General features: G+C 38.5%; 1 protein-coding gene across 1 annotated transcript; it reads left to right on the top strand.

Annotated features, from left to right (window-relative positions):
* The first annotated feature begins 1,812 nt into the window (after positions 1-1,812).
* On the top strand, positions 1,813-103,851 carry LOC108697560 (protein dispatched homolog 3). The gene is made up of 21 exons (XM_018227707.2): positions 1,813-2,030; positions 11,725-12,646; positions 15,590-15,809; positions 24,015-24,151; positions 25,602-25,736; positions 27,152-27,312; positions 27,658-27,797; positions 34,032-34,177; positions 45,023-45,178; positions 46,771-46,932; positions 68,134-68,256; positions 68,614-68,750; positions 74,785-74,966; positions 77,324-77,445; positions 80,514-80,686; positions 80,814-80,940; positions 83,064-83,209; positions 90,014-90,173; positions 96,393-96,506; positions 100,341-100,507; positions 103,254-103,851. Exons 2-21 carry the CDS (start codon positions 11,731-11,733, stop codon positions 103,614-103,616), a joined length of 3,987 nt encoding a protein of 1,328 aa, XP_018083196.1. The 5' UTR covers positions 1,813-2,030; positions 11,725-11,730; the 3' UTR covers positions 103,617-103,851.
* Positions 103,852-144,179: the final 40,328 nt, after the last annotated feature.

Here is a 144,179-nt window from a genome sequence, read left to right on the forward strand (position 1 = left end):
AGAAGGATCTAGGCGTTTTTGTAGATAACAAGTTGTCTAATTCTGGGCAGTGTCATTTTGTGGCCATTAAACCAAATAAAGTACTGTCTTGCATAAAAAAGGCATAAAATCATGGGATGAAAACATAATATTGCCTCTTTATAGGTCTACACTATGGGTGTAGTCTGAGCATAATAGAAATTTAAAGGGGAAATTGAAGCTACTACATGTCTGGTCCATGCACTGTAGAGGATTATATTCCCAGTCCCCCCTTTGTTTTCACTGTTCTCAAAGCAGCAGTCTATTATGTAGTAGGAATAAGCACTACGCATACCCTTCTTGCCACTAGTGAGAGGCAAAGAAATATCTTGGCATTTTGTTTATTACTGGGTACAAACAAAGTCTCATTATAAAAACTAGGACAGCTTCTTGTACTTACCTACCTACCATAGATTAGATAGATAAATTCTAGAGAGTTAGCTATCATAGAAAGTACAACAGTAATTCCACTTTTTTCTATGGCATGCCCTGTACATAAGTAGAGAGGCAAGGAATGGGTTAAGTAGCCTTCCCAAGCACAAAAATCACCCTCTGCTTATGAAAATTTCTGCCTTCTTGTACCATTCCACTCACAAAACCCTTAAGGCTGTTTAGTAATTAATACAGATAATTACTAAATGGAAGCTCAGAAACCAGCACAACTAGCATTAGAGTTTAATAATCAACTTATATTACAGACAAAACTCATTTTCTGCTTGATAATTTGCAGCAACCCATAAGCTTTGCTTCTCAACAGCCCACTGAGCATGTGAATGTCGCCGGCATTTTTCAAGATGGTGTCCTGGACCATTGCTGTTATTGAGAAGCTGAAACTTTAGGCTGGTGCAATAAGTTAAGTATTTAATATGGCACTTTTAGCTATATTCATTTTTAGGGTTTAGTTCTCCTTTAAATATTGTAAATGTCCTCTTGACCTCATCTGTATCAATGTGCATTGCTTTGTACTGTATGTATGTATATTTTTATTGATATATCACTAGTTAAGACACAGCACTGTACAGCTTTCTTTGGTTTTCTCCATTCCATTCCATCTATCCTTTGCTTTCACATATCCACTATGTTAATTAAATTAACTAATTACACAAAATATTTTCCCCTGCACAATTGTGTCATCTGCTTCACTGCCATGGGCAACCCATGGTTCTTCCTGCCATCCCCTAGTGATCATTTGCTTAACAGTAGCACAGATTGGGGGGTGGGAAGAGTTAATGCTGCTGTTAAACTGTAAATTCCAGCATCCACTAAGGCAGACTGTCATGGGGGCTTTAATTCAAAAAATGATTAGAACATACAGTATGCAGTACTTCTAATATATGGCATCTATCTCTACTGACAAGCAGTCAAGAATGAGTACTTACTAAAAAAAAAAGCACACATAATTATTTCTAAAATGTAAAACAAAATATATTTTGAAGTGTATGACCACAATTTATGTTTATGTTTACAAATACTGGAGTTTTAGAATTGAATAGCTTTTTGTCAGTGTTCAAATATAAAATTCAGGCAGGGGGCTAGTTGAAAGTGAATGTTCTAATATCTCCTGCATGCCCTAGAATTCCCTGGCCAGTGCAGGACTTTGTGCACCAACTGTATTCACCAGCAGAATATATACAAGGTTTGTACCAAGTCTAGGAAAGTAGGGAGATCTAAGCCCTACTAAGTACTGCATAAAATGACTTGTGCTGCTGTGATGAGCATCTATGGGAAGATGCAAAATTGGAAGAATTAGTCAGATTTCCAGGAAATCTAGTGTCTGAATATAAGATTGCTGAATTCTGACCCCTTTGCCATTTACCTGAGTGGTAGATGCCGATATCAAAACAAAGGAGAGCGCCACATAAAAGGATCTGTTCTGCTCTTGTAGACGGAGATTTAAGCAGCAGTGAGAGTGAGCAATGTGTGAAGGGGAAGCCTGGCACTCTCAGTCATAGGGATATTACATTGTATCTTGCATTGTTCCAGGGTGCAGCACAAGAAAGAACAAATAAGAGGTGAGATTCAATGCCTCATCTGTTTTGTCACATGGTTGAGTCTAGTATGCATGGCTTGATATTTTCTGGTTAGTTAAAGATATAAAGATTTTATAAAAATGAATAATGATGCTGAATTATGACAACATTCTCGTGGAATTTTTGAAGGGTTTCTCTATACAAATGTAGTTGTCATCAACTGGATGTTAGTAGGTTGGTAAGGTGTGTGCATGTGCGCATGTGTTGGGGGGTACGAGCATGGTTTTGCAAATGTTTACAGTATGAGGTGTGTTTGAGTATGTCTTTGGAATTAGATGTGTGTATGCTTATGTATGGTTATTTGTGGAAGTATACTGAAGATCTGCCATCAGAAGGTCACTTTTTTTCACAGGGCCCCATATAAGTTTAACCCTTAGGGCCTGCTGTACAATACTAAACATTATAACATTGTGGCCACCTACAGTCACACTACCTTTTTTAACCTGATGGCTACCCTTTAGGTGAGTTAGTAGGTTGTTGTATGTTGATGGGTTGCTGGGTGTGTAAATATTTGTGTGCATTGATTAGCAGGTGTGTATGTTGATATGTTGGCACGTGTGTGGATTGATGGCTGTGCATGTGGAAAAGCATACAGTAGGTGTGTGGATTGGTAAATTGTGTGGATATACATGCAAGTGGGTTGAAGATGTATGTGTGTGCTCTTGGGGTTTGGTTTATATTGCCAGAGGTTTCAGAAAATTTGCTGGTGTGTTTATGTGCATGTGGGTGGTTTGGATTATGCGTAGGATGTTTATAGTAGTGATGAGGGACATATTGCAAAGAAGTACTAAGTGGCATAAAAGTTGGGAAGAAGGGTAATTGGAGTCACATATAAAAAAGGAGTCATGGAGTAGGATGGAAAGAAAGGGAGGCTTGTCAAGATTCTGGTATCCTCTGATATGATCTAGCTGAGAGTTGTAGTTAATCTATAGCTGTACATGCTCTAATCCAGGGGTCCCCAACCTTTTTTACTTGTGAGCCACATTCAAATGTAAAAAGAGTTGGGGAGCAACGCAAGCATGAAAAAAGTCCCTTGGGGTGTCAAATAAAGTCTATAATTGGCTATTTGGTAGTCCCTTTGTGGACTGGCAGCCTACAAGAGGCTCAACTTGGCAGTATACTTAGTTTTTATGCAATTAAAACTTGCTTTCAAGCTTGGAATTCAAAAATAAGCACCTGATTTGAGGACCCTGAGAGCAACATCCAAGGGGTTGGAGAGCAACATGTTGCTCGCGAGCTACTGGTTGGGGATCACTGCTCTAATCTATACAAGTATACTTATTTATGTTTCATTGTTGGAATCCAAATTTCAACATCTCCTAATCTTCTTCTAACTGTATGTGCATTAACAACAGCCCCAACCAATTCTACTCCCAATTTAGTTGTGGCTAAATAGTTTTTGTATGTGGTGGGCAACAGGATCCATGGCACATTGCAATGTTGTGGCTATTCACTGCATGAAGAAGGATACAGAATTGCCCTGAAAATCAGGCTGCACAGTTAATTTTTAGAGCTTTGCTGCCTTTTTCTCTCTCTCTCAAAATACCAGATGCTAGTGGGAGGAGTGGGTAATATTTTTGCTGTGATTTATTCAATAAACAGCAACATGCTAAGCTGACACCCAGGTTCAACTGCACTGGTCAGCCACAGTTTATAAAAGTACATTTGTGTAGAGAGAATGCATAACATTGTCTGTTCAGCAGATACGGGTAGGCATTAGAACTAGAGCCTTACGCATCCATAACTCTCAACCTGCTTCTCTGTCTGGACCATTCACTTACATAACAACTGCTACCTTTAACATTAGACACTTTTACAGAGTGGTATCTTGTCTGCCCTGCAGGTAGAAAAGATAAGCAGTAGAGCTGGGAGGAAGGGAGGTGCGGATGTCTATCTACTGTCTACATGTCACATAGCCAGTTCTAGTGGGCATTGTTGGGGCAGACAAAGGAGCTCTTTGAAAAAGTGTTTTATGTCAAAGGAAGCAGCAGCATGTGTACTTAGTTTTGGCTGGGGAGACATAACCACACACATGCTTTGGAGCAGTCCAAATGTACTTGTATTGGAGCAGGATGGTTGTAAGAAGGAAGCCACATTCAGCACATGAACTGAAGCAGAAGTAGGTATGTACTCTTAAGTATGGGGATTTGAATAAAGGGATCAGTAGTCATGTACTCTATGGGACCCAGGAAAGAGAAGAAAGTAAGCATATTGATGCAAAAGGGAGTATGGTCTTGTAATAGGTGTATGGTCTTATAACGGGGCAGAATATACATTTTGCAAGTTGCAGCGTTGTGGGCTGTAGTAGGGTTAAATGTTTTTGACAAGCTGTGAGTTTGCTCTACATATTTCAGTTTTCTTGCATACTCTCCGTGGTTGGTAACTTGGCTCCAGATGATACTGAAAAGGAGGATCATAAGAATTCACAGCAAATCCATGTTAACCCAATCCCCAACAGCTAACATTATGTAGGAAGTCAGGAGAATAGAAAGAGAGACACCTTAGATTACAAACCCTGCTTTAGTTTAATGATTATTCTCTGTAATGCATGCCAAATCTTCTGCTATATTAAAGTAAAATAATAATGATTTGTCACAGTGTAGATGCGTTACTTACAGGTGTAGTAAAAGTGGTTGATTAATTTTATGTGGGTGGGTTAACAACATGGATAATCAAATGAATGTTACTAAAATTATTAAAATAGTATATGTCACCAAATGTGAGGTGGAGAAAGTCCAGGTGCTCATGCAGGTTGGAATGTAGTCCAAATTAAATAATGTTTATCAAATGATCAACAGCCCTCTAGAGGAACCATACCCGTTTTGTGCCTAGGGCACACTTACAGTAATCATAGTCTACAATGAAGTGCCCCTAGGCATGAAATGCATAAGGCTCCCCTAGAGAATTGTTATTTCTTTAATAAATATTATTTAATCTGCACTACATTCTGTGTGTTGGATGCATTGAGTACCAGCCATTTTTTTTAACCTCACCTGCTATGTTACTTTGTCCCCAAAATACTACAGCAAAGTACTTGGAGCAAAGTAGTGACCAGTGAGGAATTTCAATTACAATTTCAATTACTCAGTAAGTGCTTGTCTCATGACAGATTGTAGCATTCATATAAAAGCTACATAGATAGAAATAGAGAAGTTCCTACAGACTGCAGTGTCTTTATTCTCATATGATAACATTTGCTGCTTCCAGGGGACACTTTATTGATCCTGGTATATGCAGGATCAGCAGCATTCTGCAGTATGGCAAATAATGGCACATCACTTTCAATACTAAAGAATAATCTGAAGCATCAAATAAACAACAGGCTTTTCAAATTAGTGTAGAATAGCAGACTTTACCCTTGTTAGCTTGCATAAACGTTTATCTGATTTTGTCTGATACTTAATGAGTCTGCCATTGTAATTAGGTTCTGTACATTGCACACTAACCAATCTGGTGTAACCAATATTTTGTAAAGCAAAATATAATAAATCTTTAACAAAAAGAGTAGAAGTCAGAGTATAAACATAATTAAAATATTCTGTAAATGTTAGCAACTGCAGTGGCATCAAGCATCATGCTGGGAAAGACATTCTCTTTTATTGTTTGATGACACGGTCAACAACTCCGACACCCTAAAAATTATTCATTTTGCTCAAGTTCATTTAACCTTCTGTGTAATAAATCTCTTTTAACTTCAAATGGTTTAATATTATGTGTATTATCCTCGTGTAATTAGGTGTATTATCCTCTGAGTTAGGTGTATTGCCCTGTTTTTGCACTGATCATTTTTAGACACTACTACAGTATTTAATCTCTCACTAGTACTGTATTTCTTAAATAAGATGCACGCTTATGCTTATGCCAGCGTAAAAAAAAAAAACGACACCGGTGTAAAAGCCAGACGCCGGTGCCAAAAAAAATTTTTTTGGGCGAATCGAAACGCCGCAAATTCGCCCATCACTACTTGCAGAAGCATTAGGGGGTTAGTAGCAGGGAGTGGGGCTGGGTCTTCGGGACCCACAAGGATCAGGGCCCAACTGATTGTTTAATAGTGTCCCATCAGCTGAGTTCCCCTTGGCCCCACTTTCCTAAATATTCTTTAAAGTATTTCTTCTAATCAATAAATGTTGGCAGGGCTGTTTTAACCCTCAGGCAGCTGCTCAGGGCCCACTGATTTGTGGGGGGAACACAGTGTCCCTTATGCCCTACTTACCCTTCCAATCCTCTTTTCTTCCCTAGGGGCTGTGCCTTCCACTGTGGAATGCATGGCCATCTTGGGGTGTTATGGAACAGGCAGCCAGAAAGAGAGTTTGCCAAACAGCACAAAGAAAGAAGAAAACTTTGCCACTGGTATTCTGCTTGTGCAAGTGTAAAGTAATTCTTTCAATCTACCCACTGTTCTTACTGGCATGTATGGAGTTAATGGAGTGCTCATCATTGGTAATTTTTAGCTGTCTTACTGGCACATATAGTCACAAACAAAATTATGTGTACCACTGTATACCACTGTTTTTCAAAATGTTATTTTATTGCAATGAATTCTCTCCTCTAGTGGATGTGCTTTTCTAGATTCATCATTTTCCCCTTTGCTATTTATGGTTTGATATAATTCCTTCTTGAAATGCATGTACAAAGTTAGCCATGTTGTAGCACTTATAAACCAAATCAATTTTTACACCCCGAATTTGCTCAATTACAAACCCAGGACAGCCAGTTATGCCTTGACTAGTCTCATTGAACCCCAGCAATGCACCCTGCTGAGCCCAGAATATAAATCAGGTGTCTTACAGAAAATACAGGAGAACAGTAAATATGGAGCACAAAATTGTTAATAAATGAAATAAGTAAACATTTCAACAGTTTTTTAGTTTACAATATCTAAAGAAATGAGACACATATAAAATACATAAGCCTATGTGTTACAAATAGTTTTATCAATAGTTTTATCAACATCAATACTTGGATAACAAATTCTATTGTTTTTATATAAAATCTGCTGTTTTTTATTCTGTGCATGTTGAGCATATAAAATCTATAAATTCTTGTAATACAGCAGCACTGTAATAAAACAGTAAAATAATTAGAAAATTAGCATTATTAAAAAAATTATATGTTCAGCTATTACCTTTATTGCACAGTTGAGAAACTTTACAACATCTCTAGTGAGGGATTGCAGGCAAGTTCAGGTAGTATAAAATGTATTTTTTTGCTCAGCCAATGCATTAAAGAATATTTATCATATTGCCACAAGGGCTAATTTTCGTTCAAAGACTATTTAAGACCAATACAGTATCTTAATACAAAATACAAAAAATTACTAGTAATTTAGATAGTTCTCTTGAGTTTCTTTATAAAATACAGGGATGGGACCTGTTATCTGGAATGCTTGGGTCTTGGGGTTTTCTGGATAAAGGGTATTTCCATAATTTGGATCACCATACCTTAAATCTGCTAACAAAAATATCCACATTACATAAAGCTTCAATAAGGATTAATTATATATCTTAGTTCATATCAGGTACTATTTTTACAGGAAAAAAGGAAATGATTTTTATAAATGTGGATTATTTGATTAAAGCAGAGTCTATGGGAGATGCCTTTATGTAATTCAGAGCATTCTGCATAATGGGTTTCTAGATAAAGGATCCCATATCTGTACTATTAATAATGCTTTTAGTTTAATATATAAAGAAGAAGAAAAAGACATTAGAGGATAAATTTATTGAACTCATTCATGTTGAACAATGGGGTATACTGCCCCTTTAAATGCTGTTTTCACGCTGGTGTAATCATATTAATAGTAATCATAGGTGAACATACTTTGGTATATTATGGAATATTAAGGAATATCTAACCCCACACATTATTTTTCAAAACATCTAAAACATGCACCTCTTTCTAACATAAGCCCAGTTAGTTTGTCTAAGGTTATACATCCATAAACCTACTCTAATCATAGATATCATAGAAATTTTTGCATTTGATGGGGTTTGCTTTGCCAAAAAGAAACATTGTAACATTCCACTTCATGACCAGGAAGGTAAGCATTTAAAGCAACCATTTTAATGGTCTCTGTGGTAAAACTCTGTCTTAGTTCTCACAGGTTTGTATCTTCAAAGATGTACAGTATAAGGGTGATGTTTGCTCTTTACAGTGACACAATATGGATTACAATATGGAATACATTTAAAATACTCTTTTGAAAGAGGTTCCAGCAAGTAATAGTACAGACAGATGGCAGAACTGGATGGCTTGCATTGATTTTTAAATTGGGAATATTTTATTTTGGTTGTAAATAATAAAATATATTTCATTGTTATTCTATTCAATGTACTTGTGTGAACATGGTCTAAACTCTATGGTATTTGAGGCACAGAGAAGCACATCACATATTTGGTGTGGTTTGGTAAGCAAAAGCACATTCAGTTTACAAATCTTAAAATATAAAGTATTTCTAGTGTTCTGGCTGCTTCCTGTGTGCTTATATATCTCCTACCTTCCAATAAACTTTCTAAAATAACTTATTTGATGAGTTTGTTTTACTTTTCCCTGAAGCTGGTTTAAGACTATTCAGGTGTATGAAACAGCTTTGTTTTTATCTACTCTGTTCATGCATATTAAGAAATCTTTTGGAGCTCTTAAACATCCGACTTTGACAAATACTGTAAAGATCTGTAAACATGACCTGCTGTAATAGCAAAACAAATACCATGTATGTAAATCTGCATTTTAAGAAAGTTTTTCACATGACTATGAAGATTTGCATTCATCCAGGTCATGGTATAGCTAATATAAGTAATTCTAAAACAACTGAACTTGCTGAGTAATCATTGAAGACGTTTCACTACTCATCCAAGCAGCTTCTTCAATTCAACTGGCTGGTATGGGAAGTCCTCTGCATATAAGCTTTTCCACTAATCCAATCACAATGGAACACTGTAACTCTTCAGAGAGGTGACATCTGAATTCACAGAGGTGTTGATTCTGGCAAATTACTGTGATGGGATTACCAATGTGTCATGGAACTCCTAGAAACAGGTGCTACTTGTGAAAGTTGCATGAATGGTTGTGTGAAGTGTTCTGAAAGTGCCAGAGGAAAAAGATGCAAGAACAGCATTGTATGTAGCAGACAGGTGGTGTCAAAGGCCTCTGCCTCTGTTCAGGTATGGTTTCTCCACCTTGAAATGAATCGCCTCTTTCATGCCTCTTTCAAACCAGCAGTCTTCTTTATCCAAGATTTGGACATTGCTATCTTCAAAGGAGTGTCCCTTGTCTTTTAGGTGTAGAAAGATAGTTGAGTCTTACCCTATAGAGTTTGCCCTCCCATGCTGAGCCATTCACTTTGTGAGCAGATTTTTTGTCTCCCCAATGTATAGTGCACTTCTTGGTACACTGGACTGTGTATACCACATTGCTTTGTTTTTCTTTAGGCGTTGGATGCTTTTTTACATTTTGAAAAGTGTTTTACACTTTAAAAAGGTTTTCACATTTTAAAAAGTTTTTTACAATTTAAAAAGTAAAATATTTGATCAGGGATTTCTCAAATGGAAACCATTTTTGTATTAATGCACTTTTGTATATACTGTAACAGTGCAATTATGAAGCTACTGAGCAGCCACCTCTGCTTAAGCTATCATACCTCAGTTACAAAGACCTAACAACCACAGTACTTAAGTTCTTACTTAAGCTTATTACGGTACATTTTAGTGGTCTGTTTTATGATTTAGCCTTTCAAAATGACTTTTAGACAGGACTGTATACACAGTCAGGGGTCTTTGTTCACAGAAGGCAAATAGGCAGCAGAGAAAATTCATATGCACTATTTTTATTGCCATTCCCATTGCACATGCCAACTGCTTTGGTATAGCTATGCATTTTGGGCATCAAATTGTTCAGTAGACCCTTGGCACCAATGCGGGCAATTGCAATATTTTTAGGCGATTTTCACAAATGTCATAAAACTGCTGCCTTTAGCATAACTCTGCAGTATGGTAGTTTGGAGTAGAAAGACATAATTATCTATTTTGGATTCATCAGAATGTGTACTTTACAAAAATATATGGTTTTGGGGGGTCTTTGTATTGCTAGGCAGTCTTGTGCCACATAACACGCAGTCGAGGGTCTTTGTTCACAGAAGGCCAATTGGCAGCCGAGAAAATTCTTATGCACTATTTTTATTTGGGGTCAGCATATGCCAGCAGCTTTGGTATCCCATGGGAAGACACGCAGAGGCAGTTCGGGGAGAATGTCGCCCAGAAGAAGAGGGGATTAGTCGACAGGCGACTAAATCTCCTCGTGTGGACTAACCCTACCTGGGTTTTTGCCTTTTTAAAATGTATTTATTTAATTTCCCTGCCTCTTCTGTTGCCAGACAACAGCTCAGTAAGTCTGACTGACTACTCTCTAAATTGTTACACAACATGATACATGTTTCAGCAACATCCGAGGAATATCAGTAATTTATGTGTCATATATATAAGAGACTGGAAAATACTTTATTTTAGGTATAGTATTTTTTAAACATATGAGCTAGAAAGAATGTTTGGAAGGTAAGCTACCCCTTTAACACAAATGGTTGCTGTCCTTGAAATACTAACATTGTCATGTAGGCAAGGTTGAATTTGCAAACATATCTGGAAAAAATTTCATAAAGTTTATCCAGGATACTACAGCAAAATATTGTTGTTGGAAATCAAGGATCAAGTAATATGATGAAAGGGTCAATTGTATTTGATCAGTTATAGATGTTATATAGACCAAGAATATTTCTTGACTTGTCTCAGGTTGCACTACCTCTTTGGTTTGCTTTGAACATGATGTATTATGTACAGTATATTTAGAGGCCTATTTTCTTATTTTTTGTGGTTGAAAAAAAACAAAAAACACAAGCACCAAGGAAAAAACTATGACAAAACTTGTGCAACTTTTTTTCTCGAATGCTAGCTAGTAGCTTATTTAAGAAAAAAATGTAACTGAATATTCCTTGTTATGTTTTCTCATAAAAAAGTCTCACAACAGCGATAATGATATTTTCAATGAGGCTAAAAAACTTGAATGTTTTAATGAACCAGGAAAATAAATATATAACCAAAGCTGTTAGAAACAATTCCTATTGATCCTCGCCAGCTTTTACTTGCCAAGTTTTTTCTGGAGACTTTTAGAGGTTTATTTTAACTTGAAATTTGATAAATCGGACCCTTAACATTATTTTAATTGTTTTCACTTTGTTCTTGACTCTATTGTACTAAAATATTTGAGCATTTAATTAACATATTGAAATGCTAAAGAAACACTGCCCACTTGCATTTATACTGCTGCATATTTTGAGCTTTATCTTCAAACATTGCCAATGGTGTATATATTATATATATTCTATAAGCATAATGTGTTACAGTTGCAGGAAGCAAGAGTTTGACAACATAATCGTTTTGCATTATATACTATCCATAGCATTAGCAAGATACCTAACAGTTAAATCTAATAATTTAACACACAGGGGACACCATAACCAATCAGGGGTTACAGAATGAGACAGGAGTAAATGTCCATATGCAGGAAATTTTTTTTGTAATGTTCTTAAAAAATAATTGCACAAATTTTTAAAATAATTTACATTTATTTGCATAACAATATCATTATATATTACTTTTCAATTACTATTAATTTTGTTTTCTAGAAGAATATGGACACAGATGATCCCCTGTTACAAGATGCTTGGTTTGATGACAATGAGGATAATGAATCCCTCAGATCACCAGTTTGCACTAGCTGCCATTTAAAATCTAAGCCTTTAAAGGATGTAATTCCTGCTTGCGGATTTTGGAACATAGTAGGATGGATTTTTACAAATGCTTATTGTGCAGCATTCTTGCTGACCTTAGGCTGCTTGGTTCCAATAGTACTCTCCATTGTAATGTTCATTTACTATCCTACTCTAGATATTGACATTTCCTATAATGCATTTGAAATTCAAAACCATGAATCTTCTCAGCGCTTTGATGCACTCACTCTTGCTCTTAAGTCCCAGTATGGAACTTGGGGGAGAAACAGAAGAGATGTAGCAGACCTTACATCTGAAACATTGCAGAGATTAATCTTTGAACAGCTGCAGCAGCTCCACCAGAATGCCTCTAAGCAATGCACTACTTTGAGAGTAAAACGCAGCTCCACTAGGCACAACACAACACATAGGATTAATGTTACAAAAACTGAGACATCAATGAGCATTGCTGGAAATCAGTCACGTCACTCACAAGGAGTTTCTAGAGGGGATTCTGCAGGTAATTTTGTGACTCCAATTACCCAAAGCCATGTCCATTGGCGCATTGAGCTTATATTTTTAGCAAGAGGAGATTCAGAAAAAAACATATTCACAAAAGAACGCCTAATGACTATTCACAATATTGAAAGGAAGATCATGGATCATCCACACTTCAGAGAATTTTGTTGGAAACCTCATGAGACTCTAAAGGATCTTCCTCTTGGATCTTACTCTTATTGCTCACCACCCAGTTCCCTTCTGACATATTTCTTCCCCACTGAAAAAGGTGGGAAAATCTATTATGATGGAATGGGTCAGGACTTGGCTGATGTTTATGGTATGTTTAAAACAACACAAAACAATAAACAAGATGGGGGCTGATTTATTAACTATTGTTACGTTTTTAGGAGCGGCATAGACAAAACATAGTTTTAGATATAACTATACATTCACCACTATTTTTTTGACAGTTAAATATAATTGTCTAAGCCATTTATCCCCTATGTTATTTGCATCATTAATTAAAATTTGGATCATTGTTAGTGCTGTTTGCTGACTGCTCAAATCAGTTGAACATTGAGATAAATCTATTAACTGTATCAATACGTTAAAATCAGTACTCCACCCAAAAACAATTTTGTGCATAGTGAAAAGAAATTTAATTCTAGGCAACCATCCAATATATATTAGTTACAGTTTATGGTAGTTTTCAAGTTGTTTGAAAATGTATTTGGTAGTGAAAGCATTTTATTTCTTTATGCAAAAAAAACTATGGAGGAGGACCCCTTTAAGACTTTCTGATATGTCTGGGATATTTCGCTGAGAGTCACAAAAAATGCTGTAAAATAGATCAAATTGGTAGAACTCCTCCTGGGCAGTTCAATCTACAGAAAATCAATAAATATACTAACTGTAAAACAAAATCATGTGTAACCGGGTGTGACCTCATGAGAGAAATAATAATATTTGGTTAAAATGCATGGTGTCTTACAATGACCAATAAGAATGAAAGGCGAAACAACCAAATATTTTACATAATAAATAGGGCATGTAGCTAAAGGACTTTATAAATATTTTCAAAAATACATACTTTTTAACCTTAATGAAACCAGACTGAGCACAGAGAAAGGAGTATAAGTCAAACAGAGTACAGATCAAAGCTATATGTATTAAAAAATAAAACAAAAGGAAACTTGTGCTCACTGCTATTTTTTAAAACATTTAGTGGGGGTGCAATGAGGCTGCGAACACAAAATTCATATAGACAAATACAAGAGGTCCTTCTGCACGCAACCTCACATTAATATATCAAGGACATTGAGACATTTTGTGCCATAAGCTACTAAAAATGCCCTCCCCTTTAAAAAAAAACAGGGATTGTTTGTTCATATATTGTAATATATTTAAGCTGGCCAAAGTACTCCCTGGTCTGGCCAGTCCTACACCTAACTTTCATCTGGTTCATTAAGAATTCCAATACTGTAGCTGGAAAGGTGGAAGCTACAGCATGGAGCAGGCCACTTCTCCTGTATAAACTATAACTAAGGGAAAGTTGTGTTCACCACTAATTTTCAAAACATTTAGTGGGGTGCAGTGAGGCTGTGGGGTTGGAGCATCTTGGCCACTGTTTCACAGTAGTGAGTTCTTTACAAGGGTGTATGTATTTATGTTCACATTTGTACTTGAGACCATATGCAATGAGGCTGTGACCATAAAATTCATAGAGACAACTGCAAGAGGTCCTCTGCGCTCAACCCACAATCAATATATCAAGGACATTGAAACATTCTGGGCCATAAACTACTACAAAATGCCCTTTACAAAACAGGCATTATTAAAAAACAAACAATTTTTATTTAACTGTAAAATCCCCCATAAAAGACTAACTCCAAATTATAATTTTCACATTGAAATTGTGCAAAACTGACAAATTGTTTAAAAGCAATTAAAATATAATGTTGTCCTGCACTAGTAAAACTGGTGAGTTTGCTTCAGAAAGACTACTATAGTTGATATAAACAAGTTACTGTGTGACCATGGGGGCAGCCATTCAAGTTGAAAAAGGAGAAAAGGCACAGGTTACATAGCAGATAACAGATAAGCCATGTAAAAGAAAGCAATGGCATTCTACAGAGCTAATTTATTGTTGATGAGTTCAAAAAAGTTCAACCTTTTTGTCTAAGGCTAGTCAGGGCATACATAGCAGGCACCCCTAGGCCCACTGCCATTCATCGACCCCGTCCCCTCCCCTTCCTTTGTGCAGTTGCGCACATTTTTTTGAATCAGGTTCAGAGTACTGGGGATTGGTACACAAAACTATTGTATCTCCTGCGAATCTCCAGTACTTCTAAACCAATGTGGGTGTGGTTGGATGGCATGCCGCCCCCCCCCTAAAATTCTGCCGCCCTAGGCCCAGGCTTTTTGGCCTTTCAACAAATCTAGTTGTCGCAGGCTGAGAACCCACTCCTCTGCTGCATGATTTGCCAGCACCCGAATACTATGCCTCGGCTCGAGTGAAGACAAAAAGCAGTCCAAAACTGAAGATTTTGCATTTGCTGAGATCCTTATTGTCTGGACTAAGTGAAACCTGCCTAACTGCTAGTTGAAAGTGAAAACAAAGACGCATTTGAAGCCTCTAAAATGCCTCAGAAAGGAAAAAAAGCAATTACATTTGTTTTACATGATCTGCCTGTGATACAGAGACATTTTGATTACTACTTTATATGCCATCCTGCAGCATGTAGCGTATAATCCTGAATTTGATACCTTAGCAAACCTTCATAACTTTCCCACAACAGATGTTAGACTTACAGACCATTAATTCCCAGGTTGAGGCCATAATTCCTTTTTTAAAAATTGGAATTATACCAGCTTTTTACAGCATATTGGTACCATAGCAAATGAAAGGGAGTATGAGAAAATCAGTAAAATAAAGTGTGAAACATGTTGTAATGTCAGAAAACATTGGGATGGTCCAAAAGAGTAGATGGCTCCCTTAAATTCTGTAAAGGTATGTAAGGTCAGTGTCAGACCTATTTTATTTTGGTATTGAGCGACATGGTTAACATACCAAATACTGTTTTATTCTGTTTGTGAATGCTAGCATTTACTAATATTAGTGAACAATTTATAAATAAACACAGTTATTGGATCCTTCTTTATGCATGTATACATAAATATAAACATACATATTAATGTACTGTTGTATTAATGTGTTCTGTTATGTACAGTAGATGACATATTCTGGCATTTCAAATTAATATTTATAGTTGCATTGCAGGTTCGTTAAAGCTGGCAATGACCCATCCTGAATTTTACTGGTATGTGGATGAAGGACTTACTACTGAAAATCTCAAAAGCTCTCTTCTTCGCAGTGAAATATTGTTTGGTGCACCACTGCCTAATTATTATTCAGTAGAAGATCGATGGGAGGAGCAACACAGGAAGTTTCAAAATTTTGTCACTTCATACATTAATATATTGTCAAAAGAATCCACAAGGTAAAACATGCAATCTATGCTTTCTTGTATTACTTAAATTATTGGGGTATATTGCAGAATATGGGATTGCACTGTATACACCTTTGGTAGGTGTGGTGCTAGGATTATTGCAGGATCTTAAATTTCATTGTTGCACAATAACTGCTGGGAGATGAAATATGAGGTGCATGTTCCAGTGGTTTAAGTAAAATTCAGATTGTAAAGTGTGTGTGTGTGTATGTTGTATGTCATAATTTTATACTGCAGCCACTGGGGTCTCGAAATACTTACATTGGCAATGATAGTAGGAGTAATATTTATTATAAGAAATGCATATTTGTAATGTAAACTGTATTGTATTACACTTTTTTATTGCTTCTGATTTTGAAGAGCTATCCAGCAGTGGCTGGCATAAATTAATTATACTACTCATTCTAGCATTCATTCAACTAGTTGTAGGTATGAGACCTATTAAACAAGACATTAACTTCTGTTTATAGAGTTCGGCTCAGCCTAGAAATGTACAGAAACTGTGCATATTTGAAACTAAAGATTTTTTTAAGGCAACACAGATCTTACTATAACTGTTTAGGTAAACAAAACCCCACAACACTGTACACTAAAGCAAATTCTTTACAGGCCTGGATTGTACATGCCAGAGGACCTCTAAGCTCATGTGGTTATTTGCACGAATGTCTGCTTAAGTTGAATTATCTCCCAAAGATGTAATGGGAGGATCGCATTTGTAAGAATGGCTGTATAACTAATGCAAGCAGCTGTCCCCAGATCAATAATAACAGAGGGCTCTGAGCATATATAATTAGTTGGAGCTGAAATATATGCATGTTAAATAGCTCTGTGAGCCAAGCAATATAATAGTGTGTTGTCATAAATTATTTGATTCAAGAATCCTTTCACAGTTTTCTAAGAAACTATTGAACTACACCAATGAGAAACTGTAAAAACAAAATTGTATAATGTGCAACTGCGTGTAAATAAGCCCATCTAGAATAAGCTGGCTTGTAGCTGTTTTTAATATTTATTGGTAGCAACTGGTGTGTAAATACTTGAATTGGCAATAATTACAGTTACATACTTAAATCTAGTTGAAAAAAGACAAAGTCCATCAAGTTCAAACCCTCCAAATGAAAACCCACCATCCATACACACACCCCTCCATACCTTCACATAAATTATATATACCCATATCTATACTAACTATAGAGTTCTTTGATATTATCCAAGAAATCATCTTAAAAGCATTAACAGAATCAGCCATCACAACATCACCGAGTGAATTCCAAAACCTCACTGTGAAGAACCAACAACATTGCTTCAAATGAAAGTTCTTTTCTTCTAGTCTGAAGGGGTGGCCTATGGTGCGGTGATCTTCTTTATGGGTAAAATGGTCCCCTGCTATTTGTTTATAATGTCCTCTAATGTTATTGTAAAGTGTAATCATGCCTTTTTTTTCCAGAGAAAACAACCCCAACCTTGACCTAATAATTTAAGTATTCCATCCCTCTCCAGCTCATTTATATCCCTCTTAAGGACTGGAGTCCAAAACTGCACTCCAGGTGAGGCTCTACCAGAGACCTATAAAGAGGCATAATTATATTTTCATCTCTTACGTTAATGCCCTTCATTATGCAAGACAGTACTTTATTTGTGGCCACAGAATGACACTGCTCAAATTAGACAACTACAAAACCCCTTGTAAAATGCGCCGGGAGATTGCCAAGGTCTCTTACCTCCCGGCGTGTCTCTCCAAGACTTCTGGTGCAGAGGCACGCACTTCCGGGTTCAGGGCCAAGCAAAGAGACGTGAAAGGAATTAGAGATGTTCATGGATGTTCATTTTTCAGTTGATCAACCTCGTCCTGCTCCCATTATTCTCCATGATCACCAAGAATTCAAAGTTAAAGAAATTTTGGATTCCAGGAAAGTGAGAGGCAGTATTCAGTATTTGGTTCACTGGAGTTTTGGACCAGAAGAGAGGTCTTCGGTGAAAGCAATCGATACTCATGTTTCTCGACAAATTACAAACTTTCTCAAGAAGTTTCCAGACATGGTTTGGGAGCTCCCAAAGGATACTCCTGAAGGGTGGGGGTACTGTAAGACGCGCCGGGAGATTGTCAAGGTCTGTTATCTTCCAGCGTCTCTCCAAGACTTCAGGGCTAAAGTGATGCTGACACCGAGAGTCATGACGCTCGCATTGAGACATCACGAAAAGGCGATGAATACTAATTTTTGTCGCCAAAACAGCTTTAAAAGCCCAGTCCTCCATTTTGAGCGTGCCCAAGCTGGTTTAAGTTTACTGATCCTGCCCAAGAGTTTATTCTGCCTTTGAATAACTGGTTTTCAACTCCTGCCTGACTTTTTTGACTACAATTCCTGTCGTCTGCCTTGAAACTTTTGCCTGTATCTTGACCAAGTCTTCTCTTAATCCTTGCTGGTACCTCTTTTACGGCCTTTTTTTTACTTACACATGTAGGGATGTGAAAATCTTAGACACCCTTACACATTACAGACAGGCACATCCCTAGTAATATGGACACCTTAGTGGGTCCTTACGGGGACCTTGTGCTTATGTAACCCCTGCAGTTCACACAGTGTACACCAGATGGCACTGTGCCAGAGTATAAAAGGTTTAAGAACCATGTGCTCTGGGTCCATTGCTTTAGCCCAACCAAGCAGGCTGGAAGGGAATGGGTGGTGCTGACCCTAGGCGCCTTGGCCCTAGTAATTAGACAGCTATACTCGTTTTATAGATCGCTCTAGGAGTGATAGGTTAATTAGTTGAGCAGCTCAAGGCTCCGCCGAGGAGATTAGAGGGATTAAGATCCCAGGGTATTACTGACCCAGAGTAAGGAACCAAGTGTTGAGATAGGGATGTCAGGAGTTCCCCTAGTCTGCCACTGGAAGATATCCTGAAAACTGGGCAATACCCATCACATGCTGTCAACTTACTCTCTGCTGTTTATTCCCTAGCCTGTGGGGATTCAGCCTATACGTGCTGTGAGTATATGCTTCCTTTATGCTGCTGTGTATGTTCTATACTCCATTGTGGATCAATGTGCTAAATGATCTCTGTGCTATTGTTCAATAAATACTGTTCTTTGTTCAACTGTTAAAGAACTACTGGCGCCCATCATTGTGCTATCGCATCAGGTTACAGTTACACTACACCCTTGCCTCCACCCCGCTGCGAGGGCTTACCCCTGAGAAAGAGAGCTCATCGGTGGTCTCAGCCCACCAAGGAAAGTAGCTAAACTGTCCTAGCACAAGTCAGTTTACTATAGCGCTACATTTTGGCGCCCGGTACGTGGGGCTCTTAAAGGGTTGAACTGTAACATCGCACGCGGCCTAGTGTGACAGGCGCTGCGTGTGCGGACTCAGTAGGAAAAAGGCACCTAGGCGGGGAAAGTCTGTAGTTCTTATTCCCTGAGCGGTGTGCCTACTGATTATATTGTGAGCGTGTATCCCTCACACATTTCGCTCACAGCAAAAGCATAATGGCTCCCTTGTCTGAAGCAGCATTGTGGGACTGGTCCTTAGAAATTGGAGCGGATCCTGACTACACGTTTGTAGTGGATAATGTCCCAGAGGGGTGCCCCATAGATGTTGTGAATCACTTCTTAAGGGGCAACCCCCTATTTAATGCTTTTGCGTATGTTGCACAAGAACCGTCTGATGAGAAAGGATTTGTCCGGGTCTTGTATTGGGTCCCTGCCGTACCTAGCAGTGATACATGGCCTTCCAAGGTGTACCCTATGGGAGTCTCTGCAGAGGGGTGTCTGCCTCCACCCCGCTGCGAGGGCTTACCCCTGAGAAAGAGAGCTCATCGGTGGTCTTAGCCCACCAAGGAAAGTAGCTAAACTGTCCTACCACAAGTCAGTTTACTATAGCGCTACACACACTTATTCCTTGTTGATTTCTGCAGCAGAAAGCCCGGGCCCCAAAAGGGCGTCAGTGAACACAGGAATCGACAGTGATTCCCAGTGCATTTGAGTGTACCCATCACTGTGCAAGGTTCCTGATAACGTGAACGTTACACTCCTAGATCCTTCTCAGTTAAGGAAACTCCCAACACACTGCCATTTACTTGTATTTATATTATTTTTGCCAAAGTGCATAACCTTGCATTTATCAACATTGAACCTCATTTTCTAGTTTGCTGCCCAGTTTTCCAACTTAGACAAATCACTCTGCAAAGTGGCAGCATCCTGCATGTAACCTATAGGTCTGCACAATTTAGTATCATCTGCAAAAATAGAAACAGTACTTTCAATGCCCACCTCCACGTCATTAACAAACAAGTTGAAAAGTAAAGGACCTAGTACAGAGCCCTGCGATATTCCACTAACAACACTGGTCCTTTAGAAAATGTTCCATGTACCACAACTCTTTGTAATCTATCTTTTAGCCAGCTCTCTATCCGGATACAAATACTATGTTCCAGGCCAGCATGCCTTATTTTAATCAGTAACCTTCTGTGTGGCACTGTTTTGAATGCTTTAGCAAAATCTAAGTAAACCACATCCACTGCCATCCCAGAATTGAGGTCCCTGCTCACCTTCTCATAAAAAGAAATTAAGTTAGTCTGACAAGATCTATAACGCATAAAACCATGCTGGCACAAACTCATAGTATTATGATTTGTTATTAAGTCCAGTATCTTATACTTTATTAACCCTTCGAAAAGCTTTCCTACCACTGACGTCAGACTAACTGGCCTATAGTTTTGAGTGTCCAAAGTAAAATAATTTGATGCCACAAACCGTGGGTCTCGTTGGTAGCTCAGTCAAACAGTGGTCTGGTTTTGCCAAGTCCAGAAAGGAAGTATCATGTAGACAACAAGATTTCACTGGAGAGCTGATTTGTTGAAGTAGTTAATACGTTTATTCATGTGCTAATGCATCTAGAATAAGCTTAACTACTTCAACACATCAGCTCTCCAGTGAAATCTTGTTGTCTACACCTATAGTTTTGAGGCTGAGAACTGGATCCCTTTTAGAACAGCGGCACCACATTGGCAATTCGCTAGTCTCTCGGCACCATGCCAGACCTCCTGAAAAATTAAGTTAAGAGGTTTGCCAATCACAGAGCAGGGGAAGACTGGAAAGCAGGAGAGGACTGAGTAGCAGGAGAGCAGAGGGAGACTGGATAGCAAGAGGAGCAAATAGCACTGGAGAATGAGAGAGAGAGAGAGAGAGAGAGAGAGAGAGAGACAAGGGAAGGTATAAGACAGGGTTCAAGGCAGAACAGGACAGGAAGTAGGAACAGGCAAGGCAAGGTCGATACAAGGTGAAGTCAGGGAAAGGTACAAGGTGGAATAGGAAATGAGCACAGGCAAGGGTCAGAGGCTGGGAAGGAACAAGATAGGGTAAAGCAAGATAAGACTAGATAGACAAGGACAGGCAGACCAAGTAAAGGAGGAATAACAAGGGAAAAGGGCATGAGCTTGAACAACCTAGTTAGGGGCGCTGCTGCAGTACTAGGGAGACAATGTAATGCTCCAGCAAGGAGTGTTCTAAGGTCTGCCCTTAAATAGGGCAGAGTCAGTCCTGATTGGCTGATTGCAACTACTCAAGCTGCAGCTGGGTTGGAGCTGCAGAGACCAATCAGGCTGCAGGTGGGCTGGAGCTGCAGAGGCCAGGCAACACATAGTAAGCAACCCTACAGGCTGCTCACCTGGCCAAATGGTTAAGGCATCAAACCAGAAACCCAAAGGACCCTGGCTTGAATCCCAACAATACCTGACAGTAACCATTTAAATTCACAGTCCAGTCACATGTTTCATCCCACCAGGTCTCAGTGATACCAATTATATCATAGTTTTCACAGCATGCAATTAATTCTAGGTCTCCCATTTAACCTGACAGACTCTGTGCATTTGCCAGCATACAGCAGAGGTTACTACTTTTTCTTTTGAAATTTGCATTACTTAGTGGAGAATTATACCTTAAGTTAGTATTAGCCTGTTTTCCTTGTCACAGAGGGACCTCCTTAGCTTGTAAACTGTATGCCCCCCCACTCCTCCCCATGACCCCTTACTAATCCCACTGCCTATCTAAACTAGCTTCCCCATAATTCTTTATCTCACCCACCCTTTGCCTAGTTTAAACACTCCTCCAACCTCTTAGCCATTCTTTCCCCTAGCACAGTGGACCCACTTCCATTGAGGTGCAATCCGTCATGATTGTATAGGTTGTACCCCAAAGAAAAATCAGCACAGTGCTCTAGGAACCCAAACCCTTCCTTCCTACACCAAGACTTGAGCCATGCAGGTCCAGACTGAGAATTAAAATAGGCCCTGGTATTTCAGGTACACAGAGGCCCAATCAGCCCACACAGAGGTCCAAACAGCCCCCACCAGACTACTAAATACTGACTTTCTATGGCACCTTATAGCAGCCCCTCTGGCATTTGCCAGAACCCACAGATTGCCAGTTCGGGCATGGAACCATGCATTTAGCTCCCTAAGCTCCCACTGTCTTCCTAAACTTGCACGTGGCAAAAAAAAAAATGACTTTGGAAGACTTCCCTTAATCTTAGAGTCTAGATCCCTGAACTCTTTAAGGTCTTTCATCTACCATTTATTTTGTCATTACTACCAATATGTATTAGGACGGTTGGGTCCTGCCCAGCCCCACCCACTAATTTGTCTACCCGAGCAACCACATGCCAAAACCTGGCACAGGAAGACATCAAAATGTTTGGTTGTAGCAATCTGGACGACAGATTACCCTATCCAATTTCCTAATAATTGAATCTACCTACAACCTCAATCTGCTTAGGCCTGACACTGCTCTCCTCCATACCACTACCAGAGAAACTGGTCTCCCGGCTGTTAGAGAGATCAGCCCATCTAGAATTGCCAATCGAGTATCTGTTGGGATGTATAAACCCCAGAGCAGCCTGCAAACTATCTGACCCAGCTAGGTCCTGCTCAGTGAGCAAGAGCCTCCTTTCAAGATTGTCAATCGCAATGTTGCAATTTGTTGCTGTAGTGCTCAAGATAGTGCTATGAGTTAATACTTAAGACTGCATTACAATCAAATTGTCAATATTTTACAATATACCTATAATTATCTTGGATTCATTATAAGATATGCATTGTTCAGTAATAATAGCAGTGCATATGTGTGATATTTAACAGAGCCTGAAACAATAAATGATATTATCCTGCTGACAAAGCAGTAGACTTCATTTGCCTCTGACTGACGTTATTATTTACCTAAGTAGTACTGACTTCCACTCACATCCCACATTCTCAAAAGAAACATGTTCAGCACATTTCTGAGAGAAGGGAAAACATACTGATGGATTTGACAATACTGTAAAACTGTAATAATAAAAATAAGGTATATTTGGCAAGGAAGTGAAATGAATAAAAACAGGTTAAAAATTCAGAGCCTGCTATTTTATTTGTATTGCTTTGAAAAACAAAACAAAAATCAACTGAAATTCTGTGGGTAGAATTGTAAGAGTTACCCCAGTTTAGGAGGTCCATTTACATTTACAATGGAATTTTGGGTTTTTTCCACAAATCATGAAAAAATTGTGGTTTTCCAATATTTCTGAAGAGCCTATAAGGCAAAACTTTGCCAAGTAAAATTTGTCGAGGCGCTATAGATCTTTTTGGACCATTTTAATCCAATAAAAATGTGAGAGGTTTTTGGATTTGTTTTCAGTACGAATACTCGACTTTTTAGAGGTTTTAGAGATATTAGTATTTTTTCGGATTTCAGATTTTAGTGGTTTTGGTTAGTTTATTATGCATGTCTTGCTCTACCTAAAATTATAATCCTTCAAGTTTGGGTTTGGAGGCATCTCCACTGTCTGGCTTGTGTTCATCCACATTTAGAAATCACAACTTGCTGATTTGTGAAGCACTCACATTACTATTAGTGTGTCAACACCTCCACATGAGAGATGTATCACTAAATGAGTTTGTGTTTGCTTTCGATATACTGATTTTATACATATGTAATGAAAATGTGAAATGTTAATTTAATTTGTGCTGGAATATACTAGTAGTCTAGGGATAATGAACTAATGCTATAATTAAAGTGATTAAAGCAAGGAATACACTTCTGAGACGTAGCTGATACAGACAAGAAAAAAATTATATTAACGTTTTATTTAATGCATAGCCTGGATGATTTGTGTACACTTAAATCTATAATAGGTATTAACATTAGATTTTAAATATATTTTACAGTAAAGTGCAAGTGCTTTATGGCGGGACAGATCTTTTTGATTATGAAGTAAGAACAACATTCAAAAATGATATGCTATTAGCCTTCATCAGCAGTAGCTGCATTGCTGTACTAGTTTACATCCTTACTTCTTGTTCAGGTAAGAACTCTTTCTCTTTGTTGCATCCATACTGTAATCCATACTGTAATACAGATGTGCATCACAGAACCACACAAAAACCAATAGTTGCCCTAAGTTTAATGACAAGGAAAGGTTATTTTACTGGGGGTTGCCAATGATTTAAACTCATTCCAATGATCTTTTTATAGAAATACTGTGTTGCTATCATAAATGACTTTCATTGGATTTCTTAGTGTATACAGGTATTGGATCTTTTATTGGAAACCCATTATCCAGAAAACTTCGAACTACAAAAAGGCTGTATCCCAAAGACTTCATTATAATCAAATAACCCAATTTATAAAAAATGATTTCCTTTTTCTCCGTAATATAAAAACAGTAATTTGTACTTGATCCAAACCAAGATATAAAAAATTCTTATTGGGAGCAAAACCCGCGTGTTTGGTTTATTTATTTTTAACATGATTTTCTAGTAGACCTAAAGTATGAAGATCCAAATTACGTAAAGATCCATTATCTGGAAAACCCCAGGTCCAGAGCATTCTGGAACAGCTCACACCTGTACTAATATATGAACAATTTGCTATACTGTGCATGTATAATGCACAGGTCTGCATTGGGAATCCATGGTAAGGTTTGGTTAAGGTAGAAAAAACATCACTTTAATTCACTGTGTATTTAACATATTGGCACCCCCCCCAATAAATTAGCCTTTTCTTAATCAAGTATCTCATTTAAGACTTATGTAAAATGGGGATTATATACATAAATAATTTGTATAGTGCTTCAAGCTCCAAATTGTAAATTTTTTGAGGGTTTAACTTACCCAATGCATTGGGGGATCCAGGTGCTCACACCTTAAGCCTTCAGCTCAGGAAGGCACTGTGACAGAATATCAAATGAAAAAGGTTGGCACAAACTGGATCACTCTCCACGATGTAGTTAAAAAATTTATATATTTAGAACAACAACATCCCAAATGCCTTACGCGTTTCGAGCATTTTGGGCACTTAATCATAGGCTAATGATTAAGTGCCCAAAAGGCACGAAACGCGCAAGGCATTTGGGATGTTGTTGTTCTAAATAAATACATTTTTTAACTACATCGTGGGGAGTGATCCAGTTTGTGCCAACCTTTTTCATTTGATATAATGTAAAATGCGGCATAGTATGTTAAGCATGACATAGAAGACAAGTCAAATAGGCATGCTTATTACAGTTTGCTATGTTATTCCTCTCATTTCTATATGTTTACTTACTTAAGTAAGAGAAAAGGAAATATTGCTTTCTGGTCATGGTTAAATGCTTCTGTACAGTTGTCAGTTGTACATATGCAGGAGCAAAAAATGTTGACATTTTTTTTAAATACTGGCAAATACAGATTCAAATCACCCACAAAATAAAAAAATAGAAGTTTTTCAATTTGAAATTTACTTCTGCTCTCTACATTTCTCTTTGCTTTTTACAGTGTTCCTGTCATTCTTTGGTATTGCCAGCATTGGCCTGAGTTGCCTTGTTGCCCTTTTTCTGTATCATGTTGCTTTTGAGAAACAATACCTTGGAATTTTGAATGGAGTGGCTGCGTTTGTCATTGTTGGCATTGGTAAGCCATCTCTGTTACAGCATCTCTATCTAAATACTGCATGTTGTGATGCTCTCAAGCTAGCTGTTGTAGGAGCAGTGCTTAAGATGATTTACCATACACATAATTCCATGCCCCAGTGATGTTTACAGATTTCTTTCTTCATTTACAACACAACACTGTGATCAATTTTGTCAGGCAACATGCAGGAGGACCATAGGGAACCTAAGCAGATATGAGATGACATACAAACAAAATGCTACTAGAGTAAGGAAATAACTCCATGCAAAACTCTCAGTCTCCACAGTATTTGGAAAGCATATTTTGTGTCTAAAGTGTATGTTAATTTTAATGATACATTATTTTTTTTGTTAGTGTTTATAAACCCTTGTTGTAAACTAAGAATATATTTTATATTACTATTATGAACTATAAACCCATTAATTTTCAGCAGAATCTCTTTTACACTCAGTGCCATAGTTTTCAACATTTTGTACTTTCCTAGAGAAGCTTTTCATTTACCTAGGAAAACTTTACATCCTGTTTTCAGGACAGGCTTTCAATACCTAAAAAAAACGTGTTCTAAATACACCAATACAAAATACTTTAATGTATAGTTTTACTGAAATTTCAGACTTGTGTAGGTCAAAAACGTATACCAAGTTTTCAAAGTCCTCCAACAGTAGGTTTATCCTAAGAAACCATATATTTTGAAAAATGACAAAATATGTGTGAAACCCCCATTAGAACTACAACTTGTATGTAAGGATAAAGTTTGTATTGGTGATGGACCCCTGGGTATGGATTAGGGCCACTATAATAGAAAGGAATTCAGGTTGGTGGCACTGGAAGTAGAAACTACAGCAGACATATTGCACACACATCTGGATGCGCATAGTTCTATTACAAAAATATCACATTATAAAATTAAAAAGTAGATCTCCTTCCCTTTTGAAACCTAATGGGATACATACATTTTTTTGTTATTACAATTCAGCCTCACTTTGCTGAGAAATACTTGTACTTGAATGCAGGCCCGGATTTGTGGAAAGGCCACCAAGGCCCGGGCCTAGGGCGGCAGGATTTTAGGGGGCGACATGCTGCCCAACCAAACCCACATTGGTTCAGAAACACTGGAGATCCACCGGAGATACAACAGTTTTTTAAATTTCCTGTGCGCCAATCCCCATTACTATAGTCCCAATGATGAAAATTTGCATGAATAAAGGAAAGGGACAGGGGCGACGTATGGCAGTGGGCCTAGGGGCGCCTGCTATGTAAATCCGGCCTTGCTTGAATGACTGCTAGACATATTAATTTTGAAGTAGCTGCCAATGTCTCATAAGCTCCTGTTATGCATGAAATCATAAAGCCCAGTAAAATCATAATTGTAAATCATATATTTCTTACATAAGCTTTCACTGTCTCTCTTGTAGGAGTGGATGATGTATTTGTCTTTATAAATACTTATAGACAAGCTCATCAGTTTGAGGACCCCCAGCTTCGTATGATTCACACAGTAAAAACTGCTGGAAAAGCAACGTTTTTTACCTCATTAACCACAGCATCTGCATATGCTGCAAACATCTTCTCCCAGGTTAGAAAGTTAACAGTATCAATTTAATTTCAGAAAAGATTGTTGCATGTATATTGTACTGAAAGAAAAGGATAATTTAAGATCCCAAGTGCATAGTACTTGGTGCAAAGTGCATGCACCGTGTCTTTTATACCTACAATGCAATGCTTAACTCAGAAGTCACGAATAATTAAGTGGCCATGTTGGTAAATGGCACATAAGTAGTGTTTTGTATATTATATGCAAGGCAGGTGTGTAAGATCAGCATGCAGAATGATCCCTGGTAGTAAAAACTGCTCAATGTGGGTGCTAATTCCAGGGCTTTAATATGGCGTTAAACTATGCATTTTTTTCTGATTTTTCTAGATTCCTGCTGTCCATGACTTTGGCCTTTTTATGTCCTTGATAGTCTCTTGTTGTTGGGTGGCAGTGCTTTATGTTATGCCAGCTGCTCTTGGAATATGGAGTATCTACATTTCACCCATGGAGAGTTCATGCCGTTCCAAGTAAGTCTCAAAATGTGTGTGTATGTATGTATGTATGTATGTATGTATGTATGTATATACATTTTTTAGAGCAATAGGAAAGTGACGTACCACTAATGTCACTACACCCCTTTTGATCTTAAACTGTAATACACCTCCTTGTCAGCAGGAAAATAGATTGAGAGCTGCACTAGAAACTTCACCTGAGCAGTTTTTGAAGCCTTTAATTCTTGAAAGATTTTAAAGGGGGAGGGGCATATCTGGAGTTTAAGCTTTTGGAAAGAAATGCATTTCTGGTACATTTTATTGGGTTTACAGTTGGTTGTAGTTATAGCACCTAAAACCATTAAATGTATACCGTGACAACATAGTTTATCAGTTTTTAATGTCCTAGTTATACACTTCAATAAAGATTTATAATTTTCTGCTGATACCTAGTTTATATAAAATCAGGTGGAAATATATTGTAAAATATTTGTACTGTGAAATCTATGTTTTTTGTTACAGTAAAACCCCGATTTTACGTTTTTCAGGGGACCAGAAAAAAATTATGGAAAATACAGGAAAATGTAAAATTAGGGAAATGTATTATGCATAATATATAGGTGGGACCACAAAACATGTAAAATGAGGGAAAATACTACTGTATTTTGTTTTTGCTATACAGGAGGAAAGGGGAAATGTAAACTATTCAGTGCTAGTTCTTACAAAATTATATTACCACTTTAGCAATAGGAAAAACATGTTCAGCACAAACCCTATTCACTGAACTAATGCTGCATAAGGGATTATACTGCCCCTAAAGTGCCACTTAGAAATTCCTAAATTCTTGTACAACTTCTAAACTTTTTTTCAATTTAGTTGTTTTCAAATAAAGACTAATTATAAAAGTGCAGGAGGACAACATGGCATTTACACCCTATTTTTTGGAGAATATGTATCGCTTGCAGTAGATATATGCTCCTTATGGGATAGACTGTCATAGACATATGGGCTCACTGATGATGTGCAAGATCTAAAGACTCAAATCACAATGTTCATTACCAACAATTCAGTTTTCCCCCTGAAAAGTCCACAGTTCTAGCAGGGACCAACAAAACAGTGTGCCCTGCAATTTGTGTAGATTAACCAATGCAGGCTCATGCAATTCATTGGGTGCAACCAGCATTTATAGGTGTAACATTCAGAGCGAGCCTTGGAAGTAACACCTTAAAGAGGAACTAAACCTTAAAAATGAATATGCCTAAAAATGCCCTATATTATATACTAAATGTATTACACCAGTTTAATGTTTCAGCTTCTCAATAGCAGCCTACGACACTCACATGCTCAGTGGGCTCTGAGCCACATGTTGAGAAGCTAAGTTTAGGGGTCTTCACACATTATCAAGCAGAAAATGAGGCTTGCATGTAGTATAAGCTGCTACAAGGCTGGTTATTAAGTTCTGATGCTAGCTGCACTCGTTTCTGTTCTGCCATGTAGTAATTATCTGTATTTATTAGTAATCAACCTTATATTGTGACATTTATATTTTATGTGTACTGTATATTTTAACTGACAGCAGCACAGAGTATGTGCAGTGAATCGTCAGAAATGAAGATGGCAACTTACTGGGGCACCTTCAGAGGCACAGACCTTCCCGGCTAAAAGGCTGTGTTTGCCTTGGGCTGGTACAGTGCCCCAAAACATAATGTACAACATTTATAGCCTACTTTAGTTAAGCTTTAGTTCTCCTTTAAAAAGATCTTCAGTCAGAAACACTTTTTGCAAAATTAAACAATTGTAAGTCATTTATACATACAGTATACATACAGTATACATAGGCAATATATATTCATTAAAATATCATTATACTAGCAAATAATATCAGTTTTGGCTGAACCCATGTTCTGTTGCTAAGCAAACGGTGTATGGAACATGAATACAGGAGTACATTTGTCAATAGGATTTAAATGCCTACAGTTTTTCTTATAGTTTTGCACTTTTGCTTAAGTTCATATATTAGCTTTATACCGTTTAGATAAAGTTGTTTATGGGCCTTGCATATTACTTGAAAGGTTTGTACCATAATTAGAAAGTGCCCCGCCCCCAGGTACTTTTTTCTCACAGATGATATGCATACCTCTCTTGAAACAATCTCAACAGAAAGTAATTACAAAATGAGTCCACTACATAATGAAAGACTATCCCAAGTATATAATGGCACAGTAAAGCTAGCAAGTAATAATAATTCAGCATATAACTAAACTACACAGTAGTTTAGCACACTAAGGGGCCGATTCACTAAGCTCGAGTGAAGGATTCGAATGAAAAAAATTCGAATTTTGAAGTATTTTTTGGGTACTTCGACCATCGAATTGGTTAAATTCGTTCGAATACGAACGAAATCGAACGAATCGAACGTAAAATCGTTCGACTATTCGACCATTCGATAGTCTAAGTACTTTCCCTTTAAAAAAAACTTCGACCCCCTACTTCGGCAGATAAAACCTACCGAAGTCAATGTTAGCCTATGGGGAAGGTCCCCATAGGTTTGCTAACCTTTTTTTGATCGAAGGATTTTCCTTCGATCGTTGGATTAAAATCCTTCGAATCGATCGAACGAAAAATCCTTCGATCGATCGAACGAACGTTTAGCGCTAAATCCTTCGACTTCGATATTCGAAGTCGAAGGATTTCAATTCGAGGGTCGAATTTCGAAGTATTTTTAACTTCGAAATTCGACCCTTAGTGAATCTGCCCCTAACATACAATGACACAGTGACTTCAATGTAAATCATATTAGTTAAGCTACCAGTTGCAATTGTCAGTGATATGTGCAAGAATACCAGTTCATTGATTACAAACGCTGTAAATTAATATTAGCAAAGATTCCAAGGTAAAGCAGGATAGTTATAAAGATGCAAAGCATAGCTCTTTTTGTGGGGAAAGCACTGGCCATAAGCCTGGGCCAAAAGAGGTGGTGTATATGCAAATCCTGTTTTGTGATTGCTTGCAAGTCAGATGTGTGGCAGCCAATCACAGGGAATTGTTTTCAGTTAGGGCGGGCAGTTTCTAGAAGCTCTCTTTAGTTTGAGATGGAGATCATGGGGTAGATTAACCAAAGAGTGAAGTTAGAGATCTCCACAGTCTGCAGAGTGGAATTTTAAAAGGCGTACTTATCAAAGGATGAACTTTCACTACCACCCTTTGATAAATACACCTTTAAAAATCCCATAGAAATTAATGGAGAGAGGCAGTATTTCACTCTGCTTTGGAGATCTCTAACTTCCCTCTTTGATATATCTACCCCCAGGACTTTAGTATTACCAGTTCCCCAAGAAATCATGGGGAAAGGCCAATTGACACCCACCTCAAGAAGAGTGAGGGGAGAAATTACGTTTTTGAATTAAATTTTTTTATTAAGTATGACTCCTACAGCATGGACGTTCCCTCAGTTACAGCTGCAGACATTTTGCTAGTAAACACCCAGAATTAAGGGCATCAGTGGCAATAATGCATGACTTCTGATCTCTGTGAGGAAAGGGTTTCACTGAAATGTCAGCCTGCATCTGTAAGTGATGCTTTTTTCCTGTTTATATGCTATTTGTCTAAGAATTTCATCAAGCACTTTTATTTGCTTAATTTGCTGCATGAGTATTTTGTAAATATATATGAAGCTGCAATAATGTGGTTATATATTGTAATGTTTTGGTTGCTAAGCTAGAAAAGAAACCAGTGTACAAATGCAAGTGATGAGCTTCACAGAGCAGACAGAACTAACACACTTACTTCCACACTTTCACAACCATCTCTGTCCCACGGGTACTTGCAAATACCCAATACACTCTACGACTCTTTAGGTGCTATAAAATTCAACTCATAAATCCACTAGTGCTGTCTTTTAATGATTATACTGTATAATTTACCCCAGTGGGGATACATATAAACAGCAAATAGATTGCAGATTCTGCTCGCTAATGTCCTTTGAGCTCATTGTTCACTTTTACTATATGTCCTGATTTTTAGCATCCAAAGCTACCATGATACTGGAACTGAGCACACACCTTTTATAAAACTGATATTTAATAACTTTTTTTTTTTGGCACAGTTCAGAATTCCATATGGTATAAATGATGCATAAATATGTGCCTTAAATATAACCATATTTGTTAGTCACCTCAAAGTTCTATGATCTATAACATGGGTGTGGCTTAAAGTAGGTGTGTTTTTTTAAAGAGTGGTGAACACTGTCTGCCATTATCGGCCAGATATATTCCAGCCATCTGCAACACTGAAGCTGGGCAGCACTGATCTGTGACTATACCCTCAGATGTTTGCCTTTATATTGCTATGGAAATCTTTGGAGACACGTATTTGATCTAATTTCACCATTCACATGTGAGCAAAGACATTTTCTGTTCTCACAAAGATAAGAGATGAGCTAGTTACTGTTAGAAAGTTTGCAAATAATACACTTTTGTCTTTGGTAGTCTTAACATATATCTTGCTGTCACCAAATGAGAATTGCTTACCTATGCTTGATCATAGTACTCTAAAGCTGGTGTACAAGTCGGAAAGGCTACTGTATATCCTGGATGGCAGGTATATATCCCCCCCACTTTTTTTAGGTTCCTATTAGAGCCACCCTTGTTTAAGAGACACCAGAGGGTTAACCAGCCAAAGGCTTGACTTCCAAGGGCTGTTTTAAGGCAGGGAGTAGTAGGTGAAGGGGTGTGGAAGTAGAAGTTGCAGGTGGAAGCTACTCTAATTTCACCTGAATTCCCTATGACCAGCTTATTTGTTCTCACTGCTAAAGACAGCTATTTAAATTTTTGGACTTGTATTGCTGAAGTCAAGCTCTTTGTTGTTTCTGTTTTGTTGCTGCTTCAAAGCCTTTTTAAGTTTAAAATAAATGGACTGATTTCATTCAAGTCTGTAGTGGTTAGAATTTATGGTGCAAGCCTGCTGTGTTCCCTCAAAACTTCACACTTCCAACTGACCCATTGATGGATCTGCCTAACAGATATCTATCTGAAAATTGGTCAGATATCAATTGGATTGGTTTGAATCCTATCAGATTAGGAGCTCATCAGCTTGTTGATGTGGTCCTTGTTCGACAGGTATCCATAGGCCCTAGAGCCCAAGGATCAACAATTAGTTCAGCTTGATTTGGCCCAGCATGTGGGTGCTCAAATTGTGCCCAGATGCACTCATTTGCCAACCTCACCAGAGCATCTGAGCATGTATGGCAACCTTAACAGGGTAATGTAATAAAAAGTGTAACATTTGCCCAGGTATAGTAACCCATAGCAACCATTCAGATGGCCTTTACCGCCTATGGATTACTATGGAAGTAGTTCTTTATATTGAAGAGAAACTGCGGAGTCAGCATTGCTTTACAATTTAGGAGAGGATGACTAATGTAGCACATTTTTACAATTTTCAAAAAATATGTATCTTCAGCCAATAACTAGAAACTGCTCAAAGCTACAGAAACAGTACTCTGTAATGCACTTTTCTTTTCATGTCCACTCATGAGCCCCTGGCTACACTCAACATTGTCCATTTAAAATTAAAGAAACCTATCTCCAAATTTGACTAACATAACTCTCCACATCCAATGATATCACTCTATGGTATCACATATTTTACACTAAAATAAGTGCTGTTACACATTGTGTCATTGGGGCAGTTGCTGCATCTCTATTACCTTCCACCTCACTGTTCACATGTTAAGTGAAATGGTCAGTGGTCTGAATGATTAATTTCAGCAATGCAAGTGATCAGCAATCACCAATCAAAGGAATAAATAGGTGCCCGTGTAAAGTCGTCCACTTGCTTAAACTATAATGGTTGAAGTCACAGCAACATCCAGCAATATAGTTGAAAAAACAGTTATTGGTATCACATGGCTCAGATCTTTGACAACAAACAACATTTCAGGCCCAAACACAGCCTTTTTCAAGCTTGAAAAAGGTCACCTTTGGGCTTGAAATTGTTTGTTGTCAGAGATCTGAGCCATGATACCAATAAAGGCTTTTTGAACTAGATTCCTCAATGATGCTGTGACTTCATGCATTAATGATCAATTTCTCCCACAACTGTTCTGTTTTTATTTGTATTAGTCCAGTCTTTATACACTCTTTCCAAATAGCTATTTGTATTACTAAAAAATGAAAACAGTTTATTATGAGATACTTTTATTTAATGCTTTCCTATTAGATACTGCAGTTGAATTGGCAAGCTGAAATTATTTGTTTCTCTTCTGTTCAGTTGCAGTGAAAAGTGTCTAAGGGGTAACCATTTGGACATATATGAGGATCTGCTATTGGCACAGGATCCACCCTCCAGATCGATTCAGAGCAAAGCGCAATACATAGATGATGATATTCCTCTCTTGACAGTAGAAGATGAATCTGGTAGGTTGATTGTTGTTTATTTACATTAATATTGAGTAATCAATTGGTGATGTCTCAAAAGTGGTAACTGGCTAACGAATTGAATTTCCGGTCAGATGTTTCTCAGACCAATTTTTTGGTTACACACAAATAGAGTTATGGTCAAACAAATTTGCAGTTCCAGTAGACCCCAAAGTGTGCCTGATGGCTATTATTGAAGACCTTTACACCTATAAATATGTATGAACAGTGGTGGCGAAGCAGCTCTCTATATGGGAGTGCCTGGTTTACAAGGGCTACCCAACCATTCATTGTTGGGGTCTGAACAGCCATGTGCTGAATGGTTGGATAGCCCTCGTAAACCAGGCACTTCCATATAGAGAAATTAATATAAAAACAAAGGCTGCCCAGATAAATATAATAAAGTATGGAATTACTGGCTTGAATGCCCCTCCCTGCATTACATTGATAACTATGTGACAATAATAGACACAGATACTGATGAACTCCTGGTAGCATTTCATTAAAGGGGCAGTATACTCCCTTGTTCAACATGCATTCTATAAACAAAGCTTGTATTATTTTATTATTCATTAAAACATATTTTTTTTTGTTATTTCTAGCTAAACAGGGCAAACAGTTAAACTGAAGCTATTCCATTTTAGGTCCTTGCAAACAGATAATTAGATTACCAGTATTCAACCCTTTACTTCACCCTTTGCTGCTACGGTTGTGTTAGGTAGGTGTCCATTATAAAGGGGAATTATTTGTGCTAATGATCTATATCACAAGGAATAAACATTGGGTAGCTTTAATTACTGTTTGCCTTGTTTAGCTTAACCATAATTTTTTTTTGTTAAAACAACAAGCAAAAAAAGAGTATGTTGGTCTTAAACCTCATATAAGAGCTGGATTCCCATAGAAGACCTACCAAAATACCCAGCATTCACCACAGGTATTGCAACTCTTTTGAATCAAAAGCTTTGGCAAACTAACAATGTGAAACATACATACAGTTTATATATTAATGAGGTAGCCACTGTATTTCATGCTTTGTAATGGTTAATATTTTATTTTTCTACATACAGTAATTAAATCCGTGTATGCATCCTTTGTGGTCTTTATTTCACTCAATACATTTGCTGGAGATGATTTAGGGGGGCCTGAATGTTCTGTCCAAAAGTTCCCAAATGTTCCCATATGAACAAAAGAATTGTTCATATGGGAACAGCCAGCATCCTATTTCCTTTCTTAGTTCAAGAGCTCTCTATTTTAATATGCAGAGAATGCATGTTAAGCACATAGACAATACATGTAAATGATATAAATCAATATCGGATCTTTGTTAGTTCACTTTAATGTTACATTAAAATCGTGGTTCTGAATGTGACATTTGGTAACCCAAACTAAGTACACCAACTTCAAATTGTTGTATTGTATTGTTGTAAGCTGTTATGACAAAAGATATCATTCTGAAATGGTACTCCAAATTTATAAAATTGGTGCTTAGAATCATAAATTAATGTAAAGGGAAAATGCAATAAACTGCTGATTACTGATCTAATCACCTATAGCAAACATCTTATTGGTTGCTATGGTTAACTGCATGTGGGCAAACAGTGTTGTTTATTACATAATAAACAACCAAAAACACCATATTCAGCTTGCTCATCAGAAAAAGGCTTTTGTGAAATTTTTTCAACAATTAAATGCCAAATGCCAAAAAAATCCATAGTTCAATTTCACTTAATGGTACCTTTGTGAATTACTCCCCAGGTGCAACATGATATTTTTATTTAGGGGGCATTTGTTTTAGGTTGTTTTGAGATATTGCTAATAAACTGGTGGTTCTAAAATGTATGTAAGGTGTGCTACTTGGCTACTGAATCCAGCCATTTAAAGGAAACCTATACCCCAGAATCTTTGCCTTTTTACATCTTTTGCTACTATTTTATGATACTGTCTGCGTTCCCTTTAGAGATCACCTAACCAGGAATAATGCAGCTCTAACTGTAACAGGAAGAAGTATGAAAGTAAAAGACAAAACTTTGTTTTATCCCTTTAACCAAGAATACAGTTCAGCTTTACTGTACTCTCTGGAACTCCTGCTCCGTTTGCCACAAACTCACTGCTACACATTACCATTTCATTACTAATTTCTTGCAATTATTGAAACCTGGCTTTCTCCTGCTGACGCTGCTTCACCTGCTGCCCTGTCCTATGGGGGCCTACACCTTACTCATGCTCCCAGACCTAGAGCAGAGCTACTTTTAAAGTTCTTGCACCTGTTTCTGCTCTACCATTTTCCTCCTGCTCAAAATATTGCTGAGCACTTCAAAAACAAAATTGACACCATCAGAAGTGACATTACACTACTAAATCATTGGCCTTCATGGCATGGCCCTGTCCTGATTTCCTTCATACCTCACGAATTGTTCCTTCGGTGTTTCCTACAATGGAGTATCATCTTTTTCACTACCTCTTTGTGTTGGGGTTCCTCAAGGCTCTGTCCTGGGCCCCTTATTATTCTCTCTCTATACTTTCGCCCTCTGCAAACTGATGAACCACCTCTATACTGATGATACTCAGCTCTATGTCCCCTCTCCTGATCTCAACCCAGAGCTCTTAACTAGGGTCTCTTCCTGCTGGGCTGCTTTCTCTGCATAAATGTCACAATGCTACCTTAGGCCCCAGTGCATTGGGGTTATGCCTAGATTCTACCCTGTCCTTCACTCTGTATATACAGTCACTTATTAAATCATGTCACTTTTTACCTAAGGAAAATATCTAAGATATGATAATTTATCACTAAAGATGCCACGAAACTTCCTATTCACTTTCTCATCATATCATGTCTAGACTGCTGTAACTCTCTATAAATCTACCTTCCCTGCCATAGATCACCTCTTTCAACAGTATTATACACCTCAGCAACCACTCCTCTTCTGCCATGCCACTCTGCCAATCACTTCACTGGCTTCCATTACCTTTGAGAATAAAATTCAATCTAATGACCCTGACATTCAAAGCAGTTACTAACTCTGCCCAACCTACATCTATGAACTCATCTCTAGATACCCACCCAACCGCTTACTACGCTTCTCTACTGACCTTAACTTTTCTCTCATTACCTCCTCACATGCCCACATTCAAGACTTTTCAAGGGCTGCACCTGTCTTATGGAATTCTTCTCAGTCTGTTCGACTTTCTCCCAACCTTTCTGCTTTCAATTTATGTATTGTTATTGAAAGCAGTGCTGGTCCCTTTTCCATCCCTGATGGCTCAGACTTTTGAAACAATGGACTAGTTTCAATTCAGTGAGAAAAAGTTATCTCACGGTTCTCACATGAAAAGTCATGGACGAGATTTAATTTGAGGAGAAAAAACTTTTCTTCAATTCAGTTCCAATTTTTCCCATAGACTTCAATAGAGTTCTCTCATGATAAACCGATACATTTTTCTGAATTGAATTGCATCTCAGATTGAACCCCGTCCATGAGTTTTTACATGATAAACCCTTTTTCCCAGTCCTCTCCATGTCAATACGTTCCGGGATAGGTCCCTCCCTCTCCTAATTGTAGAACCCACCCATTAATTTATTAATAAATGCTTACCCCCAGCACACCTCGCCGTCTTTTTTTGTGTTCTTGTACTCTCTCCATAGCTCCTTGTAGGAGCTTGTTGTTTGTTTTTCCCACGGGTGTAGCGCGGGGCTGTTGTGGAACGTCCCAGAGACAGAGTTTTTTGGCCTCTGCATCGGCCTTTTCTCCTACAGCATGACCTCTTGTTTGCTGGCAGAGGTTCGGGTAAGCTGTGGTCTCCCTGTTTCCCCCAGCCTTATCCGGCCCATGATGGCGTCTGGCGGCGCGTAGGTTCCCGCACCAAGCGGAACCTCCTTGGGGAACAGGGGGATGGCGGCAGGTAGGGCACTTTACTAAGAGCATCATTTCCCTCAGGGAGGGAGGGGAGAGGGAGAGGGTGTTGCCCATAGAGGACCAAGCAACATTGAAGGATTCTATGGACAGACGACTTGAAACAGATCTAAAAAGAGCTTTCTTAGTGGCAGGTGAGTCCCTTAAACCAGCCATGGCAAGTTTATCAGTAGTCAAGGCATTGGAAGTCTGGCTGTCAAACATAGAATCGGCTCTAAGAGAGGGTCGTGATAGGACCGAAATCATAGATGGCCTGAAGGAACTCAAGCTGGGTTCATCATTTCTTATGAACGCCCTTGTGGATCAGATTCATCTTGCCTCAAGATCTTTGGCTTTGTCCGTCTCGGCTAGACGAGCTCTGTGGCTCAGATCCTGGGAAGCTGATGCAGCCTCCAAATTTAACCTGTGTTCCTTACCCTTCCAGGGTCAGACTCTGTTCGGGAAAAAATTGGAGGACCTGATTTCAAAAGCCTCAGGAGGTAAGAGCCAGCTGATGCCTCAGAAAAGAAAGAGAAGATATCTCAGTAAACAGTCGGCCAGGGGTAGAGGCTCGTTTAGATCTAGATCTCCTCCATATGATCAGCGGAATTTTCGTTCCAGAAACGATAATTCAAGATCAGGCAACTGGAGAGGGGGACAATCAGGATTCTTTAGGGGCGCAAGAGGCAAGCCCTCTAGCAATCCCAGAAAGCAGTTCTGAAGGTGGTGCTCCCAAGGGGCAAACAGTAGGGGCAAGATTGACACTGTTTCGAACCACCTGGGAAAAGTCGATATAAGACAAGTGGATCCTGAGCATCATTCGAGAGGGCTACCGGTTGGAGTTCAAATATCTGCCTCTACCATCTTTTCGACCTTCACCCCTGCCTTTGTGTCCAATAAAGAGAAGGGCGCTTCAGGCATGTCTATCAAACTTGAGGACGCAAGGGGTTATCTCTCAGGTTCCAAGAGAGGAATGGGGTCAAGGGAATTATTCAACCTTTTTCATAGTACGGAAACAGTCAGGCGCCTGGCGTCCAATACTGGATCGAAACAGCGTCAATCGAGCCTTAAGAGACCAGAGGTTCAGAATGGAATCCATAGATTCAGTCAGAGGAGCAATTGCACCAGGAGATTGGATGTGCTCCCTGAACATCAGAGACGCTTATCATCATGTTCCCATCTGCAAGGAAGATCAAAGATTCCTCAGATTCAAGGTAAACAAGTGTAATTTTCAATTCAGGTGCCTACCCTTCGGCCTCTCCACAGCGCCGAGGGTATTCTGGAAGGTCATGGTCACTCTCATAGCTCAACTGCGTTGGCAGGGCCTCAGGGTGTTCCATTATTTGGACGATCCCTTAATTTTAGCCTCCACCCAATCTCAAGCTGCCAGGCACAGAGACAGGGTGATGGATTTTCTCAAGTCTCATGGATGGACCCTGAATTTACAAAAGAGTCAATTGCAGCCAGCCCAGACTATAAAATACCTGGGAGCAATTCTAGACTCCAGAGAGGGGATAATTTCCTTGTCCATAGAAAGAAAGGAAACCCTCAGGAAGGAAGTCAAATCCATTATCGGGTGCCACGGGGTATTGGCAAGCACATGCCTAAGAATTTTGGGGATGATGTCTTCCACCATCAGCTTAGTTCCCTGGGCACATTGGAGAATGAGGCAACTTCAGCGCCTGTTCATCCAACAGTGGGACGGCTGGAACAAGGAACAACCTATAGAAATTTTTCCCTGGGTAGTCCCAGAATTACACTGGTGGCTGGTTCCCCAGCATCTGTCACAAAGCTCCGAGTTGTTCCCAAGTGCCTGGATTACAGTAACCACAGACGCCTCTGGCAAAGGATGGGGGCTCAGTTAGACGCCCAGGTAGCTCAAGGTTCATGGCCAAAACCTTGGTCAGGAGAGCCATCAAATTTCTTAGAGCTAAGGGCCATTCATCAAGCCTGCCTACATTTCCAGGAGCAGCTCAGTGGCTCAAGACTAAAGATAAGATGCGACAATACGACAGCCGTGTCTTATATCAGAAGACAAGGGGGAACAAGGAGTTCTCTTCTCCTGGCAGAGGTGGAACCAATTTTTCAATGGGCAGAGTCAACACTGATAGATTTCACGGCAGTATATCTCCCAGGAAAATTGAACAAAGCCGCAGATTTCCTCAGCAGGTATGCAGTTGGGAGACACAATTGGAGTCTGAATCAGGTGATCTTCCAGACTCTAGTTTGGATTTGGGGGCAACCGGTCATAGACCTCATGGCCTCATCCAGCAACTCCAAATGTCCCCTCTTCTTCTCAAGGGAACAGGATCCAAGGGCACTAGCAGTGGATGCTCTGTCCCAGAAATGGAATCACCGTTTATGCTACATCTTTCCTCTTCTTCCTCTGATTCCAACAGTAATTCAGAAGATCAAGCAGGACCAAGCAGAGGTAGTATGCATTGCTCCATCTTGGCCGAGGAGACCTTGGTTCAGCATTGCTCCATCTTGGCCGAGGAGACCTTGGTTCACGGACCTGGTACAGCTCTCAACAGATCGACCATGGAAACTCCCGATCTCGGGAGATCTGCTAGTCCAGGGACCTTTTGTACATCCAGATCCGGGTTCGCTGGCACTCATGGCTTGGCAGTTGAGCGGCAGACCGAATGTCATCCAAACTCTATTAAGATCTAGAAAGACTTCGACAAATTCTCTATATTCAAGAATTTGGGACACTTTTTTGAAAAGTCGAAGGACATCTCAAGCCTTGCCGATTTCAATCTCCGAAGTCTTAGAATTTCTACAGACAGGGATAGATAAAAATCTATCTGTCAGTACTCTCAGAACTCAGGTATCAGCAATTTCAGCAGTTTCAGGAGTGAAATGGTCACACCATCCTCTGGTTTCTCGATTTTTTAAGGCAGCTATCAGAATCTTGCCTGCTAGAAGACCAACATGCCCTTCTTGGGATCTCCCTAGAGTTCTCAAAATGTTGAGCGCTCCTTCTTTTGATGCAATGGATTCTCTCTCACTATGGCTATTGACGGTTAAGTCAGTCTTTCTAGTGGCCATTACGTCAGCAAAGAGAGTGGGAGAATTACAGGCTCTCAGTTTTTCCCAAGATAGTCCTACATTCTTACCAGATCGGGTAGTTTTAAGGTTCATTCCAGACTTCAAACCCAAGGTGGTCTTACCTTTCCATCTCAGAGATGAGCTGGTCTTACCAGCCTTCCCGGAGGAAGCAAATTCACCAAATCTACAAGCCCTAGATGTGGCAGAGAATATTAGAATATACTGCGAAAGAACCATCCCCATCAGAAAGTCGGACAGACTTTTTATTATCCCTGCTGGCTCTAGGAAAGGAAATTCAGCCTCATCAAGATCAATTCCCCAGTGGATAAGGTGGATAATTAGAAGAGCATATTCCTCCGCTGACCTTCCGGAACCATCGGAACTAAGGGCTCACTCAACCAGGGGACAAGCAGCTTCATGGGCGGCAGAAGCAGGGGTTCCCTTAGAGGTGATCTGCCGAGCAGCATCTTGGTCTACTCCACGCACCTTCATCTCTCACTATAAACTGGATGTGAAAGCCTCAGAATATTCACTTTTTGGATCTAAAGTACTTAAAACCGCTTCCTATAGGAATTAAATATTTTTGCAGCAAATTGTCTGAGTATCTTATTTTCTCTCCCACCCTGGGACACTGAACTTGCTATGTCCCAAAACGTATTGACATGGAGAGGACTGGGAAAAAGGGAAAATTCTATCATACTTACCGTAATTTTCCTTTTCCGGTCCTCTCCATGTCAAGGTTTTCCCTACCCGGTATGTCTTGGAGGTGTTCTGTACTTATAACTAGACGCCGAGGTGTGCTGGGGGTAAACATTTATTAATTAATTAATGGGTGGGTTCTGCAATTAGGAGAGGGAGGGACCTATCCCGGAACGTATTGACATGGAGAGGACCGGAAAAGGAAAATTACGGTAAGTATGATAGAATTTTCCCTTTTTTCCACTGAATTGAAGCTGGCCCAATCTATGAAACAATGTAAGACTAGCTGATTAACCGAGTAGCATTTGCTTGGGAACTAAGGGGGAAATGTAATAATTCGCAAAATGAAAGAATTTGCATGTCGCAATGTAAAATTCTTCATTAGACTTTTTATTGCATTGCAAATCATAATTGCACATTGTGAACCTTTAACACCTGCTTGAAGGTGGTGTAAACCTAACTTTTTCACATATACAACAAATAGCAAATGATTTTTGCATCAGCAACCAATATTACATTCCCCCAAAAGACTTTTGCAACATTGCAAATACTGCTTTCAATAGCATATGGGTCACTGCTCCTGGGCGGTGTACTCTAAGTGACAGTACTCCAAGTACAGTAGCTTCTTTTAAAAACTTGCCTTTATCTATAACATTTCTGGGCAGTAAAAAGTATGCTTTGCTGCTCCTGGGCAAACTTAGCGCTTCTTATTACACATGGGGGAAAGTGCCTTTGAGGGCTTCAGTCCACTCCAGTCTATCCCAGTATTGGTAAAACCTGCACATACTTGTATAATATAGTGCAAGATAGCACCATACACACTGGTTTTATTGTATTAAATGGAGGACGTATTGTTGAGTGGGTTGATTTGTTATTTGTGTAGATAAATAAAATACTTATACTTCATGACTGTGATATTGTAAACTGAAAAAACTAGATTTAATTTTTCTTTGTAATTTTTCCCGAATAAGGATAAAACGTGTACATATTACTGCAGCCCTACTGATTTGTCTTTAATAGTGGCTGCCAGTTAGATGAGCTGCCAACTCTGGCCTTGTACTATATTACAGTAACTAAGCAATTAATTAATTAATCCCAAATTAGTCTTTAAGTGGTGATCCTTGTGCGGTAGATAATTGTGCAACCCTCTGCAAAAAGGCCTTTGTTTTTTTTGGCACAGCTATGGAAGAAAATACTGCTTCCAGTGCTATGCTAGAGCATGATTTTGATTATTAAAAATGGCACATTGTTAGCAACATGACATATGGCCACTGTATTTTATCTTCATCTGTTTAATACTAGAAAAAAAAACAATTACGGTAACATTGATTGCAGCTCAATAATGATGATTATACTGCTTCTAAAAAACCATGTAGCACACTTGTGAGCTGATTGCTAATCACAACACAAGCATAATGATCTTATATAGCTCTATTTTTATTGGGGCAAGATTGCAAACCCGTGTTAAAGGAGAACTAACCCCCCTACCAAAAGCCCCCCATAACTTTCTGGTATTGCTCCCTCCAGGGCTGGACTGGGAGGAAAAAAGCAGCACTGGCAAAAGTATCTAAGCAGCCCATGTATTTACGCTCATGCAAAGCATGATATATATTTCCAACCCCAATGTTAACTAGGACTAGTGTTTAATAATAGATATTTTAAGAGTCCATAACCATGTAATCCCAAGCAATACTATACACTCTATGTGCTGGAACTGGCCCTTGCAGCAAATATCTCACCCTAGTTTATATCACAACTATTCTTTCAGATGGATTAGTAGCCCTATACTAACAGTATATTCTAAATTTTTCTTTGTGTGCCCCCAGCTAGACCAGTGACCCTGGCAGATAACTGGACTTTAATTACCATGTGTGTCACAGGGCCAAAGTGTGGCATACTTGAAGAGACTAGTCTGCCTCATGCAACAGCTCATTTACATTTATAAAGCGAGTTATTCATTTACATATTAAATACAAATAATCCCTGTTTTGTTTAAAGGGTAAGGCATTTTTCAGTAGCAGTATGCAGAAAATGTCTTAAATATAAAATATATTGATAATGGGCTGAGTGCCCATTAGACAAATATAGACAAATATGTAGACAAATATATATTATATATATATATATAGACAGATATATATTATATATTTATATTCAGATTATTACCGGCACTCACGAAAGGGAGGTATTGGTTGCCTGGATGTGATCCTTTGCTTAGCTGTATGGAAATCTCGTAATGAAGGCACACTCACAGGTCTTAATATAAAATAAAAAGCATTTTTATTGTGCGACTAACGTTTATCAAAGTGCAACAAGTAGTGCAGACACCATTTTTAAATACACCTCGTGGCGGGAACCCAACGTGACCTATCGTTAATTGTGAATTGTCGAACCGGTAGAATGGTGTACCAAGAAAAACATTCCCACTACCGGAACCGTGTAATAAGTGTTTACAAATCATCAAAACATAATATACAAATAGTAAAGAATATATGGCAATGTAATAGTATCGCAATAGTCACACATACTTATATATACTTATATATATAAATATATATATATATATATATATATATATATATATATATATATATATATATATATATATATATATATATATATATATATATATATATATATATATATATATAGATCAAATGTCAGTGAAATATTCATTCTGGGGGTTATAGTTTTCCTTTCAGGATATCCACATGAATTACCCTTACTTGTGTGTACTCAAAGCCAAAAAGCTTGTGCCCCTGAACACTGCAGATTGTGCTAGATGTTCTAATAAAGGATACATGGTGCAAAGAACACTTTGCTCTGTGCAATTGATATGTGCTAGTGCTTAGTGAATGGTCAAAATCACATGTGCTCATGCGCGGCACAAAGCAGCAGGGCAGAGGGGTCCTGGGACAGCAGCCCCTGTGGTGGCTCCGGGTCCCCTAGTCCGACCCTAGATGAGAAAGAGACTTGTTCACATGCAGACCTGAAGCGGCCATACACTGGTTAATAAAAATTTCAACTTGTTCCCTCCAAACCTCATCAGTAACTTATTGGCCCATTTATGGGGTCCAACAATTGGCTAGAAATCAGTTGGGCAGGTTTGTCGTATGAGGTGTTCAAGGCATTTCTGAAAGAGGGGATATCTTGCTTCTGTATTTTTGCTGTGACCTTAATAGAACTGTTATCATTTTGTATCCAGTGACTTTGGAATTTGAAGATGTTCCGTTGGTTTCTGTCCTGCCTTTGGAACAAAAGACTGAAAAGGACAGAAGAGATCATGTGATATGGTGGCTGCAAAGCATTCTACATCATAGTGTGCTGTGGACAACAGCTAGAGGTCGATATATCACTATTGGTAAGACATTTATAATGTTATATTACACATACACTGTAATGTGCTATATATGAAAAAACACTATAGCATCTCTCTCTACATTCTTTGAATGTATTCCAATAAATTTAGCACATTTTGAACAAGGCACTTAACAAAGCCTTAATGAACTCACACATTGATCAGTTGCACCAGTGGTGTATTTAGGTTAAGTGCCACCCTAGGTCTGCCCCCCAAATCCACTTGACACAGATGGAACATGACATCACAGCCTTTGTGTGTGATGTCACTTCCATGACTGACGTGCTACAATGTGCATGTACCCCTCACCTCCCACAGCTCTGCTGCCAGATTTAGAAAATAAGTCTCTGGTGGAGGAGATTCATTTTTTTCTTAAAAAATATTACATTCAATATATAGACACCTGATGGCTGCCTCCCTAGGCACGTGCCCTCTGGTGCCTATATATATATATATATATATATATATATATATATATATATATATATATATATATATATATATATATATATATATATCCCTCAATTACACTTTAAACAAGAAAACTAATTGTTGGAAAAGTTTTTATGAATAACTCATATATGGTAAAAATGTGAGCTCCAGCTGTTTACTATCTCCCCAGAAATGTTTTACTATATATCAAAATAAAAGGATTGATTTAAGGGGCAAAAAAAGTCCAGTCCTCTATTTTTTGCACTGTGTGTGCTACATCCCATGCTAAACGATCTCAGGTATCTGCACTCATGTATTCAACAACACTGCCTCATGTATTCATGATGGATTATTATCCAACCCAAAATGTGTGACAATACACTTTGGGGCAAATTTATTCAAATTTTTTGTTGGTTTTTGAGCATTAACGTTACTGTTTATAAAGCTGGCCATACATAAGCAGATTTTGTCACTGCTCTGCAAACAATTTTAATGATCTTATCATTGAAACAATAGTTTGAACAAACAATTCACTCATCCATGATAAACAATACGTACGTATCTTTGTTATGTAGGCTGCAAAATGTAACATATATTAACTGATTTGTTTGTTTGCTTACTTTGACTGATTGTACCATCCATGGACCGATTTCATCATTTCACAATGAAAATGTTTACATTTGTCCAGTCAATTGTTGGGACAATTTTGTTGGAACAAACTAATTTTTCAAACAATTGGATCATTTAGCATGGCCTCAAAGGATTTAAAAAAAAAAAAATCTGTTCATTAAAACATTAAAACCTTTTCCACATTTTTATGGTAGTCAGGAAAGTGTTAAGAACTGTGACTGATGTGAGGTCATAAGGATTGCCAAAGTCAAATATTAATAAATCTTGTGGAACTTGTTGAGTGTGCCCCTAGTGTATAACGTTATTTTCTTTATACAAGGAAGGCAGTTTGCAAAGTCATATAACCATATATAACACTATTATTTTTCAGTTAAAAAGAGGCAGTACAGCAAAGAAGATGCAAATAGGCATTGAAGCGTTCATAATGGCGCTAACATTTCTTGTTTTATTACTGACCAAACTTTATTTATTTGTTTTATTAAACCTTACACTTTTCTAATTATCTTACCTAAATTAATTTGATAATTTTACAGGTTGTTTTGTTGCAGTACTTATATTTTCTATAGTTTTTGCCACTCGTCTTCATCCAGCCAGCAGGGCACCTATTCTATTCAGACCAGAAACCAATATACAGTTGCTTCTGGACCTGAAGTACAACTTAAGTGCAGAAGGAATATCCTGCATTACTTGCTCAGGTTAGTGACAATAAAAAGGTATATAAAAATACATTGTTTACTCTGGCAAAACACATATAATGTCTTGCCTACCTGATGCATATTTTTCCCCAGCTGTTACTGTGCTAAAAAATGTTAATGGATTAAAACAGAAAACAATGACAGTGGCCAGCCAGCAGTGTGTGTTTTTGCTCTATGATTGAATAACTGTGTGACCATATGTGAATAAAACAAGTGATACAAGAATTCGAAATAAGAAGAACATTACACAGTTTATGGTTTTCTACTTCAACTGATTAAAAGCAGGGGCCTTCCGTTTTTAATCAAATGTTATTCAGTTTAAATATAAGATCTGTTCCAGAAAACACTTTAACACTACTGTATTGTAGAAATGGTTTACAAAAACACAGTTTTCAGGCATTTTAACATTAAATACCCTTTTACCATTGCAGCCCTTCCATTAAGTATCATTGTTTCCATTTCTATCTCTACGTTAATGATTGAATTGAATAGTGCTCTAAGAACTTATTCCTCCACCAATATTTCAGCCATGCTTTTTTGCTGTTCATCTCCATAATACAGGGCTTATACTATTTCTGAAACCCCTACCTTCAGATGATAGCCTAAGGATTGATACCACAGTTCATGGACCTCCACCTTTTAAAACATCTATGGTGGCAATGTGTTCCTAGAAAACACAACTTGAAGATAGCAAATATGTCATCTACCCTATCTGCCCTTTAATTTACAAAACTCTACTAATACTACTACTAATACCAGATATAAAATTCTTTTTGATTCCATTTTTGAGATGTTACAGATGGAGCCAGAATGGATTATACATTTGTCGCGCTGTAACGGTAGATAAGCGCAGCTAATGCGAAATCCTACGTTGTCTCATCTCATGCGTCGCGTTTACCTGCATGTAATACAGAGTTGTGGCCACTAGATGTCACCAAATGCTAGTTATAACAAGCCACATTACATATGGTGGCTTAGTGGGTAAAGTCCCTGCCTTTGACCAGTGTGTTTAGTGTTCAATCCCCAAAGTCAAACCAAGTTAAATTCTGTTGTCACTTTCAGTGCAATGAACCATGTCCCAACATTAAAAAAAAATATTTTTTTGGTGGGGGGTGGGAGACAAATAAATGGAAAAATAATAATGTGACCATAATTCTAGGCATTCATAATATTAGTAATAGCATAGTACTGTATTAATACTTGGTTGAGTACTTTACCCCCCTATAAAAACAAATAATAATTATAAAAACAAATACATACATCAATGTTTTATAGAACCTTAAATACAGCAATATTTATTATTTTTTTTTTTTAACTTTTTAATAGCTGTATGTATTAGCCTAAAAGAAACGTTTTCAGCACATGCACCAGATCAGAGGCTTCATAGCCTTGTGGTTAAGTGACTGAACTTTGAAACTGAAGGTCATGGGTTCAAATCCTAGATTTTCTTTTCCCCCTTCACAATCATGATTTTTTTTTTTTTGGTGTGTGGGACACTGCTAAATCAATTGAAATAAATGAATGGGAGTTGTGATAATAATTATCTTATAAAATAATAAGCCTAAATATGACAATGATTTTTTTTTAATTTTATTATGCTATTAGCCTTGAAAAATGTTTTCGTCAGCCATAACCGCCAAAAGGCTTCATAGCATTGGGGTTAGCTCACTGAGCTTTGACACACAAGGTCATAGGTTCTAGTCTTGCTTTTCTTTTTTAATTTGTACTGTTAAATGTTCCACAGTATATGTATTAGAGATTCTACCAGTTGATTTATTCATGTTAAAAATAATATTTATATTTCTGACAGCACAAAAAAAATATTCTCCTGTTATAGATTGGATTTGTGATATACACAGCAACAGAATAAACATTGCTTTATAAAATGCACCCCATGTCCTGCCAGAGAGAGAGAGAGAGACAACATTTCCAACTTAATTGGCTTTTGGCAGAGAGGCCAGTACAGCTAACAGGTGCAACTAAGATACTTTGTAACAATTTTGAATTAAGAAAATAAGTAATTGTAACAGTTTAGATAAGGCCAAATTTTGTAAAATGAACATGGTAATTAGGGGGTGTGGCCACAAAATGGGTGTGGTCAAAAAAAATTTGCCATGCTACATGCGAAAAAAATTTTGTCCCTCTTTTTACTTATAAAATGTTGGGAGGTGTGCTGAAAGCACTCTGACCAAAGCTGCTGGGGCCACCTGTTGTTGGACCCAGTACACCCTGGACGATAAATATCCTGACATCTGGGTATGTGTTGGGGGGGTTCTCTGCAGCTCCACATGAGCCCCTGACTGCTGGTTTATGTTTTTGATATTTTCACTGCCTTTGCCAATCACCATTATCGGCTTCATTCATTAAACTCGGCTGGACAGCCTTCCCGCAGCTCCCTGGCTGTTCCCGTCACATCACACAGCCTATAGGAAGGAAGTCACGCTACAATGCCAGTAGCTGCCCAGCTGCACACCTACAGGCAGGGCCGCCATCAGGGGGGGACAGGGGGGACAAGCGTACCGGGCCCGGGCATGAAGGGGGGCCCGGCAGCGCTGCATTTTTTTGAAGATCCGGGCCCCCCTTACGAGCGCCCGAGCCGTACGTCTTGCCTCTTCAGTGCCGAATGCGGAAGTGCCGAAAAGCCGAAGCCGATGCGACGAAAAGACCCGAAGTCACGGAAAAAGCCGAAGTCCCGAAGTCACAAAGCGCCGAAAAGACCCGAAGTCACGAAAACAGCCGAAGCCGAAGTCCTGAAGCAGCGCAAAGACCCGAAGTCACGAAAACAGCCGAAGCCGAAGTCCTGAAGCGGTGAAAAGACCCGAATCACGAAAGGAGGCGAAGTTGAAGTACTGAAGCCATGAGTTCAATTCTACTGAACACCAGTTTGTGTTTTTTTTTTTTTTTTAATCCCCTGGCCACCAATGTATTATTTTAATATTCTATAGGCCCCTGCCACCAATCTTTTTTTTAAAACTTTTGTTTTTGGGGCCCCAATTTTTTTTTTAACTCGTAAGGGGCCCCTTGCCACCATTGTTTTTTTTTGGGTTTTTTTTTAAAAAAAAATTAATTTTCTTTTTGGTGGCCCCAAATTTTTTTAACTTGTAAGGGGGCCCCTGCCACCAGTTTTTTTTTTTTTTCAAAAAAAAATTATTTTTTTTTTAAATTTTTTTTGGGGCCCCAATTTGTTTTTAACTTGTAAGGGGGCCCCTTCCACCATTTTTTTTTTTTTCAAAAAAATTTTTTTTTCTCCAAATTTTTTTTTTGGGGCCCCAATTTGTTTTTAACTTATAAGGGGGCCCCTGCCGCCAATGTTTTTTTTTTTTTTCAAAAAAAAATTAATTTTTTTTCAAATTTTTTTTTGGGGCCCCAATTTGTTTTTAACTTATAAGGGGGCCCCTGCCGCCAATGTTTTTTTTTTTTTTCAAAAAAAAATTAATTTTTTTTCAAATTTTTTTTTTGGGGCCCCAATTTGTTTTTAACTTAGAAGGGGGCCCCTGCCACCAATGTTTGTTTATTTTTTAGGTTTTTTTACATTTTTTTTTGTTGGGGCCCCAAGTTTTTTTTAACAGGGGGCCCCTGCCACCAATGTTTTTAAAAAAAAAAAAATTTTAATTTTTATAAGGGGGCCCTGACCATCAATAGCTTTTTACAACTTGTGTGGGGGGGGGGTTACTTTTTTAGCGCTGATGTCTGTGTGGTCTTTTAACTGCGATGTGGGCGGGATATGGGGCGGAGCTTGGTCGTCAGTGTGGGCGGGGCCCAGGGGCCCCAAAAATTTTTGTTGTACGGGGCCCCGTGATTTCTAATGGCGGCCCTGCCTACAGGACCCAGAGCGGCCGATCATGGCTAAATGGCTGAATAAGTACTTCAACATGGGTAACAATAACAGCAAGAGCCCCCCGCAACCCCCAGATCGGATTCCAAGAAGAATGGGGGGCCGAGAGCTCTTTCCACCTGCAGTACTGCAGGTAAGCTGGTGCTTGGGGGACACCATGCTCTTGTGCTCCGACCCCTCTGTCAGTTGTTGCCTGGCCGATCTCCTCTCGCTGTTGCTGCGGTACAGGTGTGGAAAAAGCATAAATGGAAAAAAAATCAATGGGCTTTTGTGACCATAATTCTAGGCATTAGTAATTTGCATGGTACTGTATTAATACTTGGTTGAGTACTTTACCCCCCCCATAAAAACAAATAATAATTATAAAAACAAATACATACATCAATGTTTTATAGAACCTTAAATACAGCAATATTTATTTTATTTTTTTACTTTTTAATAGCTGTGTGTATTAGCCTAAAAGAAACGTTTTCAGCATACATAATAGATCAGAGGCTTCATAGCCTTGTGGTTAAGTGACTGGACTTTGAAGCTGAAAGTCATGGGTTCAATTCCTTTATTTTCTTTTCCCCCTTCACAATCATGATTTTTTTTTTTTTTTTGGTGTGTGGGACACTGCTAAATGAATGGAAATAAATGAATGGGAGTTGTGATAATAATTATCTTATAAAATGATAAGCCTAAATATGACAATGATTTTTTTTTTTATGTTATTTTACTATTAGCCTTGAAAAAATGTTTTCAGCCATAACAGCCAAAAGGCTTCATAGCATTGGGGTTAGCTCACTGAGCTTTGACACACAAGGTCATAGGTTCTAGTCTTGCATTTTTTTTAAAAAAAAAATTTGTACTGTTAAATGTTCCACAGACAGCTGCAGCAACCTGCGCTACTAAAGACACAAGAGAGCAGGGCTGGACTGAGAGTCCAAAATAGGCCCTGGCATTTCAGGTAAAACAGGCCCAACCAGCCTACACAGAGGCCCAAACAGACCCCACCAGCCACTAAATACTGACTTTCTATGGGACCTTATAGCAGCCCCTCTGGAATTTGCCAGAACCCACAGATTGCCAGTCCGGGCCTGCAAGAGAGGGGCCCCGTCATAACTAACTAGGATTGCAGACACCTGTAGCGCAAAGTAATTAGGGACCCGGCTTACCGGGAACTAGTGTTGCCACCTGCCCGGTATTTTACTGGCCTGGCCGGTACATTTCATGGCTGATCCCAATGTTATTAATAGGGAAAAAAATTAAATATATAAGGGGGAGGCGGCCGACATTGATCCTCTGCTCCCCCCACCACCTTCACTACCAGGGCTTCCTCCAGAAATCACTGACAAGGGAGAGAGATTTCAAATCAGCGGCCTCGTTCTTCACAGACTCGCAAGACTCTTCTTCACGGACTTAGACCCACTAGAACGATCTCCGGAGTCGCTGGAGTCACATTTCCACTGTGCCAGTGCTACGTGCTTCTTACCAAGGACCACAGCTCCTTCACACACTGTCACGATATATGGGATAGAGCCAGGGAGGAGAAATCCAGCGCCAAACGATTGATCGTCGCCCTTTCTGAAGAGGACAGAAAGTGGAGTTTCAAGTTATTTATTAATAAAGGATTTGCGATTTTAAACTTTAATTTGTGTTTGTGGTTTTTTTTGCCGTATACTAACAAATTTTTTTTAAAAAATTTTGATGTTACTTGTCCTTTAACACAGGGGTCCCTGAACTTTTTTGGACCGGGGCCGGATGCAAAATTTTTTTTCGAGGACCAGGGGGTGGGGTGGGATTGGGGTCAGCGGGGTCAGGTTGTGGGGGTCAGCAACATAGTTGGATGCGCTGGCGTCCAATTCGGGGCGCGTCGGCATCCAATTCGACGCACTGGGTTCAGTGTCCACAGGCTGCTTCTGGGCTGCAGCCCGACAATTGGGGAACCCTGCTTTAACAGACCTTCCCCCCAACAAAAGTCCTACATATGTGAACACTGTAATATAAACAAACCCTGGTGCTTTTTAAATGCAAATGAGATGAGGGCATGTAATTAGTACAAAGCTCCTAGACTCAGTAACTGGAATGCACAATTAAACAATGAGGCAGGAGTGGGGGTTGGGTGTGCTGTACTATACCATGTGCTAAGTAGGGAATTGTCAGACCATTCAAATTAATTTACAATGCCTTCAATTCTTTGAGCAGAGATTCACCTGAGATCACTAAGGGCTCATACAGAGAAGCAGGTTTAAGCTGTATAACAGAGCATTCTGTCCCAGTGGCTGCACAGATCCTATCTGATCCCCATTGTAAGCAGCAGTCCTGTCCTGTTTTATGGCAGCTGAGATTCTATCAATCTGTATAACAGAGCATTCTGTTCCAGTGGGGTGGGGGGCATTACTATGCACATATGATCATGTTATTGGTGGGGGATGGGGTGCCTATATATTATTTACCTACCAGCTGACATATTTGCAGGCCCCCACTAGACTGAAAAAGCAGGCTAATGAGGGATGTCACCGAGTAGGCCGGACTGGCAATCTGTAGGTTCTGACAAATGCCAGAGGAGGGCTTCTCTAACAAGCTATAGAAAGTCACTCTTTAGTGGGCTGGTTGGGTAATGTTTGGGCCTATTTTGACTCCCAGTCCTGACCAGATACTACAAAAAATCAAACCTTAAATATAGATGAGGGTTTACTTTTTGAACTCCATTGTAACATCAATAATACGCGCTGCGTCAAAACGCATGCAATTTGATGCATGCGTCAAAAATAAGGTTATAGATAGAATTGTCACATCGCATCGTGTCGCAGCGTTGTTCCGACGCGACGCGACTGTCGCATGCAGACGCAATGCTTTGCTTTTTTGTAGTATCTGGTCAGGACTCTGGCATTTGTCAGAACCTACAGATTGCCAGTCCCGGCCTACTCGGTGACATCCCTCATTAGCCTGCTTTTTTCAGTCTCGTGGGGGCCTGCAAATATGTCAGCTGGTAGGTAAATAATATATAGGCACCCCATCCCCCACCAATAACATGAGCATATGTGCATAGTAATGCCCCCCACCCCACTGGAACAGAATGCTCTGTTATACAGATTGATAGAATCTCAGCTGCCATAAAGCAGGACAGGACTGCTGCTTACAATGGGGATCAGATAGGATCTGTGCAGCCACTGGGACAGAATGCTCTGTTATACAGCTTAAACCTGCTTCTCTGTATGAGCCCTTAGTGATCTCAGGTGAATCTCTGCTCAAAGAATTGAAGGCATTGTAAATTAATTTGAATGGTCTGACAATTCCCTACTTAGCACATGGTATAGTACAGCACACCCAACCCCCACTCCTGCCTCATTGTTTAATTGTGCATTCCAGTTACTGAGTCTAGGAGCTTTGTACTAATTACATGCCCTCATCTCATTTGCATTTAAAAAGCACCAGGGTTTGTTTATATTACAGTGTTCACATATGTAGGACTTTTGTTTGGGGGAAGGTCTGTTAAAGCAGGGTTCCCCAATTGTCGGGCTGCAGCCCAGAAGCAGCCTGTGGACACTGAACCCAGTGCGTCGAATTGGATGCCGACGCGCCCCGAATTGGACGCCAGCGCATCCAACTATGTTGCTGACCCCCACAACCTGACCCCGCTGACCCCAATCCCACCCCACCCCCTGGTCCTCGAAAAAAAATTTTGCATCCGGCCCCGGTCCAAAAAAGTTCAGGGACCCCTGTGTTAAAGGACAAGTAACATCAAAATTTTTTAAAAAAAATTTGTTAGTATACGGCAAAAAAACCCACAAACACAAATTAAAGTTTAAAATCGCAAATCCTTTATTAATAAATAACTTGAAACTCCACTTCCTGTCCTCTTCAGAAATGGCGACGATCAATCGTTTGGCGCTGGATTTCTCCTCCCTGGCTCTATCCCATATATCGTGACAGTGTGTGAAGGAGCTGTGGTCCTTGGTAAGAAGCACGTAGCACTGGCACAGTGGAAATGTGACTCCAGCGACTCCGGAGATCGTTCTAGTGGGTCTAAGTCCGTGAAGAAGAGTCTTGCGAGTCTGTGAAGAACGAGGCCGCTGATTTGAAATCTCTCTCCCTTGTCAGTGATTTCTGGAGGAAGCCCTGGTAGTGAAGGTGGTGGGGGAGCAGAGGATCAATGTCGGCCGCCTCCCCCTTATATATTTAATTTTTTTCCCTATTAATAACATTGGGATCAGCCATGAAATGTACCGGCCAGGCCAGTAAAATACCGGGCAGGTGGCAACACTAGTTCCCGGTAAGCCGGGTCCCTAATTACTTTGCGCTACAGGTGTCTGCAATCCTAGTTAGTTATGACCGGGGCCCCTCTCTGAGTCTCTTGTGTCTTTAGTAGCGCAGGTTGCTGCAGCTGTCTGTGGAACATTTAACAGTACAAATTTTTTTTTTTAAAAAATGCAAGACTAGAACCTATGACCTTGTGTGTCAAAGCTCAGTGAGCTAACCCCAATGCTATGAAGCCTTTTGGCTGTTATGGCTGAAAACATTTTTTCAAGGCTAATAGTAAAATAACATAAAAAAAAAATCATTGTCATATTTAGGCTTATCATTTTATAAGATAATTATTATCACAACTCCCATTCATTTATTTCCATTCATTTAGCAGTGTCCCACACACCAAAAAAAAAAAAAAATCATGATTGTGAAGGGGGAAAAGAAAATAGAGGAATTGAACCCATGACCTTCATCTTCAAAGTCCAGTCACTTAACCACAGGGCTATGAAGCCTCTGATCTATTGCATGTGCTGAAAACATTTCTTTTAGGCTAATACACACAGCTATTAAAAAGTAAAATAAATAAAATAAATAAATAAATAAATAAATAAATAAATAAATAAATAAATATTGCTATAAAACATTGATGTATGTATTTGTTTTTATAATTATTATTTGTTTTTATAGGGGGTAAAGTACTCAAACAAGTATTAATACAGTACTATGCAAATTACTAATGCCTAGAATTATTGGCACAAAAGCCCATTGATTTTTGTTTCCATTTATTTGGCTGTGTCCCCCCAAAAACTGAATACATCAATGTAGTAAAATATTATTAATAGAAGTTGCTGACCGTTTTTACCCACTCCATATCACAGTTAGGGCTCTTACAGACGAGCGTTTCTTCATGCGCTCCCCTGCGCTCCGTTTGGCTGCGTTCAGCCGCAGGGGAGCGCAGGTCTAGACGCTGCTAATGTCTTTCTATGTGCCTGTACTGACACAGGCGCATGTAAGCGCTGAACGCAGGAAAAATGCAGCATGCTGCATTTTTCTGCGTTTTTCAATGGTTCAGCGCTTACATGCGCCTGTGTGAGTACAGGCACATAGAAAAATATTAACAGCGTCTAGACCTGCGCTCCCCTGCGGCTGAACGCAGCCAAACGGAGCGCAGGGGAGCGCATGAAGAAACGCTCGTGAGTAAGAGCCCTTAAAAGACTCAAAACTGCCACTACAATTGAAAAAAAAAAAAAAAATCTAATGACTATAAAACTGCTAAAATGGGAATCGATCCACCAACCTTTTGTATCATAAAACAGAGCATTAGCCAACTGAGCCATTTCTTAGAACAAGAGTAAAGCTGAATCACTTTATATAAGACACTGGTCAGGCTGCTACAGAACCCAAAAAAAAACAAAAAACAAATGCACACAAGGGAAAGGGGGACTGTGGTCACTACTTAATTTAGCTCTTCTACCTTATAAGAAACTGCTACCCATTTAGCTAAGAATGTCAAGCTTAAGCCTAAAACTTCAATCACTAAAAAGGGTGATTGCAAATCACTCTGCTGTCTACAGTCAAATATTTCAGCTCAGGAAGAGGAGAGTAAAGGTACTTTCCCCGCAGAAGCCCTGTTTCTTCCCCTCAAGAGATCCTTTCTGAAATGATCTCTGCCTTTTTGTAGCAAAAACAAATAATATAACGCTTATTAAAAAAAAAAAAATAATGGTGGGCAGATTCAAACTAATAACCCTCTATTTCCCTCTATTTCCTAGACCTACACCTTAACCACTACACTATAGGTGCTGCTTATGGGGCTTCTAATAGCTCAGGCGCCACCTGGTGTCCATTGCTTGAACTGCACCTATTTAAAATTTAAGAGCAATCCTTTCTATACGCTGGGACTGTGCGTTTCCCTGCGCTTAGTGCGAACAGCGCATTTATCTTGATCCGTTACAGCGCGTCAAACGTACAATCTATTCTGGCTCCATCTGTAAGTCCTATTGAGCCATTCTCTCTTTAGCTTCTGTATCAGTCAATATTTGTATGGTATCTGATGCATACACCTATCTATTGTGCAACATGATGTACTATGTAACCACTGTATACATGTGTTAATAATAGCACCAGTCCTGCATTCTTTAATAAAGCTAGGTTCAATTTCTGATTTATCATCACTCAAGCCTGCAAATGTATATAAATGCATAAAGTATAGATAAATAATAATCTTATTTTTGCCCTTCTCAGTCAATCTCAGTCAATCTGTTATCCAGATGGTACCTTTTATATGCATTATTATATCTTCTACAGTGAAACAGCTGCCAGCTGCTAACAGATTTCTCTCAAGTTCTGTTGTTGCCAAAGTGTTGCAGAGACTTGACATTATTTTGTCACTTGACAAAGCATGCTTAAAGGGGTTTTATTAGCTTCAAAAGAAAATTGTGACATCCTAATATGTGACCTATAAAAGAATATTATCAAATTGGTATATACCTATACATATCAATAACTATTTAAAGGAGAACTATTGTGAAACCAAAAATTTAACATAAGCTTGATCATACTGAAATAAGACATTTTATAAATATATAATCAATAAAAAAATTCTGACCTTTTATGAAATAATTAAGTTTATTTCCACTGTTCACATTTCAGCATCTGTCTCTCTTGATGCAGGAGTTGGAAGTCTAATTTTGGTTAGGTCTAATACAGAGTTTTGGGGGGCTCCTTTAGCCTAGAAGTTGTTTTAGAGCTCACTCTTTTAAAATCCCTTAAATTCTCTCTCTCTCTCTCTCTCTCTCTCTCTCTCTCTCTCTCTCTCTACATGCAGGGTTTGTGGCAAAGACAGTTATTTTGTTAGATTTTGTCAGTGCTGGAGTCATTTACAGTATTTGTGTTAGCTCTAACATATCTTCAAGAAAAAAAAGATATAGATATATTGGATCATAATCCATTAAGTGACTTTCAAGACCTACTTGATTTAGTTTGGTTTTAGAAATAAATCAAATGAGCAAAGTACTTTAAATCTAATACTGATCCCCTTTAATAAATGAAAAAATCACCTAAAATGATACTCAAGGGCATTGTCCGACCCACTAAATGTGACCAATTAATGTACCACAACAGTTTTTCTAGTATTTCAGGGTGGCACAGTTGTACTGCTGCCTTGTTAACACTAATTTTAATGAAATATTTAATTCATCAAGCATGGAAATCTAGAAGTAAATTCAACAACATGCAAGGGTCTATTCATTAAAGGTTGAGTTTTGTTTTTCTCCAAAAATTCTATTTTTCTTCACAAAAAAAATGCATTTTTCGAGATTTAATAGGCCCCAAAGAAGCAAAAAATCTGAATCCAAAAATACTAATACAGCTAAAATATGTTGAATCCATGTAAATGTGAATGCCAGAGGTCCTTTTAATCATTTGAAGATTTTTTTTGCCTTCACGATTTTTGGGTGGTTTGTGGTATGTGACACTGGTTTTCAATCAAAAACGAAATACATTTAAAGTATTTGAGGGTTTTAAGCCCATAAACACAAAACATTCAAGCTATTTAAGACTCGAAAGATTTGAGCTATTTGTAAAAACTCAAATTTTCAGGTTTAATTATTAGTAAATTAGCCAAATTGTGGATAGGAGCTAGGTCAAGTTTGTTTCTGGTAAAATATGAGTACAAAATTAGTTTTAATAACCCCCACAGACTAATTTATTTTTGTGTGACATTATCAATTGTGGAAGATGTGAAATCTTTTGTCTAACTGTTATGCTCTAATTTTTCATATATGGATTTCTGTATGAGATTCTACTTTTTCCTTCTTAATAATCCACTTCAGATCATAGATGTGGCTAGAAGCAAGAACTTATTCTGTACTTACATCAGTTAAATTTGACAAAAGAAGCTGTGAACATGAGGTTGGAAGGTTTTCTAAGCTCTCTTCCTTTTATTGCATTCATACCACCAGGATATAATTTGTTGATAGTTCTGGTGGCCTACAGCACAATTTTCTCTCTTCTCAACCTCTTTAAATTTGCATCAAAAGACCAGATTTCTATAGAGAGGTGTGGGTGCACTTTGAGGTCAATTAAAGTAAACCTTTATACAGATACAAATGATTTGGCAAATCTTGCTTCAAATATACAAAAAAAATGGACCTTACATTTTGCAAAGTTAAATTTTTACTAGATTCTGGCGTCCTAGCAATGAATATTTTTTTTTATAAATTCTTTATTTTAGTTTTATATGCAACACCAGACATACATAAGTAAGATACTACCATTGTAAAGAAAAACAGCATTTATCCCAAATCGGTAATGCACGAACAACAATGTACAGGCCCAATCTGTCATTTTTAATGCCTGTTCAATTGGTATCAAATGCAAGTCGGTAGCATATACATATATAGTAGAATAAAAAGTAAAACAAAATAGAAAAATGAAAAAGAAAACATACTAACAAAGTAGCTAACTGACTAACTAACTGAAATGGGCAGGCAAATTTCAGTTTTACCGGTATTTTGAAGAAGAGAGAAGTGAGTGTGTTCCACTTAACAATGTAAACAGCAATATGAATGTGGATATATGAAAGCAAGAATGAGCAGGTGTGTGAATGAATGAATGTCTAATTGGATGCCAGGGGTCTCTTTGGTACGTCCGTGGTACCGACAATTGAATCACGATATTAGAGCAGCATATTCTGGGGATTCGGAAAATTGCACCCAATAAAACCATTTAAGAGCTAAATTCTTCTGCTGCTTTGGTTGACTGCTATCTGACTTATAACGTTCAAACTGATAAATCTCATTTACCTTGAGTGCCCAGTCCTTAAGTGTAGGAATTGTCGTCGATTTCCAGTGGAAAGGTATCAGCATTTTAGCAACAGTCACTAAAGTTGAGAGAAGTGCCAACCCCTCCTCTCCTCCTGCAATACGCAGGGATGGAAAAATTGATATCTCAACCCGCTAAGGTCAAGCTTCTATCCAATGCATATAGGCACTTAATCTCTAATAGATATGATCCCCGACCCAGAGTGAAGTATAAGTGGGAGAGTAGTGGGGTTCATGTCGACCCGGATGATTGGGAAGAAATTATAGACAATCTATATATCCCTTTAGTAAGTGTAAGAGACAGGCTTATACAGTTTAAGATAGTTCATCAAACGTACCTCACCCCTCAGAAACTATTTACTATGGGAAAAGTAGCTTCACCCAGCTGTCCGAGATGTGGTGCTCCTGTAGCTAATTTCATACATCTAATGTGGGATTGCCCAGTTATACTCCGATATTGGAAGGCAATTTTGAGCTTCATGGCTACCGAACTGGACCTTCCCCAGATACTTAACCCTGCTACATGTCTTCTGGGGCTCCTTGACTCCGTGATACCCAGAGTAAACACTAGATGCCTGATGCGGTTGCTCTTCTTTTACGCAAAGAAAGTCATTGCCCTGCACTGGATGGGCCCATCGCCACCATCTCTGAGTAGATGGATTGGACTGGTTAATTCGCAACTGGAACTGTACAAGCTTACATACTTGGCACGAGGATGCCCAAAGAAGTTTGAGAATATTTGGAACCCTTGGCTCGACTCGCCAGCCACCTTGACCAACCATTGATAGTTGCTTTTTCAGCCATACCTCTTCTCCCCACTTTTCCCTTCTTTTCTTCTTACTTGCTTTTCTTCTTTCTGATTTTATGTTGTTAAAATTCAATAAAAATTAACCTTTAAAAAAAAAAAAAAAAAAAGTTGAGAGAAGTGAATTTTTATATCTTGTGGCAGACATCTCGTTGTGATGCAGTAGAAAAAATTGTGCCGAATCCGGTATATCCAAATCAGTAAATCTAGGCAGTATCTGTTTAATCTGATTCCAAAACGTTTGTATTTTAGGGCAATGCCATAAAATGTGTGTAAGAGTTCCAGTAGGCTGGCCACATCTCCAGCAGACATCCGAGACAGTTGGAAATATTTTGGAAAGCATATGAGGTACTCTATACCAATGAGATAAAATTTTGAAATTATTTTCTAACATCCTAGCGCATCTAGAGGATTTGTACGACTTTATGACAATCAACTCCCATTCCTCATCAGTAAAAGTGCAATGTAATTCCGTCTCCCATTTCTTTTTATAGTTGTTCATGGGCAAATGAGCGCTGCCTAATAACAATTTGTATATTTTGGCTATTTCATGAGAGGTACGGTCTGAAGTAGTGAACATCTGTTCAAATAATGTATCATCCGGTCCGGTATCATCAATGATTCTTTTTCTATGCAAAAAATGTTGGATTTGGCAGAGGCGTAAACTTTCGATTGCATTTATGACTTCTGGTGGTAGTATATCCGCCATAGGTTTAATGGAGCGTCCGTTGAGCAATTGGTAAGCCCAAAGCGTGTTTGTGGAAGTCCATTTGTTAAAATGAGTGGGTTGCAAACCGGGGGCAAAGTCTTTGTTATGTAATAATGGGGTAAGTCTAGAATGCTCATTTAAAAGTTGCTTTTTGTATTTAAGTGCATCCCATGTGTAGATGATCTCCTGCACAATCGGTTCTAGCTTATAGTATACAGAACGACAGCTTTTGGGCAACCATATATAAGTATCCAGTGGTACCTCAAAATCATCCTGAGCAACTTCAGTCCATAATTTAGCAGTCTGAGATTTCTGTAGGTCAAGCATTCTCTGTAGAACTGTGGCCTTATGATAGGCCCAAAAATCAGGTACACTTAAGCCTCCAGTTTCTTTAGGCTGGGTGATGTGAGCAAATTTCTGTCTGGCTTTCTGACGTTTCCAAATGTATTGCGAAATAATAGAGTGTAGTTCAGTAAAAAACGATTTAGGAATTCGGAACGGGATCGTTTGAAATAAATAAAGGAAGCGCGGGAGAACATTCATTTTTACAACGCTAATACGTCCAAACCATGAAAATCCCGGTTTGTCCCAATCATGTAAATCGGATTTCACTTTTTGAAGAAGTGGGAGAATATTCAGAGATACCCCCTCTGCTGTATTCGCTGATATCTTAAGTCCAAGATAGATGAAAGAGCTGGGCTCAATCGCAAATGTACAAGATTGTCGAACATATTGCACTTCTGACTGTGGTAGTGATACATTAAGAAAGCTAGATTTCTGAAGATTGATTTTCAAATCACTTAAAGTCCCGTATTCATCAAATTCCTGCAAGATTGCTGGAAGAGTAGTTCTCGGATTCGTAACGAAGAATAACATGTCATCAGCGTATGCTGCGGTCTTATGAAAACGGCCATGAATTTCTACTCCCCTTATGCTTTGATATTGTCGAATCTGCTGCAAGAACGGCTCTAGCGTAAGGATAAATAACAGGGGGGACAACGGACATCCCTGCCTCGTTCCATTGTTAATCCCAAAAGAATCCGACAATGACCCATTAATACGGATACGAGCCTGTGGATGCGTATATAGACTTTGTACAGAACGTATAAAAGTAGGGCCAAGGCCTGCCCAGTGCAGGCATTTGAAGATGGTTTTCCATTTGACCCTATCAAACGCTTTTTCTGCATCAGTGGATAGTAAAGCCAGCGGGATGTTGTGTTTCTTACAATAATTCATAATACTATAGACCCTAAGTGTATTGTCTCGTGCCTCCCTTCTAGGAACAAAGCCCACTTGTTCCTGGTTGATAAGCTGTGGTAAAAAAAGTTTTAACCTCTCTGCTAAGACCTTCGCATACAGTTTGGTGTCCACATTGAGGAGGGATATTGGTCTATAACTCCTAACATCTAGGGGATCCTTCCCAGACTTATGTATCAAAGTGATATTGGCATGTGTAGCATCTAATGGTAATGTGCCAGTGTCTGCAGCTAATTGAATATGTTTTTGAAAATGCGGCAAGAGAATCTTGGAAAAATGCTTATAGTATAGGCTAGTAAAACCATCCGGTCCCGGTGCCTTATGAATCGGAGTGTGTTTAAGAGCAAATTGCAATTCCTCCAAAGAGATTGGGGATTCCAATGTCGAAAAGTCATCCGGGGTGAGTGGAGGTTTGGAAATCTTTTGGAAGTACACGTCCATTGCACTCGCGAACTCTGGGTCCCCAAGACGATCCGTGCCTTGATCGAGGTTATAAAGAGATTTGTAAAACTCACGAAAAATCTGCATGATTTTATTCGTGTCGTGTGTAGTTTTCCCAGAAGAGTCCCGTATGGACATAATGTGATTCCTCCTTTGTTTGCTTTTTAAGGCCGAGGCTAGTAATCGACCGCACTTATTGCCGTGTTCAAAATAAAGCTGCTTCTGGTAGAAGATAGCTTTTTTGGTATAGTTGCTTAATAAAGTTTTGATCTCTTTCCGAATTCCCGTAATTTGATCTAATACAGCTACTGAGGGTTGACTTTTGTGTTGACCTTCCAGCGTAGTCAGTGTCTGTAACAATTGGTCATACTTCTGTTGCTTTTCACGTTTTTTAAATGTGCCCAGCTTAATCAATTCTCCCCTGATGACGCATTTGTGCGCTTCCCATACCATTTGGGGGTTAGAGGTCGGAATAGCATTCTCCTTAAAGTAATGTTCTAGGACTTCGGAAATGCGTTGGGTGATGGACATGTCCTCCAGTAGATGTTCATTTAGTTTCCATTGCCAAGTGTGACCAGATGGGCCATGATCAAAAAAATATAGAAAAACTGGAGCGTGGTCCGACCACGTAATAGGGCCAATAGAAGCCGAAGAGCATTTGGACAAATTATGATGCGGTGTAAGGAAGTAATCAATGCGAGAATACTGTTGGTGTGGGTTAGAAAAAAACGAATAATCACGTGTCTCAGGATTAAGTAATCGCCATGTATCTACTAAGTTATAGCCGTGTAAGAGCTGTCTCAATTGAGCTAGAGCATGAGAAGGTACACTAGATTGTTTCGAGGAACAATCCAATATGGGTTCAATTGCAAAATTGAGATCTCCGCCAATGATCAAGGTGCCCTCTGCAAATTGATCCAATTGTTGAAGTAGAGATTTGAGGTATCGCTGCTGTCCCGTGTTGGGAAGATATATTGAAGCTAAGGTGTACGTTTTATTCCCCAAGAGACCTTTAATCGCATTCATATGCCCTAATTTATCCGTGATCTGGTCTAAGTGAAGCCATTGGATATGATCTGACAATATAATGGCAGTGCCTCTAACCTTAGATTGTTGAGGCATGCTAGTGTAAACATTTCGATATCCCTTTATGTAGATTTTAGATGTCGCCAGTCGCTTGAGATGCGTTTCCTGTAATAGAGCAATTTGAACCTTACTTCTTTTAAGCTCTAATTTTAAACTATTACGTTTTTGAATCGTATTGAGACCCCTGACATTCAATGACATAAGGCATAGTTTATCACTCATTATTGAAAACATTGTAAATTAAGCTAACCCATCTGCTACAATGACCCTCACTTCTCATGAAAACAAGTCGTATCTGCCAGTAATCTGCCCAAATTGCAAATACAAAATCACACAAATAAAATAAACAGAACAGTTGAAAAACATTAGCACTTCCCATAGACAACTCAAGAGTTTTAACACAGGATGTCATATACAATAGGGGAAGTCAATTGCACAAACTCTGTGAACCCCCTAATCCAAAAAAGGTGGAGGTTATTTGACTACAGAGATGTAGGTTGGGGGGGAGAAAGCTACAGTTGTCAAAGAGCTGTCTTATCCACAGCTCCTAGTCTCCGTTCAGTAGTGTAGATTATGACCACAATAAAAGACCTGGGTGAGCCGAAGGGAGCAAGAAAATAATGGGAACAGCAGTAGTAAGGTATTAGGGAGAAATAAGGAAATAGAGAGAAAAGAAAAAGAAAAAAAAAAAAAAAAAGGGGGGGAGAGGAAAGGAAGTCAGGGGCATGATGGTAAGAGAGAGACCAAGAGAAGGAAGAGAAAAAAAAAAAAAAAAGGGGGGGGAGGGAGGAAAAAGGTAGGGAGGATGGTTTCCTATGGGACTAGTGACCCTATTAACATTCATAGAGGCAAGGCCATAGGGGACATAATGTAAATACGATACCCAGTATTCTGTAGAAGTCCCGTGGTAGGAAACAAAAAGTTCTCAGTCCATCAGGTGAGTATTGTCCAAGTATCCTCGAGGAGGTAGTGCATCAAATACTATCCAGTCACCAAGATGGGATCACCTTCAATCAGGGGACGGTTTGTTCGGACCTCTCCGTCGTTTCGCAGGCGTAGACCATTCTCTGGCATCCAGCTCTGGTAAGTCTTCTCCGCCATAGACCAACGATCTCCATTCAGCCAAATCCGGCGAAGTAATCCCAAGATGGCTGCAGAACTGGGGAAGGTCATCTGGTTCCTTTAGACTCACGAATCTACCGTTGAAGCTGACTGTGAGCGCAAACGGGTATCCCCACCTGTATTTGAGGTTATTCGCCATAAGCAGCGTCGTCAGAGGGCGTAATGTGCGTCTTTGTTGCAAAGTAAGCCACGCCAGATCCTGGTATATGGCAATTTTATGTCCTTCAAAGGAAATTTGGACCGAGGCTCTAGTTTTCTTCAGGATTTTCTCCTTAAGTTTATGACTGTGTAAACAGCAAATGACATCTCTCGGTTGTTCCCCGCGTTGTAGAGTGTTAAGTGCCCTATGTGCGCGGTCAAACTCAATCACCGTCTCCGGTGGCTTGTCCAATAAGGGGTTAAAAATATCACACAAGGCCTGTTCCAGATCTGGCGGTTTCATGGACTCTGGGATACCCCGAATGCGTAAATTGTTCCTGCGACCCCTATTATCTAGATCTTCTAGATGGCGTCTCATGAGGTAAATGCTTTTATGATGAGCATTCACTCGAGTTGTAGTACTCACAATCGCCTGCGTGTTAGCGTGAATCTGTAAGTCGACTTCCTCATTTTGGCGCCAAGATCTTTCAGTGCGTCTTTAATCCCCGCCAACTCGACTCTTTGCGAGGCTTTAATAGCTTTAGCCATATCCGCTAAATCCGATTTAGTCGGAAGCGCAGCAAGTAAATCATGGAGATCTCTGCGATGCGGACGCGCTGTAGAGCTGCTTGTTGAGTCAGTCGGGCTAGGGCTGCGGCATGGAGCGTCCGCCATCTTGGGTCGATGCGCACCAGGCACCTCGTTCTTATCGAAGAAAGAGGAGACCGACGGGGTTTTCGTCTTCACCGGAACCGCTTTAGGAGTCAAGTAGGTTTTCTTCTTACCATCCTTGCCCATAATAAGCAATATCCAGGGCTATCTGCTGTGAGAAAGCTAATTATTTGCTACACGGAGACCGGAGCTGTTGACTCGTGCGACTGTTCAGCACGGCATCCGGTCACGCCCCCCAGCAATGAATATTTAACAAGATAATAAATAAACCTTTTCAAACATTGGGAGATATTCAATTCAATGAGAAAATGGTATATCACCATTTATTAAATTATAAGTCATGGAGGAGATTCAATTCGAGGAGGAAAAACACTTCTCCTAATTCACTTCCATTTTCCCCCATAGACTTCAATAAAGTTTTCACGTAATAAACCATGAGATACGTTTTTCGGGATGGAATTGCACCTCTAATTGAATGTTGTCCTTGAGTTTTCATTTTTCTCACTGAATTGAATCTGGCCCAATATTGTTATTTAAAGGGGACCCGTCACCCCAAAAAATTATTCAAAATCCTATTTTATCACATTAGTCAAGCAAAATGAACTTTAATTACACTATATAAATTATTTGAATCTTGTTTCCTTCAGTCTGGGAATTAATAATTATAGCAAGCAGGCAGCAGCCATTTTGTGTTATTAAGACAAGCCTTGTATCATCTCAGAATCTTGTTTGTGCACCAGAATGGGGGACCCGATGTCCATGCCCATGCCCTGGCTACACAATTAAATGGTAAAGAGAACGGGGGAATGTGTGGAGAGCAGTTACATCTAGGAAGTGCTGAATGGAATGTGAAAGTAATTGTCTGCCCCGCCTCTATGCCACTGGCATAGAGGAGGGGCAGACAATATTTGATTGACAGCTGAGATTTTTAAATGAGTTTACAACAGCTATGAATGCTTTAATAAAAAATAGAAATTGGATTTCATGTTTAATTTAAAAAGGACTTTTATTATACAGATTTTTGTGTCTGGGTGACAGGTTCACTTTAATGGAAGAACTTGAAGGAGGACTAAAGCTAAAGAAGTAGGCTAGAAATGTTGTATATTATCTTTTAGGCTTCTGTACCAGGCCAAGACAAGCATTAAACATCTGTGCATCTGAAGAGTCCCAGTAGATACCAATCTTCTTTTTTGCTGATTCGCTGCATATGTTCTGTGCTGCTGTCAGTTACTGAGCAAAGGGACCTACACAAAATATACAGTACACATATGGGGGAATGTAATATGTGTTGTTACCGGAAAAAACATTCATAGACACCTTTGTGTACGTTAGCAACCATGTTTGCATCCTTTTTGATTGATTACAGACTGCAAGAACTTCCTTGCAAAGTTTGCGACCAAATGGCTGTGTGAACATTTGCAGTGTATATAATAGAATTTTGCAATCGCAAAGCATTTTTGATGACAAAATATTTGATGAAACTCCAGAACAGGTGTTAAAGCTAACTTTTGCTTAGCATGTGAGTGTCGCAGACACTTTCCAAGATGGTGACCCCCTGTGACAATTTTGAAGTCCTGGATCATTGCTGCTATTGACAAGCTTAAACTTTTGACTGGTGCAATAAGTTTGGTTTGTAAAATATGGCATTTTTAGCCATATTTATTTTTAGGGTTTAGTACTCCTTTAAGTTGTTTTGTGTTTTGTGTTGATGTTGTGATGGCTGATTCAGTTAATGCCTTTAAGAATGGCTTGGATGATTTTTTGGACAGACATAATATCAAAGGCTATTGTGATACTAAGCTCTATAGTTAGTATAGGTATGGGTATATAGAATTTATGTAAAAGTAGGGAGGGGTGAGTGTATGGAAGCTGGGTTTTCATTTGGAGGGGTTGAACTTGATGGACTTTGTCTTTTTTCAACCCAATTAAACTATGTAACTAACTGTGCAACTATGTAAATGAGTTGTAACACAAATGTTTATTATTTTCTTGTTCACTAAACGTTTACATATTTTGTATGTGTTCCTTCCTGCATTACTCTTCTAATATTATGTTTATTTTTTATTTTTTTTGGAGAAAGGCTTATTTCAGGAGAAGCCACACAGCCTTCAGAACAACATACGGACCTCATCAGAGAAAAAGAAAAGGGGCTCATTTTCACAGTGGAGCACTCGAGCAGCTAATGGTGACAATGTACATCAGGGTTAGTAGAAAAAATTAAAAAACTCATTTCTACAGTTTTAGCATCTTTATAATATACACACAGTACACCTGTTTTTCACGGTCTATGTTGTTGATTACCACTGTAGAACTCATATTGTGATTTGGTTTTAATCCTGTAAATCAGGAATATAAATTAATATTAAACTCAAGTTAATTAATATAATTTTTATCCATTAGCACTGTTGCAGATTTAACCAGTTAGTTTAATTAGCAACTTTGAAAATAAACTCTTAGTAATTGATTTTAATTTATAGTCAACAAAGGACAGACTGTATAGTTGTGTAACACTGTTTGTGTTGCCATTAATGAATTTCATATTTCATGTTAAATTGTTTAGATTTGCAAAGAACTATGTACATTACAAAATGCATGTGGGAGGAACAGATTACAATATATAGGCTTTCTTACAATGCCTCTTCCATACCACCTTGGCAGCCAATGCTCCCTGGAGAGGATGATGTCTCCACATTTCAGGTGAAAGAGCTTTTATTTGTCAGGTTGTCTTTTTATTATTATTATTATTATTAATAAAGATAAGTAATGTTAAGAATTGATGTGCATTAAGGGGCAGATGTAGCAAAGTAGAAAATACAAAAACTCACCACTTTCTATTTATTCCTATAGAGTTTTTATAAGGGTATTTATTAATGGGTGAAAGTCAAAGTTTTCAATTTTGACAAAATATGCTTCTAAAAATCCTATAGAAATTAATAGAAGGTGGGTGAGTTTTTTTTGTGGTGAGCTATAATTTCACACTTTGCTACTGTAAATCTGCTCATAACAGCATTGTTTAAGTGGTATTCTTAGCAATTATTGGAAGCATTCTACAAGTTAGTTCTGTTAATGAATGTGTAATTGTTACACTGTAACAAGTTGGTGATGGTGCTTAAATCCTCTGGATCAGTATTAACCAACTTCTGTGGTACAGAGGGCTGGAATTTTTCTGGCCTACTTGGTGTAGGACTGATAATGGAAGCCAGTTTTGACCATGCCTTTTTTAAACAAGACCCTTTTAAACCACACCCATGTTATTTCAAGAACTTCTAAGACCATGTCCACATTAATGTGGTAGTACACAAATGGTTACTGCAGGGATATAACTCATCACTCATATTTGAAAAATTGAAGTCATACCCTTAAATATACCATAAACAACCCCTTAAATTCATAGGCCGCCTCCCCTGTGGATAACATTAATGGTGGTAGCACACAAAAAACCAAGTGGTTGGTGCTCACTGCAGGGATATTACTCATCACTCATATGTGAAATAATTAAGAAATACCCTTAAATATACCATAAACATGCCCTTGAATTCATAGGCCACCTCCTCTGTAGATAACACAGCACCCCCAGCACATAATTAAACACCTTAGGGGCCCCTGACAATTTCCAAATGCTAACAAACCCCCAGAACAGACTCTACCAGGCATACATCCTACAGGGTACAGAATAGGGCAGGCAGTGTATGGCACACAGGACTGTATTTAGGTCCAATGCCCCCCTCACCCCCTCAGCTCCATCACCAGATTTCCTATGGAAATCCGTGGCGGAGGGTGGGGGGGTTTAAAAAAAAAAAAGTAAAAAAAGGCTATGAATGCAGCCCTGCACACACAGGGAGCATAGGGCAGGCAGAGCATGGCACACATAGGGAGCATAGGGCAGGCACAGTATGGCTCACACATGGAGCATTGGGCAGCCAGAGTATGGCACACACAGGGGACATAAGGAAGGCAGAATAGAGCAGGAGAAACCTATCAAGACTCTAAGATGAACAGTTCATACTGTGCTACATACATTGTTACAATGCTGGTGTCCCTCCAGCAGTTTGTCTGAGATGTGAACAGGTGAACAATGTGGGCACTTTCAGTCTGGGTCTGAGGTGTGAACAATGCAGGGCTTTAGGGGTGTGAACAATTGAGGTGTTACAGATGTGAACAATACAGGGGGATTATAGGTGTGAACAATGTGTTGGAAAACAACTGACAGAGATTGTTCCAGTGCATGTTACTTAATGCAGGGAGGGTCTGTTGTTGTTTAGCAATCTGATGTCATGTTTGACTTGTAACAAACAAGGGAAAGTTGTGCTCACCACTACTTTCTTCCTCTTCCTGTGTATGCTCTCTATGAAAAGTTCCTGTTGCAGGCATGTTATACTAAAGTGTTTATGCTGAGTTCTATAAAGCAACCAAGTTACTGATCACACAGAAGTTGGCGTGTCTGTCCTCACTTACAGAGAAGCTGCACATGCAGTTCAGATCAGCTCTCTGCTAACAGTTTATAGGCCCAGATCACAGCACCACTGGTATCTGAGCCTGAGAATCTCCAGAGAGACAGATAGAAGCTGATCACATGGTAAAATGGCAGCTAGTCTGGAGTTCAGGTCAGTTCAGTTCAGTTCATAGCAAAGCTGAATAACAGAAACTATCAGCTATGGAAATTTAAGGTGGAATGCTTTTCTGTAATGATGACCTGTGGGATATACTCAATACAGAGAGACCAGAAAACAATCCTGAGGATTAGGTTAAAAGAAACAGACAGGCTAAATCAGTTATTAGCCTACTGGTGGAAGATGATCAACTGATTCACATCAGGAAAGAATCTACAGCAAAAGGTATGTGGCATGCACTGCATGCACTCCATGAGAGATCAAACTTAAACAATTAACTGTACATGCTGCGTAAGCTATACAGCATGAGACTGCAGAAAAAATCAGGAAATGCAGGAACATTTAAATGCATCTTTAGAAAATTGCAGCTCAGAGGAATTGGAGAGGAAATTAAAGACAGCCATTAAGCAGCTCTCCTCTATGCAGCCTTCCTGAATCATATAGCCCTCTGATAAATGCCATTGAAGTCAGACCAGAGTCATAAATAACTCTGGAAAATGTCAAAGGCAAGTTAATTGATGAATATAATCGCAGAAAGGAAAACAGAGCTGTGAAAGAAACTAAAGCACCAGAAACATCTCTTAAAGATGGAAAAATTGCAAAAAGAGATACTCAAGATAGTATAGATACATAGTGCAGTGGATGTTTCAACCTTACTCAAGAGAACTGCTCATCAAACTGGTTTATTGACTCTGGAGCAACAAGTCACATGACAAGTGATAAGAATTTCTTTGATCCAATAGACTGTGATACAATGAAAAAGTGTTCCTTGCAAATGGGGACAGCCCGACATTCTTTGAACCATTAACATTAAATTACAGGAATCGTGTAGCCGTAGCGGTAATATTTGGGCACATTAGTGAAATGATCTGCCACTTGGTCTATACTGCTGCCTGTGTGTTGAATGTGTTAGCAATAGATACGTACTGGCACTAGGGTTGCCACCTGGCTGGTATTTTACCGGCCTGGCCTGTACAAATGATGGTTGATCCCAATGTTATTAATAGGGAAAAAAGATAAATATATAGGAAGGCCGGTATTTTTTTACAGAAAAGGTGGCAACCCTAACTGGCACGTAGTGACGTGACGCTCTCGCATACTTCTTTCATTTACTGTACTGGAACGTCAGTACTTCTATTGACACCTTCAGCCCTAAAGAAGTATGCGAGAGGGGCGCGTCACTGCGTGCCTATTGCTAACACCTTCAGCACACAGGCAGCAGTATAGACCAAGTGGCAGATCATTTCACTAATTTGTCCAAATATTACTACCACAGCTATGTGATTCCTGATCGCACTGTGCTGGTGTGACGCATTATTATTAATTTCATGACGGAGGATGATGGCCAGTGTAAATGTGAAAATGAGCCGCAATTGGCCCGCAGGCCTGAATTTGGACATGCCTGACCTAAAACAAGTCAGAGCAGGGCAGTCAGGACTATTGTGAAACTTTTTCTCCAGTAGTGAAACATACATCTTTGAGAACAAAAGCTCTTATGTCTAGCAGCCAGCAAAGGTATGCAATTAAGACACCTAGATGTAAGAACTGCATTTCTTTATGGTAAAATGGATAAAGACCTATACATGGAACAACCACCTGGTTTTGTGAATTCAGAAACCATAGATTTCATATGCAAGCTTCAGGAGGGCCTATATGGACTTAAACAAGCAGCCAGAAATAAATCAAGTCCTTTTATATGGAGGATTTTCCAGAAGCAAGGCAGGTCCATGTCTTTACAGTAAGAAAGAAACCAACAGATGGATATATGTATTGATCTATGTGGATGAAGTGCTAAGAGCAAGAAGGGGACAGTGATGATATTGTGGAAAGACTAAAGGAAAACTTTGAAATGAAGTATTTGGAAATGTCACATATTACCTTGGAATACAAATTGAGAAAGATGAGGATGGAAGTCTCCTACTTAATCAGAAAAATAAAATTCAAGAACTGATAACCTATTGTGGAATGGAGGAAGCAAAGGAAGTAAAAACACCTATGGAAGTTGAATATCTGAAAGGCGAGAATGGTGAGTGATTGTTGACAGACAACCACCAATATCGAAAGGTTATTGGCAAATTGTTGTTCATAGCGACAGTGACAAGACCAGACATTGCAGAAGCAGTAGGAATACTTTGCAGAAAGGTTTCAGCTCCATCACATCGTGATTGGAGTGTGGTAAAGTGTATTATAAAATACCTTAAAGGGACTATCAATAAGAAGATAACTGGTTATGGAGACGCAGACTGGGCAGGTGATGTAAAAGATCGCAAGTCAACTATAGGATTTTTATTTCAACTTGGAAAAGGCACCATATGTTGGACCAATAGAAAACAAGCCACAGTAGCCTTATCACCAGCAGAAGCTGAATATATTGCCGCAGCCAGGGTGCTGAGGACCTCTTGTATTTGTCTACATGTAACCCTGTGTGACTTTCTTCTTCCTGTGTATGCTTTCTATGAAAAGTTCCTGTTGCAGACATGTTTATGCTGAGTTCTAAAGCAACCAAGTTACTGTTCACACAGAAGTTTGTGTGTCTGTCCTTACAGAGAAGCTGCACAGGTAGTTCAGATCAGCTCTCTGCTAACACAATGCAGGCGTTCGCAGTCTGAATTTGAGGTGTAAATACAGGGGCCAGTACTGATACATTTTAAAGCTTAGACAAGGTAAGAAATTACACCAGACTTTCATGTGGTGGGCCACACAAGTTGGACAGCCCTGCTCTAGATACCTGCCATGGAGTCAAATCTAGAAAAGGAAATTAAGATAGGATACACACATAAGATTGCATTTGAATGAAAATAAAGGTTGCTTGTCCACATAAAACATTAATATTTTGTGTGGTTTCTATCTTGCTTTTCTAGTTGTCTAAATGCCCCGTACTGACATTTTAAAGAAAATATCAGAGGTTTCCAGCCAAGTGCATCATAACTCAAATTAATATAGCTGCTTAAAGTGACTCCAGTGCCTTTATGTGAGATTGCTGTGACTAAAACAACCCACCTCATAAAAAAAAAATCAGCAGATTGGAAAATATGGGCAATAGGCCATAACGCACAATTCAGAGACCCAACTTGCCCATACTTTTATATTTTGCATCTACAGTTTACAACTCATAAAGCCAAGCTATTTCATTGGCCTACCCTTCTACCCCTTACTACCATTTCCCCTACCCCACCAGCAGTGACAAACGTACAATAACATTTTCTGTTATTAGATCTGGAATACAGATTCCCCGTCTCATATTTCTCTCCATCCCCTTCTCCTCTCCTTTCCCCTCCCCATCTCCTCGCCTTCCCCTCTACATCCCCTACCTGTCCACTTCCTTTACGTGCGTGCATGCACACATGCACGCGTAGAACTGCACTGGAGACACACGGCAGATTTTCAAATCTCCTGCAAACCAGTTTTCAGTGCTCGTATTTGGTTCAGTCTGGGCGGCATGCCACCCAGGGTTAGGCTGGGCCATGGGACATCGGGGAAAAAACCCGGTGGGCCCCAGCCCTCATTGGCCAGACCCGCCCCCCTCAATAGGCTGCCCCCTAAAGGCAAAGATTAGCCACAATGTGCCGGTGTTCACATATGCATATCGTGGACCGATGTTTGTGTATGTGCGCTGGGGGGAGCACATGGGAGTTTAGATGTCCATAGTGGGCCCCCGGTGTCTGCTAGGAGGGCCATTGTTGTCATAGCTCTGGTGGACCTCCAATGCTCCAGTCCTGATGCCGCAGAACCCTGATGCCATCTGGCCTTACCAAAAATTTGGGTCTGAAAGTGTCATCTGAGTAGCTGGATTATCTGCATAATTCACTAGCCATGGATGACCACTCTGATGCTGGGGGTAAGATTTTATATTCTCAAGTAAATTAAATATTTTAAGGAATAAGCATGCCCACTTTAGAATGAAAGCAGTATTAAGTACATCTTTCTCTTTGGTGCCAGTTTGCAATCACGAATACAGAGAGTTAACAATTCTATAAAGCTGCTTCCATTATCAAACCCCACATCTATCAGTGTCAGCTTTAATATTAAGACCTTTTGACATTACATGATTGTATTATTTCACTCACCAGGGTTAAGGGGGTCATATTGTAAATACTTGTTTTCCTTGATCCATTATTTAGGTATATAAGGTTCCTTATGGTAATTTCACTTGGAAGCTGACAGCTTGTATGTCCACCTTAGGCCTAAATAGGGGGATGTGCCCTAAGAAATGGATGTTAACATCATCTGCTTGTGACACCAACAGAGGGTGGAAATTTGACTTCAGTTTCTATGTTGCAGAAAAAGAGCAGCACTATACAAGGTATGGTTATCTCATGGGTGTGGAATCAAAAAGAATCCAAACTGGATTGTCCAGTCCTACCTGTAGTGATGGGCGAATCTCTTCCCACAAAAGTGATGGGCGAATCTCTTCCCACAAAATTCACGGAACGGCGAAAAATTCTCTAAAAATCGGAAAGTTCACGAAAAAAATTTTCTCGGAAAAATCATGAAATTCAAACGTTTCACAAAAACATAGAGCAATTTGAATGTTTTCATTGAGCAATGCGAACATTTTCACTATAAAATCGAGCAATTCGAACTTTTTGCCGAAAAAATAGAGGAATTCGAACTTTTTCACAGAAAAATTGTGAAAATCTGAATTTTCGCGGGAGATTTGCGAATTTATTCACCAGCGGGGGAACGCAGAAATTCACTGTGAATTCGTGCCAGGCGAATTTAATCGCCCATCACTAAACCCAATATCTATTTTTACAATTTCACTTTAAGTTATTACTGGCTAATTGGAAGCTGTACTTTAATCTACAGCTTTTTATTTCAAACTAACTCTGCAGTTTAATGTTATATAAGGGATGAAATATTGTGTGGGGTAAATTAAGTAAATTAAATATTGTGTGGTTTTGCTGAGATTTGAGAGCATATTCTTAAAAGATTGGAAATAAACACCAAACTTGCAGTTATCTATGCCTGATAATAGATTTACAGTATTTATTTAAGCTGTTGCTAATTAATCAATAAAGAATTGAGTGTCAACTCGTCTTTACTGACAGTAGTCTTTCTCCCTGTACTTTCATTTTAGGCTCCCATTCATTTTATTGCTCCCATTATAGAAATCATAATAATACATATGTCAGAAACAAGCAACTTTGTGCCAAAAAAACCACCTTGTTCTGTAATATTATCTCATTTAGAAAAGGCTAGACAATCTTATTCTTCCTCTAAGAAAATGATAAAGCTATAGTATAACCTTGTAGAATAATGGAACCTATTAACCAAAAACCCACCCAAATTGGGTGAGAATTTATCATGTGTTTTGGTTAATAGGTTTAAGTGTATAAGGAACTTTAGAACTTAACTAGGAAAAAAAATTGAATGCTGTCACAATTGGGTGAGAAAAAGATATCTTGAAATACAAATTTGTCTGTAGTCTTAACTATAATTCTAATAAGATAAAAAAAACAAGATCATTTTTTTCCCCACTTAATTGATTGTAGCCCAAAAATCCATTGATATATTTAAGGAGATATATAATAGAATAAAAAATACTTTTTCTTATTGAATTGAATTTAGCCCATTGGACAAGATAGGCTTTTAACTTTTCCTTAATTATATCTTTGATAAAACGGGTTAATATAATTTTAGGTGGTTTCTCCTCCAGCAAAACTTATTTCAAAACCTAAGGTTTGCCAATATTGTCTAAACATAAGGAATGCTGTTTTTATGAGGTTTCAGATTTAATGAAATCTGAATGGCTCAAAACTATGGGCCCACCAGGCCAGGCCAAGAAATAGACCATCCGTTCTTCTCAGTCCATTCCAGTGTATGCACTAGTTTATTAAATAGGGGTCTGATGACTGACCTTGCACAGAAGCTACTGTATATTAACTTGTGGTAGATGAGCCCTTTGGCTTCACCGGTAGTCAGCAGGTATTTTATTCAAACGGGATTTATGTTCCTTAGTGTTGGAAGGCAGAAGACTCTTTGGATCAAAATTATATGAAATATTTCTAAATCTTCCAGAAGAAAAGGCCTTTTTCATTTTCAAAATAAACCTGAACCTCAGCTTGTTTAATCCTTTATTTTATATATCAAGTTCTTAGATAGGAGTTTCTGAACAAACCACTCGACTAGGGAATAGTCCAAATTCGATTTGAATTTTAAAAAAAAATTGAAAACTTGAATATTGAAATTTATCATGTGCTGTCTCTTTAAAAATTCGACTTTGACCATTTGCCATCTAAAACTGCCATCTGTTATAGCCTTTGGGGGACCTCCTAGAACCTATTTGAAGTCAATTGGTGGACTTTGAAAAATTCAATTTTTTTGGGAAAAACTTTGATTCATACGATTCGAAGACGCTATTACTTAGATTCATATGATTCGAATTCGGACAAATTGGAACAAATACGGACTATTCATTTGGTTTGTGGTCTTGTGTTTATGTGCTTATGATATCTTTATATCTTACAATAAAGTGAACAATAGTTCCTATAATTAATGAAAATAGACAGATAAGACTAGTGCATCTGAATGATCCAATATATTTATGAAACTGACATGCAGAGACAATATCAATTATTATATCAATTATAAAACATTGTTTTTGTTGAAGGTTCCAGGTAGCATAGATTAATTCAGTTTGCATTTCTCTTGTTTCAGAAAGCTCTATTTTTCTTTAATACATAAAAACCCATCTCATGGTAAAGTATGCGGATCTCTAACAAATTGTCTTGGACCAGATGGAGCAAATAAAGGTCACTTTTATGTTCCCAGTGATAAAGGTATTTAATTATTATTATATTTAAATGGGATACACAGTGCTATGTGTCATTCATTCATATTATAGTATTTTGATCTTATCTGAACTTCAATGTAATTGATGTACAGAATGTGCTGTTCTGAACTGTATATGTAGAAACAAATGACTCAATCTTCAACTTAAATGTTTTATTGTATGTATCTAATTATATGTAAAAAATAATTTTTATTTTTATTTTGACCAAATAAATGGGAATAAGCTCAAACAGCCTATTTCACTCTTGTTGTCATTGTTTTGTATGCGTTACTGATTTAGGGTCTTCATTGTGAGTTTACATCATATTAAGTGGCATATTAAAGAATCTTACCAAAATTTGTCTAAATATTTAAGTAAATCATGCACTTTTACATCTCTTGCCATGAGCCACCATTTCATGCAGCTCTAACTGTAACAGGAAGAAGTGTTGAAGCAAAAGACAGAGCTCTGCCTATTAATTGGCTCAGGTGACCTAACATGAATGGTTTGTTTGGTATGTTTGTGTGCACAGTGAATTGTACGATCCCAGGGGGCCGCCATTATTTTTTAAATTTTCTACTTTTTGTAATGGCACATTCTACTAGAAAAGTATATTATTATGAAAATGGTTTATTTACATGAAGCAGAGTTTTACATATGAGCTGTTTTATTCAATACCTTTTTATAGAGACCTACATTGTTTGGGGGGTATAGTTTTCCTTTAAATTGACTCACTAACCCTCCATTTAAATGGAGGGTTACATACAGTAAACCTGGCCAGAGTGATATTTTTAGAATATCACAGTGATTTGATCGGAGTGCCAAAATTGCACTGATTTCAATACTGGGCCAAAATTAACCCATACACATTGACCAGTTAGGATCTCCATTTTAACCAATTATTGCAGAGCCATAGCAGCAGAGTTTAAGTTAAAGACAGTGGGGCTCATTTATTAAAGCAGCGCAGCGCATAAGTGGACGCAAAAGATTGTCCGCGCCATCACGAGTGTGAGCGCTAATATATTTGCGTGATACTGCGCATAACACAGAGCTTTTGCAATGGTTTCGTTTATGCGCATTGCGCAAAAGATTGGGCATTTATGTCGCAAACAATGCCGTGGTTGTTAGGGGCGTGGCTGTGGGCGTGGCTACAATGCGCTTGCACTGCGGCCGTCGCAGATTTGCGTCTGTATATGTGCAAAACTGCACCCGGGCAACAGCACCACAATTTTTACGACTGCCTCTTCGTGGCGTAATAGTAACGCTCTTCAAAATGCGCATTCCTGCCCAGCTGCGCTAGTATATTCACATTTTTGCGTTTCATGTTGCTTAAAAGAGAATTTTATATATGTGTGCAGAGCCACACTGCTAAACTGGGTTCTGGCAAATACAATGGTGCTGCTGTTGGTGGGAATGTTTGTTAACTCAAAGTTAACTCAAAGATGAACAACCCCTGTAAAGTGCATATTAACTACGCCTTCCACCCAACATGTTTGTATTGACCAAGGTTCCTTTAAGGGTATCAGGTAGGCTAAACACCTTTGCAACCAAACAAATATTAGCACAGAAACAAATGCAGATGCGTCTAAGTGAACGCAATATGCGCAATATGTGACGCAACTAATTAAAGCAGCGCATTCATACATGAGCACAACTAATCCTTACCTTTGCGGTATCTTCCTGTGCGCACAATTTATTATAAGCATTGCGACAGCTGATACGCAGTTTCACATGTCGCACCTGTCTGTGTCTACATTAGCGCACAAATCGCACTGTTAAGGTATCGTGCGCTACATTATTAAATACTCGCATGCGCTGGGCAAATGTCAGGCCACTGCGCTCTTTTTAGCGCTGCGCTGCGTTAATAAATGAGCCCCAGTGGGTGTCATTTATCAACACTGGGCAAATTTGCCCATGGGCAGTAACCCATGGCAACCAATCAGATTGCTGCATTCATTGTTCTACAAGCAGCTGGCTTTCAAAAGCTAATCGCTGATTGTTTGCTATAGGTAACTGCCCATGGGCAAATTTGCCCAGTGTTGATAAATCTTGAAGAATGGCCAAACAGCTGGAGGCGATTGCAGCAAACCTCCTGGAAGGAAACAACATCAGGAGACTTGACTGTGTATTTAGGGCAGTGTTGATTATGTTAGTGGTAAATTTTGCTTTTGTATAGAGGCATGGATTGTTGTCTTTAGTGATTGATTGAGTGAACTTCAGTTACTGACCACATTAGGGAACAGGTATCATTTATCACAGGAGGCAAGCTAAAAAGTGTAGCAAATAGGTACAAAGCACAATGTGTTTTGTTCACAAGGCATCTGTGTTTCTTTGAGTTGTATCTGTATCTGTGCACAAAGCAAGGTAATTAAATATTAAGGGGTTTATTTACTAAAACGTCTCATTATTTTATGAAAACAAATTTGACCAAACTCTCTTGCATAATTTTACCTTATATTTCAATAAAACAACTATTTTTTTAATTCATTTAAAAAAATGTGCAGTTAATTAAAAAATTTTAATTCGACACCCAAAAACCTCACATTTTTCTGATCGTCGCCCGAAAACCACAAATTTTTCAGATTATCACCCAAAAACCACAAATCATTTAGACTATCATGCAAAACCCAGTGCGGATCATATCTTCCAAATTCTAAAACATCTGTAAAACCAATGTAAGACATCTGCCATTGATTTCTACATGACCTCGGCAGATTTGAGATGGAGTATTTTTGGATTTGGACTTTTAGCAGCCTTGGTGTATAATAAATCTCAAAAACGTCAAGTTTTTTTCCCCCTTTAAAACCCTGACCAGAAAAAAAGTTCTAGTAAATAACCCCATAAATGTGTGAATATTGCATTGGTTATGGATCCTTTCACAATGTTTTTAATAATTTTCTCCATATTATGCTATATGTTATATTTAATGTTAGTGCATATGTATAATTTTTCCATTTGTAGATAATAAATATGGTATAACAATGTTCAAACACAATTTCTTATTTTGTAATGTTTTTCCTGTAAATTCTGGTTAAAATGTTGTTTTACATTGACATAACTGATTTTTATTCCTAGGAAGTCCAAGAAAATTATCTGTTACCCTTGGTTTCAACCCATGTTTAAATACAAGCTGTGGGAAGCCTGCGGTTCGTCCTCTAGTAGATACTGGGGCTATGATATTTGTAGTATTTGGCATCAAAGGAATAAATCGTACTAAAGCCCCAGATAATCATGTCCTAGGAGAGCTGGTAGGTGACAATTGCAGATACTAGAAAAAAATATATTTCTAATAATCTCCATGCAATACACTCTGCCAAATGGAAAGGTTGAAATCTGATTTGTTTCCTTTATGATTTTCCTCTCTATTTCCGAAAGGGCAGCGTCATTTATGATGAAACATTTGACCTCTTCAAAGAGATTGGTCACCTCTGCAGGCTGTGTAAAGTAATTGCAAGCAATTCAGAGCTGGTGAAGCGTGGTGGTGCACAATGTCTCCCATCTGGTGAGTGTGAAATTTCTATAGTAGGCATATATTAGAAAGGAAAATAAAAATATTAGAACCAATTTCTCCCCATTCCTATGCCTTACATAATTTTTGTGGTCAGATTCAATTTGTTGAACAAAACATACTGTATCACCTGATTCAATTCCAATATTTGAGTTTTTATATGATAACTCATGAGTTAAATTATTCTCATAAAATATTTGATACAAACATACAAAAGAGAGGGGGATTGATCAATGCACACTGGAATCTCTAGAGCCTATGCGATGTCTCTTTTATATATTGAGCTTCCATCACCATTCCCTTAAAGACCATTTTTGAAGAATCATGGAGAAAAACAACATTCATTTGAGAGTACAATATGAGTACTTAGAGTACAATATGTTTTCTTCAGTAAATTAGTGACATAAACCCTTTTCAGTGCATTTCCATAAAATGTTTGCCAACAGTATGAAAAAATACACAATATTATAACAGTTTCCAGTATTATTAGTAATGTCAGTAAAGTAATGTCAAAAGCAACAATGTAAAGCCATTTTAACACTATATAACCTACAGTATCCTATGAGTCTTTCCAACTGCTGTGCATGTGCACTATCGTGGTTCCATGACTCGTCTTTGGTGCTCTTAGACTGGTGCATTTGCAGTATAGTAAATGTCGGACTTCAATCTACTGTGTGTTTGCTGACTCTGGATTTTAATATGGAACCACTGGGTAATTGATTAAACATAGCAGTGTTGTCCAACTTCTGTGGTCCCGAGGGCTGGAATTTTTCTGGCCTACATGGTGAAGGGCACACACAGGGAGCATAGGGCAGGCAGAGTATGGCACACACAGGAAGCATAGGGCAGACACAGTATGGCACACAGGGAGTACAAGGCAGACAGAGTATGGCACACACATGGAGCATAGGGCAGGCAGAGTATGGCACACACAGGGAGCATAGGGCTGGCAGAGTATGGCACACACAGGGAGCATAGTGCAGACAGAGTATGGCACATACAGGGAGCATATGGAAGGCAGAACAGAGCAGGAGACAGGGCACTCTAAGTTGTGCTACATACAGTGACACAGTGCTGGTGCCCCTTCAGCAGTTTGTATGAGTGTGAACAGGTAAAAAATGTGGACAGTTCAGTCTGGGTCTCAGGTGTGAACAGTACAGGGCTTTAGGGGTGTGAACAATAGAGCTGTTACAAGTGTGAACAATGCAGGGGGGATACATGTGAGAACACGGGATTTAATTTGAGGTGTAAACAATGCAGGAGTCGGTTCATCTCAGTACTGATACCTTTTAAAGCATAAGTAAGGTATTCAGACATAGCAGGCAGAGCGGTGTATGTTTCAGAGAAGGGGTGCACTGGGCCACTATCCAGTATTAGTGATCATTATTATTGAGGGTACCTAACAAATTAGCAACTCCCAGCTAATTGACTTTTCCTTGTCTTTTAACAACTAACTTTTTTTGCTGTAATAAATCATTTTAACAACAAAATTGTTGGAATCCTTAATCCACACTTGTAATTTGCAGCAGGGATTAATGATTAAAAAGAGTGTTAGAAGTCAGTGCTGACTAACGTCATTTCTTTAAAACCCTTTCTTGGCTGTCAGGAAAATTTCAGGATTCCCCAATTTAATGATAATAAATGTGTGCATTAAAATTATGCTAATAATCAATGCAATGCTGCATTTACATCAAAGCACTTGTGTGCTTGTGTAAATCTATTCAAAATGTAAGTACATGTTTAAATCACAACTACAAAACATTCCTGCACTTAGGAAATACTTGACACAAACTGGTTTTATAAAATGCCAATGTTTACTGAAATTTTACAGAAATGTCTATTTTTGCACAATATTTTATCGGTGTAAAATCTTGTAACTGCACAATAAGGTATGTATGATGAACTTTATATACCTACAACTGTTCAGAATGAATTTTTAAAGGGGTCCAATTTGTATTTAAAATGTCTTGCTGTCAGGGTTTTGGAAACATCTCAGCTTTTGTGTATAACTGGATTTCTGCTGTAGTATTGTGTAATTATATCAATATAATGGTATAGACTCAATTTGCAGGGTTTCACTGGATCTTACTTATCCAGCTTCACTATTTTGTATCCAGGGTATAGCATATCATCTTTTCTTCAAATGTTACATCCAGAATGCAAAAACATTCCAGAACCAAACCTGCTTCCAGGTCAGCTCTCACATGGTGCTGTAGGATTGAAGGAGGCAAAGGTCCAGTGGATTTCTATGGCCTTTGAATCAGTAAGGATTGTTTGCACTTTTTATGTTTCCTATGTCTGTAAATTATAAAAAGCTTTCCAGAATGTTGTGGTTTAAAATGCTCATTAATCATTTATACACAAACAACTTAAAGGAGAGAACTAAACCCTAAATATGAATATTGCTAAAAATGCCATATTTTATGTACTGAACTTATTGCACCAGCCTAAAATTTCAGCTTCTCAATAGCAGCAATGATCCAGGACTTCAAACTTGTCACGGGGGGTCACCATCTTGGAAAGTGTCTGCGACACTCAGATGCTCAGTGGGCTCTGATCAGATGTTTAGCTTTGTCTGTAATATAAGCTGATGCTTAAATTATGATGCTAATTGCACTGGTTTCTGAGCTGACATGTAGTAATTATCTGTATTAAGTACTAATTATCCTTATATTGTGACTTTTCTATTCTTTATATGCAGTATATTTTGAAATGGTCCCTAAGCTCAGTAACTGACAGCACCACAGAGCATGTGCCATGAATCAGCAGAAAAGAAGATGGGGAGCTAAAGCGGCATCTTTGGGGGGTACAGATTTACTGCTAAATTGCTGTGGTTGCCTTGGGCTGGTAAAGAAGCCTAAAATGTACAAACTTTCTAGCCTACTTCTTTAGTAAAGCTTTAGTTCTCCTTTATGCGCATTGTTTCAATTAATTGTATATTGCTTTCCATGTGATGGCATATAAATAGGATTAACAATGGGGGTAAGTCCATGTATGCTAGCTAGTTCTTTTAACAAATATTTCTTATTATACTTAATTGCTAGCACATATTTCTGTAACATCAAATACAAATGCATGGCTCTTTTGGAGCACTCAAAACTAAATTGATGTATTCAATAGTTTAACTCACTGTAAAATCATATAAACACAACTAACTTTTGCCAGTATACTACAGTACAAGCAGGGCCGGATTTACCCTCCTTGCCCCCCTAGGCCCAGCTACTGTGCCGCCCCCCCCCCCCGCGCGCATTTTCTGGATGTGAATCTTTTTCCAATCAGGACATTTATGCAAAAGTGGATCAGATGGATCAACTAGCAGTTAGGCTTGTTTGAGATATATCTATATATATTCTCTATATATAGACACCTTTTTATACATAGATGCAGAGAGAGATGTGTCCCTTGTTTTGATAAGTTTGTCAATTGTGCTACAGTGGGCAGCCACAGCATCAGTTAAATATTTATTATAAAATAAAAAAGTCAAATCTTGGCAGCATCATAATCTTTGTAGTTCCTATTTCTCAGCAGAAATTATCCCTTATAATACATGAGTTATACTCCGAGTTCCCTGTGTAACTCAGCCTGCAGCCTTGTGCCTTTATATGGTCACAGAACAACCCCTCAGTGACTCCTAATATCCTTATCATTTACAGTAGGGGGTACATTATCCCTTATAATACATGAGTGATACTCAGAGTTCCCTGTATAACTCAGCCTGCAGCCTTGTGTCTTTTTATGGTCACAGAACAACCCCTCAGTGACTTCTAATATCCTTATCATTTACAGTAGGGGGTACATTATCCCTTATAATACATGAGTGATCCTCCGAGTTCCCTGTATAACTTAGCCTGCAGCATTGTGCCTTTATATGGTTACTGGACCCCTCAGTGACTTCTAATATCCTTATCATTTACAGTAGGGGGTACATTATCCCTTATAATACAAGAACTGAAATGGTTTTCATTTTGTAGGAAACAGGAAAGGGACATAAAAAAATCTGTAACAGGTTTAGAAGTTAGAACACTTGTGATTCTGCACCTCCAGCAAATCTGCAAGTTGACTATGACATATTTCTCTACATGGCTGATATACAGCAGATCTGCAGGGGAAATATTAAATGTACATACCAGGAACAGATCACCTTGCTGGGACACACGCAGCACAGCAGAGGCAGCAGCAGCACGAGCACAGAGAGGAGTGGGAGGGGGCGGAGCCACAGCGGGAGATAGGCTGGAGGAGCAGTCCTAAAGCCAGCCGGATCTATCAGGAGCAGCCGACTTACACAAGATGTTAGGGGGCGCCTTCTTGCCGCCCCTAACATCTTGCCGCCCTAGGCCCGGGCCTAGGGGGCCTTTCCCTAAATCCGAGCCTGAGTACAAGCTAAAGTGAAAACACAAATTTACACAAAGATAAGATCTTCTCCCTGCAGCTTATAATTTAAAAAAAAAACACACTCTTGAAATTCTCATTAATAATTGCTCTGAAACACTGCCTAATGCACTTCCTTTCTAATTCAGGCCATACAAGGGACCTATTCATTATGCTCTGTAAAACAAAATTCATGTGGTTTTTTTTACGCCATGTAAATGCCAGGTTTGTTGCTGTTATTTTATACAGCTTCAGAACTTTGTAAGTAAGTTCTGGCAAAAGTTACTTAAAATATAAGCGTATAAAAAATATGCCATATTTATGCAATTGTTTTACATGCCGATGTCTGATGATGTGTGATGAATTATTCTTCTTTTAAATCTGCCCCAAATGTAAGATATTGTTGGATTATTGTTGTTCTTTGTAGGTGTAGACATTACAATGTAATTTTAAATATGAAAATGTCGCTCTTTAGTTTTAATCTTGTAGTCATGGGTGATAATGTTCTATTTGACAATTAAAAGGGGTGTTCACCTTACAAACACTTTTTTTTAGCTCTGTTGTTTTCAGGTTGTTCACCAAAATTGTTTTAGTCGGACAGCTCAGCAATCCAGGAGTAGACTCTGAACTGTTTTAATTTGCTACATTTCTCAGCAGCATCTGTGGAATAGCAACTATATCAATTATAATAGCTGCCTTTAATGAAACTCAGGGATTCTGCTTAGACGGGTCAAAAATAATCAACTAATGTATTATTTTAGTGCAGAGGGGGTCGGTGACCCCCCTCCCAAAGTGGCTTCAGGAAGAGATGAGAAAGTGAAAACTGTTACTTTAAATTTCAATATTATAAAAAAAACTGTCACAAATAGAAAATAGAAAGTATTTTTAAAAAGTATTTATTTCTGGTGAATTATCTGAATCTGTTAGAAGATGAACAACAGTTGCTAACAAACTTTCTACCTTTCCATTAATCATACTTAAACTAGCCTTACGTCAGCATTGTGATGATGGTACCTCAATAGCTGCATAGTGCAAGCTCTCACACTGTTCATACATGATGCTTTTGGCCTTTTCTATGATCCCACACACTATGCAAATGCCACTGTACTACAGCTTTCTTGTCACCAAATAAAGTCTAATAGTGTCATGATAGAGGGCTGCATCAGGCTTACCGGTGGTTCCAGCAAAGAGGGACTTAACAGAGCTGATAATGACCCACAAGCATCTCACACAACACAAATCCTACCCAAGGGTTTAACAGGGGGATTATGAGTGGAGAGAAGCCAGTAAATTAAGCACCAAAGCAAAGTACCGAGGATGACGCAGGAGACTTGGTCAACAGATCTGGGTCTGGGGCAGGTAGCGTAAGTTTAAGGTCGGGTCACAAGCAGAAGGTCAAGACAGGCAGCAGATTGCTGCCTGTCTTGACCTTCTGCTTGGTTCATGGTCAAACAGGCAGGGTTTTTAGCAGCAGAGAACACTCAGTAATACTAAGGCTAGGCTTCAGGAATACACCTTGATAACCAGGCATAGATTTAAATCAGAGGATTCCTTAATTAGCATCAGATTTGGTGACAATTTGAATGTGCCGTGACGCTCTACAATGTGACTTACTGCGATGTACCTCCTTGCATCGAGACGTGTGTGCGCCAGCATCTGTGCGTCCATGGGAATAGCTGTGGCAATGTGCACGCGTGCACACATTGACACACCGATGTGACTTCACCAGTATGAAACGGGTGTGCACCGGAGAACTGTAAGTATCTAACACTTACATTGCCCCCTACTGAAGAGAGGATGCGAGAACTAGAAGGCTTACTTGGATAAGTCTTGTGAAACTGTGCCAGGAGCCTAGGAGCATGAATATTTGAAGAGGGTTCCCACAAATTCTCTAATTAATTAGGTACTGAAGCTGCTCTATATCTTGAAACTAAGATTTTCTATACTTGAAATTTCATTTGATTATGGATAATGACTAGAGGAGGAAGAGGATGCACCCATCCTGGAAAAATGCATGAAACACAGGATGAACCCACCAGGATTTGGGAAGTCTTAATTGAAATGAAACTGTTGTAAAAGCTTAAAATTATTAGCCAAAAATGCAAGTCAGTCCTTAACTGCTGGAACAAGATTTTCAGATAAGGAAGATGGAAAAATTGTTGGATTTAGACCATAATTGGCAATAAATGGAGACTGATTGACAGAAAAATTATGAAAGCCAGAGGATGTAAACTAGGGTGTAAAGTAACCCAGTCCTCTTGTGCTATAACACCTGATGTATTGTTCCAAAGTTTGGTTTGTTCTTTCAGTCTGGCCATTTGACTGAGGGTGAAAGGCAGAAGAAAGAGAAACTCGAATTTACACTCCAAAGCAGACTGATTTCCAGAATTGAAATGTGAACTGGGGACCCCAGTCTTCAATCATTTCATCAGGTAATCTATGGAGCCTAACAACTTCTTTGATAAAAATGTCTGCAGTCTCAGAGGTAGAAGGGAGCTTAGGAAGAGAAGAAAAACAAGCCATCTTGGTAAGACAATCAACAAATACAATTATTGTAGAATACCATTCAGAAGGTGGCAGGTCAGAAATAAAATCCATGGACACGGAACCCTATGGCAAAGAAGGAACAGGAAGTGGTTGAAGATGACCCTATGCCTTACTGCATGTGGCATCACCCAAGTCGGAGAAGCTTGGATGTATCACTCTGCTATTCTGTCATGGAGTCTCCAGTCTAACTGGATGGGAAGAAAGATGAGAATCTGGAATGCCTGTACGGGCTAATTCATTAGGCTTGAGGGAGAATAATAAATTGCAATTGTGCATGAAGGAATGAAGAGTCTTTCGGTCTCCTGAAAATCTTTCTGGAAGAAGGACTTTTGGTTCTGGTGTTTCTGAATCAGAAGAGGAAGCAACTTAATTCTCAGATGGAGGGGCTGTACCTGGACCGATGGCAGCATGTGGAGACTGTAGTGAACTCAGCTGTTCCGGAATCTGATTATAACCATCTTGTTATTCATGAACAGCTTGTGTGAGGGCTGACAGTTGTTGAGTCAAGAGTGTGGATCTCTCAGCTTGATCCATTTTCTTTGGCCTAGTTATACTGTCAGGCTTACCAGTGGTTCCAGCAAAGAAAGCTGAACAGGAGAACTGTGAGTGGAGAGAAGCTAGTAAATGAAGCCCTGAAGCGAAGTACTGAGGATGACGCAGGCAGGGCCGTATTTCAAATCGCGGCGCCCCAAGGCCGCATTGTCCAAGCGCTGACTTCTTCTGTTGCGCACGCCCCCCCTGCTGCTGCCGGCACTACATATTCAGCATGCCGCCCCTACATTTTTGCCACCCTAGGCCCGAGCCTATGTGACCTCGCCACAAATCCGGGCCTGGACGCAGGAGACTTGGTCAGCAGATCTGGGTCAGGGGCAGGTAGCGTAGGTTCAAGTTCGGGCCACAAGCAGAAGATCACGACAGGCAGCAGAGGTTTGTGGTCAAACAAGCAAGGTCGGTAGCAGCAGAGATCAGTCGGCAGTAGTAGGCCTAGGCTTCAGGAATACACCTTGAAAACCAGGCACAAATCTGCATCAGAGGCTTCCTTAAATAGCATCAGATTTGGCGCCAATTCACATGCGCCGTGATGCTCCATGGCAAGACACTACGTGACATACTGTACTGTGACATGTCGAGATGCGTGCGCGCCAGCGTCTGTGCACCCTCGGGAATCGATGTGGTGATGCATGTGCACTTTGACACACAGTGACATGGCATCACCACTATGGAACAGGGGTGCGCCATACAACAGTAAGTATCCTTACAGGCAGGGCCGGCTTTCAAACGTGGGCACCCCTAGGCCGTGAGGTCCTAGTGCCCAGCTGCTCGTTCCTAGTGCCCGTCACCTGCACACACATTCGAGCGCACACGCCGGAGCACTGGGGAGCAGCGTGTCCAAGTGCACCTCAGCAAGCAGCTGGGCAGCATGCTGCCCATAATATTTGGCCGCCTTAGGCACGGGCCTTTGTGGCCTCACCGCAAATCCTGGTCTGCTTACAGGCTGACTTTCACTTACCTTCATGTGACCACAAACCTGATGTTGTTATTCAATTCCATTATTTTAAACAAAGATCACTGAACATTATTTCATTGTTAATAATATTTTGCCCCCTTAGTGTATAATGCACAGTTATGTTGTTTCTAGCAAAGCCCATATTTTTGCACTTTACATGGAACCTCATTTGCCAGTTTGCTGCCCAATTCTCTAATTTAGTCAAATGTCTGCAAAGTGGCAACATCTTGCATTGTTTTGCAAAATTTAGTATCATCAGCAAACATAGAAAAGTACTTACAGGGTCATTAATAAACAAAAAAGCAAAAGGCAAACTTACACTTACAACACTGTCTAATTAGAAAATATTTCATTTACCACTACTCTTTGCTATCTATCCTTTAGCCAGTAACTTATCCAAGTACAAATATTAGTTAATATTCATTAATATAATTAGTAATCATCTGCTTTGCATCTGCTAAATGCTTTAGAAAACTCTAAATAGATCACATCCACTGCCACTCCATGAGCTGGCATGACTCTCTATTACTTGCCCATGCTATTTCACTAAATAGCATGTATTAACTGACTGCAGCCAACAGATGTATCAGCTGCCACTCTCTGTACATCTCAGCTACCTAATAAATGATTTATGTTTCTTTGCAGACAACCTACAAGGGCAAATCTTCCTTCCAGACATACAAAGATTATTTTAAATGGGAGTCATTTCTTCAAGAGCAGCTCCTGCTTCTCCCTGCCGACTCTGCCTTAAAACATGGATTTCAAACATGTGAGCACTGGAAACAGATTTTCATGGAGATAGTAGGCAAGTGACAAGTCTTTATAAAGGATTGCAGTAAACCTGTTTCTGACAGAAAACATCAAATGTTTTACTGTGGTTAAATGTTGTCGTTAAGATTGAAGTTATTTTTTAAACTCCACAAAACTGTCATCTTTGCAAGTTTTTTTTACTTCAGACACAATTTATACCTAAAGCACAGATTTTGATGTTGTGCAGTAGCAGTGCTATCCCAAGAACGCTTCTGCCTAATTTGCATACCCACATTCTCATCTGTAAAACTCAAACAAAAATCAAAAATCTTCAGGGGTTTTTGCCTCCTTAATTGACATGGAAATAGTATTTAAATGCTATAACATTTTCTTTGGCTGCTGCTTTGCCTGCATTAGAAGTCACTGGATAAGAAAGAAAAATGAAATTTCCTATCATACTTACCGTAAATTTCTTTTCCTGGCCACTTATCATGTCAGCAATACTATGGGTATTCGCCCCGCCCCCATATCCCAGTTAGCATTGTCCCTCCCCAAAGAAAACGATAAAGGACCCAACCCCTCCTCACTTACTTGTCTCATAATTTAGTCAACAGAGGGTGGGTTTGCTGACATGATAAGTGGCCAGGAAAAGAAATTTACGGTAAGTATGATAGGAAATTTCATTTTTCCTGGCCACTTCATGTCAGCAATACTATGGGTTATACCCAAGCAATGACAACCAAACAAGAGGGAGGGCATAAACAGCCTTTAATTAACAGAAAAAGACCGCAGAACTGCGGAAGCAAAATTATGTTGAGAAGGTTTCTTAACATTCAAACGATAGAATTTAAAGAAGGTTCGAGCAGATGACCAAACTGCTGTCTCACAAATTGCCGATTCTGAAACCTCCGCTTCTGCTGCCCAGGAGGTAGCCACAGCCCTAGTTGAATGAGCTTTTAGCCCTGCTGGTGCCTGCTTGCCTTGAAGATTGTAAGATTTTTGTATCAAGATCACAATCCATCTAGCAATTGTAGACTTCGCTGGTTGTTCCCCTTTTCGAGGACCTGCCGGTATCACAAACAGACTTCCAGACTTTCTCAAAGACTGAGTCATAGCCAAATAATGTCTCAGCATCCTCACCGGATCTAGCTTCTGGAGCTTCGAGGAAAGGTTGGGCTCCTCCGGTATGATAGGGATTATTATGTCCTGTGCAAGGTGAAATGTGGAAACCACCTTGGGTAGAAATGAGTCTGGAGGCTTTAAAATTACTTTATCCGGCCAAAAGGAAATGTTTTGCTCTTCTACAGACAGAGCATGTAGGAGACTGACTCTCGCTGCTGAAACTATTGCCACCAAGAATAAAGTCTTTAGGGTCACCAACCATAAGGACGCCTCTTGCAAAGGCTCGAATGGAGGTTCACAAAGGGCTTTTAGCACCGTTGGTAGATCCCAAGCAGGAGATAAAGTCCTTTTTGGAGGACAAATCTTTAATGTGGCTGAGAAGAAACGCTTTACTAACGGATCTTCTGCCCATCTTATCCCAGTCATAGCTGAAAGTGCTGCTACATGAACTTTTAGAGTTCTGTATTGCAAACCTTTGCTCAATCCTTCCTGCAGGAATTCTAAAACCTGAGGTAAAGGTGGTGGAAAACAGGAATTAGCCTTCTCCAATTGCCATAGGAGAAATCTTTCCCAAATCTTATAATATGTGGTAGACGTATTACTTTTTCTTGCCCTAAGCAATGTAGCCACCACTGCTTCAGAGAGCCCCAAAGCTACAAGCCTTTTGCGCTCAATCTCCATGCCATCAATGAGAGCGAGTGTGGGTCTGGATGTGCCACTGGTCCCTGGGTCAGTAGATTCTCCCTCATAGGAATCGGCCACGGGTCTGCTACTGCCAGTCTTCTGAGCAGAGGAAACCATGGGCGACGAGGCCAATAAGGGGCCACGAGGATGAGCTCCGCTTCCTCCTGAATCACCTTCAGTAGGACTTGAAGGAGGAGAGGGATTGGTGGGAACACATAGGCTAGACGGAACGACCAGGGCTGAAGGAGTGCATCTGTCCCCTGAGCTAGAGGGCTGAAATATCTTGCATAGAATATCGGCAGTTGAGCATTGTCCGGAGAGGCCATGAGGTCCACTTCCGGAAGACCCCACTTCTCTACTAGCCGGTGGAAAATGTCTGGATGCAGCTTCCACTCGTGTTTTGACAAAGTTATACGACTGAGAAAGTCCGCTTTCTGATTGAGAATCCCTGGAACATGAACTGCTGTCAGATTCTCCAGATTCTGCTCCGCCCAGCTCAGGATTGGACATACTGCTTTCCATAGTAGCAAACTTTTTGTTCCTCCCTGTTTCCTTATATAGGACACTGCTGAGGAATTGTCTCCCTTGACCTTTACCGCCATTCCTTTTATATCTGGAGCAAAGGCCTGCAGTGCTTGAAACACTGCTCTTAGCTCTAACACATTTGCGTGCACTTTCAATGGAGACTTCCAGATTCCTTGGGCCACACTGCTCTCCAGGAGAGCTCCCCAACCTTGGGAGGAGGCATCTGTTGTTATTATCCTCCAATTTATTGGAGCAAGGGGAAAACCCCTGGACAAATTTGAAGGGTTCATCCACCATTGAAGGCCGACCTTGAGTTCGGGAGAAAGAGGAATTAACTGATTCCAATTGATTTCCCATCGATTCCAATGGGTCAGGAAATAACGTTGTGCCTCCCTCATATGGAATCTGGCCCATTTGGTCATTGGAATGGAGGCTGCCATCAAGCCTAGGAGAGACATAAATCGTCTCGCTGAGACCTCCCCTTGGAGACAGAAAACTTCCATTTCTTTCACCATGCGCTCTATCTTCTGTTGTGGCAATTGAACCACATTGTCTGCTGTGTTGAATAGAGCCCCCAGGTAAATTAGGGATTGAGATGGCTGCAACTGACTTTTTTCCCAGTTGATTAGCCACCCGTGAGATTGAAGAAAAGAAATTGCAATCTCTCTGTGTAACAAAAGGACTTCTGGAGACCTTGCGGATAGGAGGATATCGTCCAAGTAATGCCAGACCGTCAGGCCCTGTTTCCTTAGCTCTGCGACCAGGGTGATGAGTACCTTGGTAAACGTTCTTGGAGATGTTGAGAGACCAAAGGGAAGGGCCCGAAACTGAAAATGCCTGTGTCCAACCGCAAAGCGTAGAAAACGCTGATGCTGATCTGCTATCGGAAGATGAAGGTATGCATCTTTCAAATCGATCGACAAGAGCCAGTCTCCTGCCTGGACTGCCGCAATAATGGTGTTTATCGACTCCATTTTGAATTTTTGAAGATGCACCAAGGAATTCAGTTTCTTCAAATCCAGCACTGGCCTCCACCCTCCCGAAGCCTTCTTCACTAGAAAGAGCAGGGAATAAATGCCTTTTTCCCTTTCTTCCTGAGGCACTGGCACCACTACCTCCTGGTCCAACATGATTTGGACATACTCTTCGAGGGCTTTTTTCTTTTCTTGACCTCGAGGCATAGGGGAAACCAAAAAAAAATTCAGAGTTGGAACCGACAAAAATTCTATGCGGTAACCTCTTTTCAATAAGTCCAGTACCCACTGGTCTGAAATTGACTGCTTCCAGACCTCGTAAAACCTTGAAAGTCTTGCCCCTACTCGAGCATCCATTACTCCATGATCGTCAGGAGGATTTTTTAGAAGTTGGGGACAGTTTGATTCTGTTCCCCCTGATAACTGCGGAGTGACCCCCTCTCCAAGACGACTGTCTTGAACTGCCTCTGCCAAAGTATCTATAGTTACTGGCATAACCTCTAGCTCTTCCTGAGCCTCGAAAAAAAAAACCTTTAAAGGGTTGAGCCTTCAATTTTTTCCTTTCTTGCGGCAGGAAAGTACTCTTCCCACCTGTCGCTTTTTCTATGACCTCTTGTAATTTAGGACCAAAAAGATTTTCCCCAACATAAGGTAGGTTACAGAGACTTAGCTTAGAAGCCGCATCTGCACCCCAAGATCTGAGCCACAATGCTCTTCTTGCCGACACTGACACAGCCATCGACCTGGAAGCCAACCGCGTCAAATCCACTGCTGCTTCCGACATAAATGCCACTGCCATCTTTAATTCTGATAATCCAGCACTAATGTCAGCTGTATCCGTACCTTCAGCAATCGCTTTATCCAAACTGTCGATCCACAAGGAGACTGCCTTTGCCACTGAAACCAGAGCTACTGCCGGCTTACATGAGGCTCCTGCCACTTGATATGCCTTACGAAGCTCCGTCTCCACTCTTTTATCCATGGGATCTCTTAGTACTGACGAATCATCAATTGGCAAAATTGTCTTCTTTGCCAAATGAATCACAGGTGAATCCACTGCTGGGGCTGTATCCCAGTTCTTGGTATCCTGTTCTTTAAATGGATATAATTTTGCAAATCTCGTAGTCATAGACGCAAAAGAGACCTTTTTAGCTGCTTTTCCCCATTCTGCCGAGATTAATTCTGTCACTTCCGGAAAAAGAGGAAAAAATTGTTTTGGCTTTGAAGAAGATGGGAGCACCTTAGACTTCTGGGCGTCCGCTTCCTCTTCTACTCCCAAGATTAATTTTATTGCTTTAATTAACGGAGGGATTAAGGTCAAATCAAATGATGAAGATTCCGTCTCCTCTTCTTCCTCCTCAGAAAACAACTCCGACATCGGTTCTAGACTTTCCTCTCCTGAGAAATCAGAGGAGTCAGACTCCTCCCTGGACACTGAAGCCCCTTGGCCTGAAGGGATTTCACTAACAGGCGTATCCTGTAGTAGAAGGCCAAAGCATGATTTACAAAATTTCTTCCCCGGCAAAGGAGCGTCAAAGCAGCCTGCACAAACTTGAGAAGAAGAGCCAAGCTTCCTTCTTTTCCTCTGTAAGGACTCCATAAGGCAAGCTGAAGAGACAACAACAACAAAAAAAAAAAAAAAAAACCAATTGAAAATGAAAGTGTTAAAAAAAAAACACTGCTAAGAGAAAACTAAGAGGGACATACCAAGCAACAAGGGCAGCTGTAACTGAGGCTGTGAGATCACCAGTACACTTCAGTCCCTCCTGGTGAGCTACAAGCAATACAGGAGAAAAAACAATGAGAATTGAGTTTTTACAAACCCGACCTTTCTGTAAGACAGGCATCTAATTACCTGACTGGAACAGAAAAACTGAAGTATCCACTTCCAAATGTATGCACTTTCCAGCATACCAAAATGGCGACTTCTTTTAAAAAGCTGAAAAATGCCAGAAAAAACGTGCGCGCGACAAAACGCGCGCGCGCGACAAAACGTGCACTCGAAAAACATGCACCTTAGGAAGTATGTTTGGTAAAAAAACCACCTGGGATCCCACACACCAGTAGCGACTTTTCAAATCACTAACCTGGAGCAGCCTGTAATAAGGAATTGGATTCCTGCTGAGGGGGCTTCATGCGACAGTTTCACTGAATGAATAGCCCTCAGAAATCGCCAACCTTTCTGAAGAGTTGGATCTGATCAAAAACTGCCGCCAAGATGTCCCATGCTAACTAGAATGAAGACTAAGCAAAAAAGACAAGTAAGTGAGGAGGGGTTGGGTCCTTTATCGTTTTCTTTGGGGGAGGGACAATGCTAACTGGGATATGGGGGCGGGGCGAATACCCATAGTATTGCTGACATGAAGTGGCCAGGAAAGCACATTTAAAAACATATCACCTGTAAACATTTCCTTTCAGAAATAGACACAAGAAATTTCAACTCCTCATCAGATTGTGATTTTTTAATAAATACAACTTCTTACCAATGCCTACCACCTCATCCGGATTCTTCTGAGGCAATGGCTGTTGGTTATTTATTGGAATATAATCAGAAAAGGGCTTATCACTGATATGTATCCTTTGAATTCCAAGCTATCAGAATGCTTCCAACTGTACAAATGATCTTTGGATGCCTAATTCTGTTGAGCTTGAGATATAACTAATATAGTCTTCCGATGGTGCAGGGTAACTCTGGATACAGGTTTTTAAATTCAGAAACTAACTGAAAAAGGAATGTCATATAAAGTCTGCATGAGCTCTTTGTTGATGTAACGTGCATTGAGGCTTCAATTTTACAGGCACATTTTCCATTTAAGCAGACTGTCATTGTTCATTCTGCACCTTTCACAGTTTTGTGACAAATGAATAAATCATGAAGCAATAGCCCATTGTTATTAAGTTACTTATACTCATAAAGTACCTGGCATTATTCTTATTCTAGACTGTATTTGCTATTTTCTTCTTTTCAGGAGTACAGAGTGCCCTGTACGGACTCATTCTGTCCCTTCTTATTTGCGTGGGTGCTGTAGCTATCTTTACCACTCATGTTCTGTTGCTGCTGCCAGTGCTGCTTACCATCTTAGGTAAACAGAATTTTTTAAAACAGTTACTTATAAAACAATGAATCATATTTATATCCTAACTTTGCTGACATGATGTATACTTTGAATGTTTCAGATGTTTCAATGTTATAAATATTAATATTTTTTAGTTAATACATTTTGATCGGAGTGTCTCCTATGTAGTTAAGTGAGAACTAAACCGTAAAAATGAATATGTTTATAAAAGCTGTATTTTATATACAGATGTGGGACCTGTTATCAAGAATGCTCGGGACATGATGTTTCCCAGATATGGGAAACTTATTGAATCTCCTTACTTTAAGGGAGTTATTTATTAAAACTTGACATTTTAAATTTTTTTTAATAAAAAAAAAACTCGGCCTAACTCCCATTCATGAATTTAGCTTACTTATAAAGAAATCACAGAACCTTTTCTAATTTTCGTGTGAAAAACTCAAAATTCAAGTGAAAACCAGCATCAAACAACCCAAAACTCCCCAAATTCTTCAAATGGTTAAAGGGACAGCTGCCACTGACTTTTACATGAATCAGAATTTAGCTGGACTATTTTCGGGTTCAGACTTTTAGCAGCTTCGGGGCATAATAAATCTTGAAAAAAAATTTCTCTAAAAATGTGAATTTTTTCACTAAAAAAACTTGACTACAAAATATCATTTAAACAATGAAATAAAGTTCTTCTTGTATTTTGGACGCTGTACATGCTCAATGAGCTGTTCAGAAGCTATGGTTAGGGCTTTTTTTGGAATCATTAAGCAGAAAATGTGGTGCAAATTGCCATAAATACTAGTGCTGTATGGCTGATTGCTAAATTCAGACGTAACTGGTTTGTTAACTGCTATGTAATGAGAATATGAATTAATTATGTTGTACCAACCAGCATTGTATCATTGTGCAAATATTGACTGTGATTGGTTGCTATTAAGTTTTAAGACTTTGTTATAAAGCATATATAGGAAAAAGATTTATTCTCCTACTGCTATGTGAACTTTATTAACTTTATTTTAGTACAGTTAGTACTTGTAGGGAAGACAATGGGATCATATAGAAATTACTGCTTAGGAAATATTCTTGTTGACTCACCTGGAAATATGTACAAGTGAATTTTTTATATGAATACAAGCAATCATCAAAATTATGGGGGTTATTTACTAAAACTCAACTTTTCCCCATTTTTGAAATAAAAAACAAACTAGACCTAGTTCAAAAAGTCAGATTTGGAAGAAAACTTTAAAAAAAGAATGCAAAAAGTGTGATAAATTCGAGTTTGTCGCCAAAAAAAATCTAATTATTCAAACTCCCCAAATTCATAAAAACATCTTCAAACCGTTAATGGGACAACTGTAAGAAAGTGAGAAAGAGAAAGAGAGCACACAAGGTTATCACCAATGGTAAAATTACCAGGTTTCAAAACCATGTAATTTTACTATTGGTGATACACTATGAGAGTTTTCCATTGTGCTCTCTCTTTCTCTTTTTAAACACTTTCTTGTTGGTGTGTATGAAGTTGAGGAGTCTACAATACTGAGAGCTGCCTCCATTTGGAATACTAGATGAACAAAAGATTATGGGGCAAATTTACTAAAGTGCTAAGTGACTTAACGCCGGCGAAAATTCGCCAGCGTGACATCATTTTGGTACTTCGCCAATTTACTAACGGTCACTGGTGTAATTTCGCTAGCGAAGGAGATAGACTCTAGCAGTACTTCACTCTCTAACGCCTGGTGAATTTGCTTGCGCTCTGGCGAATGGATGTAATTACGCAAATTCACAAAGATGCGGATTTTACTGAACGTTACCTCTTGCCTTCGCCACCTCAGACCAGGCGAAGTGCAATAGATTAGATAGGAGTTCCTAAAAAAAATAGTTGAAAAGTTTTCTAAGTCCCAAAAATCTCTAGCGTCTTTTCCTTTTTCAGGGTGGTAGGCTGAAAAAGAGCGTACATTTTTTGTGGGGTAACTGGCTTCCCCCCTACATTTCCTAACATATGGCACATAAACTATACACTGGGCTCATGTGTAGGGCAATATAACAACTTTATTTTATTTTATTAAGGTTTCCCGGGCTTGTGTAGTGTAATGTATTTGCTGCAACATATACGTCCATTGAAATTAATTTCCAGCCGTATGCAAATTAGGCAACACTAGTGCAACTTGGCTTCACTTGGCGCAGTAACGCTAGAGCAACTTTGCCAGTGTTCCACGCCCTGGATGCAAGTTCGGATTTTAGTAAATTACCGTTGTCCTGGCGAATCTACGCCTGGCGTAGTGTTGCGATGTGAGCGAAGCTGTCGCTGGCAAAGTTAGTGAATTTGCCCCTTTACATTTCAGGAAGAAAGTAGCATGAAAGGACTATGGCACATAGATGGAAAGGATATTTCTCTTAGATAAAAAGCCCAAATTGTCACCTTTGTCATGACAATATTAAAGTGTTGCAGATATCAATTCATTCCCTTGGGGAATGAATTTAGTCACATCGTTAACATTTACAATCTGTAAATCAGAGAGTATAGAAGAGTAATTTAGAAAATATGCCATAATAGAGGAATCAATTTATGAAAAATATAAAATGCAATGTTAATTATCTAACAAGGAACAGCAACCATAGAAAGTACTTAAAGGAGAACCAAAGCTGAATGCTCAACAAAGTATTTGCCTAGAAATGATTCCCCTTATAGCATAAGCATCTGTATAAGCTCAAATGTAACATCTGTTAATGTGTTCCCTATTTCAAATGCCTTCTATAATAAGCGTCTCAGCAGCAAAACAGACCATTAAGCATTTACTGTGTGATCATGATTTTTGAAATTTGGACCATTACTATTATAGGGGTTCTGAACCTCTGGGTCTTTAGTTCAGTATTCAAAGTAAAATAGTCTGTCCACATCTAGTAATTCATAGCAACCAGCACAGCTGAGCAGTAAATGCTACCTGCTGATTGGTTGCTATGGGCTATTTTTACAACCAAAAAACTGTATTGTGTCTGAGATTTGGGGTAATAATCAGGATTTTGTTTTTGGAATAATTTTGCAAAGTAGTAATCAGTATAATACAATGGGGACAGATACTATCCAACTAGATTTATTGTAATGTAAATAAGTAGGAAGCCCACACTATTTTATGAAGAGTTTGGCAAATGGGACAGTGGTGCTGCAGTAGAAGTGGTCTACATACTGTAGTATTACTAAGTAGTACAAATGTTGGTTGGGCAACCTGAGATCTAGTATGTAGCAGAATCAAACGTGACCAAAACCTCTAAATATATTGTGTGAACATATTTGAGTTTTTTAAATTTGCAATTTACTAATATATATATATCTACACACACAAAGGAAACCGCATGCCCTTTATTATAAATATCATTATTTAAACACAAATGATGAATCATTGATCTGTAGTCTCCTATGTGCCAAACTATGGCTATCCACTTTGAGGCAGTTGTAGCCCTTTTACTTCACTACTCCGCTTCCATCGGCACATGCGTATATGGCAGTATTAGCCGCCCTAGGACATACCATCTGTAATCCAGTGTAATACTTTGTTGAAAATTTCTCACATACATGCATCAAGGGTCAGATGTTAGTTAAAATCATTTGAATTGCCTGTTCATATTGTTACAAGTAACTATTACCCTTCAACTGAAGAAAACTATTTATTGGTATATAGCAGTCCTAAACAATAAAATGCTACAAATAACTTGATTTTAAGATATAACTTTCTTTAAATGACACTAGGTAGTTTCTAACAGTAACTTACTCAGCTTTACAAATTTTGCATGTTGTAATATTAATGGATCATGTGATAATAAAACTGTCTTATTTTTTTATTACTATTTTAGGTGTTGTCTGTCTGGTAGTGGCCATCATGTATTGGCTTGGGTGGGAAATGGGTGCAGTTGAAGCCATTTCCCTATCTATCCTTGTTGGCTCCTCAGTAGATTACTGTGTCCATTTGGTGGAAGGATATCTCCTAGCAGGGGAAAATCTTCCACAGCACCTGATTGAGGTAAGAAACTTTTCAAGATGAGACAATTTCCCAGTGAAGCTGTTATGGAATTAAAAATGTGTAAAGTATTTGTTCAATGGTAGTATTTTATATTTTTGATTTCTAGAAAAAATTACTGTAAAAGGTTGTTGCCTTGCACTTGCCTTCAAGCACAGGATACACAGTAGATAATAGATAAATCCTGAAAAATCCTTTTGTTTACAACAGAGCTTATCTGTAATCTGCTGTTTAAAGGGGTTATTCACCTTCCAAACACTTTTTTTCAGATGATTTGTTTTCAGATTGTTCACCATAAACAAATACTTTTTTCAATTGCTTTCCATCTTTTATTTTTTATCGTTCAAAATCGTTTCACAAAATTTACGTTTAATGTTACTGTCTCCAGCTCAGTGATCCAGGAGTATTCTAAACTGTTACCATTTGCTATATTTAATTGATACATTTCATCAATTCTAACTAGGAATGCACTATTTTAGATTCGGCCGAAACCCCGAATCCTATGCGAAAGATTCGGCCGAATCCGAAGTGGTCACAGCACTGACTGACAGGCTGAAATCTGTAGCTGTAGGAGCCAAACTTCTCCCCTCCCGCCCTCTGTCCTGTGTGTTCTCAGCCTGCACATAACATTAGTCTTATGCTGCTGACTGATTATACAAACTGTAATAGTAATGTAATAGTAATATGTTATTTTATTTTATTTTAAATACAACAGTATGCTCCTGTGTTCCACAGCAAATAGGCATCAGTCACAAATGTACATGCCCAACTGGACATAGTCCATAGTCTATAGTCCATAATACATTGTTATACACTATGAAACTACCTGCCTCTATTACATTATAAAAGTTATACAAACAGTGTACATTAGTATTTACTGTTATGATATTTCAGAACAGCAGCTGCAGGTTTGGTTTCCTGAATATTGATATATTATAAGGTGCAGGGAGTTGCAAGGGAATAAATGCAGCAGTTCTGGAATAATTTATGTTTAATTGCAGGGAGTTACAAAGGGAATACATGCAGCTATTCTGTGACAATTTATGACCACGTGCTGGGAGTTGCAAGGGAAAATGCAGCTGTTGTGGAACAGTTTATGGTCAGGCACAGGGAGTAGCAAAGGACTAAATACTGCTGTTCTGGAACAACTTATGGTATTTACACTAACTGCTGATACACATTGCCTCCAGAACAATAATAAAATACTTTTAGTAGCAGAAGTTTGCTTTTCTCCCCCCCCCACCCCATTATTGCAGGGAAAGGAACAAGCAGTGAAGGGAGGGGGGAGGAAAATTAACAGGACAGAGAGGGAGAGAAAGGAGCAGTGAAGGGAAGGGAAAACAAGCAGTAAGGGTTAACAGATGTCTGCAGGGAAGGACTGAGTGTGACATCACAAACATGCCCACTCCTCCCTCACTGGCTGTTGCTTTGTTGCTTAAGCAGAAAGAGCCCGCGGCAGCAGAGTCAGATACTGGAAAGTCTTGGACAGGAAGTTGCAAAGGGGGAAGGCTGAGTGTTCAAGCTAATACAGATGTTTTTGACCCAAAATGTATTAAAATAAAAACTATTTCTTCTATTTTACATTATTTTATGTGGTTTGATGTATTGTGAAAATGTATGCTATATGTCCCCTTTAATAAAACTCAGGGATTCTGCTCAGCAGGGCTAAAGATAACACATGTATCAACTAAATGTATCAATTTAGTCAACGTTCCCCCCCCCAGAGCTGCTTTAGAAGGTGAAAAATGAAACAACACTTCATTATTAGAAAAATAGACACAAATAGAAAATAGAAGGTAATTGAAAAAAGTCTATATTTTTGGTGAACAAGCTGAAACCAACTGAACTGAAAAAAGTGTCTGAAGGTGAACAACCTCTTTAACCTGCCGAGCCAATTCAATGTGGAAGAGAAAGGAAGCAACTGCCTGCAGAAATCAGACAAAGGATTTTGGCTAACAGTTTTCTACCCCCTTGTGGCCCTTGCCTAAAAGAATTTGATTTTTTGGTGTTACTATTCCTTTAAGCAAGTTGGTTTGGAACTTTTGCTATCCTTCTGCATTATTTTTACAGTCTAATTTCAATCTCCCATATTACTATAGGAAGAAAAATGTGAATATTGAGATTATCTATATTAGGATGAACAAGGCTACTCAACTGTTAACAATGCATTTGCATGGTGTTTAAATTATTGCCTATATTTGGTTTTGCATTTTGTATGATTTTGATAGTAGTGCCCAACTGTCTAGACATGCATGTCACCTCAGTTTGCACAGAATATCCTGTGATCTAATCTGATTATACTGAATATGTTGGCAGATCAATGCTGCATCAACATATGATGAAGTGAGAAAAGTTACAGCTACTCTTTACTTAATTTTACATCTGATTGTTCAGGCAACTGGCCTAAACAAACAGATGGGTTGAATCTGGCCATCGTTTTGTATATTCAATTATTAGATTACTGGAATACCATGAAGGCCAGTCAGTGTATGATCACCTTTAGCCTTTTCATCAATGTTGAAACAATACCATGGATCAAATATACTAAATGATATGTTGACAAAATACACCCACTATGGTACCCTGTGCTGGCTGTTTATTTCTAGTAAATCACATACAAATGAGGCAAATTCATGTTTTTATGCTTTGCCTACTATGTGTTAGAATTTATTCATTATAAATATATTGAATTAAATGTTAACAACATAGAGTAACCTTCTTTCTTTATAATGGTTGTTCTCTTTGTCAGGATCCACTTGCATGCCGTCAGTGGAGAGCAATGGAAGCAGTCCGCCATGTGGGAGTTGCCATTGTATCCAGCGCAGTAACAACTATTATATCTACCATTCCACTCTTTTTTTGCATCATAGTCCCTTTTGCCAAATTTGGAAAGATTGTCGCCCTGAACACAAGCATCTCCATTGTGTACACTTTGGCAGTAAGCACAGCCCTTCTCAGCATAATGGGACCCTGCACCTTTGTACGGAGTTGGACTTCATTTCTCAAAGCAACTTTATGGATTGTGTTCTGTGCTTCTGGAATATTTGCAGTTTATGTTTTATTGATAAAAGTTGGGCTGAATATTCCTATTTTGAATGGGTCCACTCATTAGCAAAAATCCCTTTTGTATAAAGCTTTTTCTACACATTTTTTCTGAAGGCTAATATTTGTGTAAACACAGAGCACTCTACTTTTTTTTTTTTTTTTACTAAAATGCACTTTATTTTTTCTTGAAATGATGCATATGACAGCAGGCAAAGATCTTAATACTGTCTCTTAAATGGACATGTGGTACATGTTTTACAGCATAAAACAATCTTAAAAATGTGCTGTTTTCAACACACTAATCATTTCTCTCAATTTTCTCTTGATTGGCAGAGCAACTGCATTAAAGGCACAACATTTGTAGTCATAACCACCACCAATAATGTAGATACAAAACTACAAGCACAGATAATCTATTTTAGTCAGTTTGTTCCTGTTGCCCCATTTCTGAAATGACTTAAGCTGGTTATTAGTTATAAAGTCTTGCTATCGCTGGTAAAATTGGATGGTAAAAGTTAAAAAAATGTTTTATCTGGATGGTCTAGATGGGATGTAAAGGTATTAGCATTTTATCACTATCATCAGTACTAGTTAACCCCATCCTCTAGTTACACATCAGAGCCTTACCTAACTTAATACTGAAAAAATGAAAGCCTTACCTAACTTAATACTGTACAAATCAAAGCCTTACCTAACTTAATACTTCATACTTAATCAGCAGGGGTCGGAGGTCAAAGTAAGTAATATTAAAGGGATACTGTCATGGGGAAAAAAAATTTTTTCAAAATGAATCAATTAATAGTGCTGCTCCAGCAGAATTCTGCACTGAAATCCATTTCTCAAAAGAGCAAACTGATTTTTTTTATATTCAATTTTGAAATCTGACATGGGGCTAGACATATTGTCAATTTCCCAGCTGCCCCAAGTCATGAACTGATCTTTTAGCCCAAGGCTAATGATCTCATCAAAACAGCAGCCCAGAGATCAGTCAGGCAGACTCTGGGCCCTATGCACTGTGCAATAAATTTCTGAGTTGGCATCTAAAATTCTACTGTTTATGGCCAGCTCTAGATTCCAAAGAAAGTTATATATCTAATGAAAATTAGAGCATAAAAGATGAATCCCTCAAAATGGTTTGTGATTTTTACTGATTCTAGGCCATATCTGACCTCAAAAATGATTGATTCTTATGTCGCTAAAAACGGTGGTTGTTTCCACATGTTTCTGGTGATTAAAGGCTATAATAACAAATACACAATAATATATTAGGTGAAATATATCTTAACTCGATTATATATAAATCACAAGACACTTTAATAGTCTCAAATGACATGCAGGCTTTGCCATAAATGTGGCTAATGCTTATGATAGTCCACCTCCTAGTCTTTTATATTATAGGTATGTGCTGTGTTCAAATGATAGTCAATTTTAAAAATATTCATAAGTAAGCATATGAGTTAACATGCCTTAGTGGTTGGTTTGGTATTTGTAAGCTAATACAGAAATCCTTATATGTCATAAGTATAGTTCAGCAGAGTGTAGAGCTAGGTGGTATACCCGAGGAATGTGTAATAAAATAACTGTAAGGTTACTTCAAAAGCACAAACTGCATCAAGACTTATCAGAAGCGCAAACTCAACACATTTACTAAACAAAATTTATTTAGTATATACCATGTTTGCTGTGTAGCACAGTGGTGGATTAATGAGATGTGAGGCCCCTAAACTACACTTTCCAATGTCCCCTCCTTCTAGGCTACTCCCACTTCCAAAAGTTTAAAAATATACAACAATTAATAAAGTTTAAAAATATACAACTATAATAAAGGTCATGGGTGCACTTGGAGACAAAAGGCCCACAATCTAGTTATTATTTGTATTTTCTTGTCTATTTACAGTATTTTTATCTGCACTGCTGGTCATGGCTCCATGTCTCAATTGTACCCTAACCTTTTAGTTTGTAAACTCTAATCTCTAGGTCCTTCTAACCCTATTGTTTTCTGTAATCCTTGTTTGATATCCACCATTTATTCCCTGTTTGCTATAACTGCAGTAAAGCACTGCGTATCTTGACAGCGCTATATAAATAAATGATGATGATGATGGCTCCGGTTGGGACAGATGCTCGGTTGGTACCTGCTGGGAGAAGAATAGGCTGCCAAACAAGGCAAGGCACATGTGGCTCTCTAATATGCTTCTGATCTAGCGGCTGCCGAGCATCCGTCCCAACCAGACCGAGGCCCAGCAGTGCTGATGAAAATACATTTTTTGATGAAAAGAAAAATTAAAATTGAAAACGCTAGGTGGGTCCCTTATCATTCTGGGCCCTTAGGCTATAGCCTAGGGCAGACCATTCCTTAATCTGTCCGTGATGAAGCATACCAATAATCTGCTAACATGGATGAGTGAGAATAAGAAGAGAAGCAGTTTTACCTGACACAAACTCTTGAGCATTAATAAAATGTAAGAACTTAATCTTACCCAGTCTTATTATTCATTCTGATACTGAACAGAAATATTTATTATATCACATCAAATAAGGCTTATCCCTATTTGCAGTTACATTAAAGTGGTTGTTCATCTTCAAACACTTTTTTTCAGTTCAGATAGTTCAACCAGAAATAAAGGCTTTTTTCCAATCACTTTCTATTTTATATTTGTGACCATTTTTCTCATATTGAACTGTAACATTTAATTTTTCATCTAAAGCAGCTCTGGGAGGGGGGTTGCCGACTCTAAATTGATACTTTTGTTATCATTAGCCCTACTGAGCAGAATCCCTGAGCCTCATTAAAGGAGAATTTAACCTGCAATAAAAAAAAAAAATCTCGCCCTACCCTGGATAGACCCCCCCCAGCCTACCTGCCCCCCAGGCAAATGCCCCTAATTTTTTACTCTCCGTGCAGATTCTGGCCTCGGAGTTCACAGCAGCCATCTTTTTATCTGGTAATCTTCGTGTCTTTACGGCATTTCCGGTGCATGCGCAGTTAGAGTAAATTTCTGGTCCCGAACAACAGCGCATGCGCTGAAAGTCATGAAAACTTCTGCGACTTTCGCCGAAACTTCCAGGAAAGACAGAAGAAAGAAGATGGCTGCAGTGAACTCTGAGGCCCGAATCTGCACGGAGGGGTAAGTAAATAATTAGGGGCATTTACCCAGGGGGGCAGGTAGATTGGAGGGAGGAGGGATGGGTGTCTACCCAGGGTAGAGGGGAGAGTTTTTTTTTTATTACAGGTTGAATTCTCCTTTAAAAGCAGCTGATAATTGATACAATAATAGTTGCTAATATTCTACAGATGCTGCTAAGAAATGTAGCAATTAAATGTAGCAAATTGTAACAGTTCAGAATGCTCCTGGATCACTGAGCTGCCAGACTGAAACACTAGAGACAAGAACATTACACTTTAAACTTCAATTTTGGTAAAACGGTAAAAAATAAAAGACAGAAAGAAATTAGGAAAAAAATCTTCGTTTATGGTGAACAATCTGAAAAAAAAAACTCAACTAAAAAAAGTGTTTGGAAGGTGAATAACCCCTATAAGGGCAAAGACAGACTTAACGGTTCGTCACCAGGGCTTTTAAAATGATTGTGGCGACTGATCGCCATACCGCAATCATTGCGCTATTTATCGTGACCACTTATCCAATAACCTATGGCCGCTACGTCACTGTGATCTGTTGCTGCAATCATGTGGGTTTTTTTTTTTTTTAAAAAAAAAGGCGACGAATCTTCACGTGTCCTTAAAGTGATACTGACACTAAAAATTTTCTTTTCAAAACATTAATCTACATTAAAACTTACCTATAGGTCATGTTGCTTGCTGATAGTTCTGCTTTTGTAAGTAATTGTCACTTGTAGTTCCTAAACCTGATTGTTTTGCCAACCTGACTGTCCCTTCTCAAACTGTCAGTTAGAGTTTCTAATGCTAATGGACTCCTGCTGCACAAATATGGCAGCCCCCTCATAGTGGGACAGGGTAGTAAGAAAGGTAAATACTTTTATGGCAAAATTATAAATAGCATTCAAAGATAATGTTATGATAGATAATAAAAAGGTTACTTTCTGATGTCCGTATCTAAAGAAGGCTTCTCTAAGCCCTGTGAGTTCAGATCTTAATTTAATATGATCGATTACTCTTGTAGAAAACCAATAGTCACATTGTTTAAAAGTTATTGCTTTTTAATTACTGATGGTCATAGTTGTTTTAAAGTGATATTGTTGTTTTGCTAATATTACCTGCATTAGAGTCCATGTATCGAAAAAAAACTTTTGAGACAAGTTTGACAATGGACAGTGTCTACCCATTGCATACTGGTCTGAGGTTGTGAAGGTAAGAAATGCAGGATATTTCAGCAAGGTGCTGTTTTTGCTATTCATTGTTAATTTCAAGATGCCTTACACTGGCCATAGATGTGCAGATTTTATCCTGTGTCTGACAAATGATCATGCATTTCAATCTCCCAATCTACAACTAAACATTCAGAGTAAATAAAGTAGTAAAAAGAACAAATCAAATGATGTTCTGGCCATGAAATGACAGACAGCAATCATACTAAGGTTTTGTCCTACAAATAGAAGTGACAGTCACCCATTGATATTTTCAGATAGGCAATACATGCAGAGATATTATCAATTGCCGACATAAATCTTATAACCTGTCATCATTGCTATGGTATGAAAAATGTTGAGACAATTCACACATGGTACGAAAATTGTACGAACCTTTGTTTCATACGACTTAAACTTTGCGTCTATGGCCAGCTTTAGTATACAAATCTATTGAGAGAGATATATTTAATGTGTACAAGTAAATACTGTGTGCTAAACTCTTAAAATGTGTCAACAGATTTAGCAAACATTTGTTTTCTATATGATATACTAAGTCTGGAGTATGGATGAGTTCCAGTAAGAGACTTGCAGGGACCTCACTATTGTTTTGATTTTGAACATTTTACTTGGTTTCACAACAAAATGTATTTGTCAGATTGAAGATGGTAAATATGTCGTTAGAAATCTATGTAAAAAAATTGGTGCAATTGTGGACATAGTTGAAAGAAATGTGAAAAAAATATTGTGCTTGTTTAATTCTGAGTGTATACTTTGGGGAAAATTCAGCTTGGTCTTTAAACCAAATATGTTACATGGGGAGGCCCATATATCAAATGAATGAATGTGAATTTTCAATATTTCAGGTTATATAAGAAAATTTTCAAAAGCCTAATATTCGATCGACCTGAAAATTTGAATTGAATTCGATTAGTATTTAATTTGTATGAATTGAGTTTTTCTCAGAAAAAAACCCTCAAAATGTCAGGAAGGCTAGTAACGTCTCCAAATGGCTCAACGGACCTCTGCCATTGGCTTGTACATGAACTTGGCAGGTTTTAGGTGGTGAATATTCGAATTAGGACTGTTTCCATGGTCGAGATGGGATAAATCTCACATTTGAATTTACATTCGAATAGGGGGATTAGAATGTGTGAATTTTGAAACTCGAAAATTCTAATTAAAATTTACTATTTGTCCCTTGATGAATCTGCCACTTAGTGAGCCAACCCAAAAATGGGGGGAGGGAAGTAGTTTGAGAAATGTTACCAATTCTTGTTCTGGTAAAATATAAACCTGGATTAGAGACAAGATATTTGTTTCTTGCAAGTAAATGTTCTTAACAGTTCTTAAAGGGTTAGTTCAACTTTATATTAACTTTTATTACATCATTGAATGACCAATTCCAAGCAACTTTTTTTATTGGTCTTCATTTGTTGTTGTTGCCTGGTTGCTATCAATTTAGATACTAGCAACCATGGCTGAAATGCCATGCTGAGCAAAATAATTTAAATAAAGGCCACATTCAAAATTACCCTCTATGCTATACTAAAAATGAATTTAATAGTCATCAACCCCTTTAACTGTAAATCTTTCCCACTCAGCAAATGGAATGATTGTATACAGATTATATTGACAAATATTTCACTAAGAAACAAATTCTATATGCTTTGTATTGTCTTAAAATTGTGTATTTCATTAATACTACATCTTGTAATAAGTGGTTAAAGTAAAACTATACCCGCAAACAATGTAGGTTTCTATAAAAGTATATTGCACAAAACAGCTTATATGTAAAACCATTAAATAAACCATTTTAATAATAATAAACTTTTTTAGTGTTATGTGCCATTGGGTAATCATAAATAGAAAATTGCCATTTTAATATATAAGATCCACAACCTAGGATCCTACGCTTCACAGTGCACACAAACAAACCAAATAAACCATAAATGTTAGGACAAAAGAGCCAATAAAAGGACAACAAAAAACAAAAAAAGTTGTGTCTTTTGCTTCCCCACTTCTTCCTGCAGTCAGTTGATCTCGGAGGTAGCACAAAGAATATCATAAAATGGGGGCTCAATGGAAAATATATAAATGGATAATAAATGGATAATATTTACTTAAATACTGTGTATATATTCCAGTTTGGTAAGATTCTTTAATATGCTACTTAATATTATGATAACTATCTGTTGCTTAAGTATTCATTTTGATGGTATAATTTTCCTTTAATAGCATAAATTGATAGTAATTTAGGCTGAAAAAGCCCATCATTAAATTCAAGGGTCAAAATGAAACCTGTCTGACTGATCCAGAGGAAGGTAAAATCCCAACGGGGGGGATTCCTTCTAGACCCCAATATGGCAATCAGTTCTGTCCCTGAATCAACTCTGTACTAAAAGATAATATAATTTACCTTTTTTTCACTGCCTAAAAAGCCACCCAACCCATTGGATGCATAGTTATCATATCTCCCCAAAACATTTATTCTACAGTGTAAATAATCTCAATTTACCCAGTCTTTCTTCATAATGGTGAGTTTCCATACCCTTAACCAGCTTTGTTGCCTATCTTTGGACTCTAATTCAACAATATACCATTTGAGCACTTAAAAGCAAACCTGCACTGCATATTTCAGATGAGGCCTTATCAGTGCTTTGTAAAAAAAACAATTCTTCTTTCATGCGTCTTCACCCCTTTAATTACAGCTCAAAAGCTTGTTTGCTCTTGTAGCTGCTGACTGGCACTGCTTCTTACTGCTAAGTTTATTATACACAAGTACCCTTAAGGTGGCCATACACGGATGTCGCCAAATGAGCGTATCTCTCGCCTTGAGGTGGGCAATATCGGGCTGATCCCATCGTGGGCCCTAGGGCCCAGCGATTGGATCCTAATGAATGGTAACGGGCGGTCGGATTGCGGGACGGCATCAACGAACAGATGCGGCCGCGATCCGACGGGATTTTTAGTCCCATCTGATCGAGATCTGGCCATCGGGGAAGCCAGTTGGGGGGCCCCATACACAGGTCAATAAGCTGCCGACTCAGTCTGTCGGCAGCTTTTTACCTTTAGGGCCTTCTCTATCATGGATTTGCCTAACATAGTAGAGGTTATAGAGGATTTTGTATTCTATTGGAGCATTGTTCAGCATTTTTTAAAATTTTCAGATCATGGCATTCGTGGCTTTAGAGTTTTAATTGTGGTTCAAAAACCACTAAAATTTTACCTTTAATCAATAGTCCTCCATGTTTCATCTGCCTCTAAGCTGCTCAGAGTGCCATGTCTATATAGTAGTTACATAGATAGATCTGGTTGAAAAAAGACCAAAGTCCATCAAGTTCAACCCCTCCAAATTAAACCCAGTAGCCATACAAACACACACACTGACTCCTCCATACACTCACATAAACAATATACTCTAACTATAGATTTTAGCATCACAATAGCCTTGGCTATTATGCTTGTCCAAGAAATCATTCAAGCCCCTCTTAAAGGCATTAACAGAACAGACTTTCACAACATCATCCTGCAGTGCATTCCACAACCTCACTGTCATCACTGTGTGGAACCACCTATGTTGCTTCAAATGAAAGTTCAGATCCTGTTGCAAGGATGACACATACTGGATGCAACTTATTGGCGTGTTCATTCCTACTTCTATACTCATTCCATGTTCAAGGTCTCACCTGGAGTATGCAGTGAAGTTTTGGGCTCCAATTCTTAAAAGAGATATAAATGAGCTGGAGAGAGTGCAAAGATGTGCAAATAAACTGGTTAGAGGGATGGAAGACTTAAATTATGAGCATAGACTGTCATGGTTGTGGTTGTTTTCTCTGAAAAAAGACGATTGTGAGGGGACATGATTACACTTTACAAGTACATTAGAGGACATTATAGAGAAATAGCATTGGAACTTTTTACCTATAAAGAGGATCACCGCACCAGAGGCCACCCCTTCAGACTAGAGGAAAATAACTTTTATTTGAAGCAACATAGGTTCTTCACAGTGAGGTTGTGGAATGCCCTGCTGGGTTATGTTGTGATGGCTGTTTCTGTTAATGTTTTAAAGAGTGGCTTGGATGATTTCTTGGATAAAATATATATAAAATATATATAAAATTAAAGGACATGTAGTTATGTATGTGTATGGAGGGGTCGGTGCGAGTGTGTGTATGTATGGATGCTGAGTTTCATTTGGAGGGTTGAACAAAATGGACTTTGGTCTTTTTCAGCCTGATTTAACTATTTTACTATGTACAGTATATGTACTTAGTTCACTGTAAAAACCAATGACATTTCTCTGACACGGGGGGGGGGGGGCGATTTATCAAGGGTCGAATTTTGAGGGTTAATAAACCCTCAAATTCGATCCTGGAAGAAAAATCCTCCGAATTCAAATATCGAATTTGAAGGATTTTAGCGCAAATACTTCGATCGATCAATCGAATAAAAATACTTCGATCCTAAGGATTTTAATCGAACGATTTTTATTTGATCAAAAAAAAACTTGAAAAGTGCTGGGGAAAGTCCCCATAGGCTAACATTGTAGCTTGGTAGGTTTAAAGTGGCGTAGTATGTAGTCAAAGTATTTTTTAAAGAGACAGTACTTTGACTATCGAATGGTGGAATAGTCGGACGATTTTTAATTCACATATCCTGTGTTGACTTGCTTAAGCGGATTCCATCTGTGGAATTACTAAATGGTTCTTGAAACTCCTACATTGTATACATGGAAGAATACAACAGATTATGGATTAAGCACATTCATAGGGGCAAATTCACTAAGATGCGAAGTTGCGCACAGGGGTAGCGTAAGGTTGCGAAGTTGCGCTAGCGTTGATTCGCTATGTAAAGCAAAGTTGCGCTAGCGAAGGCTAATTTGCATACGGCGCGAAATTCAAATTTCAATGGAGGAACACGTATCTGCACTACAAATGCCTAGAAAACCTTCAAATCTGCAAATAAAATTTTTATTTTGCCCTACACATGTGCCCACTGTCTAGGTAAGTTGCCATGAGTCAGGAAATGTAGGGGGGAGGAAGGGGAGCCCCAAAAAATTTTCGATCTTTTTCAGCCTATCAGCCATCATGTAGAAAACACGCCAGCGTTTTTTGGGACTTAGAAAAAATTTTGACTTTTTTTGAAACAATCCCTATCTACTCTATTGCCCTTCGCCAGGTCTGAGGTGGCGAAGGAAGTCTAGCGTAAAAGGTAGCGTTCGCTACACTGCGCAAGTTTCAAAGAAGCATAATGAATTTTAAAAAAATATAGTAGAGTTCTATACAATACTCAGCAGTGTAATCAGGAGGACCTATTAAAAGATTCTGTTGACATTTGTTCGCTTATTTGTTGATAAAAGAGCAAAATACAGCATACTATGTATTTGGGTGTGATAATTTTAACCAAAAAGGGGCAAATTTATTTGCTGCTATTGTTAGGGGAAGGAATGTCTACTTAGTTGTCCTTACGAACATGCACTCTATAGCAACGTTTTAGTTGGTTTAACAGGATATTTTGTCATAAAATCTTAAAGAGGTGGTTAACTTTTAGTATAATATAGAATGGCTAATTCTAAGCAACTTTTCAAACGGAAATGTCCTTAATTTTTTCTTTTTTATAGTTTTTAAATGATTTGCCTTCTTCTTCTGACTCTTTCCAACTTTATTTTATTATTATTGTTTTTTTTATTATTATTGTTATAATTCTATCCAGGCCACTCCTATTCATATTTCAGTTTCTCATTCAAATCTGTATATGTTTTGTAGGGTAATTTGTACCCTAATTTGCTGAAATTGCAAACTGGAGAGCTGCTGAATAAAAAGCTAAATAGCTAAACCACAAATAAAATATGAAAACCAATTGCAAATTGTCTCAGAATATCACTATCTACATATTTTTTTAAGTTAATGTAAAGGTGAACAAATCCTTTAACAACTGGGAGCAGCCATTTGGATTTAAGAATTGTTACTCTACACTCTTTCAATTTTATTAGTTGTTAATACAAATGAACAATGAAGTCCTGCAGTTACCTTGTGTGTCTTGTAGTTAGTTGTAAATAACTGTGTATGGATCTCATCTGACACAGAAATGAGGATTACTTTAGAGTAAAGCAGGCCTCCAGCTGCTGTATTTTGTAATGCAGCCATTGTAACCATTGTTATTAAGTAAATTATCTTCTCTGTGTATAATGAAATGAAAGAATGATATGAACTCTTTGTCAAAATTAGTAGCACTTAAGATCAGCAGACATTAATGTCTGGTTCAATGTAATGCTTGAGGCAACAAAAGGGCATTATATTACTAGAGTAGTATTTCTCTGTCATTAAATTATGTTACTTAAACGGTTTGATTAGTCTCTTACTTTGTTTATATTGTAGATTTTTCTATTTTAAGTGAAGCAGTTATACCTTAATTGAAAGTCATCAGTAATGTTACAAAGTTTAACCTGACAAATGAAAAGCTAGCTGTCCTTACTATACATGTCCATTGACTTAACACATCGCTGTAAAAGGGAAACTACAGACTGGCAGTTGGTTATAATTATTAAAACTGTAGTTTTCTTGCTTTTTTGTGTTTTTTACTTCTGGGTAGAGTTGTGATAATTTGAGATGTTTTCTCAAGAAAACAAGTTTCTCCCAGCAGATTGTGAGTTATTACGTTTATCAATTTTTTTGCCTTTTTCATTCCATAACAATGGTTTTTATCAGAATTTAGGAGGAAAATGGTTTAGCAATGGAAAATGAGTACAAGTAGGTGAAACAACACAAAACTGAATAGTCACCTTAGGCAAATAACTGATGGACCAGTTATTTTTTCTGCAGATCACGTGTTTCTATTGCCAAACAAATAACGCTATTCTAAGATCATTCTCAGATCATTTTCAAAGCAATTACATCCAATTTGCAAAATGCACACACTTATCACACACATTTGATTCATTGGCTGCAAGTGCATCAGATACAACTTCCCCTACCAGCTGCAATTATGCTGGAAATCGATAAAAAAACAAAAAAAACAAACAGCATTGTGAAGTGTGTCTGAAAATACTCTTTGATCACTGCACTTCCATAAGTATGTATTCTGAGATATTCTACATGAAACAACCAAGCATTTGTCTGCTGACTATCTATTTAAACAGACATGAAGATTCCAGAATGTGATCAATAGCTTGTAGCCAAATTGTTTATTCGTTTATTAGATGGCAGTGCACCTGTGTCTGTATTTAAGGACTTACCTTTGAGCCACTATCTGATTGCCCTTGACCACACTGGAAAATCCAACCGACTCAGCCAAGATTTCAGTAACAAAACTGGGGATGTCAATAATGCTGGTTCCTCCTTTGGAACATTGTTAAAAAGTTGAAGGCCCTAAGGGTAAGGGCACACTGGGCGATTCGGGGGGGGATTTATTCGCCTGCCTACTAATCCCCTCGACTTTGCAGCGACCAATCTACCCGAATGCGTTCCCTCACTCTGCGCCTGGCTAGAATGAAAAATCGCCGGCACTAATCACACACGGTGATTCATTTTCCGAAGTCGCCCGAAGTTACTGGAATTTCAGGCGACTTAGGAAAATGAATCGGCGCCTGTGATAAGCGCTGGCGATTTTTCATTCTAGCCAGGCGCAGAGTGAGGGAAGGCGTTCGGGGAAATTGGTCGTCTCAAAGTCGAGGCAATTATTCGCCAGGCGACTAAATCTCCCCGAATCGCCCAGTGTGCCCTTACCCTAACAAACAATTATACACAAATATAAAAATCTAAGTATCACACAGACACTGTATTGTTCAGGGCTCAAATTAACTTCCAGGGATGAGCAAACTTTGCTCTGAAATGTTCAACTGAACCGTAGGACAGCTGGTAAAGGAGAAGGTGGCATTAGGTACTAAAGTATTAACAGTGATCATCATGCTTGAAAAGCAAATCCTAATTGTACTGCATGTATAAGAACTATAATAATATGTTCATTATATAGATATATTTTTAGTGTAAACTTTAAAATTTATATAAATTCATCTGTATATATGTGAGGCAAAAAAATTATTTAAATGAAGTTTAGTCTCTGTGTTTATAAAAGATGCCTTTTGCAAACAGCAATACAGATTGGAGTATATTATACTGCTTTACTGATCGGCTAAAACTGCTGACTCTTTCTTTTGATGCAACTGAACTAGAACAAATCGCAGTAAATATTGTATAATTTGTTTATTTCAGGAGGAACAAACTATACATTATGCTAACTGCTATTACTCATTTTAATGAAACCAGCTGAATTGTATTATTAAGTAACACTGCAATTTACATTGCCTTTAAACACCATCAATAGGTTTAAGAAAAAATGGTAATAGGCTTTAGGCTGATTCTCTGCCTGTGGAAAATGCAGGACGAGACTTACCCCATATGCTGGCATCAGCTTTTTTTCTTGCCTGCACCCAGAACCATTACATCTCCCTTGATGCAGTCACTTTGTAAGTATTTATTTCAGCACCAAAATCCTCTGTTTGTGCCTGTACCGGGGATAATGCAATGGTTCTGGTAGGGGCTGATTCTTGGCCTGCATTTTTCCACAGGCCAAGAATCAGCCTGTTGTGGCATTAACCTTAAGGGAAAACTATATCTTAACTAAAGAAGTAAAATGTTGTAAATTGTGTTTTGGGCTTATAAAGATCTGTGCCTCCAAAGTAAATCCCTGAGCTCTCCATCTTCTTTTCGTCTTAGAGTCCAATGCACAAGATACCAAATTTTTAAAATACAAATGTTACAATAGAAGGCTGATTAGCAAATCATTCTGATTATTGGTACGTGGCAGCTTAAAAACAGCACAGTTTGCATCAGAATTTAAAGGAAAACTATACCCCCAAAATGTATACTTAAGAAACAGATAGTTTATATCAAATTGAATGACATATTAAAGAATATTACCAAACTGGAATATATATTTACATAAATATTGCCCTTTTACATCTCTTGCCTTGAACCACCATTTCGTGACTCTATCTGTGCTGCCTCAGAGATCACCTGACCAGAAATACTACAACACTAACTGTAACAGGAAGAAGTGAGGAAGCAAAAGGCAGAACTCTGTCTGTTAATTGGCTCATGTGACCTTACATGTGGTTTGTATGTGTACACAGTGAATCTTACGATCTCAGGGGGCGGCCCTTATTTTTTAAAATGGCAATTTTCTATTTATGATTACCCAATCGCACATACTACTAAAAAAGTATATTATTATGATAATGGTTCATTTACATTAAGCAGGGTTTTACACATAAGCTGTTTTACTCAGTATCTTTTAATAGAGACCTACATTGTTTGGGGGGTATAGTTTTCCTTTAATAATAAGCCCTGTAGCATCTGTGGTGTTTATACAAATGGCCTGTAGGTGTCACTGTGCACATGAGTTGTGCACAGTGACACCTGACACCACAACAGCATCAGTTTATATGACTGACAATCCTAATTTTCTGCTTTATGATTTGCGACAACCCCTAAGTTTAGCTTCTCAACAACTGCTCGAAGCCCACTGAGCATGTGAGTGTCAATGACACTTCTTACAAAATCCAAGTTGGGAAACTCCTGTGGCAACTGGTTCATTCTACTATAGAGATGCTGAACCTGGTTCAATATATAATATATGGAATTTATAGCTATAATCATTTTTAGGGTTTAGTTCTCCTTTTAAAAACCTATATATATACATTAAATTAGATTTTCAAATTACCTCAGCTTTGTCCCACATCCAGGCAAATAGTGATGGGCGAATCTGACCCATTTCGCTACGCCAAAAATTCATGAAACTGCAAAAAAATTCACCAAATGCATTGAAGTCTATGAGAGTCAATTTTTTTGTTGATGCACAACAATTTTTTTCACCTATTGGCGTCTATGGGCGTCTTTTTATCAACAAAACCTGGTGTAATATCTTGCTCATCACTACAGGCAAATGCTCAAGTTTATCAGCCTTGCAAGTGACCGTCGGCCCAAGTAGACTTTAAACCTTTCACTCTATACCTCAATTAATTGAAATGTTACATGTAATACGTTATACTTCTCTGATAATTATATATCTTTTCTCTTTAGTCCTCAGAGTTCAAATGCACAACATCATTTTAAAAACCTCTTTTGAAGCTTTGTTTTTGAGGAACATGTGACATTATCCATTAAAAATAAAAACATTTCTTTTTGGGCAAAAGACGTGATGTTTTTTGTTAAATTTTTGTTAAATTTTCATTATAAAATGCTAAGACTGGGGTTATTCTTCAGATGCTGGTAATATGCAAGTGTGATATTACCATTTTCCACTGTCATATTCTGAAAGGCTTGACAGATATTATACATTAATCACATCAGTCCCAGTCTAAGGCGCCATTATATTCAAATATATACTTACTTTGCCCTTTAATGCGAAGCACGTAGGTAATAGAGCATATTTCAGCAAGCAATTAGTACCTACGTGTGTGGCATGCAAAGGGTTAAAATGGGGAATTATTCATAAGTGTATGGTAATGACTTGGGGTTTCAAAGCTCCCTGCTTTCTCACATGCAAAACTAATTCTGGTTGAAGTGGTACAGTTTAAACAAAGGAATCTTACTTGCTAATTCATACACAATTTAAAAAAATTAAAAGATTACAAGATTAAATGCCTTTGTACCTCTTGCATGAAAAGGCTTTGCACCTCTTATTGTCCAAAGGGCACAAGGGAGTCTGTTCTTTACATCAGACATAAAACTCAGGACTTTCTTTGAGCATTGCTCCAGTAGACCTAAATTCGGCACCTAAACCATGTCACTTACTATTGGACACAAAAGTTTGTAATTCGGTTTGCCTGGGACAACATCCCGCATGTTCATGCTGATGACATTAGTATAGCTAACATGGCAGCCACAACGGATGTTTTATAGCAAATCCAGTAGCAAGTCTATACTGTGAGAATGAGGGAAAAATTAAGCTAAAAACTTAGCGATCAGGAAGAGGCTAATAGGTACTTTATTTAATGTTAAAGCCTTGCCTTGTCCTTTAATTTCTAGTTTGCATTTATTATAGATCAAAGAATAGCACCTTTCTGCAGCCCATTGATTTAGAAACAAACTTCCATACAATGCTGTACCACAGGACTTATTACTAAGAAATTGCAATGCAGAATGCTGACTACACTGATTTCTATTTTGCTTTTTAATGCATGTCGGAACTCATTACTATTCACATCCTGTGGCATGCAAATGTTATAGGTATTTGCCAAATCACCACTCATATATGTAACCGAACTCGTACAGCATTACAATGAAAATATTTATGTTATATGATTGGGCATGAAATAATCTTAATCAGAAGTGGAAAATACAGCTGGGTAAGTAATGAAACTGAATCTTGTAGGGTAGCACTGATACCATAACACTCCCTGACTGCAAATAAGGCTTAGTTTTAATAAAACCTAAATTACAGGTACTTAAAAAAACGGGGCTCTACTGCATTTTATATACTGAACTTTATATACCGAACTGATCGATTTAACAGTAATGATCCGAGCCTTCAAAGTTGTACACAGGAGCTCACCTACTTCTTCTCCTGTGTGTCAGTTGCACTGCACATGCTCAGTGTGTTCTGGGCTGCTCCTAAAAAATCACAGGGGACATCACCAATCATCATTTGGAAAATAAGGGTTCATCTGTTATAAACAATGATTCTAGAGGGCAGTTTATTATTATTCTGAAGCAAATTGCACTGGTTACATTTGATGAGAATCTAAATGTACTGTATAACTTTTATCTTGTATTGTATCTCGATATTTATATTCTACTACAGTATATAGATATAATACACAAAAGCTATGAATATCTTGTAAATTATATCCTTATAAATGGTGAGTTCTAATGTCATCAGTTATAAACATTGAGTTCTGATGTAATTTCTGTCACATGACACACTGAAATTTGTGTATTATAATAAATAAAGTACCCCCAGTTGCAAAATATGAGGATATTAGAAGTTACTTTGCAGTTCCATGACCTGTATAAAAAGACTTGGCCTTCGGCCTAGTGTTTTTATATGGTCATCAAACTCCTCTGTAACTTATAATATCCTTATATTTTACAAGAGGGGGTAATTTATTCACTATATATTGTGTGTCAGTCTCTAAGCTCAGGTAACAGACCGCAGCACAGAGCATGTGCAGTAAATCAGCAGAAAATAATATGGCAAACTACTGTGGGCATATGTGGAGGCACAGATGTTCACTGATAAAGGGCTTTGGTTGTCTTGGGCTGTTACAGAAGCTAAAAGCATAACAAGCATCATTTCTAACCTACTTGTTTATTACAGGGCAGCAATAACTGCTATTTGTAGCTAGCTAATAATATATGTGTATATATATTTTTTTCTGTAAATCAGGTGACCATTTTTTTACTCCTTAAGAAACTAAAAAAAGCTTTTTCTAACCAGTCGTAATAAGTAAATTAGCTGGAAACGTTTATTTCCACTATGGCACAATGGTTCTGCATGAAAAAGGCTTGCATTGTGTCAATTTCTTACAAGAATGGCAGCAACTTGACAGTATCCCATGTGTTATGTGGCTCCTCTCCCCCAGGCAGATGAGTTACACACAGCTTGACAATGGCTGAGTGGCATGAAGTGTAGTTTTTGGAATGTTTTAGGGGATGCTCTGTAGTAATTTGCTCTGGGGGTGGGGAGGAGGTTGTAGCAGTGGCCACACAGCCTGTGGTTTCCCCTTCACTCCACATGGAAGCACCAATAGCCTCAAAGGAGTGCCCCTAGTGGAACCCACCATTCCAGAAGTAACAATAGGGCTCATTTGTGAACCTAGAAGCAGTGTTCAAGTACAAAAAAGCCAACAATCAGCCATGTTTTTGTACTTTACATGCTGCTTTTGGATGTGTGCAAATAACCATAGGCCTCTTTGGTCCATTTTGATCGTCAGAGACCTGCAGACTGACCTTTGAGTCTAGTGCAACCTCCATTGGGCCACTCTAGATTCAAAAGGGGCCGGAGTTGGGAGGCAGGTACACATAGGTGTACTGCCAGCAGCTTTGCCAGGTGCCTATTAAACCTCTGACAAGGGGGTGGCTGAGGAAGCAAGGCATTTTGCGGCCAAGAAATTGTTGGAAGTTAATACAATGGGACCGAGACCGTAGAGGACTACTGATTTGCAGAGGCAGCTTCAAAAGAGGCTGAATTGCACATTAGCCATTTGCTGCTGTGAGCCTCTGAAGCCTCTTTCTTTGCTTTAGAGGTTGAAAAACTGGCATCACTTCCATGGGGAATAGGAGGAGAAGGAGAACAGGAGGAATGGCTGCCCTCTGCCCTGCCACTTTGGTGCTGCTAACATGTCATTGTATAATGGCATTTCATATGGGATCATGAAGCTATAATTACCATATGAGACCCTGGCTACTGCCAATGTACAGTATCCTGATGGCAAAGGTTGAATACCCCAACCAACTGGTCATCTGACTGGCGTGTGAAGAATGCCTACATACATTCCTTTCAAAGGGCCATGTTGCCTGTCTTGTTGTGCTCAACCTGTTGGTTTCTGGACACATTCCCCCAGCAGTTCTCCCTATTTGCCTATCACCCCTAGCAGTGGTAGGGGAGCATTCTTGTCTCTGCAGGGCCATCTGATCATCATCATCAAGACCAGGATCTGTCCCTATTATAGTTATCATCCTCCCCTACATCTCAAGTGGCACCCACACCCATTTGGAGACTGTATGAGACATCTCTTACTGCAAATGTGCTGCAGTGTGCCACGTTATCCTCCTCTAATAGTCATTCCCCATGCCTGTCTGCTAATTGAAGAGATCATGGGTTCATTCAGAGTCTTGTGAGGGTTAGTCTGAGCAGAGTCCTGCCAAAAAATTAGAGTCCTTTAGCAGAGTGGTGGTAGTAGAGACAGCAGAGGCGGGGTGGCACCTGTGACTCGTCCACTAACCCAGGAGGTGGCCTGGGGCAGCCTGGATCAGCCAGTGGGGTGCATGGCAAAATTCGAGATAATTGTACTTAGTGAAAAACTTTACTCATCCCTAACCTGTTATAAATAGCAGCTACAAATTACGTCTAAAAAAGTAATACAGTATATTTGGGAACAATACTTATGTCTGCTACAGTAATATATATTTTACATATGTGAAATGTTTAATTATAAAAGTTTTTAATTTGCACAAAATAAACTAATTTAGTCTAGTCTGTGTAATATAACCCTTCATAATAATAATTTCATGTGCACTTCATATTAATTCCTTAATGGTCTATTTTTTAATTATAAACAAGATACTAAGAGACAGACATTTAATTTTAATCATAATTACATAAAATATATTTAAATTAAATGCATAATTTTTTAACGACTCTCCAATTATATTTTTTCTTGCTTTTGAAATCTGATTACCTTGGAAAATAAATAGAATGTTACAATTAACTATGTGTTTTTTTGTATTATTTGACTAGCCAAAAAATGTTTTCTTGGTGAGGCTACCATTTAAAAGTTGTCAGTCTTGCCAATAGAGTCCTCCCTTTTGAAAAGGACCCTCAGTCACTATTAGGGTACGGTACATATAATCCTTCGCAATAGAAATCACACTCACAACAACCAGCGATGTCCAGGTCAGAAGCAGTTTACAGTCAGACCAGACCACATTTAACTAAAGGTGAGGCTCACACACCTGACTAAGGCCACATTTTCACTGAACAATCACAACATGATAATTCTCTAAAAACCTTGCCTCAGGTGGCAGTTCCCGGGAAGTTGGCAGGTGTAGCAAAAAGCCTCTCCTGGTAACTTAAAGACGTGAATTTCTTGTTATTAAACCAGAAATTTGGCTTTTCTAGTGCTTTCTATGCTAATAATGCGGCCCCGCTGGCTATATAAGGTTACGTTTGGGTGTCGAATCGGCATCAAGCGGATTTAGCACTCGGATCACCCTTGACTGTGATAGCACTTACTAGTTTAAAATAAAACTAATCTAACAAGGTATCATAAAGCAAGCACTATATTTTGGTGAGCAACACATTTCAATATTAATTAACTGAATAATTGCAAGAAGTACCCTCTCCAATCAGGCACCTTAACATGATGATAACATTGTCTAGCAAGAAAAGTTTGAAACATAGTTACATAGTTACATATTTAGTTAAATTGGGTTGAAAAAAGACAAAGTCCATCAAGTTCAACCCCTTCAAATGAAAACCCAGCATCCATACAGACACCCCTCTCTACTTTTAATTAAATTCTATATACCCATACCTATACTAACTATAGAGCTTAGTATCACAATAGCCTTTGATATTATGTCTGTCCAAAAAATCATCCAAGCCATTCTTAAAGGCATTAACTGAATCAGCCATCACAACATCACGTGGCAGTGCATTCCACAACCTCACTGTCCTGACTGTGAAGAACCCCCTACGTTGCTTCAAATGAAAGTTCTTTTCTTCTAGTCTAAAGGGGTGGACTCTGGTACGGTGATCCACTTTATGGGTAAAAAGGTCCCCTGCCATTTGTCTATAATGTACTCTAATGTACTTGTAAAGTGTAATCATGTCCCCTCGCAAGCGCCTTTTTTCCAGAGAAAACAACCCCAACCTTGACAGTCTACCCTCATAATTTAAGTCTTCCGTCCCTCTAACCAATTTAGTTGCACGTCTCTGCACTCTCTCCAGCTCATTTATATCCCTGTTAAGGACTGGAGTCCAAAACTGCACTGCATACTCCAGATGAGGCCTTACCAGGGACCTATAAAGAGGCATAATTATGTTTTCATCCCTTGAGTTAATGCCCTTTTTTATGCAAGACAGAACTTTATTTGCTTTAGTAGCCACAGAATAACACTGCCCAGAATTAGACAACGTGTTATCTATAAAGACCCCTAGATCCTTCTCATTTAAGGAAACTCCCAACACACTGCCATTTAGTGTATAATTTGCATTTATATTATTTTTGCCAAAGTGCATAACCTTGCATTTATCAACATTGGACCTCATTTTCCAGTTTTCTGCCCAGTTTTCCAGTTTAGACAAATCACATGCATCCACAACAGAGAAATACAGCACACACAGAAGAACATCGAAAAACCACTTATGAAGTTTTATGAATTTTGGGGGTTGGGGGTTGGGGGAAGCAGGGCTGCTGTGCTAGTTATACCACTTTCTAACACCTTACAAAATGCAAGATTCACTAAGGTTTTTTTTTTACTAACCTCCAATTTTTTTCTGGTTTGAGTTTTAAAGGGGATTTTTTTAGTGATTTATTAAACCCTGGTGATGTTAAAAGTCTGACTAAAAAAGTACTTTATCTCAAGCCTGCCACGGTCATATAGAAGTCAATGGCAGATGTCCCGGTTACAATTGGAAGATATGCTGGATGCCAATGTAAAAGTAAGAAAGACAATGATCATAAACATATTTTAATAGCCACCACAAGCCAAGATGAAGGTTTAGTAATGACACTCCCAGTCTTCTGGCTTAACATCACTGAAAAAACTGTGGGTACATCTTATATATGCAAGATGACCCAGAAGATCTCAGAATAAGTGATCTGCAAGGAGAAGGGGGTAAAAATCAACTCCAATAAAAAAAATTGAAAGCTTCGTAGCTGAATGCAAAAGGTGTTTAAAAGCTGTGATCTGTGACAAAGGGGGTGTTAATAAATACTGACTTAGTTAGGTGACCAAATTTTGCACTTGCCACATATAATATTTTTCAATCTAGAATCACAGAAAGCTTATAGAACCTAAATCAATTAATGAACTATACAGCACCACCTACATCAGTTGTTTCTCATCCGAAATGATTACAGCATGAGTGGCTCGGTAGTGGTTGCTTTAGTGAGAAAACTTTCAGCTACTGATCAGTAGATAGAAGAAACTGGGTTAAAAAATTTAGTGTTGATAAATGAGCCCCAGGCTGCATGTACTAAACTATAGTCATTATCATGGGCGTAACTACAGAGGAAGCAGACCCTGTGGTTGCAGGGGGGGCCCAGGATATAAAGGAGCCCAGTGAGGCCATAATTCATATACAAGACATTTTGGGGGCCTGCTAAATATGCAATAAAGAAAATATATGTTTATCTGTGATAAAGAATGCTCTATTGTACCTAATTCAATTCATTGTGATATGGAATTTAGTGAATTCCAGAAACGTTCAGTTTTGCTGTACTGTGTTATTGCAGTTTCCATTTTGGACTCCTGTTTTGTGAAGAAACAGTTGTTATCCCTCTGTATTTTGCAAATCATGCTGCAACTTACCATGCAAAATGCTACCTCTGTCTACAGTTGCTTAAATACAACATATGTCAAGGTCCTTACGTATTCAGTTTTTCATACTGAAAATAACTTCTGATAACCTTCTAAAGCTCCACATTGCCTAAGCTTTCTATCAACATCTTCTTTTAGCTCATCCCAATCAATCAAAGGTTAACATCACTCCCAGACATAGCAACTCTATAAAAACTACTTGCTTTTCTGGAAAATTGATGGGACTGGCTTTGCCCTCCATGGTGCAGGTGCTGCGTGCTCCAAGTTCGCTATTCCAGGTACTGTACATTTGGTCTTGCAAACCATACACCCATGTGCATTCTAACTACCCATAAGACAACCATGTTGACTTCACTGTGTATTTTTTACACTTTTACATTTTTCCAGTTGTGCACTTTACAATATCCTCTATATCACCTTATAGTATATGCTATACTGGCCTAAAAGGACCTTCTCCATCCTTTTAAAGAGCAATATATTTTTTCTGTCACTGCCTTTGCCCTCCATGCTGCAGGTGCTTGTGTGCTTCAAGTCAGCTATTCCAGGTACGCTTGGCCTTGCAAAACATTCACCCATGTATATTCTAACAACCCACAAGACAACCATGTTCACTTCACTATTTACAAAAACAACCTCAACTTCACTCTTTTCTTTTTTTTCACACTTTTACATTTTTCCAGATACCCACTGAACCATATGCTCTGTACAGCCTTCAAAACAGATCATCTATCTTTCATTGTTGGAAAGTGTTTTGTGTTTTTTTTTCTCAAAATGAGGTTGAATGTTTCAGTAGCAAAATAACCCACATCTAAATAATCATATTTGTGACATCCATCATTTCCAACAATTCAAACCAACATGTAGTTTGTTTTCTAATATTTACTGGCCATCGAAATGTTTTCACATGTTTTACAGTCTAAATATAATTAGGTTTCTTCAGAATATGCATTTAAAGGGTTAAATCACCCTGTTTAATGAAAAATATGAAATTATTAATTCAACATAATGTCATGTTTCCATGATTGGTGATTGATCCTACCATCATACAATTTTGTGGTGTCAGGTTTGATTTGTTTATGTTTATAAATAGTTTATTTTTGTGAGCATTTACAAATATACACACGTTGGATGGTGTGTGTCTGAACAGTTTTCCACTTAGGAATGATTGCTATGGGAGAATATTTCTCCTTCTGTCATGTCTGGGGTACCTGGTGGAATGGATACAGAAGATCCATCCACTTATAAAACACCTGGTAATTTTTTCCCCATTAAACTACAACCAAACTATCCTAATGATTAATTTTGTAAGGGAGTACTTGACCTTAACCTCAAAATGTATTGTGATCAACTTTGTTTCTCATTGACACTTTGCAACCAGTCTTGTTGTTGTATCTATATTTGGAGAATAATCCTTTGCATTTTTACTCTTATAATGTATGTGGTTGCTAGGTTCAAATAGAGCGTATCAACCAGCCAGTGTTTGGAAACACAAAATAATTCCATAGAGGACTACATTAAGGGGCACATTTACTATGGGTCGAATATCGAGGGTTAATTAACTCTCGACATTCAACCATCGAAGTAAAATCCTTCAACTTTGAATATCGAAGTCGAAGGATTTACCGCATTTAGTTTGATCGAACGATCAAAGGAAAAATCATTTAAATTCTTCGAATCAAACAATTCGAAGAATTTTAAACCATCGATTGAACAATTTCTTTCGATCAGAAATTACTTAGACAGCCTATGGGGAAGGTCCCCATAGGCTAACATTGGTGCTCGGTAGGTTTTAGGTAGCGAAGTAGGTAGTCAAAGTTTTTTTTAAGAGACAGTACTTCGACTATGGAATGGTCGAATAGTCAAACGATTTTTAGTTCGAATCGTTCGAATCGAAGTCGTAGTCGAAGGTTGAAGAAGCCAATTGGATGGTCAAAGTAGCCAAAAATTTTTTCGAAATTCAAAGTATTTTTCATTCTAATCCTTCACTCGAGCTAAGTAAATGTGCCCCTAAAAGCCAAGTGTGAAAAAGTTGTAGTACGTTTGAAATATGACCCTCATACACAAATCTGGATGTTGCAGTCATTTAAAAGCTCCAAATAATGTGAAGAGTGAGAAATTATCTGAACATTTCCACATCAAAAATGAGTCACATTTTAAAGTTCTTAACGCCAAAAAAGAAAAACATGATATAACATTACAAAATATAATCTAAAGGTCAATCAACCATTGAAGTTGTGTTATAGTCTATCTGTCTAGGTGTTTCTCGCTCTATAATCTCGTTAACTATATAATCTCAATCTAATTGAACTATGTAATCTATCCACAACACATCACATTAGGCAGGCACCAATCCGGAACTTCCAACGAAAGTAGATTCCAAGAGACATAAATATATATAAAATATAATACTTTATTTTACATCACATCTATAAAAGAAGAGTAACACCTGACGCGTTTCATGTCACAATGACACTTAATCATAGGCCTATGATTAAGTGTCCTTGTGACACGAAACGCGTCAGGCGTTACTCTTCTTTTATAGATGTGATGTAATTGGTGCCTGCCTAATGTGATGTGTTGTGAAGTACTCCCCTATGCTGAAGGTCTGGGGCATGTGCACCCGGACCCAACAGGGAAAGCGGTAAGATTATCCTAATGATACATTAAATTTTCTGGATTTTTTCTTGAAATTTTCTGGATTTTCTGTAATATGTAATCTATCCATCTATAAATATTTAAATTGTGTCTCATTTCTAGGTTAAGGGAGAGAGGGGGAAAGAGAGAAAAATAAATCAACCAATATGTTTGTGGAAGGTTACACTAAATCAAAAAATAAAAAGGCATCAAGATTTTGTGATCATTTTGCAATTTGCTTATGGACGATTACCAGATTCTTGTCTTTTTTTACAGACCAACAACCAAAACAACAACCATCACCCATGTGACAATCTTGTTGTTTAGCACAAAAAAAGCAACTTGGCCAAAAAATAATAAGACTTCTTGTCAATGTTTAACAATAGATGCTGTTTCAAGTGACACTCCTAATCCAACAGAAAAAGAAATGCCAATTGTCCATCATCCTTAAAATGTAAGTGAGGATCATGTTGTCATGCACCAGCCATCTTTTCCTAGTTGGCCAACAACACACCCATATAGTGTTAATGGCACAACAATACCCCACATATATGCTGGTAATAACCAAATAACACTTTATAAAGTTGCAACAGCTAGACATAATGATCCTTTTTTTTTACACACTTACCATCCACATCCTTATTCCAATGTGTCTCATCATATATGGCCTACACAATGGCCTTTTTAGCAACAACTGATGCCCACACCAGCAATATCCTCTCCAAATGTAACCAATACTTAAATACTGAAACAACGAACACTGCATTAGAATAAAATAATCCAAGAGTTTTACACACGATCACAAGATCATGATGTATTGTCAGAGGAGAATTAGGAAACATCAGAAGATGATGAAGGTGTGCTGGATCCATTCCATGTGTCGGATAAGGTATTCCAACAATTCCTATGTGGAAACATAAATAAGATGCCATAATGATATGGTGATTTTGAGTATGAGAAATAGAGACATTTTTAAATTATGTTTGCAATTAGTAAGAATGAAAAATCAAAATTATGATTTGGCTGCAACATTGAAAAGAATGGAGCTCAATCAAACTGAGCTCCTCAAGCAAAATTTGAACATACAACAACACCTGTTTGAAATTAATTGTTTATTGGCAGAGATTGCTTCTTCAATGTGTAAGCTTTTAAAAAACAAAAAAAAAGCTCAGAGATTACTCCTATATCTAGTGCCGGCAATGCACCAACCACTTCTGAATTGTTATGTGATACAATAACCAAAGAAACAAATTGTATCAAAAAGATTGCCTGTGTTACACAACCGGCTGAGACAACAAAGTGCTATAGCATATGCCACACGCTAATCACACGCGACAATTGGTTCTTTGGGTGATTTCGGAAAACAACCGCCGCGTGTGAATAGCGCTGGCATTTTTTATTTTAAGCCAGAGCAGAGTCAGGGCAGGCGTTTGGGGAGATTGATTGCCGCAAAAAATAGGCGATTAGTTGCCAGGCAAACAAATCTCCCCAAAACGCCCAGTGTGGATTTACCCTTAAACTGCAGTCTCCTCATTCTTCTTAGTCATTTCTCTGCTCATTGTTCCAAACACATCTGATCCACATAGGAACATAGAAAATGGCCCATATTGTACAGACAAGAAGCCAAGGAGAGAAGGGATTTTATAGTCTATAAAATCTTTGAGGTATGGTCTCACGTTTCTTGTATAGGGTGCCAGGGATCCCATATCAGGGCACATTTAGTTTTAGCTTCTGGCGACCCTGCTGCCATTCTTTCCATTACTTCCCTTATATCTATCTGTTGAATCAAAAAGTTAATGCTAGGGGTAACATTTAGCTTCCAGGATTGTGCGATCAAATTAGCTGCTGCATTAAAGATATGGAATAACAACTTTTTTTTGTCATATGGAAATTTGTCAGGGTATATTTGCAACAGTCCTATTTGAGGCTGGCAAGGGAGTGTACAGCCCAACCTTGCTTGTAGCATGTCAAACACTTTAACCCAGAATGGCTGAACTGTGGGGCACATCCACCACATATGCAGAAGGGTACCAACTTCTCCACATCCTCTCCAGCAATACGGGAAATGCTGAGGGTTTATTTTGGCTATACGCTTTGGAGTGAGATACCAGCGGTGCATAATTTTTGTATGCGTTTCAATGTGACTCGTACAACAGGTAGCTCCTCTCTGAGCTGAAAGGCTCTTTTGCCATTGACGGTTTGTGAGTTCTGAAAGTCATCCTCCCATTTTTGCATATATGGAAATTTGAAGTCCTCCGATAATTGGAGTTGCTGCCTATAGCAATCCGAGATGATAGCCTTACCATCCCATGCTTTGCTGCAAAGGTATTCCATTCTGGTATTCTGTCTCATAGTTGTTACATTTGTAAGATAGGATTGCAGAAAATAAATTATTTGGAGATATGTATATTACTGAGTATGTGGAAGTTCATATCTTTCAACAAGGTCCTCAAATCTCCACAAAGAGGTAGCAAAATATAAATGACCAATGGTGGTAATTCCTCTAGCCTCCCATAACCGTAGGTTAATATTTGGAATTAAGTGATGCAATGCTATAATAGGAGTCATTGGTGATGGAAAAGTCGTTAATTTGAGTTTTTTGTCCAAAACATCCCATATATGTAGCAGTACCTTAGTTGTCGGTAACAGATTCATGTTAGGGGGTCTGTACCGTTTAGGGAGCCAAAAGAGTTGGGTCAGTTTACCCTCTTCCGCAAAAAAAGACTCTAAGTCTACCCAATTCCTAAGACCTGGTGGAGAATGTAAACGTACAACCGTTTCGAACATTGTTGTAAAATAATACATTTTTATGTTAGGAATCCCCAACCCTCCAGAACCTCTATTTGTGCACAACTAAATGCTATTCTGGGGGGCTTGTTTGCCCAAATACATTTATTTATATTTTTTTGTATTGCTGGGCAATATTGCAAGGGCAATGCTATATGGAGTGTCCTAAAAAGGTACAATATCTTCGGTAGAAGGTTCATTTTAATCGAGACGATCCTTTATAGCCAAGAGACAGATGCTACCCTCCACCTAACACATTCTGTTTCTATCATCCTCAACAGGGGTAGATAGTTTAGTTTGTAAATATTTGCTAGGTAGTTTAAGGCCAAGATACGTTATGTAGGAATCCCTCCAATCAAAGTTAAATGTATGCTTATACCCTTGCAGGATTGGATGTGGTATGTTGAGTGGGAGTGCCTGTGTTTTAGTCTGATTTATCTTGTACCAGGAAAAAGCCTGAAACTCTGTTAGTTCTTTAAACAGATTAGGCAATGAAACCACAATATTCTTGAGGGTTAGTGATATATCATCTGCAAAGAGACCAATTTTACAGTGTTGTATACGAGTAGATACTCCTGTTATGTCTGCATTTTCCCTAATCCTTTGGGCCAGCGGTTCCACCATTAGTAAAAATATTAGAGGGGATAATGGGCACCCCTGTTGTGTAGCATTCGTAATGGAAAAGGTGCTCGATAGGGCCCCAGCCCTGCAAACCTTTGCTGTGGGGTTAGTATATAGAGGGAGTACAGCCATAAGAAAGCCTGGACCCAAGCCATATTGTTTAAGAGTTTCCTCCATATAGTTCCAATTTACCCTATTGAATGCCTTCTCGGCATCAAGAGATAATAAAAGTGCCGGGGACCCCTGTTTTTTAAGGATATGTATAATATTATGAAATCGGGTGTACTGTCCAATCCTTGTCTATGAAGTATAAAGCCTACTTGATTTGGGTCAATTAAAGATGGAAGAACTCGGTCGAGTCTTAAAGCCAGAAGCTTAGCATAGATCTTAAGGTTATTTAACAATGCTATTGGATGGTAATGCTGACATTTATCAGGGGGCTTCCCTGGTTGGGGATTGTAACTATGTGAGCTTGGAGATATTCTTTATCTTTCCCATGTCCATGATGTTTTAAAATAGACGTAGCAAATGCGGGGCAAGTATGTTTGAATACGTTTTGTAATAGGCATTGGTAAACCCATCTGGCCCAGGGGCTTTGCTCGCTTTTAAGGTTTTTATGACTGCTATAATTTCCTCTTGGGATATCATTGCATTTAGGGGCAAATTCACTAAGATTCATAGTTGCGCCAGCGTCCGCTTCGCCGCACTTCGCCAGGCGTATTTTCGCCAGCGCTACGCAAATTCACTAAAATCCGAAGTTGCGCTCAGGGGAAGCGTAAGGTTGCGAAGTTGCACTAGCATTAATTCGCCAAGCAAAGCGAATTTACACTAGCGATGCTTAATTTGCATACGACGCCAAATTGAAGTTACAATGGAGGTATATGTAGCAGAACTACACAAGCCTGGGAAACCTTCAAAACAGCAAATAAAATTTTTATTTTGCCCTACACATGTGCCCACTGTATAGTTAAGGTGCAGTGAGTTAGGAAATGTAGGGGGGAAGGAGGGTAGCCCCAAAAATTTTTTTGATCTTTTTCAGCCTATCACCCATAAAAAAAGAAAAAACACCAGCGTTTTTTGGGACTTAGAAATTTTTTTAACTTTTTTTGAAGAAATCCCTATCTACTCTATTGCACTTCACCTGGTCAGAGGTGGCAAAGGATGTCTGGTGTAAAAGGTAGCATTGAGAAAAATTTGCGCGTCAGTGAATTTGCATAGTTACGTCCGTTGCGCAAATTCGCCAGGCATAAGGGTGCGAAGTAACACTAGCAAATTTATGCCAGCGCCCATTAGTGAATCGGCGAATTAACGAAAATGCGCTACGCTAGAGAATAAACGCTAGCGTTAGTAGCTACGTCCTTTAGTGAATTTGCCCCTTAGTGTTTCTATTTGAGATTGGGTTGGGCGCCGAAAGAACAAAGTATTAAAGTACTCTCTAATTACATGGATAACTTTTGATAGCTTTAAAATGTGACCAATAATTCAGAACACAAAATATATTGAGCTCTGAGGTTTAGTGTTATTGGCAGCTGAATACAAATTGGAGTTGATGTCAGGCCCTTTCCAAGTCAACTATTGCAATCTGGTGTTTCAAACATTGGATGATTGGTAGGTTTCCAAACAAATGGTAATGTAGTACTAGTTAAGTGTTAAGTATGCTTTTAAACAGAAACATAATGTTGCCATAAAGAAAAAAAAACAGTGTCTTTATTTTTATTTATCTTTTATGGCAGACAAAATGTTTCTCTTGGCAGATGACAATTGTAGTATAGCTCAAATAATGATTACGATGTTCTTGTTAGATACCTTAGTTGTTCTACACCTACTGCATCAGATAATAGTTTCTGTTGCAAACTAAGCACAGTTACATTATATATTCATATACTTCTGTTTTAACTGGAATCCATATCATGCAGCTATACATAAGGTTCTTCTTCAGTTTTGTAAATTCATGTTAAATGTCTTGTGAATATTTGTTCTTGTATTATTATGTCAGTGTGTGCTGTAATGATTTAAAATCTTTCCAACATAAAGATAATTGGATCTATGAAATGCCCTTATCCTTTGCTGAATTGCAAAAGCAGGATTATTTAGAATAAAACACTCTCTTTGCAACTGTGAACAATGATTTTACAGACATATAGATTTTATACTCCATTATTTAGTTACATAGTTACATATTTAAATCGGGTTGAAAAAAGACCATCAAGTCCAACTCCTCCAAATGAAAACCCAGCCATGTGGAGCTGTTAAAATTCATATTGTTTTTTAGCATATGATAGGATCAGGCACTGAGGTGCAAACTCCCTAAGCGGCGCTAAGTATCTTGCGTCTGCTTCGTCCACACTTTGCCAGGCGTAATTTCGCCCAGACAACACTAATTCCCTAAAATGCGAAGTTGGGTCCAGGGCACCGAACGATGGTGAAGTTGCGATACTGTTAATTCGGCAAGCAGAGCGAAGTTGCGCTAGCGTTGGCTAATTTGAATTTGTGGGAAGTCAACGCTGAATGGACGTATATGTTTCATCAAATACATTACATTACACAAGCCCAGGGAACCTTAATAAAAGAAAATAGAGTTGTTATATTGCCCTACACATGAGCCCAGTGTATAGTTTATGTGCCATATGTTAGGAAATGTAGGGGGGAAGCCGGTTACCCCAAAAAAATGTATGCTCTTTAGCAGCCTATCACCCTGAAAAAAGTAAAAGACACCAGCATTTTTTGGGACTTAGAAAACTTTTCAACTAAATTTTAAGGAAGTCCTATCCACTCTATTGAACTTCGCCTGGTCTGAGGTGGCGAAGGCAAGTCTGGCGCAAGAGGTAACATTCACTAAAATCTGCATCTTACTGAATAAGTTCTAGCAAAGACTATATGTTCCCGGCTGCTGATTCAGAGTGCCATAACAAACACACATGGCTGTCTACCATTGAGCATGAGATTAATACAGGATTAAGCACATATTGTTTAGTTACCCAGCAAAAGTTTTCTGAATTAGTAATGTTGTGTATAGCTGTGTTCCCTAGGTTGGTTAATTTATTTCTTAGTTGCTACATTGTGTTTTACCCCAAATGAGATGGAGAGGGATAATTCCACTGTAACAAGGCAAGGAAGAGTGTGCTCTTGTTTTCCAAGTTCAGAACTAAAGCCACCTCCGGTTTTCACAGCCGTACTGCAATGATTCATGACTAAAGTGGGTTTAAAGATAAGCCAAAGACTTCATATGGGCCATGTTAGATTGGCTGCTCTCTGGCCCCATGCATTATGCATCATCTGGAGTGCCAAGCAATGATGTACAAATAGGATACTTTTCTATTATCATCTCTCCTCTTACATTTCAAGACTTAAATGTAAGCACATGCAACACCATAAATGCTTTGAATTTTTTGATAACATATCTAATCCTTGACATATAGCTAGAGTGTCAGAGAAACTTAGGAGGATTTTCAACAAACACCACATCCCTGTGTTTTTCAAACCTAGCAATACACTGAGACTGGTACACCCGAAGGATCCAAGACATAAAGAAAAACAAAGCAATGTGGTATACGTAGTCCAGTATAGCAAGGAGTGCACTGACCTATACATTGGGGAGACAAAACAACTGTTCACCAAGTGAATGGTTCAGCATAGGAAGGCGAAGACAAGGCACACTCCTTTGAAGATAACAATGTCCAAATCTTGGATAAAAAAGACTGCTGGTTTGAAAGAGGTGTGAAAGATGCAATTCATGTCAAGGTGGAGAAACCATCCCTGAACAGAGGAGGTGGCCTTCGACACCACCTGTCTGCTACATACAATGCTGTTCTGACATCTGAACCCCGGCCACATCCATTCATGCAACTCTCCCAAATAACACCTGTTTCTAGGAGTTGCATAATACCATGGCAATTCTATTACAGTAACTACAAAACATTCACAACTTCTATGAGTTTCAGATGTCACCTCTCTGAAAAGTCATAATGTTCCATTGTAATTGATTAGTGGAAGAGTTTATATGCAGAGGACTTCCCATACCAGTCAGTTGAATTGAAGAAACTGCTCGGATGAGTAGTGATTACTCAACAAGTCTAGGGGGCAGATTTACCTAGGGTCGAATATCAAGGGTTAATTAACCCTCGATATTCGACTGCCGCATTGAACGATCGAAGGAATAATCGTTTGATCGAACGATTAAATCCTTCAAATCGAACGATTCGAAGGATTTTAATCCATCGATCGAAGGATATTCCTTTGATCAGAAAATTGTTAGGAAGCCCATGGGGACCTTCCCCATAGGTTAACATTGGCCTCGGTAGGTTTTAGGTGGCAAACTAGGGGGTCGAAGAATTTTTTAAAGAGACAGTACTTCGACTATCGAATGGTTGAATAGTCGAACGATTTTTAGTTCGAATCGTTTGATTCAAAGTCGTAGTAGTAGTTGAAGGTCGAAGTAGCCAATTCGATGGTCGAAGTAGCCATATTCGACCATTTGAAATTCAAAGTATTTTTTCTTTTATTCCTTCACTCGAGCTAATTAAATGGGCCCCTAGTTGTTCTAGAATTAATTATAGTAGATATACCATGACCTGGATGAATGAAAATCTTCATAGTCATGTTTGATAACATATTGCCTGGCAGCAATACTCATTGGGGCAAATTCACTAAGCCGCGAAGCACCGAACGCTAGCGTTAATTCGCTAGCGTGTGGCATTTTCGCTACTGCGCAAATTCACTAACGAACGCTGGCGTAGTTTCGCTAGTGTTACTTCGCAACCTTATGCCAGGCGGATTTTCGCTAGCGACGAAACTACGCAAATTCACTAACTTGAGCAGTGTACTGAACGCTACCTTTTACGCTAGACTTCCTTCGCCACCTCAGACCTGGCGAAGTGCAATAGAGTAGATAGGGATTGTTTAAAAAAAATTTTTTTTCTAAGTCCCAAAAAACGATGGCGTGTTTTCTACATGATGGGTGATAGGCTGAAAAAGATCGAAAAATTTTTGGGGCTCCCCTTCCTCCCCCCTACATTTCCTGACTCATGGCAACTTACCTAGACAGTGGGCACATGTGTAGGGCAAAATAAAAATTTTATTTGCTGATTTGAAGGTTTTCTAGGCATTTGTAGTGCAGATACGTGTTCCTCCATTGAAATTTGAATTTTGCGCCGTATGCAAATTAGCCTTCGCTAGCGTAACTTCGCTTTATATAGCAAATCAACGCTAGCGCAACTCCGCAACCTTACGCTACCCCTGTGCGCAACTTCGGATTTTAGTGAATTTGCGGAGCCCTGGCGAAACTACACCTGGCGAAGTGCGGCGAAGTTGCGCCTGGCGCAACTTCGCATCTTAGTGAATTTGCCCCATTATCTTTAATAAATGTTTTAATTAAAACATGTAATTCAATGCCATAAATGGAGATAATACATACAATTAAAATATAGGTTTGACAATAGGATCACATTTACCTCAACTATCAATGTACTGTAGGCACATTGCCATAAAGATTTTTGGAGCTTTTGATTTTAAAGTGGACTTAAGCATTTTGATTCAATGGTATTATGTTCTATTCTTACTGTAACATGCTCTGATACAAAGGACCTTTGTGTGTAGTCACTTTTTAAAAATATAAGTGAATATAAGTGAAAAAACAGCGTTGCACTATATTTGGCAATTTCTATTTCTACATGTCACCACTTTGGAGCTTTCCTGATCTATGAGAAGGATATTGATGCAACAAGACTACCTGGTTTTGATTCTTGAAATGTTATGTGTGCTGCTTTTATTGTATATATCCAATCAATGGGGAGTTGTGATTATGAGTTGTATACTGGTGGTGCTGAACTATAACTCTCCAACCACCACTGAGTTACTTGAGTCATTTTCAACATACATCTGTGACATATCCCTTATGATCAGTTAAACATTATAAAAGTTAGTGCACTATTTTGGGGTCTACCTGCTTCCTTCTAAATTTTGTCTTTAAAAATGACCAACAACCATTAAAAATAATATACATGTTTAATATTTATTAAGGTTGTCACATGACACCCAGAAAACAATGTTTACTTCTTCATGATCTGTCAGGTCAGCAACTACTGTATATCATATTATTTATTTAATAAAAAGAAGCTGCTGGAGATGATAACGCTATAACAAAATGTATTTCTGAGATACAATTTAAAGAATATACAGTACAATATGATAATAAGAGTGAAAAGCATTGCGACTCACTATGTAAAATTACAGATGGATATGTTTGGAAGCAATAAATGTGCAGGATAATAAGCACTTAAGAATTGCAATGATCCTAATCCTTCTTCCACGTGACCTTACTCGTATAATTATACAGGAGCAAACAGTATCTCACAAGATAAGCAGCCTTTCAGGTCGTACTGCCTAAACAAGCTGTAATTACACAATTTGCAGCTTCATTCCTTTTTATGTCCTGCAGAACTATGACCTGGAGCTAGAGAGTGATGCATAGCACAGCAATAAAAGGTTCAAAAATTTTCTTGGTGCATCAGAACTTTCCTGGCAGAGTTATACAAATTTCAGATATACTGTACATGAGGTAAAATGCAATCCCATTGTAAAATATACGGAGAGACATTCCATTGCCATATAAAGATAACAGGCTAGAAGCTGAGTAATTTTTATTTAGGTAATGGAACTCAAAGATTTCTTCTAATTGTATAATAGTTGAAAGTAATGATTATTTATGAATAAAACACGTTTCAATTAGTCCTCATTTATAAACTCCACACAGGGCAGATTGGTTCCCACAGTGAATATATTTGCCCTGTGCATGGTTATATTTATAAAGCTCGATAAAAGTGTGCAAACAGAATTGCAATATTTTTATTGCACTTTGAATGTTCATAAGAGCATAAAATCGCACTATTTATGCAAACGCTCAGCACGACTTTGGTGGCGGAGAAAACATTCCCAAAACAGTTTCTCAAATTGCGCTTTTAAGTTACTTTCAATGCTATTTTTTACAGTGGGTACACTCATGCAAAAACCCATCTCATTTGCGAGCCATTTGCGAAAATTTATGCTCAATGCGGATTCAAAAAAAAACAAAACAAACCAAAGACGTTCAGGAAAAATCATGGACAATACAACCATTTGCAAATAAATATGAGCTTGCCTCATAGCACTCTGCAATACTTGCATTGCTTTTGTTGTGGTTGAATTCTGCAATGCTTCACTGCAGTGTATTGCAATGCCTTTACTATACAAGCTTGGTAGACTGTAAATTCCTTCCAGCTAATGCTGATAGCAGTTATTGATCACTTAATTTTACTTACTTCCAGATTAGCTTGGTGAGACTAATTTTGTGAAAGTAAACTCGACAAAATTAGGCATTTTTTAAAAAAAATTCTCACTTAATCGATAACTGCAGAAAGATCAATGGATTGTAAAACTCTGACTAGAACCATGGCTGAATCCTTTTGTAACATTTAGCTTACAACTTAAACAAATGCAAAGTCTGTACATTGTTTTTTTATATAACATTTCAGATATATGTGTGTATATATATATATATATATATATATATATATATATATATATATATATATATATATATATATATATATATATATATATATATATATATATATATATATATATATATATATATATATAGTGTACAAAAATTGGAGTATATAGCACCTTCCACCAAACATGAAAGCACAAAAATGGTGTGCAGGGTCAAGGATTAATGATAAATATTAAGAGGACAGAAAAAGAATGACCCCCAATTTGCACCACCCCATTCATTATTCAGTGAGTCCCATGACAGGAGGTAAAACTTAACCTTTATTTACAGTTTAGTTAAAATCGACCAAGGTGAAAAATCCCAAACAATTAAAATTACAAAAAGGAGGAGCACATCATTTGCTGCATACAGTAGTCTGCCCCCGATGCTCTAAAACTTGATCATGTTCAACCTGATAAGATCATATAGAGCGCATCATTCGTGGGATAGGCTACATCAAGTTCTATGAGTAATGGCAAAAAACAACCATGGTGGTGCTCAGTGCCCGAAGGGTTAATACACTAGTATGTGCAGAGATTTAACGTGCGAGCAAAACCAACTGTGGGCAAAAAACAACCATGGTGGTGCTCAGTGCCCAAAGGGTTAATACACTAGTATGTGCAGAGATTTAACGTGCGAGCAAAACCAACTGTGGGCAACACAGTTGGTTTTGCTCGCACGTTAAATCTCTGCACATACTAGAATAAAAAATACTTTGAGTTTTGAAGTTTTTTTTGGCTACTTCGACCATCGAATTGGCTACTTCGACCTTCGACTACGACTTCGACTACGACTTCGACTTCGAATCGAACGATTCAAACTAAAAATTGTTAGACTATTCGACCATTCGATAGTCAAAGTACTGTCTCTTTAAAAAAAACTTCGACCAGCTACTTCGCCACCTGAAACCTACCGAGGTACAATGTTAGCCTATGGGGAAGGTCCCCATAGGCTTTCCTAGCAATTTGGGATTGAAGGAAATTTGTTCGATTCAAGGATTTAATCTTTCGATCGAACGATTTTTCCTTCGATCGTTTAATCAACGAATTGTGGTAAACCCTTCGACTTCGATATTCGAAGTCGAAGGATTTAACTTCGATGGTCGAATATCGAGGGTTAATTAACCCTCGATATTCGACCCATAGTAAATGTGCCTCGAGTTCCAGATCATGCCCCTAAGAGTTAATAACGTAAGCAGACCAGATATTACCTTTTACAGGTAACCCGAATAAATACATTTTGTAGTGTATATTATTAAAGGGATGTAAACCCACTAATTGATCAGTTGCGCTATTGGAGTCTTTGTAAAGAATGCATAAGTAAAAATAAATTGGACGAATGTGACATTATATTTTATGTTTCCATAAGTCTGTAAAAATCAGAGAAGTGACTGTAAAAGGGGTATATACTAGTTGCATCTCTCTACTTACATTAAAGTTTAATGTAATTTATTTTCGCTGGTGTTGACGGTAAACATTGCTTTTTCTTCTCTCCCTCATGACTCCTATTGCATGACAGTATTTATGCATATAGTAAAAATATAATCATTGCATTCAGCCCTATGTGATATCTCACAGGAGCAAGAAAAAGTATTCAGTTTTCATGTAGTTCCTTAAAGTAATAGAAAATTGTCTCAAATACCACCAAGTCATTTTAAGTACAAACCAGAAACTACTACATTGCTCTTTCACTTTTTCCATAATGTCAGTTGAAAGTTCTTTGCTGGCTCAGCAGCACCTGCCATTGTAAGGTCACTGGAGATGCCTTAAACAATGGGTAACAATGTAATACAGTAAATCATTATTACGTTTCAGTGTTTTCATTGTATGTGGTCAAAATCGTTTCTGTTGTTGACTAAAAGAAAAACACATTTACTGTTCAATGAGATTTAAAGCAATCTCTTATCCCCCATGGATTATTATAGAGAATGTGCATTTCACATGCTGTCCTGGCAGACACAGAAATACAATTTTAATATTAACTGGTGTGCATTTTTTTTTAAATATAGAGAAATGTATCATTTGGGAACTGAAGTAATTTTCATTTAAATGTTCGTTTTCTCAACTTGTCCCAGAGGCCTGCTTGCAAAAATTATCATTTTACCTTTAGCACCTTCCATGCTGCTTTATTTCTGCAACTTTTAGCTTCCAGGCAAAACATCGTTTAGAGGGCCATGAAAGTGCATTTTACAGATGAATTGTAGCAAATGTTGACATCATTTTTTAATGGCCTTTTCAAATTTACAGCCAGAAATTACTTTCTCTGAAGGTCATTGATTAACGTATTGAAACATCTTGATAAATAGAAGTAATTTAAAGTGGGTACACCTGGGACATGCAAACTGGTGCAAGCAGATTTCTACTCGCAGAGGTTATGAACTTGATTACAAAGATGCTTAGCACAAAGTAAATTTGCCAGTTTTACATTATAGAGACAGAAGGATACAAAAAGGCAGAACTGTAGTTTAAATGTTGTATAAAGCATAGTCTCTGTAATCCATGGTGATAAGGCATAACCTTAAACATCATGTATCTGCATAAGGTTAGGACTGTACTAGAGTGGCAAGTGTTTTGTATGCTGTTGTGTTGTACATTTATTGTAAATGTACAACACAACAGCATAAAATACAGCTCTAATTCAGTCCTACCCCTATGCAGCTCAACAAATACTGTAAATAATCAAACCCATATATTCTTTAGGCTGCCCACTCTCCATACTGCTCTGAATTATGATAACTTTCCATAATTGAACTAATATTCTGGCATGAGTTTGAAGAAAGCAGGGCCAAGCAGAGCCTGCTACAGGTGAGAGAAACTAATAAGCAACACTCTGTCAAGTTCGACCCTCCTTCTATTGCACCATTACTTGAAATAATACAATTATTTCCATATTCCTCCCACCAGCACTATTGCCAGCATGTTAGTGGCCTTTCATTGCAGGTGATTTTTTTTCAATTCCTTTACCATCTTTTATGTCAATTGATGTCTCCAGATGCTTTCATGAATATTTTTCCAGATGGCAGATACTGAATGGCTGAAAATGCTGTTTGCTTCTGGGTTTGAGCAGCGGCGCGAGTGACGTCATCGTGCTGGGGTGTGAAATTCTAATATTTAAAGGCACAGGTGCCTTTTGTGCATTGCCCAACCTAGGTCTATTTTTGGTTTTCTTGGTGCGATTCTTTGTTGTTAAGCTGTGTTTTGAACTTGCCTGTCCCTGTTCCTGTATTGTCTGCTGCCTGTCCTGACCCTTGCCTGTACTTTGACTATTCTTTCGCATCCTGCTATGTATTTCGATATCGGTGTGATTTTTGACCTGGCTTGTAACCCCAACTACTCTTCCGTCTCCTGTATCTGTACTACCTGCAAGAAATGAGGTTGGCCTGTAATGTAAACTAATGCTACAAGGCTAATTATTAAAATATAATGCTAGTTGCACAGGTTTGTGTGCTGTCATGTAGTAATTACCTGTATTAAGATATACATTTATATTCTACATGTATATTGCGAGTTGGTCCCTAAGATCAGTAACTGATAGCAGCACAGAGCATGTGCCGTAAATCAGCAGAAAAGAAGAAAGGGAACTACTGAGGCATCTTTGGAGACACAGATCTTTACTGCTAAAGGGCTGTGGTTGCCTTGGGCTGGTATAGAAGCCAAAAAAGTAATGTACAACATGTCTAGCCTACTTCCTTAGTTAATCTTTAGTTCTCCTTAAAGGCATTAGTAGAATCTGCCTTCGCGACATCATCTGGCAGGACATTCCACAACCTCACTGACCTCACTTGTGAGGAGCCACCTACACTGTTTAAAATGAAAGTTCTGTTCCTCTAGCCTAAAGGGTGGTCTCTGGTGCATTGATCGTTTTTATTGCAAAAAAGATCCCTCATCCCTCTATAATGCCCTCTAATGTACTTGGAAAGAGTAATGATGTCCCCTCGCAAGAGTCAGATGCAGCTATATTTATACTAATTAAAAAGCATATTAGATCTTTATGTACATGCCAACTGAGCACAACAGTTATTAATGTATATTTTAAGTTGGACAGTTTTTGAAATGTAATATTCTATTCAATAAAGCCCCCTTTGTAGGCTGGTACAAAACCAAAGCCTTTACTCACGACAATGTGAGCTTGGAAAGTTTTGCTGTGTGGTTTTCTGGGGATAATTTTCCCACTGAATAAGGTCTCTGAGATTCCTAAAACTTTTTTGTCCATTGTAGGTATGATTCCTTTCCATCCAATTTTGCATGGCTTGACCCACTTTTTCTGATCTCTGGTGCACTGAATGAGGTAGAGGATGTTAGAGACATTAGGTAAGTGCTGCATTGAAAAATGTTGAAGTGCCTGTTGCTGTGAATCTCCTGTGCAATGTTCAGGTCATCCTCTCTGGTGCTTGGCACTCTACCCTTTCTGGCTTCTGTAAGTATTCTTGCATACTGTATCTTTCTCAAAGTTAGCAGCTTTTCTCTCTATGATGACAAAAGATCTTGTGCATAATGCAAAAGCCTAAGACATGTGTTTCTCTGCCCTCAATACCCAATTAATTTCTGCTGTTTTATTGCATAGCTGATACTTTAATTAAAGGGGACCTGTCATCCAAATAATTCCAAATTATTTATTATCATGCTAGCTGAGCAAAATAAACTTTACTTACACTATATGTAATATTTAAATTTTGTTTCCCTCAGTCCTAAAATTCCACTATCACGGCAAGCAGGCAGGAGCCATTTTGTGGACACTGTTAAGGTAAATTTTGTATCACCCCAAAATCTTGTGTATGCACCATAATGTGGAACGTAGTGCCTTACACAATTATAGAGACTGAGGTAGGAATGGCTGAATGGAAAGTGAAAGTAAATGCCTGCCCCTCCTATGCCTCAGGCAATGATGCAGTCTTTGATCTTATATTCATGATACACAATCAATAAAGGATACGTTTTTAATGGAGGTGCGGTTTACATTTTTCCGTACTTAATTGTATATGTGCACATGACAAGCAGAACGAAGAAAGTGGTGCTCCAACATATGAGCCCAACTCTGGCTCAGGGTATTAAGTGATTATCAGTGGGGGTGCTTTACATTTGGTAGCCTCTAATGATTATAACTTTACCATTCCTTTAGAAATCATTATTTGAAAGCATATAATTCCAACCAATTTGTTGCTCTAGTGTATCTTACTGATACTGAGAAAAAAGAGGGAGTGGTCAAAATATTGTTTTTGATTGCAGGACTTTGTTTATTCTACTACATCAGGGACCACACAGGTGTAAGGAGCTGTAACCCATTACAAGCTGAGACTATTACAGTCACTGAACGGACATCCATAAGTGAATCTAAAACAGCTTGCAGGAAACATGATCCTCCTGGGCAGCACATCTCTTTCTCTTTGGGAATCCACAAGTTCTTTAAAAGGGATTTGGTTTGGATATAGAATTAGATGGATGCCCCATACTAGACATTTTCGATA

This window comes from Xenopus laevis, chromosome 7S, assembly GCF_017654675.1.
Source record: "Xenopus laevis strain J_2021 chromosome 7S, Xenopus_laevis_v10.1, whole genome shotgun sequence".
Lineage (NCBI taxonomy): Eukaryota > Metazoa > Chordata > Amphibia > Anura > Pipidae > Xenopus > Xenopus laevis.

Coding starts and splice junctions, on each gene's coding strand:
- LOC108697560 (XM_018227707.2), top strand. CDS start 11,731: ATGGACACAGATGATCCCCTGTTACAAGATGCTTGGTTTGATGACAAT. Junction 68,257..68,613: donor TGGTGACAATGTACATCAGG/GTTAGTAGAAAA, acceptor TAAATTGTTTAG/ATTTGCAAAGAACTATGTAC. Junction 90,174..96,392: donor GATTTTCATGGAGATAGTAG/GCAAGTGACAAG, acceptor TCTTCTTTTCAG/GAGTACAGAGTGCCCTGTAC.